Source organism: Neophocaena asiaeorientalis, unplaced genomic scaffold (assembly GCF_003031525.2).
Source record: "Neophocaena asiaeorientalis asiaeorientalis breed wild unplaced genomic scaffold, Neophocaena_asiaeorientalis_V1.1 scaffold180, whole genome shotgun sequence".
In the NCBI taxonomy this organism is placed as follows: domain Eukaryota; kingdom Metazoa; phylum Chordata; class Mammalia; order Artiodactyla; family Phocoenidae; genus Neophocaena; species Neophocaena asiaeorientalis.
The window spans coordinates 335,147-479,325 of record NW_020173697.1 but is presented as its reverse complement, the minus strand read 5'-3'; the positions used below and the strand labels follow the sequence as shown (position 1 = coordinate 479,325).

General features: G+C 38.1%; 2 protein-coding genes across 4 annotated transcripts; one reads left to right on the top strand and one right to left on the bottom strand.

Annotated features, from left to right (window-relative positions):
* Positions 1–67,536: 67,536 nt before the first annotated feature.
* On the bottom strand, positions 67,537–106,644 carry FBXO8 (F-box protein 8). Its single transcript, XM_024750536.1, has 6 exons — positions 106,369–106,644; positions 91,481–91,817; positions 88,556–88,682; positions 71,724–71,842; positions 69,690–69,886; positions 67,537–68,173 (listed from the first exon to the last, which is right to left on the bottom strand). The coding sequence occupies exons 2-6, from the start codon at positions 91,807–91,809 to the stop codon at positions 67,986–67,988; spliced, it is 960 nt and encodes a 319-aa protein (XP_024606304.1). The 5' UTR covers positions 91,810–91,817; positions 106,369–106,644; the 3' UTR covers positions 67,537–67,985.
* Positions 106,645–107,091: 447 nt separating this feature from the next.
* On the top strand, positions 107,092–126,440 carry CEP44 (centrosomal protein 44). Of its 3 annotated transcripts, XM_024750503.1 has the most exons (12): positions 107,092–107,111; positions 108,445–108,553; positions 112,974–113,112; positions 115,699–115,846; positions 117,048–117,194; positions 117,576–117,698; positions 119,749–119,910; positions 121,090–121,296; positions 121,784–121,859; positions 124,303–124,427; positions 124,674–124,711; positions 125,491–126,440. In XM_024750503.1, exons 3-12 carry the CDS (start codon positions 113,024–113,026, stop codon positions 125,531–125,533), a joined length of 1,158 nt encoding a protein of 385 aa, XP_024606271.1. In that variant the 5' UTR covers positions 107,092–107,111; positions 108,445–108,553; positions 112,974–113,023; the 3' UTR covers positions 125,534–126,440. The 3 variants fall into 3 exon arrangements, with proteins under 3 accessions (XP_024606271.1, XP_024606274.1, XP_024606273.1); XM_024750506.1 differs by lacking the exon at positions 124,303–124,427; XM_024750505.1 differs by lacking the exon at positions 124,674–124,711.
* The last annotated feature ends 17,739 nt before the right edge of the window (positions 126,441–144,179 follow it).

The window sequence follows — 144,179 nt, the reverse complement described above, 5'->3', positions numbered from 1 at the left end:
GGCTCAACGTATTATTAAAATATTCTAAATTAACTAACTTTGACTCATTTTATACATGAACATGTATTGAAAAGTACAAGGAGTATAAGGCAGGTCTCATGCCCTAATTTCATGGACAAGTGAAAATTTTCTAAAAGCAGAAACAATGCAGTGGAAATGTGAATTCACTAAAACCGACCATACATTCTGACAGAGGTCAGGGGAAGGGGGACCAGCAGTGGGAAGAGCCATGGAATGGGTGGGAAGGGGTCAAGGTCTGAGCTGACCTTGGCGAGCCGACAGGACGTGGACCAGTGGGAGTGAGAGAGGAGATCAGGCCAGGGGCAGAAGTAGCAAGCCCAGAGGCCACGTCTAGAGATGTTCTCACTCCCAGAGGTTGGCAGACCACACTCACCCGATCAAAAAATAAAATCCACTGAGTTCTTTCTGTCTGAGAGATGGGAAGAGGTGCCAGAGGAGAAAAAGTGTTTGAGAAGGAGAATTCATATTTAACAACTCTCTTCAAAGCTCCAGGCCTTATGCTAATTGCCTTACCGTTGACTCTATACTTAAAAAGTTCGCACTCTAATAAAAGAAATTTTAAAGAACACACCAATAACTACGGTACAAGGTAAAGCTGAAAGTTTTCATATAAGAATTATCGTGTTAGAGAATTTCCAAGCATAGAGATACGACTCTAGCTAGGGGGAATCCAGGAAGGCTTCTTAGAGGAAGAGGCATGTTTAAATAATATATTTAAATTGTACTCTGTGTGCAGTGAGGGGCATCAGAGATGTAAACAGTGGAACGGAGTTATAAAAGCTTTTGAGGAAGGTAGTCTGGTGAGGGGGACAGAGTAAAGACGGATGAGAGCCTTTGTTCAGGCAGAGGGAGGGGGCAAGTCACCAGGGGGAGAGAAAAGAGCTGAAGCTGGGAGTGGCTGAGGAAAGAGCTCTGGAATAGGAAGTCAAAGAGCAGAATTTGGGTTCAGGCCCCATCTCAGGGTCCACAACTATATTGCAAATTTGGGCAGCTCCTTTACACTCTTTGACAATCTTCTCACCTGTAAAGAGAGAAAATTGGACAAAAGGATTTTTAGGTCTTTAAGTCTATCATTCTATCTAATTATCATTCTATTTAAAAATAACTAGATTATGTTCCTATTGATATTTCTGGCCAAAAAATAAAGGGTTTTTTTGAAATTGTAACAGTTTCTTTACTAAATTCAAAAGGCCCCTCAGTGATCCCTTGATTAAGTGACTGAGACTTCTAAGTAAAGCCTTGTCAGGAAATTATTTGTAGGTGAGAAGCCTCTTTGCCTTTCATTTTCATCTGGTGTTTTTGATATGTTAAGGTCCACTAACATAAACAGTGCTTTTCCTAATTAATTAGGTTGAGAAAAAGTGTGTGCACAGATAAAATCTACTAATCAACCTTCAAATTATTGAACTTTATGACAGTTTGATCATCTAAGTGGATCTATCACAAAACTTTCAAGCGCCAAACATCTGGAAGATCATCTAGTTCAACTCCAGTTGCAGATTCAGAAATTAAAGCCCTCAGAGGTTCAATTACTTATCAAAGTCACATAGTCAGTGACAAAACTGGAACTCGATTTGAGGGACCTTGATTGTTGGACCAGTGTCCTTTGCTCTGGCCACGCTGTCTCTCCATAATATACCTGATCTTTTTTTAAAAAGTTTTTTTGTACACACACACACACACACACACACACACACACACACACACATAATGGATGCATTCCATAACATCAGGCAGCAAGTCCTGACTTGACATTATCATTTGAGTAACCCTAAATTTGTGTGACCCTGTGCAGGTAGAAGAGTACCCTGGAGTTTAGAAATCCAGACTGGTGGATTCACATCCTGGTCCTGCTGCATACAACCTTAAGCAAGGTACTTAACCTCCCTTAGACTCTGCTTACTCATTGGTAAATGGGGAAAGAATGTCAACCTCCCAAAGGCATTATAATATCAAAAGAGAAATGGTAGGTAAGATACTTCATGTAGTTCACTATGTTTTCTTCCTCTCCTCTGTCTCATTTTCTGAGGAAGGCTGATATTCACTTAGTTCTCCTCCAAAATTGAGACATTCTGAATTTTTGGAAAAAATAAGTGTATGGCATGTGATGTATGGTATTACGGAATGAATGGCTTTTCCTGACCATGCTGTATTCTACTACGGTGCTTTCGCAGTGATGTTATTCATATAGCTTGCAGAGTAAGTGAAGGAAGGAATGAGTAAGTGACTAGGGAAATGAATTAATGAATGAATGGAAAAAGTGGATGAATAAGAGTTAGCCCAGGACTCTGAAGTTCCTTGGGGCTGTGACGGTCTCAGAGACTTTCTCCAAACTATCGTGGTAAACCCTAGATGAGCTCAAGTCCCGTCAAGTCTGAGGGACTTCTCAGAGTCCTCCAAAAATAGCTTCATGGGGGTCCCAAAATTCTAAGCAAATATTTGCAAAGCTGTGTGCATATGGATCTCTCCAAGGTAAAGCATCCATAGCTTTCATTAGATTCTCAAAATGTTCTATGATCCCCAAAATATTAAGAACCACTGCCCTCCACCTGGCCCACACCTCCTAAGAAAAGGCCTTCCTAACAAACAGCGGGACAGCCTTACGTTTTGACGGAGGCCTTGTTTTATTTGCCAATACCGCTTCACAACCATTAATTGTTCAGAGAGGTAGCTTCCAGATCAGGATCTATTTGGGAAATCTTATTCTGATGTCTTTAAGAGCCAGAGTTAAATACCAAAAGTACATAATACAGAAAGTTTTCTCAGGAAAACAGTGAGGAAACTGTCAAGTATATTCAAGGCATTATGCTGAAATTCAGTGTGAATATGTAGTTGAAATTCAGTTAAATGAGAGGCCTCATTCCATGTATATGGGTTGTACATGGAAAGCAAACTGAATGACAGGAGTGTAATTTATACGTACTTAGTAATCATGAGGAGGTGAAGTCATGACACTTGGTAAATTATCAGACGAGGGTCAACAAATATTTATCAAGTTTCTACTGTGATTGAAGTTCTTTATATAAAATACTTTGCATTTAGCAAGTCTTCTGACCCACCAGTTGGAACACATTTTATGTTGCATTAAAGAAAGAAAGTTCCATTTTAGCAATAAGATTTTTCATCAATTAGGAGTTGTATCTTTGCATATAAATGTGAAATGTTCTTATTTGCTTCTTCACCCACTCTTAATGTGGCAGTTTTCTTCATGTGTTAACTCAGTTTCTGAACAGTGATTTTTGTACCCCTCGATTTTTCCTAATATCAGTTTCTCAGTGAATAAAACTCCATGAATGTGGCAAGTGGGGCTTTCAGACCTCAACGCAGCCTCTTCCTGAGGTATCCCAGGAGAAGGAAGAATATCTGCAGCCCTGCAGATGTTTTGCTGTTGAAACCCCTACTGGGGACACAAAGGACTCTCTGTGAGATGGAAGATTCCTTGGTGGAACGCTCAGTGGAGCTTCCATTCTCTCTGTTTCAGAAAGAGCACCCCAAGTCTCCTTGGAAATTGATTGCTCTTCTAATCCGAATGTGTGTAGTCCTGATGGAGCTAACTCTACCACCTACTCCAAAAGTGAGTATTTGACCCAGTTCTGGTGAGTGAGAGCAGTGCAGGGTCAGCGTGAGTCAGATTTGCAACCAAAAGCAAGCCTGCTTCATTGGCCCAAGTTCATGTTTCTTCTGGGACAGTTCTGTCACTTCCAGGTTAACGATGCCAGCCCTCCCATAACTTATATTGGTGCCACACTTCCTTAGCTACATTTCAAGACAGGCTATTACCTTTAGCCTTTGGCAAGAAAACCTATGTTCTCGTGATTATAATAATAACATTTATATAGTGTGTTATGGTTTAGGAAGCGCTTTCACGTTAGAAACCCCTATCTTGTATGTTTCACCTCTTCTACAGACTAAATTTTTCTTCTAACCTTCTCACGACCATTGGAACCAGTTCAAGAGGCCATGAATAACTTACAGGAATGCGATCATCCTGGCTTAAAAACAGAAGAGTAGTCATTTTATTTAATACGTACTGAGCGCTCATGAACCACCAGATTCTTTAGATTTATTTTTCTCATTTACACCTCAAGCATTTCTTCGAGGTCAATGTTATTAATCCCATTCTACAGTTACGGTTTAGAGATGCGAAGTAACTCAACGAAGAGCGCACAGCTCTTCGGTGCTGGGGTAGAGATGAAAACCTATTCCTACCTGAGTCCGGAATCAGGCTGTCTAACCACTAGGTCAGGTTGCTGCCGCACCCACAGAGAGAAAAGCCCGGACATTGAGAAACTCCTGCGGGAGCCGCAAGGCAGGACCTTCCCAAGTGGATGGATGTACGTGTTCTCACAGAAGATACGGTTAATTAATGTGGACTTTATCCCCCGCGGTTTCTGTTCCAACAACCAGGATTTGGGGTACTAAGAACTGAAAATAAGGAAAGCATTGTTCCATGATCTCAATCTTTAAAAAAAACAAATCAGCTGGAGAACATGTACAGCTTGGGAAATGTAATCTCTGCTGAAATGGATAAAGGCATTAAAGTGAAAAATGAAATTGTTAAGCTGAAGTGATGGGAATTAAAATGGGTCAGAGGCGGGTAGGAGTGGAAATGAACTAGGTCTATCTGTTAGGCTGCTCTTCTGTTCAGAGGGGCTGCTGGTGCCGATTTTGAAATCAAAGGTGAACTTGTATTCCATACAGACTACTCCAACCTCACATGTGGACATAAAATTCCAAGAAGGAGGACACAAAAAATTGCTTTGATAGATTTGAACGGATATTGGCCAGTCACCCCAACTATAAAGGAAAAAAGGAAAAGACTGTTTAAGCATCACATGTCTGGCACACTCTTCAGGACTCTTCCTGGAGATCAGTGGGTCACTGCTGGGAGGAAGAAAAGGATACCAGAAGGAATGATTTTCCCAACAAGACCTTGCTGTAAACAGTTTATTCCTTGACCTACAAAAGACCACAATTATTCTTCACTTTTAAAACACAAACTCGGAATTAAAAAGACAAAGAAAGAAATGTGCGCAAGCTAGTTGGAAATGATCTAATTTGAATTCTACAGCTGTAAAGAGTTCCATCCTAATTGTTCGCTAGAGCTCATCAATTTACCCTCTCTGTCAGAGTCACTGTCTGCTCCATTCACTTATCATCCCAAAGCAGGAAGTTTATCATAATTTATTCTAGGATATTCTAAATTTACCCTGTTGATTATGACTGTGTAAACAATGTCTGCTGTGGGCTGGGATTGGATGATTGAGGGTCGGGACTGGAGCTGCTTTGGAGCTGCCATTCGCTGAAGAGTCCATGGTCGCTGTATCAGCACAGGCTGCAGGGATGTCTTACAAGGAGTTCAGCGGTTATGGAGAAAAATGAGGCTCTTCCTCTATGTCACGGTAATGGCCAGTTACTCAAATATCTCTCTTTGGAGAGGCAAGTCCAAATGGCATAAGGTTAAAGACCATTAGAAAGTGGTTTGTGCGTGTACAACAACATGGCTTTTCTCATTCAAAAAAAAAAAAAAAAAAACAGTTGTGCTAAAGACATCTGTGGAATACAGCACTGCAAAGTCCTCTTAAGGAAAATACCTTCCATGACAGTATACAAACTAAATTGTGTTAAGTTTTCTCATGATTATAGCAGAAGCTGTCCAAATTGGAAGGAAGGACTTATTTTTTAATTTACTATGTTTCGAGTCATAAGAAAATATTTCACAATTGATTTGAGTTGGATTGAAGATACTGAGCATTGACTAAAATTAGTGACCCCTGGCTGTTCCTTTCCTGCAGACATGGCTCATGACTCTTCATGTTGTTTTTCCCACTATTTCTCCGGCTCCATTTTCAACCACCTGTTGGTGGTAACCTAGTTATCCTCAACCCCTCAGCCTATGGCATTAAGAACTTGATTCTCTGGAAGCAACCTAAATGTCCATCGAGAGATGAATGGATAGAGAAGATGTGGCACATATATACAATGGAATATTACTCAGCCATAAAAAGAAATGAAATCGAGTTATTTGTAATGAGGTGGATGGACCTAGAGTCTGTCATACAGAGTCAAGTAAGCCAGAAAGAGAAAGACAAATACTGTATGCTAACACATATATATGGAATTTAAGAGAAAAAAAAAAAAAGACATGAAGAACCTAGGGGCAAGACGGGAATAAAGACACAGACCTACTAGAGAATGGACTTGAGGATACGGGGAGGGGAAAGGGTAAGCTGGGACAAAGTGAGAGAGTGGCATGGACATATACACACTACCAAACGTAAAATAAATAGCTAGTGGGAAGCAGCCACATAGCACAGGGAGATCAGCTCGGTGCTTTGTGACCACCTGGATGGGTGGGATAGGGAGGGAGGGAGGGAGGGAGATGCAAGAGGGAGGGAATATGGGGATATATGTATATGTATAGCTGATTCACTTTGTTATACAGCAGAAACTAACACACCACTGTAAAGCAATTATACTCCAATAAATGTGTTAAAAAAATTTAAAAAGAACTTGATGCTCGCCATTCAATGTTACCTTTATGTTTGTCCTTTCCTATCTTTCTGAGTAGAGAAAATTGATATAAAATCTTATTTGAATATTTTTGTCTCTGCTAGAATAGTTTCTTGCATCTCTTTATTCCCCATCTTCCTCTAAGAAAAGCTCTATTATTCTTTTCCCCACAGATCTTTGTGTCAGGCAAAAACTCTAATATGCCACGTTTCTTTCTAGATAACACTATTAGAAAGCTGGAAGAAAATGTCACAAAACCAAGAAGGTTTATCTAAGATATTTCTCAGCGCGACTTTCTCCTTTCTCTGCGGCTTTAGCTCAGATCAAATTCGGGCTTGAATTGTCTCTTCTAATGCTGCTTCATTTCTTTTTTCAGTAGCACATTTGCCTCATTGGACCTCTCTTTAATTAAATTGATAGTTAATGAGTATCTCTGAGTGATATGATTACTGTTCTAGATAATCCATGAAATTCTAAGTGTCCTATTCACAGTCCCATTCTTTGGAAAATGGCCTCATAATGCTATCATTTCTTGCGCCGTATTACCTGCTATCATGTTCATTGAACAAAGACTAGCTTATCCAAGAGGCAGCTCTGAAGAAGGTGGTCACCTGCCTTAATAAACGTCACCTGCCTTTGTGGCATCTTCATGCGATACTGCCCAGCTTGACAGGACAAGCTAACCCAATCACACCCCTTCAGGACACCTAGCTATTCTCTTTCTTCGGACGTTCCTCCTAATTCTTCTTCCCTTTTTCTCCTCAGTTTTTCTTTTGCTACATCCTCTTTATGGTTTCTTCAACCTAGTTATTTTCAATCTCTTAAGTTTTAGCATGGATGAAGACTTGATTTTTGTCACCCAGTTTTACCTTTAAATTTGCTCTTTCCTGTTAAAATTTCTTCTCCATTTTGGCTCTTTTAGGGAGGGAAATACAATGTAAAATTTTATGTGGATATTTCTGTCTCTGCTACGTAAGTTACTTGCCTCTCTTAGTTGTCCCTTCTTCCTCTTTGAAAGCCCCTCATTATGGGGGAGTATAAACGTAGGATCCGTACAGAAGAGGCAAAAGGGAGAGCTACAGGTACCCTCTGCAGTAAGGAAGGTGAAATGACCAAGGCCCGAGAGCTTCCCTCGAACGCTAAATTAGGATTGTTCCAATTCTACAAAGCCTAGGCTCTAGAATCACTCACTCTACAGCTTCTGCATGCTTCTATCTTTCTATGCTCCCCAGGTATCTCTACCAAAATATCATATTTCTTTGAAACTTTAAAGACGCTCAGGATTGCCTTCCAGTCTCCTTGAAACATTTGTCCTTGAGTAAGTTTATCTTCTTCCTTTCTTCTGATCTTAACCCAGTTTCATCCTGTTACAGGAAAATACATGAGTTCTACTTCAGGGGGAAAGTATAAATCCAAACAGAACAAAGTAAACTGCTGGAAAGAGCTTCATATGTGCCTTCTGCAAAATCAGCAAACATGGTATTATTGTTTTAGCTACAGTACAGTCAAGATGAGTGAGGTTAATAGTGAACGTATCTCCTTAATTAGTACTTAAGAATACATTAATCCCTTCCGGTATATTTTTCAGAAATTAAGCCAGTATTATATTTTTGTGACATATAATTGTAGTCAGTTCGTTAAATGAGCTGGAGTCAGGAAGAAGCAAACAGAACATTATTCTTTCTCCAAACTTCCCTCTTTCAGTCCTACCCTGTTCTTACTTACTGCATGAAATTGTTCAATTTCAGTTATTAAAAAATCTAGCCATTCTATAAGCAATTCATTCTCTTTAAAAAGTCAATATCAGGGCTTCCCTGGTGGCAGAGTGGTTAAGAATCCACGTGCCAATGGAGGGCACATGGGTTCAAGCCCTGGTCCGGGAAAATCCCACATGCTGTGGAGCAACTAAGCCCATGCGCCACAACTACTGAGCCTGCACTCTAGAGCCAGCGAGCCACAACTACTGAGCCCATGTGCCACAACTACTGAAGCCCTCATGCCACAACTACTGAAGCCCACCCGCCTAGAGCCCGTGCTCCGCAACAATGAGAAGCCCCCGCTCGCCACAACTAGAGAAAGCCCTCACACAGGAACAAAGACCCAAAGCAGCCATAAATAAATAAATTAAATAAATTAATTAATTTAAGGAAAGTCAATGTCATGATTAGTAACTCAGAGTACTTGGTAGAGAAAACATGGCTTACAGAGATATTGGACTCCTCATGTTAATAATTTAAAATATTGAAATGTACATATAACATTATAAATATATCTCATTAATTAAACATCTAGTGCAAGTATATAAAGAACAAATGTTTCAAATCCTAATATCTGTAACAAAATGGGAAACTACAGCACTACCACTACTAATAGCTTCCTTTTTTTTTTTTTTTTTTTTTCGGTTTGGGTTTTTTTTGAATTAGGTGGCAATTCTGGTCCTGCTAAATTCTTTATACATTAACTCATTTAATCCTCATAGGGACCCTGTAAAGTCACCATTGTCACCATTTTAGAGATAAGGAAGCTGATATTCAGAGGAGATAAGTCACTATCCCCTAAATAACACAAAATAAGTAATTACCTCAAGCTCTTAATCAAGTTAGCAAATAGATCAAAACTAGCCAAAGACTAGGATAATGACTAATTATATTTATTATTTTCTGATGTTTTCCTATATGTTATAGCATATGTGTAATACTGGTAAATACAGTCAGCAAATGGGCCACATGGCCCTTCCCACTGCGGGACAAGAAAAAATTTTTGTACAACCTTTAAAGCATCCAGATATTACACACTTTGACAGAAGTATGCAAATGTAAATTCATGAAATTTTAAACAAGAAATATGACCACAGTTATTATAATACTTATTGCTCTGATGAATTTCTTTAAATAGCATAAGTCAATCTCAGTTGTGCAGATTTGTTTTATTTTTGGCTTACAGGGACAGAGAGTTTTGTTTTTTGGTTTTTTTTTTTTATGCAGTGTTTCACGGAACTAACCCCCGAGGTTTTTGTTTGTTTGTTTGTTTGTTTATAATTCTACAGCATTTCTATTGATTGATTGATTGATTGGCTGCGTTGGGTCTTTGTTGCTGTGCGCTGGCTTTCTCTAGTTGCGGCGAGCGGGGGCCAATCTTCGTCGCGGTGCGCGGGCCTCTCACTGTCGCGGTCTCTCTTGTTGCAGAGCACAGGCTCCAGACGCGCAGGCTCAGCAGTTGTGGCTCACGGGCCCAGTTGCTCCGCGGCATGTGGGATCTTCCCAGACCAGGGCTCGAACCCGTGTCCCCTGCACCAGCAGGCAGACTCTCAACCAGTGTGCCACCAGGGAAGCCCGAGTTTTGTTTTAATGACAGTGTATCCATTTTCACTGGTATAAATACAGATTGTTCAATTTGCAGATGGCAACCTTAAAATGAGAGATGTAGTCTTAAATATAAGCTCTGACAGGGAAGAATACGGAAAGTTTATTTTGACCTCCAAAAAGGAGAGCACCTCTTCGATATTTATAAGGACAGAGACGTACAACACAGAACCAAAATATAAAAATAAAAACAGATATAGGAGACATTCAGGGAACAAATGGGGAAATTTAAATATAAATTTGGGAAAGGCAATGCCAGAAGTATATAGTGTCTTTGTCACTGTGGTGACAGAATGGAGAGCAGCCTCTCCTGGGAGACTTTCCTGCTGAGCTGGGGTTCCTGGCAGTGCCTCTAGGGTTAAGGTCAGAAAAGGCCCTAATGGCTATTCAAAGGGTGCATCTTTTCTTGAGACAACAGAGGGTATCAAATCAGCCCCTGTGGGTTCCACCAGAAGCACTCAGCCTGTAAACATAGTACCCAAGAACACAGTCATGATTTTCTCCCCCAAAACTACCACAATCCAGCTGATCACACACCTAGCAAGTTGTGATGCTGAAATGTGACTTCTGGTTGTCTGTCTCCAGGTATATAAATAACAACCTGGAGAGCCCAGAAATAGAACCCCATGTGCATGGAAGCATCACTCACGATGCACAGCTTTGGCATAACAAGTCATCGGGGCGATGATGCTGATGAGACAGTTTTCTTTCTGGTTGAAAAAATAAAATAAAAGTATCCCACACCACAGACAAAAATAAATTCCAGATTTATTTTTGTGTAAAGAAGTTTAAGATAATATAAGAATATCTTTAGGACACATCTAGATAGGAAAGAATTTCTTAAGGCACAGAAAAGAGAGAAAGGTTGATCATTTTTTAAAGCTTTTATGTTAAAAAGTCTTGAAATCCACTGTGCACTGCCTTAAGAAAATCTTTCCCTAAGCAACTGCTTACAATTAAGATTTATTAATTTTCCAGAGATATTCCCAACAGTATAAATATCATTCCAGGATAATGTCTATTGAATTTTTGATGCTTGGGTTTCTAATAAAGTTATGTGATTTCATGAAACCAAATACCTGTACAGTGAACATGCACTAATATTTTCCATAGATGGGCATTTACTAGGAAACACTGAAGGTCAAAACGGAGGGGCAGGGAGGGAAGAAAGAAGATGGTTGGAATAAAAACCATCAATTACTATTTTTGCCTTTCTTTTTGTCCACGCCTGCGCTGTCTTCTTGAGAAGCCAGGATGAGATCACTCCTCACATACATTCCTATTTACTCGTTGGCTTTTGGTGGCTTTATCTGTTCTGAGTAATTAGCTGGGATGCTGTGGGAATATGAGGGATGTCGGACCTGTCAGTCAGAGGAGCCATGTGGGAGGTCTTAGAAGCACTAGTCGAATGTGGTGCAGCCTTTTTTCCTTTTTTACAAAAAATCTTTTCATCCTCTTTAAAAATCAGTTTGTCAAAGTGCACTCAGTGATTTCTGGTCACATCTGGAATTTCTGTACAGTGAAATTTCTGTACAGCTGTTTGCAAGGTCTTACAATGAGGGGCACACATAGGTCAAGCATTACATTTGAGACACACAGACACATACACACCCCTAGAATTGTACCTCTATCTATATTAATTATTTTGTACCTTTATGTTTTAAAACTTATTTGTAGAGTTCCCTAAGCTACACAGTAGTAACTGCATGGCTACTGCCTGTCCAGTGAACGACCTTCAGTGAATTATTTTCATTGAAGTGATCTAGAGGAGATATTTCAGTGACTGATTTTTATCTCATTATCCTCAATCAGTCTTATCAGTTATATTTTCCACATTTAGTAGCAAAACTAGGAGTCCCAACATCCGACAAGGACCTCAAGTGGCAGAACAATTCGTCAGCACAGTGTTTCATTTGCCATAGTTCTTTGACCAAATGATACACACGTGCCTTGGATCGTTTTCCTTTGGGGCATTTTTAAAACAAGGGGAAAAGCATGCAAAGAAAGGAGCAAATGAGAATCTAACATTATTTTCTTTTTATCACTAATGCCAATTCAATATCTGAAAATTAGAGAAATGAAGGTGGCTCTAAAGACCTGAGTTTTGGAGAATAGCAGAGACAGAAAAATGGTTTGTGAAGCGCTTTTGAGAAATGGGAGAAGGTACTGGGGAAAGTTCGGAAAACTGACTGGGGCAAGGAGAGGGCAGAAAGGATCTAGTTCTATTTCAGGCCACAGACTACCAAAGAAGCAGCAGTGAATGAATGAAGAGGACGGTTAAGCCAGGGAGAAGAAGGTTAAGGTCAGCAAAGAACAGACCGTCCTAATTTAGTGCACATGACATGCACGGCCCTGCTAGAACATTACAGGGTCTCACAAGTGCACACAGATGGATCAGCCCACAGGCATGTATCTTAGTGTGATCTTTCCTCTTGCTCTGACCCCCTTCCCCTCGAGAGCAAAAGGCTGAAAGAGGTTTAGGAACCAATCCCCTCAAACAGAAAAGGGTATAGTTCTACAGGTGCCTGATGGAAAAATTTCAAGTTAAAATGAGAGACTTAAAGCAATTGAAATAATTTGCATATTAAAAGCATTTTGCATTAAACTTTTAGAAGAAAATGCCCTCAAGTAGCTGAATTTAATTACATATAATAATTTGGAAGAGCAAATTAGTGTTGACAGCATCAATCATCATTTTGTCAAGGAGAAGACAAGCCACACAAATTGCTCATATAAACAACATCATCAGGGGCCGCGTGATTAAAATTCTAGATTTATGATATTAAATATCTGAGATATTGCCGTCTCACTGCAGTTCCAAGTGACTTGCTAAAAATTAGCATTCAGTGGGCACTGTTACAGTTTTAAATAAAGTTGTTCATTAAAAATGTATTTGTATATTGCTAAACTAAAGGATATTTATGTTCATTGAGGTAGGGAGAAAGTAGCTCCATTACAAGTTTTTATTTGTACATTCTAGGACTGAGGTACAAATTTTGTTTTTTTCATTATTCCTTAACTAAATCTGTATAGGTGAGATGTCATATCAGTGATTTTAATCATGTTACTCTATTGACTGTTTCAGTTTTTTGGGTTTTTTTGTGGTTTTTTTTGCGGTACGCGGGCCTCTCACCGTTGTGGCCTCTCCCGTTGCGGAGCACAGGCTCCGGATGCACAGGCTCAGCGGCCATGGCTCACGGTCCCAGCTGCTCCGCGGCATGTGGGATCTTCCCGGACCGGGGCACGAACCCGTGTCCCCTGCATCGGCAGGTGGACTCTCAACCACTGCACCACCAGGGAAGTCCCTGTTTCAGTTTTTTAAAAATATTTTTTTAGACATTTATCAGAAAGACTCTCAGTGTACTATTCTGTGCAAACTACGACCGAAATTATGTTTTCCTACCCTGATAATTAAACCTTTCGTGTCATAAAGACGTTTCTTTTTGCTGTACTGATTAGAGTTGTAACTTAATTTCATAGCCTTAATATCCAGTTTTAACATTACTGAAAACCTATCTCCCACATACTAAATAACTACCATTACCAATATAATAACATATATATTATATATATTAGTATAATGCTTATAATACATTAGTATTATAATACTTATGTATAATACTTATATATGTATATATTTGTATAGTATATATAAATGCATGTATATCTGTATTACATGTATTTGTAGTATAAGTATAGTGTAGTATATATTATATATATATGATTCCTTTAGCTCAAATATTCTGTTTTTGTCATTCTTTGGGTTTTTTTCTTTTTTAACTCTTGAATAGCTTATTTCTGTTTTTGTCATTCTTAGTAATAAGTTTCAGAATAAGTTTTACAACCAAACGGGGTTTATGCCTTGATGGTATCCTGTCTAGCCATTAATCATGGTAGCTATAGCAATTTATAGATTAACCACAGTAAATAGAAACATGCATGTTTTTGAAGAACAATAAATATGACTAATTTTATCTTAACTTTTTACTCATGATATTACCCATTTAAACCATTTCACAAAGCATCATTTTAGCTCATCTATTGAAAAAAAAGTATCATCCCATTCTTATTTTATAAAAGAAATTTTTCAGTGTTTGGAGGAATTTCCAAATTGATGATAAAAATAAACTCAAAGAAGGAATAAAATTTCCAGACTAACATTTTCTACGGACCAAAACTGGCTTTGAACTTCAAGTTAAAGGGAAATATGTCAAGAAAAGTTTATTTTTAACAATTAGTTTCAGTGTATGTCTACTGGGTTTTTTTTTCTTTCTTTCTGTGTGTGAGCTAGCATCATAGCTCTTTTTCATTCTGCTTTTCAAAACACAAAAGATGCTCTGATCCATAAAGTATAGCTCTGGAACAGGTATAAGCTTCAGCCATAAAGTTGTGTAGTGATCAAAGAGTTCTTTTATCTGATATAGAAAACTTCATCTAAGTCCTCACCCTTAAGTAAACTCAACTGGTTACTTTTATCAATCACTGCAGGCTTAAATGTGAACTAATTGAGAATATACCCCTCTCCCGTTTTTTCTTCCTGACATTGGTGCTAAATGCTAGGTGAGTCCTGTCCTTCAGTGATGGGAGGAGTGACCCTCTCAGGTGTCAGATGCCGCTGCCCTCTGCTGACATCCTCTGTCATCTGTCCCATCAGGTCCCCCTGATACCACCACCGGCCAAGGTGCAACCGTGACTCATCCAGTCCCAGCCTCAGAGTCACTCCTCGTCCTCTGTTGGCTTGTCCTTCATCTGCAGAAACATCCGCAGGGGTCTCCATCTCTCTCCCACCCCTTATTCTTCTCCACCTCCTCCGATATGCCCTGCTCTGGGGCAGGCAGAGGCCTCCTAGGATATCTGAGCTCTGGGAAGCTGAGCAGGTCACCCCGCCCCTCGAGTGTAAGTCACCAAGTCACAGACACGGCAGGGCCTTCCCAGTGAGGATGTGTCCTCCTGTTTGTCTGGGGAGTGAGGGACCAGGGCCTCTCTGCTCTCAAGTCCTTACACGTCAGAGGGAATTCTGTCGCATTCTGCCCTGAACTCGCTGCCCTGGGCCCAGGACGGGGGAGGGCGGGGGCCCTGCGACTGCCTCCGCCTCCCACCCCGCGCTGTCCACGGGGCAGAGAACCTGCTCAGATTTACGTTCTTCCAAGTCCAAAGCTTCCAGGTTTCAAGCCCAAACCTAAATTTCCAAATATTCACAAAGTGTGTGTACCTTGGGTTTCAAGAATCTCTTCCAAAACTCACAAAGGCAGTGAAGGTGGGAATCTTTTCCTCCCTGGGGGGAGGGGGAGGGGCAAGACTTATACATCCGGTAAATATAAGAGAAAAACATGTAAGAGAAAAACAAATATATAAGAGAAAACTAACTCTCTGTTAGTATCTCAGGATTATTACCCGGCTAACCAGTATCTTCCGTGATTAGCAAATATAAGAAGAGAAGACGAGGACAAGTGTAACTTGAGTATATTTAAAGCACTGAAAGATGGGAAATTTTTCGTCTATAAGTGGCTCTTTGATTTTAATTTCCTAATTGTGACTTATGAACATTATGGCAGTTAAGTTTTTACATCTTTATATAATAAGATATGTATCTTTTTAGTGCTTTACTAAGAAAGAAATAAAAGCACTTCAGAATGCTTAAGGTAATTAAAAATTATCAGGACAAATTGATGCCCACAGAAAGGCATTATTACTAAAAAACCCTAAAAATCCCCAAAATTTACATCATATAATAAACAGTCATCTCAGAATAGAACATGCAGATGTGTTTTAATTATATACAATGCTTTCTGGTTTCCCTCATTTTATTATAATTACCAATATTGTGTCTACAAATGTCACAATGCTCCATTAAATTGCTTTAAACGTCAATTAATTGAAAAACCCAGTCAAACCAGATGTAAGTCAAAATCACCTCTCGTTTCAATTAATGTTAGTCCACTGACACCTCAAATATATAAACATATATAAGCACCTTTGCTTTTATACAGAATCATACATCTTCTTTAATAAGGCATGTTAGTTTGATATCAGTGAATAGAATAAGATTTTAGACATGTGCCATATAATTTGCCAAGTGCTAACTCTTACCTGGTAAACTCATCTTCAGAGTCTGCTTCTTACCTCTTTCACTGTCACACTGTTTACATTTTTTAAATGGGATGGTGATGCAAGGACAGCAAAAGGGGAAAAGGAAGGAAGGAAATTAGAAAAAAAAAGAAAAAGACATTTTTATATGGTGGTCTTCAAAATTAATCATTTCATTTAATCATTTCTGATACCATTTATTTTAAAGTTCATCCCTTCCTTCTTCTACACCTGCCCATAGGTTAGCTTCCTCATCTTTGAAAAGAAGGGGTGACAGAGAGGGTCTAGGATTTCAGAAAGGGATGTTCCAAACTGCTGACAAACCACAAGCCAAAGAAAAATGTTCATACCAGTGTTTGTCATTGTAGAACATGAAAGTGTTTACCAAAAATGTAATTGTTTGCTTGTAGGGTATGTTCAATGTCTCAGTGCTAAGAAATCTTCCAGAGCAGATGTAACTTACTATCCAGTGAGGAAACATCCTTGGGCAGTCTGGCTTAATTCTCTTTTAAACTTGTTAAAGACAGATAAGGATTGATCCTATAATTAAACACTTCCCAAAATGCTTTTAACTTCCCCAAATTATTTAGTTATTATTTTTGTTATGGGTTATTGATCCTTTTATAATTTTTTGGCTGTAATAGCAGAGACAAGGTTGATCTTTCTGTTCTTTAGTGTACGCTAACGATGATCTCTCTACTATATCCAGGCAATGAATACGAATATGTGTTGATGACCTATTAAAGTGACAATAACTTCTGTAGGAGGATATAAAAATCTACAGTCATCAGAAAACATATAAAGAAAATAAGATACGAATGGCTAGTTTAAGGGAGAAGCTGAATAAAAGGCAGCAAAGACAAAGTTTTATCTGAGCTCAAAAGAGGAACACATACCGTTTGCCTGAGGGCATCAAGATGATTTTATAATGCAGGTGCCAGTTCATGGGGCCTCCAGGTTGGTCAGGAAGTGATCAGGTGAAGCAAAGCAGGCCCTTTCCAGTACAAAGAGCTGAAAAGGCAGGAGAGTGAAATGATTTATCCAGAAAACACCAAATGCCCTAAATCACAAAATCTTCAAATGCTGACACATCCTTCAAGTACTATGGCGAGGGCGGTCTTTTTTAAAATGCAAATTAAATATATGAGCATCCTGTATCAATCATTTAAAATAAAAGCCAATAAAACATAAACCTTTTCTAAGTTTCTGACTTCACCACCAAGCACGAGAAGTCATTAATGTCCATTTTAATGTGAACACGGTAAAATGAACGAGGGTCAGTAGACAATTCTAATACGAATCATGCCATGCGTTTGCTGAGTGACCGGAGGGAAGTTACTGGACTCTCTGGGTCTCACCTAAAGAATGGAGATGATAAAACCTGCTCCATCATTGTCCCATGGTTGTTGCGGCTATTAAAGAAGATGGAATTCAAAGGGAAATAAACACTTTCAAAAATTTATTACTTGGTAACACAGTTATATGTGAATATATACTATGCAGCATGTTGAAAAGTGATGCTTGCATGCTTCAGTTTTCACACACACACAGGTGTTTGCTCCTTTTCTTTTTCTTTTCTTTTTTTTCTTTTTTTTGACTAGAGAGAGACAGCAATGTGTGTCTGGATGTGCTGTAGGAACAGGTCTTCCCACAGCACCACCAAGCCTCCAGCAACTTATCTTGCATCAGAATGGAGCTCTGTCCTCCTTCCATGAGACCTCTGAAGGTCCATCACGAACATCTCCCCAGGTTCTGGACTGACCATTTTAGTCACGGTTGTGATGCTTTCTAGAACACTGACCATCAGGTCCCCAAACCACGCAGTGAGACTTCTCATCTAGATATCAAGAACCACATGTGTTTCCTATTCTTCTTTGCAGCCCTTGAGAAAACAAAGGATTCATTTCATTTCAGCCATCAATGAATGATGAATTCAAGTGCAGGTTTGATGTGTGTTATGTGGCTTTAGAGGCACATGTGGAATGCTTTCTTACTCTGCATCACATTTTTAAAAATATTTTTTAGGGAATTCCCAGGCGGTCCAGTGGTTAGGACCCGGTGCTTTCACTGCCAGGAACTGGGTTCGATCCCTGGTCGGAGAAATAAGATCCTGCATGCCATGTGCTGCAGAAAAATTATATATATATATATATATTTACATCATCTTGTAATATAGTAGGCATGAAATTATTTGAATGGTGTAAACTACTATCTAGTTGTATGCTATTACTATCTAACTTGCAGTATTCTTCAAAAAATAAAAAAAAATATTTCTTTAAAGAATAAAAAGCAAAGTATAAAAATCCTATATCATAGGCTCGGTAATAAAAATAAAATCATCTAATCATGAGAGTAAATGTGCACAGAATGGCTACATCCTACTCTTTATTAAACTAATGGCACAATGGTTTGCTATTAAACAATTGTTTCTTATCTGATTATGGATATTAACAAAAAAAAGAAAAAAAAGAAAAGAAAAAGAAAAGGAGCAAATACTGTCTGTGACCGACTTTATTTTGTATCCACGCTCGAATTATGTGAACTTTTGATGAAAAAATCATTTAGATGCATGCATCCTAAGTTTCGCTCCTAAATCACTTGGTAACAGCGATGTTAATCTTCCTCCAAACAGCCATCTTTGCCAGTATCTCTAAACGACACGGTTGCAGGCAAGCTCTCCATCAGCTGTACAGCTGTGACACAAGATGATGTGCAGTGAAATCTGTCCTGCCACATCTGCTTGGTCTCTCACATATTTAACTAAGCTTTCATCTCTGAAGTGCAAAGATAATTATTTCCAGAAGTCCCTGAAAAAAGCAGGACCATTGGAGGACACGGGCTTTAGAGATTTGCTTGACTTTCAGACGGGGAGCAAAAGTGAAAATCTCCAAAAAGAAGGATTGGTGAGATTCTACAGGAAGTATGTGTTTTACTGTTCAAGTTTGATCTTAGGGAATGAGAAGTCTACTATCCGTCAGTAAATCCCACCAGGGCAGGAAGCGTGCTGTTCCACAGTCCTTCATTCCAGTGCGTCGGAGAGCTCCACGGTTATCCAGAGATGGAGTACAAAACCTGTCCTGCAGGCGGAAGAGCCTCTCTCAGGGACAAGGTCCTGGCTTGGGCAGAGGGCTGCCCAGGGTCCCAAAAGAACAAGAAAAAGCAGGCTTTAATAAAGGAGCATTAATTTAAATATTTCTGTTAACAGGCTAAGATCTCATTATCATTCTGCTAAAACATATGTGATTATCAGATATCTTTTTTACTAAATGAACAAATAAAAATGGTTCTCGATTTGCTTAGAATTTTGCAAGTGTTGTTAATTTGGTTTCTATCATGTCATAACATTCAGAAATTGCCTATTCTTTTTCCTTTTCACCCATTCTTGACTTGGTTAGGACAAGATGAAAAAGTAATTACTCATGGGTTCTTTATTTGTGATAAATAATGAAAAAGTTATATCCTATTCAATTAAAACAGGAAAAAAAATCATATATAGCAGGGATATACTTGATAGTTATCCTGTTAAAAAAACATAACTTGTAAAAGTTAAAACCGTTCACTTTAAAGATGACATATCAATATTTCACCATGTTCATGATGTTAACCATTACTTTGTGAAGATTACCATTAAAACAATTAATTTGCTTAATATATAGTATGTGCCAAACACTGTGCTAAGAACTTTACTTGCATTATTTTTTATCTTTTTATACTTTTTATTACGGACATTTTCAATAATACACAAAAATAAAATAATATAATGAGTTCCATGTACCTCATAACCCATTCTCTACAATTACAAAATCATGGCCAATCTAGTTATTTCTATATCTCCACCCACGTCCTCACAAATGTACTATTTTGACGTAAACCATAACCTTCACGTGACCTCATCCGTAAATCCGAATGTCTAGAAGAGAAGGATTTTTTTAAGCAGCGTCGTATTATATAACACTCAAAACAACCTTATGGAGCTGGTCGTATTAATACTCCCATTTCCCAGAGGAGAACCCTAAGGCTTAGAGAAGTGAAGTATGTTGTCCAAAGTACCCTGCTAGTGCGTAGCCTACTGGGGATTCAAATACAGCTCTGTCTGAAGCCAAAGTCAAAGATCCTGGACCTTACATTGGTTCTCTGAAGGAAGACAATTTCACTCTCTAGAAATTCTTCTGACTTTTTTAAGATCTCAATACTGACTGGGACTCCATGGTGACAACACCAAGGAAGTAAAAATTCTCCTAATCTCTTCAAGAATTGAGAATCTGACTCAAGATCACATGAATTTCTGAAAACCGAGGTGGTCACAGAAATCATCACAGGCCTTTCTTTACTCTCTTAAGTTCATCAAAACTTGTGACCTCAATATACAGACTCCTGAGATTCTGGCTGTACAGTAAGAAAAACCTCTGGTCATTGGTACTCAGAAATGCTGAAGGTAAAGAGCCCTGACATATATCCAGGCAGGCCAGGCGGAAGACTTCCCAGGAGATGGGTAAGTCCCAGACGTTAATACTTCACTGTAATTTAATGTTCCTCCACAGCATTGCACATGCTTTAGGTGGGGCAGGGTGGGGCCGGGGGGAGGTGAGGCATAGGTACTGCTGGCTGGTGACACTTTTAGTTGTTGTTTGTTTTTAATGTTACCATTCTACACAGATCCTTATTCAAATAAAATATACCTTTGAAAATAATTTTCCCACCTAGATATTCTTCCCTGAGATGAGTCACTTATGTCACTCTACTACTTGTAAAGCCAGCATGGAAGTATAATACTTTCATGTTCAGCTATATGAATAATAACAACTATTACATGACATAGAATTTCTCAGTTGAAATAGAGCTATATAATCACAGTGATTTCCATGCAAATTATCCTAGACATCATTCTGACCTAAAGAAACCTAGACTGCAATTTTCAATTACCAGATCACATAGAAGTAATTGTCGCAGAGGCAGGCTCACGGAATAGTCAAGGATTCGGCAAAAAAGAGTAGTTTCCTTGGCTATGTGGTGATGGGATGTCTGAGGAGGCTGAACTGAGAGGAGAGAAAACAGAAAAGTCTTTGCTTGGGATTCCTGGAAACCAACTTAACGTCCTTGTCTGCATTAAATAAGATTCCTTTCATTCCAGCACATTTGGACCTTGACACAAACAAGTCAAAACTACACCATAATTTTTCACTTTCCATTTAGTTCATTAGCCTACTTCATTGTAGGATTTGATTCCATAAACAAGCACGATTTGCATACATGGCGAACGCAAATAGGAACCAGTCATAGACCCGCCATTACAATCTGGCAGAGAGAGAAGTACGGCAATGACTATGATACATTGTAGTATAAGATGTCTCAGCTATGAGAGGAAAGAAATTATAAGTAGAGAGTTTTGGGGTTGGAGATGAGGGTCCAAGGAGGGACTGATACTATTCAACTGAGATGGAATAAAACAAGTCGTGACATTTGGGCAGTGGGCCTTAGGACAGCCCCTCTCGGCTTGTTTCACCCCTACTGTTGCTCTGTCTCAGATGAAGGGTCACCTTCTCTGGGAAACCTTCCCTGACTCTTTCTGAATTCTCTGTCTTTCTTAAGTCATTTTTCTACACTATCAACATTTTATTGCACTACAGTATTTTATTATACCACCAACGTAATGTGAAGAAGGAGGATGAAGCCAACCTTGACCTCAACATGCCACCCATGGCCCAAGACCCAAGCATATGAACAAATCCCATAAACCATCAGGGTCTATGCAGGAAAAGCAGGTGACTTTCTCCGAAAGTTTCTCTATTGAGCTCTCCTCTTCACCCAAGGCATCAATCCAGGTACAAAGAGGAAGTCGAGAGCATAACCACCTGATCAGTGAGTTGAGGCTGGCCTGAATGTCTTCTAGAAGGGACCAAGGTGGTGTCATTGATCACTTAAAGTTAGGCACCAATTTCCATACCACCTTTTCTGAATGGATTTTTCCCAAGGCAGGGATAACTTCCCACAGTGTGTACATTGTAAGTCAATCATCCCTGTAGGATACCTTTCAAGAAAAAGTCATCTCTTTCGGAGAGACCTTCCCCCCCAACTGACGGCTGCATAATCTACTGGTGGTGTTTCTTCAAACCCTTGAAGGACACCTGTGATCACCCTGATGATGCAACTTACCATATTGGGAGGAGAGAAGCAAGTTAATGCCTGGCTTTTGTACAATAAGTATAAAAGTATTGTCCCCAGTAGTGCATGTGTTGCCCCCGGAAAGAAAATGTTGTTTGCAATGGTCAGAGCTCTCCAAGTGGAACCCAGACAGGTCACATAGCACAGGGTGACAGTCCTCCAAGGCAGCCCCAACACATGAAGGGTCGCAATTTTAGATAAAGTGACAGGGAAAGACTGAGAAGTCAGAATAAGGCCTGAACAATGTAAGACCGGAAGAAACTTTTTGAATATCTGGAGCTGTATCATTCTCTTATTCATGCAGAAACAGAGTGAATAAAAGATTGCTAAAAAATACTTGACTGAAAACTAGGAAACCGGGTTAGAGAGCCAGCATTGCTCCTGACCATTTGTGTAAACTAGGGTCCAGTCAACTGGAATTTCCTGTTCTCAACATGGTCTACAGAATGAAGGGGATAGACGAGGTACGTGTGAAGACCTTCCTGCCTTCCATGATGATGTACACCTGCAGAAGTCTGTGGCACATATGAGTAAATCTTCAGTTCCTCAGCATCAATAACGTCTGTACCTGAGAATCTGGACCCTTCAAGATGACCCCCTTGGCTAAAATGGCTGGTTCCCATCACCATCACCTCATCAAAAGCTGTCAACCCACACTGATTTATTATTTCTCATAGTAATCTTTTCAATCTGAAAGGACATTTTTTATTGTTTATTTCCCTCAGTAGAACGTAGGCTTCATGAGGGCAGGGATTTTGAGTCTTTTTCGCTTCCATATTCCTAGCAAATAAAATAGTGCCTAACAGATAGATATGTGCTGTATGTTATAGTTTAATTATGAACATACTTGAGTTGTCAGATTTCCTACTGAGATGCATGCTTACCTACTTAGAATCTGTTTTCAAGTCAAATGGATCCCAAGAGTATTCCCTACTTATAATTTAAATATCATCCATTTCCTGAATTAGAGACATTTTGCTAAAGATAATGTTATTTTTAATCATATTTCTAACTAAAAGAAAACACATAAAGTCATTTGACTGTATTGCTTTCATTGCTTCAAACAAATACACTAATTTTTAAATTTGCTAATACTTAAAAAAAAATTATCTGTTTCAGTAAGGTGACTTGAGGAGGAAAACCAGGTTGGATCTCCTAGATAATCTAATGAAATAATATATTAGTTCTTGGGATGACTGAGCTATTGAACAAGGAATTTATTTTAACTATCTACTTATATTCACATTTTCCCCCTCAGAAAAACATCAGCTTGTTGATTTTGAGAATTAACCCGAATTAACGAATGAACAGATGTCTTCTTTTTATATAAATTTATTTATTTATTTATATTTTATTTTTGGCTGTGTTGGGTCTTCGTTGCCGTGTGCGGGCTTTCTCTAGTTGTGGCGAGTGGGGGCTACTCTTCGTTGCGGTGCACGGGCTCCAGGTGCGCGGGCTTCAGTAGTTGTGGCACATGGGCTCAGTAGTTGTGGCACATGGGCTCAGTAGTTGTGGCTCATGGGCTCAGGAGCACAGGCTCAGTAGTTGTGGCACACGGGCTTAGTTGCTCCGCAGCATGTGGGATCTTCCAGGACCAGGGCTCGAACCCGTGTCCCCTGCATTGGCAGGAGGATTCTTAACCACTGTACCATCAGGGAAGTCCCGAATTAACAGATGACTTATTCGTTAATTGTGATAACAACATTTATCATTTTTTGATATCTCACAGCTGTTCAATATGTCAAATGGAATAGATTTTTTTCAACTTTCCATAACATGACCAACAAAACAAAATAGAAGTATACAAACAAAAATAAAACTTTGGACAGGCCGTATAATGTGTGGTCAAGAACATAAATTCTGGAATTGTATAATTTGGATTCAGTTCTGACACTAACTCATGATCTTAGAAAAGTTATTTAACCACTAGAAGCTTCACTTTCTCCATATGTAAAAACTGGGTTAATAGTAGTATTAACCAGTTGGGAAAGCCAAAGGAGATAACATTTGCAAAGCATTTATCACAGTATCTGGCAAACAGTAAATTCTCACTAAACCTTTGCTATCATTACCATTTTAAACTTCAATTGGCTAAACATCTTAATCAAAATCTCTTCTGGCCAGTGTAAGTCTTTAATAAATATTCCACATGTGTTTACCAAGAATCTACTAAGTTAGCGATATCGCAGTCATAAATATTCATAATGTTGCTGATACACCCTATTTTATCCCAGTTCCCCGGAAACAGAGCCCCAGGCCAAAGCAGATGTACTGATGTTTGTTGAGGACTGCAATCCAGAAAGGCAGGCGTGGAGGAGATCAAATACAAACAATGCTGGACACAGCTTCACCATGAGCTAGTCACCCATTTTCACAAGGTATCTCCAGTGGGCATTTACAAAGCTACTGAGCCTCTACTCAGTCTTTCTTTTAAAATTTATTTTATCAAAGTATAATTGATTTACAGTGTTGTTTTAATTTCTGCTGTACAGCAAAGTAATTCATTTATACATATATATATAATTCTTTATATATATATATACATACACACATTCTTTTTCATATTCTTTTTCATTATGGTTTATCACAGGATGTTGAATATCATTCCCTGTGTTATACAGTAGGACCTTGTTGTTTATCCATCCTATATATACTAGTTTGCATCTGCTAATCGCGAACTCCCAATCCGTCTCTTCCCCACTGCCCTCCCCCTTGGCCACCGCAAGTCTGTTCTCTATGTCTGTGAGTCTGTTTCTGTTTCGTAGATAAGTTCACTTGTCTACACAGTCTTTTTATGATGGAGGAAGAGAGTAGCATTTATCCACTAACCTTCCCATGGTTCAAAATTTGCCCAAGGTCATTGACACTTATGTGTAACACATGCATGGGCTCCCAGTGATGCACTGTTGTCTTGCTTCTCAGTAACAGGGAAGCCACAGGGATAGAGCAAGAAGAACCGAGGAAGGAGGGCAAGCTGATGCTTTAGGGGCACATCCATGAACCACACGGGGAAGCAGGGAGCAGCTGCCATTGTAGGCCTATTGGCTTGAAAAGCAGGGACACCTCCTGTCAGAGTCGTGTACAAGCTGACTCTGATACACAAATTAGCTAAGGCAGCTCAGAGTTAAGGAGCTAGGGCTGAACATTCCTAAATGAATCAAATCATGTCTCTTTCCCTTCTAAATTATCTGGGCCTGGGGTATATCAACTTTCTCTGAATATCTAAAGCACACACCCGTGGACTCTATACGAGCATCTCCATTAGGCTCCAAAAACATCTGCTACTGTAATTAAGCTTCAGTCTTTTCAAATACCACTTCATTCTCTGGCATGTGAATGAGCAAAATAACAAAAAGTCAAACACAAACCAAAACCAAAGTAGCTGAAACCGTCTGTAGCCACTCAGCTAGAAAATATGTTATGTGTGAAGAACAAAAACCATGTCAATTATTGTTTTCAAGAGTGATGCTAAAAAGTGTTCCTATTGAATCAAGCGTAGAGAAAAGTATATTTAAGCCTTCCATACAAGTTAATATTTGACACATATTTTACTGAGATACTATGATCCCAAGATATAAACCAGAACTATTTGGGGGTGTATCATATAACTGAAGAATATCTACTTTACCACAAAGAAAATGTAAAATCATGGGAAAATTTTGAGGTGTATTCTGGTTAAACTTGAATGGAAGGATGGGGGAGGGATGGAGTGGGAGTTTGGGGCTAGCAGATGTAAGTTACCATATATAGAATGGGCCAATAACAAGGTCCTACTGTGAAGCACAGGGAACTATATTCAATATCCTATGATACACCATAATGGAAAAGACTATAAAAAAAGAATGTACATATGTGTGTGTGTGTGTGTGTGTGTGTGTGTGTGTGTATATATATATATAACTGAATCATTTTGCTGTACAGTAGAAATTAACACAACATTGTAAATCAACTATACTTCAATAAAAATAAATAATAAAAATTTAAAAAATGTGAATGGAAGGAGAAGTTGGAGGGTGAAAAACATGAAGATTTTTAAAAGACGATGCTTAGCCCAGAGGGATTCTGCTTTACTCTGTTAGATCAGCTTCAACCAAAGGTAGATAAGTTGCCACTCTATCGAGGTAAGTTTGATCATAAAATGGACAAAAATAACATCAGTTTTAGGAATTATAAAGAATTAAAGGGAAAGTGGTAGACTAGATAATTTAGAGTAGTTCTCTGCTATGTATTAGGAAAGCTGGGCCAAACATATAAAACATCTGCTTTAAGGCATGGGAGAGCTAACATGTTAGTGAAAAGTTACTGCTTCAGGATCTTGAGGTATAAAAGGGAACCAGAAAAGTGAGCACAGCTCTGTGACCACTTTTCATCTTTTTTTTCTTAATTTGAAAGAGGAAGAATGAGAGAGTGAGAGGTGCTTTTGACAGAACAGAGACAGTCCAAAGCCTGCCAATGGGAGTTCCCAGTTGAATCCCGTCCCTTTTGGTTGGAAGGACCACACCTTCAGGTGATAAGGGTGAAGAATAAGATAAGAGTGAGGTGTGGGGTGTGGCACTTGCTGGATCTACAGCTCAGCTTAAAATCATCTCAATACATGAAATTGGATTAACATGATCCCCACCTCACAAGTGCTCCCGGATGCCTGTTGGAGGGAAAAGGAAATCCTCTCTGGCAATTACAACATTATCTTCTTTTCCAGAATCTTTTTTTTTTTTTTTTGGCTGCACCTCAAGGCATGTGGAACTTCCCTAACCAGGGACCAAACCTGCTCCCCTGGAGTGGAAGCGCAGAATCTTAACCACTAGATCACCAGGGAAGTCTCATTTCCAGAATATTTTAAAAGCAATCTATAAACATTATGGGCAGGGGTTATTATGCAGGGAGCAGGCACAGAAAAGTGACACTACTGAGAAATAACAAAAATAAACAATAGAAACAGTCCCACGGGAACTCCAAATTTGGAGTTAAGCTTATTCTGTTCAAGGACATAAAAGATTAAGACTTCGAATTTTAGCAGAAAACTAAAATCAATTTTTTAAGATAGAAGTTCCAAAACAGCAACAGCAAAACAATTACCAAAGTTAAAATTTCAGTGAGCAGGTTTTATAAACAGTAAACTAAAGATACTGAATAGAGAATTTGTGAACTGAGATGTAGGTCAGAAGAAAATTTTCAGAATGAAGCATGGAGAAACTAAAGAATGAAAAATGAAAAAGAAAATAAGAATTATAAAGGGATATAGTATAAAAGTCTAACATAAATGTAGTGGAAGTCCCCAAATAAGAACAGAACGAGAATGGAACAGCAGTTATGTATAAAGAGAAAATGACTGAGAATGTTTCCAAACTAATGGAATAAATCAAGCCCATATTCAAGAAGCCATCAAAGTTCAAGTAGAAAAAGCTGAAAAGAAATCAGTATCTGTTCACAGCACGATAAAACGGATGTTGAGAACCAATCCTAAGAGAAATCTTAAAAGCAATTAAAAGAAAAAGGAAGCAACAATTAGACTGACATCTGACAACTGCCTTCTCAACAGAAGCAATATAAGCAAAAACAAAAAAGCAAACAAAAATCCAGAAAGCTATAAAGTATTTAGATAAAATTAGTTTAAATTAAAATTATATGCATGGCAAAAATACCTTCCAAAACTAAAGATGAAATTAGGACATTTTTCAGAAAACAAAAACTGAGAAAATTTATCTTCAGCAGACTTACATTTAAAATCTTTTTCAGGCTGAATACAATTTACCTCTGAGGGAAACTCAGAAATTCAAGAAGAAATAAAGACTACAACCCAATAAATATGAGGACGAGTCTAAATGAATTTAGCACCTGATACTCAGCCATAAGAAAGAACAAAATAATGCCACTTGCAGCAACATGGATGGACCTAGCAATTGTCATACTGAGTGAAATAAGTCAGACAGAGAAAGACAAATATCATATGATATCGTTTATATGTGGAATCTTAAAAAATGGTACAAATGAACTTATTTACAAAACAGAAATAGAGTCACAGATGTAGAAAACAAATTTATGGTTACTAAGGGGGAAAGCGGGGAGGGGGGAGAGACAAATTGGGAGACTGGGATTGATAAATACACACTACTATGTATAAAATAGATAACTAATAAGGACCTGCTGTACTGCACAGGGAACCCTTCTCAATACTCAATGACCTATATGGGAAAAGAATCTAAAAAAGAGTAGATAGATGTATATGTATAACTGATACACTTTGCTGTACAGCAGAAACTAACACAACATTGTAAATCAACTAGACTCCAATAAACATTAAAAAAAAAAGACAAGAGAAAAAACAAAGACTTCTGTGGTGAATGTCTTCATGCTGTTGCTCTCCAAGAACTAAAAGCTAGAAGCATGTATCAGTCTCCATTGTACATCTAAGCTGGCACACGTGATCATGAGTTCCGCTCTCTCACTTGAGTACACCGCTAATACAGCGGCCACTAGCCACATGTGGCTAGTCTAAATTCAGATAGGTTGTAAATATCAAATGTACACTGGATTTAGAGAACTTAATTTTTTCAAATATATATATTATTAATATTTGACATTGATTAAACAAACGTTGGGATAAAATTATGGATCTATTCGGTTAAATACAATGTTATTGAAACTAATTCCACTGTTTCTTTTTGCTTATTCTAATGTGACTATTAAACCACTACAAATTTCAAAATGATATATATGACTCTCATTCTGTTTTTGTTGGGCAAATGCTGCCTGAGAGCATGAATTCCATTACTTCCAAATGGAAAGTTTCCTATCTGATATCTACTCTCTGAAGTCCCTGTATGGAGTTTATTCATAGCAGAGACATAGTAATTCATGAACACTATGACTTCTCCTCTCTAAGATAAAGTCATTTCTTAAACTTATTTATCACTTTAAGAGCTACCTCCATCCTTCAAACAAGAGTCCTTCACAAACTAGATCTGCTTGCTTGTAAGGATATAGTTGTACACAAATATGCAGATTTGCAGGGGTAGGTGGATCCCCAGCACCACAGCATCTCTCCCTTGAATCGCTATGCCTGGTGGGAGTTAACCATATCCACACTGGTGGAAGCTCCAGTCACCTTTGGAATTATAAAACATTCAACCACTAAAAAAGGAAAGCAGTTATGACTTAGGGATGGTTCATGTTTCTTATTTATTACAGTCTCTTGGTAAATACTTCAAGGTTTTGACATGTGAACAGCACATGGGAAATGAAATGAGAAACGAAGACCAGCCCATAAACTGTGACTGTGAGTGTGCCCTGCGCAGAGAAACCAGACACACAGCCCCAGGTGCGTATATATGTAAGGGTATGTATATTACGTATATGCACAAGTCTCCCGTCCTGAATTTGAAAGGACGTTGAATGTGCTCTTCCTCAGAGTGCTCAGTGATCAGCTGTCTGAGAGGCAGCTTGGTGTCCCTGACATTATCTTTTTTATCTACATTCCAGACTCTGTTCCCTTGGAGGTCAGTGTGTGCCCAAGATAAAGCAGTGATGCTATAGAAATCTTACCAACTCTTTGTGGGAACAAAGTAGTTCTGCGCTTCTTTCAATTCATACCAAACCTGAAGCCAGGGAGATGATGCAATGGGCACATCGTCATCTAAACCTGGTAGAGGAAGAAGTTGAAGGGAGAGAAGTGATTGAGAAAACACTTTCATGTGCCCATAAATTAACCCCTGGAAGTATTCCAATGTCATTTCTTCAGATTACGAGTCCTAATATCTGTGCTTCTACTTTGCATGTTAAGGTCCTTCACAACCTGACTCCTGCTGCGGTGACCTCACCGCTTCCCCTGGTGGCTTACATCTATTTATTCCATATAAGGAAGCTCAAACCTCACAGCTCAGTAAACCTTCACCTCATTAAAAAAATGATTTTTGAAATCCATTTTAAAACAGGGCAGTGGAAAACAGGGAGAAATAATGTCATTCAATCTAGAATAATTTTTTAATTTAATCCACTTCTTAAATTTTTATTGGAGTATAGTTGATTTACAATGTTGTGTTAGTTTCTGCTGTACAGCAAAGGGAATCAGTTATACATATGCAAAGAAAGCCAAAGCCAAAGGAGAATTATAGAATAATTATAACATAGTATCATTATAATATTCTCATTCTGTTCTTTTTTTTTTTTAGATTCTTTTCCCATATAGGTCATTACAGAGTATTGAGTAGAGTCCCCTGTGCTACACAGCAGGTTCTTATTAGTTATCTATTTTATATATAGTTGTGTGTATATGTCAATGCCAATCTCCCAATTTATCCCACCCCCAGAATAATTTTAACAATTCCATTAACATTTATTCAAATGCAATGAGTTTGTAAAAAAACAAAACAAAACCCCTAGACTATGCATACACACATCTATTAATATATATATATACTTTCATAATTTCTCTCTGAAGATGATATGAGGAATTCAGTGTACACACATGTACATAAATATAGGCACATACAATATTAATGTTAACCAAAAAGAAAAATTTGCCACTGTATTTGTTAATGTTTTGGAAACAAAATCATATTTAATAGTCACTGGAGATATATTTGCTCTTCTTTTGTTGTTAGAAAATTTCCTCACTAAAATGACTAAAAATGTGAGCTTATGATGAAAAACTAAATGGCGCAGTATGCAAAGGGACACCAAATTAAAATCTCAACTTCAGTCATGACAACAAAAACATGTTTCTCGGGCTTCCCTGGTGGCGCAGTGGTTGGGAGTCTGCCTGCCAATGCAGGGGACACGGGTTCGAGCCTTGGTCTGGGAGGGTCCCACATGCGGCGGGGCAACTGGGCCCGTGAGCCACAACTACTGAGCCTGTGCGTCTGGAGCCTGTGCTCTGCAACAAGAGAGGCCGTGACAGTGAGAGGCCCGCGCACGGCGATGAAGAGTGGCTCCCCACTCGCTGCAACTAGAGAAAGCCCTCGCACAGAAAACGAAGACCCAGCACAGCCAAAAATAAATTAATTAATTTTTTAAAAATTCCTCCATAAAAATACCACTAAACTTTTAAAAAACAAAACAAAACAAAAAAAAAACCAAAACAAAACCAAAAAAAACACAAAACAAAACATGTTTCTCTTCAAATTTAATTTCCATGAGAAACTATTCTAAATTAAAACCTTCCAGTGCAGTGTCCTTCCATTTTTTGCATTTTTACTACCTAGAGATCAAACAGTTTGACACTGCAAAAATTCTGGTAAGTTAGGAAGAAATGCTGATTGGTTTGTTGGCTGGTGGCCGGGGGAATGTTATGACCGAGTAATTATGTGTTCTGGACAGATGCATTAACCAGGCTTGGGGCTGGAGCCACTGGATATTATTTTAGTCATAAGGGTAGAGGAACTGAATCATTTTCAAAGCATTGGCTGGCTGACATTGTCTCACTGATGCCTGTTCCAATGACTCTTTGGCAGTAACTTCCAATGCTGCACTTATGACATGGTAAACAAAAACTACATTAAAGGTTTGCTTTTTAATCATGAAGGAGTTCAGCATTTCCACTAAGCTCTCTTGCTATTCATCAAGTCACATTGAAGGCCATTGCAGATTTTCACAGCCCTGTCTTCCTACGGAAGAATTTTAACAGCGTAACAGGCAGAAAGGCTTAGATTTTTCATAGCGATCAAAAGGCCCATGATCAAACTTCAAAATTGTGATACATTTTTTACTATTGTTCTCAGCTATTAAGACTGACAGTTGACAATAACTTTCACTTTTACCAATGACTTATTTCAATTCATAAAATGCCATTCCTTATAAAGCATCTATGTTTAATGATTAGAAAAATATACATAATAAGACAATCATACAGTCAACATGGTAACTTTCTGCTTCTAGGAAAAGACAGTAAGTCCCATAATAATCAATTGGTTAGCTTTAGGCAACTTTTCTTTTTATGCCATCTACACTTGAAATTTTACTTTGACATCTGGTACTAACTATACATTTAGTAATAATTTAATTGGAATATTTTCATAATGATTATTTTAAAACAATCTTTTTAACATGATTTAAAATAGAAGAATTTTTACTTTTTTTAATGTGTTTGAATTATGAGGGCCTAGTGACTTTTCTCTCCAATGTAGCACTACTGAAGTAAAATGCAAATAATAGTCAGGTTTCATCACATTTGAAAGACTTGAATTGTTTTTTCATATCAGCAAATGATTGATTTTGATAGATAGCAAGGCAGGTGATGGATGAATGGATGAATTAGTAGACAGACATAAGTAGGTGAGAGCCATAGATAAAGGTGGGAGTGTTTCACTGGGTTTTGGGTTTTTTTGTTTGTTTGTTTTTTGTATTTTTAGAATATAATGACTACAAACTTTAAAACTATTAAACAAAAGAAGTATTGGAGGATATTCTCCAAAATCAGATGTGCTTAAAAACATTCTTTGGAGATTCATCATTTTGTTTCAGTTTCATAATATTATTGTGATTTTTAAAATTTTGATTACTCACAAATAATCCACCTGGGGAAAATGAAAAATCACTTGCTGATAGAATTTTTTTCTTTAATTACACGTAAACCCTCAGCAAATTATAGTATTCGTGCATATGCTACAGCTAAGTTATATGTCTCAAGTAACTGCAATGGAAATTTCTCAGAAAAATACTTCATGCAATAATTATAAATTAGCAAGGAAATACATTACTGTGATCATTGTAACCATCTTATTATTTTTATTAACAAAGTTCACTATTTAAAATGTTGTTTGTTTGTTTTAAATGAGCTCATCCAGGAAATGCTATTCCCTTTTACTAAAGAGTTATCAAAAGTCTGGAGGCCTCGGTTAATTGGAAGGTACTTAATACTTGTTAGGAAAAATTTAGAAAAACTCCCTCCTAAACCATCAAGCAGCTCCAAAAATATGAACTGACTCTTCTTGTTATATCCAGGAAGAATTTACTGAAAGAAAACTTTAAAATATATCTGAAAAGCAAAAGACATAAATGAAACCATGATGATGAAAACTGTATTTCATAGAAAATGGAGAATGCAGAAATAAAAAGGAGACGACTAGGTTGGTGAAGAAAAGGCAGAGCAAAAATCACTAGTTGAAATGTCTTAAGTCAAAATTATACCATGTTCTAAGAAATGGTTGTTCATGATTCAAAAATACAGGATATATCAAAATATAATAAATCTAATTAGATTAAAATTTGAAATATATAACAAAATATTATAATGATACTATGTTATAATTATTCTATAATAAAACATTTTAGTCCATTAGGATTTAACACATAACCAATCTAACAGAAAAGCTTTTACAGGGAAAGAATATGTGCTATAGCCCAACATCAAGAACACACTGTAGAAACATCTCATTTAAAAATTTCTATTTCCTTCTTTGCACTAGGAATCAAACATTTGCATAAAATAAAGGGTTTTTTCTTACTATTTTAATCATTTTAATAAACTTATTTTGCTCTGAATTGTTACTAATTTTACTAATAGTGTTAATTAGTGGAACTAACTAATTGCCAATCATTGGATAAACGAGTAGAATATGAATTAGTGCTATTTTATCATATGTGGCATATTCAATTCCTTTCTGAAAAACAAAAAATCAAAATAGTTTGATAGTGTTGTTTAGGTTGTAAAATTAAAATATATAATGCAACATCTACCACATAACAACTATTTACAAAATATCACAAATAAATAAATCTGTTCTTAATAAATGGGTTTTTGTTTGTTTACAAAGTCTAGTATTCAGGACTTGTTGAAACACTTACTCTTCCCTCATGTATTGCTTTCATTCAGTATATATATTGGATATATGCATCAGTTATGATAATTCCTGTTCAAAAGTTTTTGTTTTTTGATTTTTAAAAAAGCCATACATTCAGATGTTCACCTAGTTGAAGTATCCCCACCTACCCACCCCCCCAACAAAAAAGGAAAGAAACTTTGAAAAAAGAAGTCTTTGAACAAGCAAAGTATAAAATATGGTGAAAATGTTGAAAGGTATTTTATTACCATAGAGTGTAGTAAATGTGAATTTAGCATAGAGTGACCTAAATTAAATACAGAAACTTATACAATATATTCTCTGATGGACCTAATGAAAATACAATTTTTAAGCAAGGTTTTAAAAAGAATACCAAAATTGCATGTTAATGTGAAATGATCCTTCACTAATGATTTCCTTTAAAAAAAAAAAAGAAAGAAACTTTCTATAAAGCCTGAACAAGGCAGAAAAGACACACAGACACACATCTGTCATACGTTTGCTGCTTTATAGTTACTGCTTTAAGAAAGGATGTGAGTTATGAAGTGAGTCCTTTTGTAAACATTCTAATAAACTCTGAGTAAGATATACAAGGCATCAGAACCCTTCAAGCTGCTGTTCTTTAAATAATACTAAGAATTATACGAGAGTCTCCAAGTTCTTTGTATAAATTGCTACACCAACTCAAAACACTAGGCTGCTTTATCATTTTTTAAATCTTTTTAAGAAACCTGCGTTATTCTTCCACTTTATAGAGAGGTGAGAACACAGCAGCGAAGAATCTACATTTTATAAGATGCTTTTTGGAGAAAGGTGGTCAGTACATTTAATTTCTGAGCCCTATTTCTTTCTCTGTTTTTTCCTCCTAAAACCTCAAGTCTTAAGCTCTATTGAGGGAGATGGCATGGGCACAAGCACATTCTAGGCATTTATTCTTAAGAAAGAGGTTCCTAAGGGGATACAGAAAAGCCAGTTAACCTCTGATTACTTTATTAACTGTAGTCTTCCAAAACTAAAATGAAAAGACACTAGATTTTAAAAGCTCAGAGCGAGCAGTAGACTATCTCCTCTTGTTCTCACCTGTCTTTTCTACTGAATACTTCTGAATCAAATCACTTAAATCCTTTGGGATTAATTTCCACAAAGACTGTTTGAAGAACTTATACCCCTTCCTGTCTTCAGACTGTAGTAATGCTAGTTCAGCCCTATTCCTGATGACTCTTTCACAGCTTATTCTTATCATTCACTTCCAAACTAAAACCAACTCCTAAAAAAGAAAACGTTAAAAATCTAGTCCACTAATTGAAGACAAAAATTTTTTTCTTGGTTTCTAAAAATACCTAGGGAAGGCAATGTTAATATTTTAAGAAAATCTGAAGCTAAAAAACTGGACCTAACTCCAGTGAACAAGTTATTATCAAAGTATTGATTGTTAACAAGCTTTCACTGTTTCATGACTAATTACAGTGTTACTACTTGAAAGCAACAAAGAAATATAAGCATAATGGCGGAAAAAATAAATTTAAAAAACAGCAACTAACAGATTTGTTTATGGGCTCATGTAGAATGTGGAACTGTAATCAACTTCCTAAGACACTCTAATTAGCGTTTACTGTTATTTCGTAAGGATTTATGTTCCTTAAATTTACTGTTACATTGAGTCTGTGAATCTAACATTACGAATTTATTTCTCTTTTCTTCAATAGGAATTCCCTGTGGATAAGTGTGGCTACTGAAAAATTAGATGTTAAGAAAAGAAGAAAAATAGAGAGCAAAGAGTCTGAGATGATAGAAGTTAGAAGGATATTTTAATTCTTAACTTTCCTTTCTGTTAACAACACCCAGAAACTCTGGGACTCACCTTCTTTAACTGATGCTATGGAATATTTATGCGTGCATGACAACAAAATATGTTTCAATAAAAATATATTTGAACGAGCAAAGCAAAATTGCTTTAAGCTTTTGATCTGTCTCATAGCTCACATGGCTGAAAGTCTTTTCCTTTCAACAGTTACATTCAAAAAGTCAAAGATATACAGCTGACGATTCAAGCTGAATGACAGCACGATAAACTATGGTTTCTCCTGAAGATAAAATACATCATAAATCCGTGCAACACTTACCTCATTTTAAATATTACTGTCTCCTTTTATCAGGTAACACTATATGACCTCCCCTTACCTCCCTTCTTCCCATATTTTACATGGGATTTTAATTCTAGGCAATGATCACAACCAGAATTTTTTTAATTAAAATAGGATATATGGCTTTAAAGGCTTAGGTTATCTGATAGACAGATTTAATTAAAAAAAAAAAACAAGGGCAGTCTGACTTCTGATGCCGTATAAAATGTGGCAATAATGGAATTTTATCTATTTTTAAATGGCAATAACGCTTTAAACTTAGCTGCAATTGATCACATGATATAAAATGATAGGCAACACGTTTTAATAAAATAGAAATGCATTCACGACTAAATGGCAAAGAGATATTTTTTGCAGGGAGTGTTATGACAACATAACGTGTAGTTTTTTCTCATTAATGTATCTACTCATGAACTATCGCGACCTTATCAACACCATATTTCCAGTGAACTGCTTGATTTATACTGTCCAGTCTCCAGCCAGAAGTCATCCTTTCTCTGGATACTCAGATCCGGATTACACTCCCCGAACTATTCAATGCATTCGGTGTACTAGTATAAGTGCTGATTACCAGCTGCACAGCTTCACGATCGTATGCCGCATCCTCCCAGGCCTGCGGAGAGGTGGGCTGTCTTCTCTGGCTGCAGGGGAGAGGAAGGGGGGCTCCCATGGTCAGGAAGGGGGGCCCCCAACAGCAGACAGTGGGTTAACCGGGCTGCTTTCTGCCCTTTTCCTTCCACAGCTGCTCCAGAGCAGACCTGAGCACGGCCCTTCCAGTCACCTCCACCTTGTCCATCACTGGGAAACATCCGTCTCAAAGACTTTTCCCATTTTCCAGTTGCTCTTATCTGAACCTGGGGTTGGGCATAGAGACCTGTGGACTCAGGTCCCCAAACTACTCCATCTTCTGTGTTCTTTTCCTCCAGAACACCTCAGACAGAAGCCACGGAATGCACTCTTAACCATATCCTTTCATCAGAAGGGTCACGCCACCAATAGCTGAGGATTATGTTAATATCACACGTGGAGGGAGATGCCCAAGCTAGCTGAAAATCTCTTTTTTGATTTCACCGATCCATTTTAAAATTATTACCTTTTTGTTCCTACGCAAGGACTGCTGACTACGTGAGACCTTTGCATACACCGGTAAATAATGCATCCTATTTTCATACAATATGAAAAAGAAAGAAAATGCCTCTGATTCCATTCTATAGATTTTAACGGTTTCCATTGAGGGCATGCTCTGTGGGAGATTTGTGTTGATGGATGCCAGAGTGTTTCACACCCCAGGCTCTGTGAACCGTTCGCCTCCCCACTACCTCTAGCTGACATGGGCTTGGCAGTGCAGCCTTTACCCTTGCATCAGAATAAGGCCAGTTAGTCCCAGCATACTCCCCCAAGGGCTTCCCAAACCCATATTCTCGAAGCCCCAACTTTACCCCAAGGGTGAGGCACCCAGCCTTGAACCCTGCCAGCTCTGAACAGCATTATCTCTATGCTATAGTTTTCTTCCCCTTGCCTCAAAAAATCGACATCCGTCTTCTCCACAAGTAAACATCTCCACCTGGGCTTAATTCCATCTTCTCTTTTCTCCATGAGGACTTTGCACCATCAATTATCTGCCTTTGACCTCCCCACGGACTCCTCCCAACGTGCCTTCCAAGACACATGGATCCAACTGGAAAAACAAAATTATTTCGTGTGTTTCTACCACATTCCTCCAGTTATTTTTCCATTTCTATCCTTTTCACTGCTATAAACTTCCCAAGCACTCATTCTTCTTCTATGGCACATAATCTATACATCATTAATGACTGGTTTCCTGTGTATCTTCACAAGAGATCTATAAACTCCATACAGGCAGAGATTAAGTTGTCTTGTTCAAGGCTCTACCCTCAATGCATAATACAGATTCTGGCACATGGTAAGAATTCAAAAACCATTGATTATTTTTTGGATTATTTAACTTTAATAAGTGCTTCTTTTTTCCTCTTACCAATTTCACCGTAAATCTTGAAAATCTGGTTTCCACCCCTCCACTCACATGAAAATGTACACTCATCAAAAATACATGGTTTATACTTTCTCAACAGTTACTTACGAATCAATAAAAACAAAAGCATTGTCTCAGCCCTCTCTCTTTATGACCCTCAAGAATCGGAGGTTGCTGAGCACTGTCTTTGGGGACCCTCCAGTGCACTGGCTCTCCCTGCATTCCAGTCGCTGGGGCTTCATCTCTGTCTCCTTCGTCTAAACTTTACAAACCCTGGGAATTCCCTGGCGGTCCAGTGGTTAGGAATCCACGCTTTCACTGCCGAGAGTCCAGGTTCGATCCCTGGTCAGGGACCTAAGATCCCCTAAGCCGCATGACGCAGCCAAAAAAATTCAAAAAATGAACTTTACAAACTCACCCCACCGTTTCCACCACAACCTCCTTGCCTGGGATGTTGTCTTAGACCCCAATCTCCCTCGTGTCAATCCACACTGAACATTATTAGGAGACATTTCTCCTGTTCAAAATTTTCAAAGCTTCTCTCTGCCTGTATCATTAAGTCTAAATTCCTGTTCCTGGCATTCAAGGCCTTCACAATCTGTATCTTAATCTCTCCAACCCAAATTACTTATAGTCACCCGGGTCTACTTACTAAGACCACAAATATCTTATGTTTTCCTCTGTAGGACTTTCGCTTAATGTCAGTTGAATTCAGAATGCTTCCCCCTCTTTTCAGACTATCCACATAGTATCCGTCTTTTAATATTTGGTCCAGATTACTATTTCTTCATTAAGAAGAGTTCATAATTTAAAAATTTCAAGTATAATGGTGTCCATTTGCACTATTGTTTTGGAAACCAACCATGTACTTAAATATTGATTTTCTTTTATTTTTTTAGTTTTGGAATAATTTGGTAATACATTCTCGGTGTTCAAAAATCAAGAGGTGCAAAAGCATATACCAAAAAAAAAAAAAAGCCTCTCTCTCTCATCCCCATCCTTCAACCAGCTAGGCTCCCTCCTGGAAGTAACCACTGTTGTCAGCTTCTTGTGTATCCTTCTCGAGATATTTTATTAGAAGCATAAATAAATAAAATTCACTGCCTTTTAATATGTTTTACATTTTGTACCAAACAATATGTATCTACTTATCTCCTTTTATAGATATTTAACATCTTATTTACTTACATATTATCTTCCCGCTTATGGAGACTGTGTGTCTTGGCGTCTTTATACAAAAAAATCTGTCACACAAATATTCCTTGATTGTGCAATTCTTTCTTTCAAGTTTGGGATAGAGTGTTCAATGGTAAGACTGAATCTCCACCACCTCCTCCTCAATTAAGGATAAAAATGTAAGCAATAGGGTATTTTTAAACACTTCCTCCCCATATGCCGCCATTAAAGGAACATTAAAGCATGACTAATCACATATGCAGATGTGCATTGTTTTCCTGCGATAGTTTAATGCATTCCAGATACAAGCACATATTATCATATTTCCTTTGGTTCTGATACATCTGCTGATACAAAGATTAACAAAATCACTGATTTGCAATGGGTGATTCTGTTTCATTTTAGAAATCTTTCATTACTGCAGCATTCCGAGTTCACCAAAGGTATGTTTGCATTGAAATTTTTGTTTCAGAATTGTGTCCATCTCCATTTCACATTGCACATATGAGAAATGACATGAAAGCCCACCCACCTTGTTACTGCTTCCTAAATGCCCTACAGTTTCCTATAATTATACTAAACATTTACACCAAACTGTGAAATGATAAAGCCTCCAAAGTTTTAAAATACAGTTATAAAATAATACCTAGGAGTCAAGCATTGGAATCAAAGAAAGTTTCACTCATAGCTAAACATTGTACCTAGCAGTACTAATTTAAAGCATTACCTAGTACACAAGAAAGTACATGTTTGTAATCAAATGGTTTGTTTGGTCAATACGGAGACAAAGCAGATAAGATAAGCCAGAATCCCTCAGAATCCATTAGGTAAAGAGTCTTTAACTATGGAATTGGCTGTTTTTAATGGATCAAACTGAATAGATAGTTTCAGATACTCACTTTAGTTCACATCATACCAAACAGAAACTTAATGTATACCCCACACATGTCCCTTGAATTACAATATTTCTTTCTGATTAATCTTGTATTTAAATCAATATCCAAGGTTTAAGTATTAATTATAAAGCCCTAATTTTTCTTAGAAAAAAAGTGTCTTGAACCAATAAATAAAATTCTAGTTTAAAAAAATTAATCTAGATTATTTTTATCTACACTAGTACTGATGCTTTTTAAAATTTGAAATTGTTTTCCTCAGAGCTCTATGGAAAGCACTAGCATCTCAGGCTTAAGAATTTTAGTAACTCATTAAATCACCCTAATTGTAACAGTTCTGGTTCATGTTTTTTTTCTTAATGGCATATGTCCTTCCCAACTAAATACATACAAATATTCATAAGTTTGCTTTTATTCCTATGGACCTTCTACCTAGGAGAGTCTCCTAAGTATGAAATTCATAGTAAGTGATGAAATACTCAGGTGTGAGTGAGATTAAGTGGGATTCAATAATTCTGATCATCCTCAAAAAGATTGAGTTTATTTTTTATCCTCAACTTGGATAAATTTTGTTTGGGGTTTTATTTTAGGACTTTTGCCAGCTAAGAAATGAAGTAACATTTAACAATTGAACATAATGCTCAAGTGAGATGTTAAGACACTCTGAAGGTAGGTTGGAACTACTTAGCTTTGATAGGCATGATATATAGCTAGGGAAGTGAGTGTCCCCAAATAATTACGCTGTCTTTGAAAGAGTGGCCTATTTATAAGTCAAACAGCCAATGACACTGAGGTAGTAGTTGTCAACTTTACAGGAAGTAATTAAAGGAGCAGCATTCTCTTCTTTTACTGGCTGTTTCTGGATTACATAGAGCTTATGAAGACAGACAAGAAAAACGACAGAGGAGCCTAAACAGCCCATCAAACTTTCTACTAAGAAAATTGTTTTTCTCCCCAGATAAACTTTGTAATTAGCAAACGCTTCCAGTTTTTATTTGATACTCTATCATGATTTTTCTCACACAAAAATTTTGATTTCTACATTTAGCAGAAAACACAGGGATGTTTATTCCTCAAAGGACTCCTTCCCTGTTTCACCAGCATTTTGTAATCTTCTCCATCCTCCCTTCCTTTGGTGGCTTGCCATGGGCATTATGCCTTTGATTTCATGAATAAGGTCCCCAATTGTTTCTGCAGCTGCTATCTGGGCAGTCTGACCTGCTGTGAATGGGGATAACAGAGAAAAGCATCTCCATGACTTTCACAGTGTTTCATTCCCGTGGCTCTCTTCTCAGACTGTGCGTTGTGCTTTTCTCATGTTCATTCCTCACCACAGATGGTGACAATACTAGACCCTGGGTTCAAGGAAAATATAAAACTGCACTCTAAAATGGGCAGAAGACCTAAATAGACATTTCTCTGAAGAAGATATACAGATTGCCAACAAACACATGAAAGGATGCTCAACATCATTAATCATTAGAGAAATGCAAATTAAAACTACAATGAGGGCTCACCTCACACCGGTCAGAAGGGCCATCATCAAAACAATAAATGCTGGAGAGGGTGTGGATTAAAGCAATTATACTCCAATAAAGATGTTAAAAATAAAAATTTTAAAAAAGGGAACCCTTTCCAGTAATCGTTGTTTAAGTATATTCATGCATCTATGACTATGGAACCTATTCATTCTATACATAGTACGTACACATATAGGATTGTTCATGTTCATGGTTGCTGATAATCCTTCTAACTGTACAATTTCTCTCTCCTTCCAACCAGTTGTTTCTTATGTCTATGGCTTCCATATCCACCTAAGGCAAAGTAATCATTTTCAAACTGTTCTCCCCAAGAGCCCAGGGAGAAGAAGTGGAAGAGTTGTGAGGGACGGGCTGCTACCAGTCTAGTCGTCAGATTATGGGTCCAGCACCACCCTGTCAACCAGGGCAGTTCTTTTTGAATGTATTTCATGTATTGAGCTTCCAAGTAAAATTCCATTTGGAGAAGGGGTTTCCCTACTAATTTAGAAGGTAACTGAATTTACTCACTACTACAGGTGTCCTCAGGCCAGTTCAGCCCGCAGATGGACAATATGTCATTGTCGTTGAAAGGGTCTTTATTAGCAACCTCCCCCAGGACATCTCCCCTTGTGACAAAACTGCCTAGAATCTCTACTTCTAGGCCCACCCTTTTTTTAAGGCATCGAAAACATCAGTTTTAGGGGAACTAGAATAGATTGGCCAGGAGAACTCATTAAGTCATCCATTAGCACTTTCATATGTATAAGGTTGTTTATTAATTCATGGGACCTAATGGGGTCTGGAGAAAACCTGGTAAGTTTCAGGGGAAGGGAAAAGAAGGAAAGGATTGGAACCGTGAGCAACAGAGGGCTGTGATAGGAAACCTAGGCTGTGAAAGTCGATGTCTGTGAGCCAAGGAGAGAGGAAGGCTGATGGCTAGTCAGGGAAGGGGGTGGTCTTCACCTGCTGCTCCTTTCCCCACCTCCCCAACCCTGCCTTGGTCAACGGAGCTCCTGTCTCCAAATCAATAGAGTTTTTCTTCTAGGATAGAAGTACTTTATTCTTCTGATCGTGTCAACTATAAAAATGTTTGTTTTAATTGAATTTTATTCTAAAAGGCTTCTGTTGTCACCAATACCAATAATAATGCCTAACATATATTCATCTTGAATTCTGTTACTTTCATAAAGCCTGTCTATTCTTCTCCAAATTCAGGCAAGAAAAGTTCTCAGATTTATGCACAAGGCTTATTATACACACTGATGTTTATTTTTGCACAGGAAGAGACTGATAAATACTCATCTAGGGTGCAAAGGTAAGACGTAATGCCATAAATTCCCTCAATTACATTCTCCCTGTAGCAAGGTATGGGCAGAGTCTTGCACAATTTGTAGAATGAAGGAAGGAAAAGCCTACTGGGTCTAGTTTTTACATTACGTTAAAGTGATAAGTAAAATTGAGTTACAGCCGCGACTCACTCCCTGCAAATTGCTAATCCCACGTCTCCAGGCCTGCACTGGAGGACGTTTCCCTGAAGCATACCCCTGTACACACAGTCGTGCTGTGCTTCTGAATTGAGGGTGAGCCGTGGTTAACTCTAATGCCAAGTTTGCAGGCAGCTTAACTGTACAATGGAAGAGGAAGGTAACAGGATTGTATTTTGCAAAGATTGTGTAAAGTTTCAGTAAAAGTCAATTTCAGATGAGAGTGGAAGTGAAGGAGAGGTGGCAAAGAACTTCAATGAAATGGAACCAGAACTCTACCGAGAATTTCCTTACCAATCGTCCCCATATTTGTACATGGAAGTTTCAGATACACCTAGTAATAGCGTCATCTAATCCTTTACAGTTGAAGAAGTGCTTTCACGTGCATTTTCCCTTTTCTGCAGGCTGTAAGCCCTGGACATCAAAGAGTCATCCAGGATGCTACTTGAGGCTAAAGAAGAGCCCTCTGGACCTCAACTTTCTTCAGGCACCACCTGTGGGAAGGGACACCCACGCGGAGCGCCCCAAGGTCCGCGGGGCCCAGGACTGCGCATGCGTTGGCGTGCACACCATCTCTACGGCAGGTAGCATGGTCAAGGAACAGCTGTACCTTCCTGCAGGTAAGAGCCCTCTCTTCTGCAAAGTCTACTGTCCATCACATTCGGAAGCCACACCGAAGTCCAAACACCCCTCTAAAGCTCTCAGCGCTACCAACGATGCAGACAGTGATGCCTTGCTGAGTTACCCAGTCCTTTGATGATCAGATAAAATCAAGTCCTGTTCCTCGACGCTGTTTGATGTGCGGCTACATCCAGGGAGCCCTGCCTGTCGTTCACGCCTAGCCTCCCAGTCCCCTGGCATCTGTGAAGGGACCGATGGTAGGATGCTCGCGGCAGGCTCTTCCTGAACGTTCTGGGTGTCTTTTTCTAAAACTCTATTTACATAAGTTACTTCTTCCTTTTATTAAGCAACCAGGATTTATTTTCTCTTCTCCTTGTATCAACCATGCACACACACATTCGGTGCTGGAGAACCAACCAACGTTTTGTGTTCTTATTTATCTTTATTTCTAATGAGGCAAGTTTAAATCAAACAGCAAAGACAGAGAAAATAATCACACAGCTCGAGGAGGGTTTTTTGCCTTTGTTTTTAGTCTTCTCTTTTGTGGATCATTTTCAACTCTCTTCTTCATCAAGGGGCAATTAAATCAGCATCCCTGCCCCCAGAAGGGGGGCAGGCCATAGCCCCAGGCTCAGGCAAAATCGCTAAGGCCCTGAAGCCTGCCTTACCTTGGTAGTAAATGGGCAACTTCCCAGGGGAGACTTTCAGTGGAGAAAGAGAGAGGGATTGAAAGACTTTCCAGCAAAATCAGACACTGCCTAGAAACTTGGTCAGTTCTGGCTGCCCTTGAGGCGATGCTAAGTCTTCCCCAGGCAACACCTCTGTCCCCAGAGAGGAAGAGGCAGTGAGATCCCAGGTAGGTAGGGGGAGAAAATTCCCTCTGTCACTGAGGGACATGACCTGCTTTTTGTCTTGGAGTTGGCCTGGTGTCACTGAAGGTCCATGGGGCCAAGATTCCATAGACGACACTAAAAATATTGAACTGCTGACTCCATGGCTCGAGTCAAGACCAACACTAGTTGAGAAGCAACACCCTTCTCCCACTGCCTCACAGATGGAAGTGGGCTTATCGAGGGGAAAAGTGTAGAGGGTGTTGCTATCTGCTCTGTAACACGGCAGGTACGCGTTGTGGAAAGGCTGGGGAAAGAAAGGCAGTGTGACTTGACTTATTATGTAATAGGACTGCACACAATAAAGAAACCTCTTAGGTGACAAGGAGATAGGTTCCAACCAGATGGCTAGGTCTGTGCCTTATGCTGCTATTCAAAACTGCATCCTCTCAGTGTCCAACCCAAAGTGAGTCCTAATATAAACCTGATCCTCCCCGCTAGAGTGGACGCTCTAGAAAAGGGTTTTGTTGTTGTTGTGTTTTTTAATTGCTGCGTCCGGAACACCTGGACCAGTAGGCATCCAATACATATTTCTTCACTGAGTGGTAGAACAGCAGAAGTGCCCCTCCCTCCCCACCGCCATGAAACAATGGGATTTACAAACCAAAACCAGTGAAAGAAGGAAGACGCTGGGACTGACATGCTCTCTACCCGCAGTTTTGGGAAGCAGTGGCCACCCAGGAAGATAAGGTCCTGACTCAACAACACCTTCACCTACTCTTTACAATAAAGGGAAGCAAAATCACACGTGGGAAATGAACACTCATAACGACCCTTCCTGGGATTCTTGGAGAAAAGCGATCCCGGGAACCGGGGGGCCCAGATGGAAGGCAGCATAAACATCAAATGTATAAACGCAAAACTGCAGACCTTTCAACTACGTAAAGGAAGTGTATTCGTTCAAAATACAGCTAACTGGTAAACGCCTTTTGGAAACGGCTCTGGTAAGAGAATTGTTGATCTTGGACCTTCGGGTTTAGACTCTTTCTCGGCTTCCCTCTTGTGGGTCCTTACGGAAAGGGGATCCTCCGTGGCCAACACCAGTGTCCTCTCGGCCGCTCAGAGATCAAACTAGACAGTCTACTCCCTCGACGCAAGGCCAACGGAGATGCCAGATTCGGTTCCCGGCCCCCCGTCGCCATCGTCACAGCCCCTGCCCCCAGCTACTGACCGAGGCCGCGTGCAGCTGCCATAATGTGTATACAAGAATCTCACCCCAGAGATTGGTTTCCTCTGTTCTTGTGATGCTCTTGGCAGATCTTCCACGGTTTCCGCGTCTCTTGGGAGTCTGAACAGACATCTTCTTGATTTCAGACTAGATGCAGAGTGTTAACTAGCTTGCGCCCTTCTTACACCCTCCCTCTCCTCCTTCCAGCCGCGGTCGCGCGGGGGCGCGGGCGCGCGCGCCCTGGCCGACGCCAGCCTTTTGTATCTTCCACGGGCACAACCTCCTTCAGAACCAGGACGATTCAAACTGCCCGTGGGTTGTGCGCCGCCCGAAGACAGAGGGGCCGGTGCGGCCACGTTACAGCTGCTGCGGACAGAGCGCTACTGTCCCCGGAGTGCGTGCGCCCAGGCCCCCGATCTGCGGCCAGCTTTTCAGACGCCAAGAAAGCCTCCGTTCATTGGAATTCATCCCTTCTACCGGTGGGGAGAGGAACGGGTGAAGCAGAGCCCCCGTGGAGGTGGGCTGCGGGGCAGGGGAACTGGGAAATGGGAACTACGCCTCTGCTGACCTTGGGGTACTCGGCTTTGATTTGGGGCGGCGGCGAAGTTGGCTAGTTTCGGTCCTGGAGCTAGTTACGGGCGATCAGCTGGTGCGCGGTTGGGGCAATTCATTAGGCAAGAAACGGATTCGTTGCTTATTATCTATAAACATTCTAACCACAGCAACCAATCATAAAACCGCGGAAGGGCCTGTAAAGTAAGGCAGCAGCAAGCCTCGGTGTGGGCAGTGCGGGCTCAGCCATCGTTCCTGGGAACGAAGGGTCGATTAGAGAGAGAGAAAGAGAAAAAGAGAGAGAGAGAAGGAGTTTGGGGGGCGTGGAGTCAACAACAAAGCCATTTGTCGGAAAATCACTTCCTAGATTGGGAATCACGATTTTTTCTTTGACTGAACGGGGTAGCAGAAAATTTAGGGTGAGTAGGAAAGGGATGATGAGAGTGAGGAAGAAATAAGGCGTGGAAGGCAGCATTGGGTCATAAGTGGGGTTGATGCCAGCAATAAAACTATTGATTAAGTGGGGAGAACAATTTAGTCTTTGGTTCTTGGTGAAATCGTCACCCACCAGGAAAGCAGCCTAATAATATTTTATGGAGGGAAATTACATTTCAAACTGGCCTCTTTCTAGTGACAGAAATTCACTTTTGAGTATAGCTGAGATGCTTCTTAAAATTCTCCTTTGGGATAAAGCATTTTCTAATAAGAGTTCGTCTCAAACAATTAAATACCGTTTTAAAGTATGAAGTCTGGTTGTTGTTTTTTTAACCAAATAGCTATTTTGTTTCTTTAGGAATTCTCTTAAGACAAGATTTAAACTCTCATTGCTTATTTGATATTATACTATATTAGAAAGTCATCCGATTTTTATGCTGGTTTTCTAATAACTAATTCAAGTACATTGTTCTCAATCTGATTTAGAACCTATTACTTAGAAATCAAGTCACTGGTAAGTTTCTTAATACAGTTTAACAAATATATTGGTTTGGAAATTTATTAGAAATAAGTTTTAGAAGGTCTAGTGACGTACACATATACCAGAGGTTTCCTACATCTTAGATGTTTAAAACTTAATGGAAGTATAACTATCTAAAAAGGGCCATGAATCATACGCAAAAAGCTTGATAAATTATTAAAAACTATACATCTTATGTAACTACCTAGATCAAGAAAAGGATTACTGGAAACCCCAGAAGTCCCCCTCACTTAAAAGAAAAATATTTTAGCTTTTTGTTTGGAGATATGCTATTTTTAAATAGCTGCTCATCACATGCTCAGATTTCTTTTCAGGACCAGTATGGTGGGTTCTTTTTTTCTAGGGGATTATCTTCTGGAAAATAAAAATAAAATGCTCTGCACTTTCCTGTGTTGAGGAGGGAACAAAAACAGGCTCCAAATCCATTTTCCCCCCCTGGCAAACCACAGCCCTTCCCCCAGCTTTCCTGAGTCCACACCGGGAGACATAACAAACAAACGATTACATGTTGAAAAACACATCTGAAAACAGAAAGGTCACGTTACCACTGAGTCCTGGGGAACATTAATCTCGTGTTTGGAAAACAGTTGACAGTTGAAGGTTGGGGGTTCTCTCTCTTCTACTGTTGGACTAAAACAGAGAGAGAGAGAGAGAGAGAGAGAGAGAGAGAGAGAGAGAGAGAGAGAGAGAGAGAAAGAGTCATTTGAATGAGAATAAAAGGGAAGAGATCATCACTGTGGCCTCTTCAGAAATAAATGCTTTGGGGGACTACCAACTTTTCAACACAGATTTAAATGAATGAATGAATGGATGGATGGATGAATAAATAAATAAATAAAGCCACAGGGACAAAGAATCTGAAATGGTTCGCCTTTCTCAAAGTGTGGAGGGGTGTATGTGTACTTTGCTAAAACAATTAATGCGAATAGTGAGAAATAGTCAAGAGAGCGTCAAGCCCAGAACGCCTAAGGGCAGAGTTTGCTGGACGAAAACCAGTCCCTTCCCTAATAGCTTGTGGGAAGGTGAAAGCTGACTGCCTGACCACTCGCCTCGCTTGGCATTTCAGTGCGCCCGCGCCCACCCCTGGTCGCCCACCTCCCCAGTCCTCTGGCTCTGCTCGGAATTCCTCTTTGTGGCTTTGATGGGCGCCCAGAAACCACTGCCCGGGGGCCAAAGCGGTGGGGAGGTGAATTGGGTGTCTAGCACCCTGATATCTAAGATCGCCAGACATTCCTCGTATCTGAATTTGTGAAGTAGAATGAGGAAAGATCTGAAGTACATTCCTGGGATGATAACTGGAAATGTCACACTGAAAATTATACTGATCCATTGCAATGACTGCAAACAGTGTTCCCCTTTTACAAGCATCCTTACATCCTGCTATCTCTAAAACAATGAACTTGAGAGGCTGGACGGTGGAGGGACCAGGCAGTGATAGCGGGAATCAAGGGACTTAGGATCAAGCAGCAGTTTTCCTAGAGCTTTACGTGACCTTGAGAATGTCACTATAACCTTGATGGGCTCAGGCTTCCCCGTGCACAAAACGATATCTGATGATGCGCTCTCGGGCTCTCTGACTGCTGGACAGCAATCAGGCCCTGGCGTGCTGAGGCGGTCGGTTGCTAGAACCATCTCCCCGCGCCCTTTGCCTGTCTGATAAAAGTGCAAGCGCGTATTTAGAACCCAGGAGACGCGGATGGGAAGTCTGAGGGCAAATACCGCGGGTCGGGGCATTTCGCGCAGAGCCCGGGCAGTGAACCAGCCTAGAGCCGGCGTGGTCAGGACGAGTGAGATAGCTGTGCCCGCTCTGTCCGAGCTGACAGTGATATATGCACCGGTGACACAAGCTGGCCGTGAACCTGGATGGTTGGACGGTACTTGGGGGTTGTGCGGAGTTAAGGCAGCACCGCGCAGCACAGGGCGGAGGGAGATCCTGCAACCCGCACGCCTCTCCCAGGCCTTCACGCCGGTGCTCACAGCTCCAGGGCGCGGAGATGGCAGCTCTTCCTGCTTCGTTCGATTCAGTGTCAAAGCCCTCGGTTCACTGAAGGCATTTCCACTTCTGGACGTGTCGCCCGCGGGCCCCGTGGCTCTGGACCCAGCTCGGGATGCAAGTCCCGCGCCGATGGTCGGAACCAGTCGCCCTAGAGTTCAACGCCAATTGCCTTGATGATGGCGGGCGGGGAGGGCGAGTGGGGAGCGTTTGCCTAGGGGAAGAACTATCCGTGATCATCTATTTTAAGATGTGAACTCCTGCGGAACCCAACAGCGGCTGTGGCCTTAGCCCCAGCGCCAGGCAAGCGGCCAAACCTCGCTCTCTGTGAAGCAGCGAGACGGTTCCATCCGGTTGCAAATATACTGTTTTTGTTTTTTGTTTTCTGTTTTTTTCTTTTTTTACAGCCACCGTCCACAGCAGCTGCAGCGCCGAGGCTGGCGGCGGCCTCCCGGGATCACGAAGCGAACGCCTCTGCCGGGCAGGCCTCCGGCGGGGCCGCGGGACACCTGATGAGTTCCTTGGATGCTGGCCTGACCCTTCCCGGTTCCTTTACCAACCCAGGGATTCGAAAATTCATTTTATAACCATCTCCGGACAAAAGCGCGCGACTAAGATTGCCAAGAGTTCAACTGAAGTCAGGCATCCATGTTTCGGGGAGATTTTCCCTTGAGACTGGGGCAAGGGGCTGTCCCCCTTTACGAGTCGCCCTATTTCTTCCAACTCTGTGGTCCATTTGGTTCCAGAGAGAGAGACGTGGACACGGTCTGGAACCAGACAGGGCGGAAAGTGCGACTCCTGTCCCTCGCTCAGGTGTGGAATCTCGAACCCACCCCCATCGCCCCCACCCCGTCCCGGATGCAGGGATGCGGGAGAAGCGCGCATCTCCGGGCACCGGTGGGAAGATGGAGAGACCAGGATGCGACAGTCAGGCCTTAACGCTCTTCGGGGATGAGGTTTGGAATCTTGAAGGAGTTGCGCCCTGCTTTTCTGCTGTGCCTCTTGTTTATAGCGCGCGCGCGCGCGCACACACACACACACACACACACACACACCACACACACGACGCACACACCTAGAAGTGGATGGAGAGGGGCCTGGAGAGACCCTCCCTCCGCCATCCCCACCCAAACCTCACCGCCGCCACCCCCAGGCGATCAGACTCTCCTAAGGCCACGGGATTCGCCCAGTTCTGGTGGAGGTCACAGAAGATGTTAATGAGAAGATTCAGGAAAGGTCCGACGCGGCAAAGCTCAGAAGGAGACAACCCTCCTTCATTCATAAATATTTTACTCTAATGTATTCAAGACCCTAAATGGCTTTTATTCTGTTTGGAGTCTTCGCTGAAAGGGACCTGGTACGGTTTATGCTCGTCAAGCGCCAGAACAGTTAAAGTGAAAGGAAAAAGGCAACTAAAAGAGTGTTTAAAAAGATGCACGTAACATTTTAAGACAACCACATACAAAATGCTCACATAATTCTTATGAGAACAGTTACAATGAAGAAAATCCATCTCTGATTTAGTAAAATGTAGTCCTTTTAGTCGTTTCCACAGTCATTCTAAGCTGATGCTGTTTGATTATACAACTTGACTTTGCAGAAAAAATAGTACCTTTGGCTTTTTAAACATACACAGTTATTTTGAAGCAAAATGTTTTTTAACTATCTGGCATGCACACAAAACGCTAAAAACACGGTCACTGTGTTTTAGAAATTGTCATAATAAGTTCTCCTCTATGAAATCAGAAGTTGCCCCATTTAAACCAAGAAATAACAACTAACTCTTTGGTTTCAACAGGTTTTTCTTCTTAATTCCTAGGTGTGGATTGAAAAGTAGTGAATGAATATTTGCAAGAAATCATTAAAAAGCAAGATTAAAATGGTGTATAATCTTCCTAGATTATAAAACATTAACATATTAAAACATAATTTACATACATTTCATCTCGGCCCATATGAAACTGTCATTTATAAATTTTACACTTTTATGAAACATAATTCATTTATGTTATATGTATTTTACAACAAAACAGAAGTCGTTTAGTTAAAGCACATATTGTATTAATTCTTTTCTTGATTTATTTTTGTCTTTAAAAAACCTCTCTCCCAAATGAGAGGACTTTTTGTTTAAACAGCAACTTATATCAAAATATAAAATCTGAAGGAATTGTCTATTTGAAAGACTTTCAACAACTTTAGAGATATTTGTTGGGGTTCTTTTCCCTCTTTCTTTCTAATTTCCATAACTTCTCTATGTGAATATGTGTTTGTGTGATCTTCACTATCTTTTCCCACATAAGTCATGCATATCAGGCAGGAAAAGTGAATTTTGAAACTCTTATTTGCTTTAAAAATGTTACACACTGTGTGTTTGAGGCGAATAAGCCAAATTTAGAATATCTCTAGTCACAATGATAGAGCAAATGCAAGGAATACTAATTATTGATGTTAAAAGACAAAACCTCTCAGGTAGAAAATCAACTGCTTATCTTCTTTTAATTAAAAAATATGTACATTGAATTCTTTGGTCAGGCTCTATAAGTAATGTGTCCTCAATAGCTTTGATTGTCAGTAGTAATGTTGAGATTATGAGCTAGATTTAAACCAATTAAAGAGAATTTCTGAACAACACAAACATAAAAGGGAAAAGACATCTCCCCCCCATACCCACACCCCGAACTTCTATCCCCGATGCAGTAAGAATAATCTTTTTATTCCATTAAAATTGTCACTAACCTTATAATGATAAAAGAATGTTTCCATCTCTTACCTGAAGGAGACTTGTCAGTATAACAGGAACTGAAATTGGGACTGTTTTGTGTTGTCTATTACAGTACAGGGCTCTGTACTGCTTTGCCTCTTTGAAGGCTGAAGTAACAATGTATGACTATTGCCTCCTGGGACCTTATGAAAATGAGAGAAATAGCTGGTTCCAATAAATGCTATAGACCTTGACCCTGCGACAGAGATGAGAAAAACAAATTATTTCACATACACTAAAAAATAATTTAAATGTTATTCTAAACTTTGTTTTTCTTGCATATGTTATTTTGTATGTGCATCTGATGTTATACTCGGTCACTCAAATATGTAAGAAATGATTTTACTTATAAAAATACTACTTAAACCTTTTTAAGAGGGGCAAAAATCACCTTAGAAAGCAGCTGCATTGCAACTTCCACTTTTCAAGTATGTAACATAAATGAGTTTTACATAATGAATATACATGCTTTCAGCTAAAAAAGAAAACAAGCTTTGTATCTCAACAATATATTATGAAAACATGTTAGGATATTGTCAACCTAAGATCAGCCTGATTTGAAAACAAAAAGAATAAGTTCTTTTAATGAACTACTAGCCTGTGTTATATGTATACTTATTTTGCTGATTTCAGAATGGAAATTAATTCTCCTGAGAAAGAAATTTGAGGCAGATTACCTATGAATTTTTTTAGCCTAAATGTTAAGGTACTAAAACATAGTCATATGTTTTGCTTTTTAAAATATTTGCAAAAGACAGTCTGAAAAATCAAAAAGACATTAGAGGAATACTGAATTTAAAAGTTATTCTGCTTTTTTAAATTACCAATCTTTACGCCAGGAGAAATATGTTTAAGAATCATTAACACTTTAGTCTCATTGAAGTAGAAGCATGGAATGTTATTTTGAAAAAGAAAAACATATTTATACATATGCATATGTATTCTTTTTATAAAAAGAGGGCTAAATGGGTTTAATAATTTTTGGTAACAAAAAAGGGAATAAGAAGTATCACAGCCTAAAGCAAGAAGAAAGCCAGTCATGGTTTTTAGTCAAAGGAGAAAGGGCATTTTCCAGGGTAAATTTAGTTTTATTTGGAGCAGTTGGGGTGAAGGAGGGGTAGGTGCTTATATCAAGTTGAAACACCTGGATATCTGTCTACACAGAGCAACGACGTCCAGTGGTAACTGATCCTTTATTAAACAGCTATCTACTGATGGCTTACTAAGTGCCAGGCACTGTTCCAGGAGCACCAATGCACAAAACAAACAAAATCCTTGCTCTAGGTTGACTCAGGGCAATTCTTCGTGGAGGGTATGGAAATTAATCATTGGGTGGGGGGAGGGGAATCTTGTAGTTTTCAGGTTGTCCACTAGGTGGCAAAATGTGAAAAACCGACCGCAACGTGGAGCAAAACTTGGTGCAAAGAAGACAGTATTTCTCTGAAAATCTCACTCATATTCTGTTTAAAATGTCTCGTTTTGAGCACCACGGTTAACGGCAAATGGTCAGGATACATCTTGTGTTCAGTTTACAAAGCATTGCCAGCTGCTTTCCCCAGACTCACGTCTGCAAGATCCCGAAGCTTATCTTAAGAAATTTTGCTCTTTTCCTTCCCATATTTCTCAGTACCTTCAGGTGGGCGGTGTACAGAAATTTGCCTAAGGATATGAACATCTGGCTTTGCCTAGGGCCCCACGAAGGCTTGGATCAAGTTCATTCAACTTTACATAGATAAATTCAGGCATTCGACTTCAGTTTGCTAACTTGGGGAGTTACTGTCCAAAACACTAACATCTTAGCATAACATTCATGCTGACAAGTACCAAACACATTTGCTAATATATATACACGCATGCAATCATGCATAGATTTTGTATTCAGAGACCCCTTAAGTAAGACCTCACACTTACATTAAAGAAATACAATTACTTCATTTAATCAGATCTGTTCTTTGGCATAGAATCAAGATATTAGTTCCAAATAAAATCAGATCTGCATTCATTTTTAGATCTTTCAAAGACATGTTTAAGGAATCTCCCGTTCTTAGAAAAATGGTTTATACAGGATGTAGAAACACTTGTAGAGGGGCTTAAATGAAGAATTTGAGATTTTGCTCTGCTTTTGTACTTCTGTGAAGTCAGGATCTTTGTTTCCAGATGAGTGTTCTTTCGATCTAAAACTGAAATGTTAGAGATAAACATGTCTATGTGGAAAAATGCTCTGTCCAACAAGTCTGTGTGCTCTTTTCCTTAAGGACAGTATTAGTAGAGCATTCACATTTTAATAAGTGTTGCGGAAAATTTTCTCCTTGCATTTTCACTCTGGCCTTGGGAGTTCTTCATGCATTTGAAATGCATGGATCACAGCAGAATTTATCAGTTTGGTCATCGGGCTTTATAACAGCTGTGGATAAGAAGGAAAGCTTATTTTATACGAAAATTGGAAGCGTGGGTAAGTTTTCTGGCAGATGTGGTTGGTTTTGAGTTCGTGGAGTTCTAGGGTAACCACTGTTTAAAGGGAAGTGAAAACATGCACATGAATCTCAGGGCTTTCAATACACACCAGGCACCGGTTTATACCCGCTCTGCTTCCCTGGGGGTCCCACAGAAAGTTGAACTGTAACAACATGCATTCATGCAGAAATCATTTGTATAAAATCCATTTGGAGCTCTCAGTATAGCCAAGCTAAGGATGTGGTGCGGTATTACTACTGAACGATCTCTTCTTAACGTGCCTTAGCATGGTAACAGGATTTACCTGTCTGAACAAAAGAAGGAATAATTAAAAGGTGTTCACATATATGAAGCGCTCCTCACTGAAGCTGACGGTGAGTTGTAATCCATTCCCACTGACCGCAAAACAAGAAAAAGCCTCGAAGTGAAATATAGGGAGACTGGGGCCCTTATGGTAGAAAAAGGTGGGAAAATTCTAAAGAAATTAAGGTTATAACATATATATATGTGTATAACTGAATCACTTTACTGTACAGCAGAAATTAATGCAACATTGTAAATCAACTATACTTCAATAAAATAAATATTTTTAAATAAGAAAGAAATTAAGGTTATAACATATATATATGTGTATAACTGAATCACTTTACTGTACAGCAGAAATTAATGCAACATTGTAAATCAACTATACTTCAATAAAATAAATATTTTTAAATAAGAAAGAAATTAAGGTTATAAGTCATGGAATGGATTATAATGGGAGCTCATGGAATCTCCTTCTCTTGAGGACTTTATCAGTAAAATGTTATGTCAATAATCTGGGTTTGACTTTCTTGTTTTGTTTTGTTTTTGTTTCTCGCTCTCCCCAAATGTCCACATTAATTCTGCTTCGGATCTCAAGACCTGGGAATACAGCTTTTAATGGTTTCATAAAGATTCCATTACAACATTCTTTAATGAATTTATTATAATGAAATTTTATTCTGCATTGCAATCATTTTAGACTTTTCTCATAGACTTACAGCCTTTTACTAGAATTTTGCTTTTTATATTTCACAAACAATATTATAACAGGAAGAGTAAAGCTTCAAGTGAAAATGTTTAAAACACAAAATTCTCAACAAATCAACGTCTTTATGCAACCATATTTTAAACTTATCTTTTTCAATATACAAATATATCCTCTTCACAACTGTAATTATTGTATACATTCTGACTAGGTTTTTTTTTCACTTAATATTTTATTACAAACAGTCCCCTCTATTCTTAACTAGTTTTTATATTTTTCTAGATTAGTAGCTAAACACACTTGAATTTCTTTCCTAAACAAATTCTTCGTCATAGTAAATGGCACCATCATCTACCCAGTTTTTAAAGCCAAAAATCTTGGAGCATTCAATTTTTTTGTATCTCTGCGGCCACTGCCCTTTTCCAAGCCTCTGTGACTTTCCATCTGAACAACCTCAAAAGTCTGAAAACTGGCCTCCTTACTTTTATTCTTCTTCCACCCTATTGTCCATTGTTCACACAACAGTCAGAATGATTGTTTTAAAAACATAAATCACATCACATCACTCCTCTTTCTAAATCCTGCTGTAACACCCCACTGCACTTGAACAGAACCCCATTGTGTTACTACTGCCTACCAAGATCCACAAGCTATGACCTCTGCCTTCAGCCCTAAGACCATTTTCCTCTATGGGTTCTCCTATTCATTCATTCGTTCATTCATTCATACATTCCTTAAATATTTACCGACTTTTTCTTATGCTTCAGTGACTTTTTTAGGTGCTTGGAATAGAAAAGTGAATAAAATGTCATCTTCCTTCCTGAAGCTTCCATTCTACGGTACAGGGACCAAACTTGTTCTTGCCCCACAGCCTTTGCATTTGCTGCTCCCTCTGCTTTGGCATACCCTTTTCCAGACCTGCTCAGGGATGGATGGATATATTTGGATAGATACAGATGCGCAAATATGTCACTATAGCCAGTATATCCAGAACTCACTAGCCTGTGACCTCTAAGTAAAGTCACGTTTATGTTCTCAGCCTGCACTTGTGAAGATTAAATGAGTCAGAGAAACATTATCTGTAATTTTGATTTTATTAAGATCATTGCCAAATAAATATCTCCATAATATTTCCAGAGATTTCTGAGACACAGTTCCTTAGGGTTTTGACCAAACTACAAAATGCGCTCCTCTGTAGAGGGATTCTAAGTTACAAAATGCATTTCCAACAAGCTGAAAGATTATTTCCCTCCAGAGCCAGAGCTCTGCTGTGTAGCCTGGTGCAAATACCCGCGGCTTAACGGTATGGTTTTTATCATGGATGCTGACTGGAAAATAATTTAGAGATGTTTTTGATTGGAAACAAATTTGGACCCATCGGTGCATTGCATCTAAAATGTTTCCCCTGCAAAGTGTTTAAACTTTTATTTTTGCATTTATCACATTGTATTATAGTCACGGGTAGAGCAACCACAATTCCTAGTTTACGCCTGTTGTCTTGAGTACCATCTGGATTAGCATTTTAGCACTCTCAGAAGTGTCCTGGTATAGACAATAAACTCTAGTCCCCCAGGTTATGAGGCAGGTGCCTGGCTGGAGAAGCTGAGGCGTGCTGGGTGGTCCTAAGCCGAGTGTGGGTCTGTTGGAGAAATTGGTGAGGCTGGTGACCCAGGGATGTCTGGCCGATTTGCATGCAGAGAAGGGCTTTGAGGGGAAACTGACACGCTGGAGGCTGAGGGCAGAATCAGTGGAGGAGAGTCAGGAGGGCCTCAGAGATTATGTCTAAGCCTGTGAGGAGAGAGTTTCTCTTCCCGTTTCTGCTAAGAACACATCATAATCTAAGACAAGGAAACTGCAGGGAAGAGTACCATTTTAGTTATTTATTTATTTATTTTTAAAGAGGACCATTCTTAAAGTCTTTATTGAATTTGTTACAATATTGCTTTTGTTTTATGTTTTGGTTTTTTGGCTGCGAGGCATGTGGGATCTTAGCTTCCCGACCGGGGATCAAACCTGCACCCCCTGCTTTGGAAGGTGAAGGCTTAACCACTGTACCTCCAGGGAAGTCCCCATTTTGGTTGTTTCAGAGCTTAGTTACGCTTGTATCAGGAACAGCATCCTGGCGGAGGAAATGAGGGCAATGAGACATAACCCGAAGGTACTTTGCAACCCTCAACCTCAGAGAGCTGTGAAAGCAACTCAACCTGGGCTTCTAAGGATTCTGAGAAATATTCAGGTTGGGGGTTGGGTAATGGATTTGCGTGGGTCTTAACCATCAGTGCAGGATTTAACTTGGTTTGGTATCATTTTAGTTTTGAGTCCTCCAGTTATAGGGCCAATTGCAGCCTATCCATTAAAAAAAAAAAAAAAGGCTATTTGATAAATAGAGCCCTTCTTATCCTGGCAGGGACATGGATTGGCAAGAGGAAACTTTTCTGAATAGATAGGACCTTGGTGATTTAGTGAAAGGTTCTTTCCATTGCAACAGGATGCTATCTTTCTCTATCCAAGGCTTGTTATTAAAGTACTCCGAGATTTTTGGATATTTGAGAACACTTATCAATATCAACTTGCTCATTCAACAAATAGTTCTTTAGACCGTACTATTTTCCGTGCCCTGTGTGAAGTGATCATGACAACCTCAGTATATGGATGTATTCCTGTGGTTTCTTCTGTCGTGTGTATGCAGAGGACTCTCCCGAAATGTAAACTTAGCATCTATCTCCAATCTCTGCGCTAGATTACGTTTCAAACTACCTGCTGAATTCCTTCACATAACTGTCCTGTCTGCACTTTAAATCTACTGACCTAAAGGGGATTCATCCTCTCCCTCTCGTCACCACCTTACCTCCAACCCACGTCAGTTGCCCTGCACTTGTGTTCTCTCTGTTTATAACAGCAACGCCTTCTTCAGACCATTTGGAGTCTTTTTTTAAAAATTTTTTTATACAGCAGGTTCTTATTAGTTATCCATTTTATACATATTAGTGTATATATGTCAATCCCAATCTCCCAATTTATCACACTTAACTCCACCTTTATGGCCAACATTCAGTCTTTCCCCAAGAGGGTTTACTTCCAAAATGCCTCTCAAATCTTTCCTCTATCGTTTCCACTCCAACAGCAATACTAAAATTCAGATTTCCACCTTATTTCACTTGCCTAATTCCAGTAGCCTCTTCACTGGTTTCCTTATCCTACAATCTGTTGCATTTCTGTTTGACATTTTAGATTGGCTTTAGAAAGTTCTTCCCAAATCACAGATCAGAAATTCCATCTTTGTTCATGAACATTTCCAATTGCCTACAAAAATAAAAAGTCCCAACTCTCCATTTTAGCATCTCCTTTGTGCAATCTATATTTTCCAGCCCTTTCTTCCACTATGTCATTGCTCAGACCTTACCCTCCAATTCCAGCAGATTATTCACTTCCATGACCTCAGACACTTGGATGTTTCCAGGCTTTTGGTTATGCTATTGCCCTACCCGGGAGGACACCTACTGAAATCACATTCCTCCCTTTATACTCAGCTGGTTAGTACTAATTGATCACTCTCCTCTTCCTAAAATACTAGGTTTGGTTTTGTTTTAAGCTCTTTGAACACACTTCTTCTGCTGTACATTACGGTTAGTAATACACCAAATGTACTTGGGGGTCTGCCTCCCCTGATCCCTATAAATGGTCATGTGAACTTCCAAAGCTCACATAGCATCTCCAGACCTCTGCAAAGTTGCAGTGGTAGATATAAAATATTATAGAACTGTATGTGATTACGGTTGCCTTCCTCTCACTGAAGTCTTGGATGACAGGGCACAGTTTTTTTCATTTTTGTCCTCTTTCGCCACACCTGGTTAACTCCTTCCTTGCACAAAGTGAGCCATCTTTGAAGACTTAAATATTTATGTTAAAACTTCACTGTCATGTAAAATGTAATGCCCTAAATTTATGTCATATTATAGGTACTTGGGGGCTATAGTAATCTTGAATATGTGAGAAATGAGATTTCTCTGAAATAGAAAAGCACAGAATGCATCAGAATAACTTTAGGAGAGCAGGCCATGCCCGAAATGTGATTGACTACAGTAAGGTTTTAAATAAGTTGATATAATAATAACAAAAGTATTAGAGACATTCTGAGTCGATGACAAGGGAAATTGCTGAGAAGGTCAAAACACTGTTCCACTTAACAGCATAAAATAAAGAGACACACAGCAGCAAATATTGACAATATCTGGTGGCCAGTGACTTCAGTTATCAAAATGTATTCATGCATTTATGTATTTATGTCTATTTATTTATTTATGACAGTAATCCCATTCAGGAGGGCTCCAACCTAAGACCTAATCACCTGCCAAAGACCTTACCTCTGAATACCATCTCACGGGGGATTAGGTTTCAACATATGAATCTGGGGGGGACACATTCAGTCTATAGCACTAGGAAGTTTGACTTGAACTAGTGTGGCTTGCTCTTTGCTGCCCTTCCCAAAACATCTGTGGCCCCCTCCATCCCATTCTTATCACAAAACCCACGGTAGTCAAAATGCAATTCTGATACGGGTTGGAGTCGTTCTTCGGTCTCAATGATACCCATCTCAGGTTGCCAACTGCCTGAGAGGTACTTCTTTTGGGGGTATTATAATGCGTGAGTATTATTTTACTAGTGTATTTGTATAAAGTGGAGGAAACTGCTGCTGTTTACCTGGTGTGCCATCTCCATGACGTACGCATCCCAGTCTTTGAACAAATACATGCATTTATACACATACACACGTTGAAAAAGGCAGGGCCACTAGCTCCAAGCAGCTAATGATGGGGTCCTGGAAGTGGGAGGGGATGGGGGGGACAGGGTCCCCCCTATCATGTCCTTTATACTTTTCTTACAATTTTTCAATTTTACATTTTTAAATTTTAATTTAATTTTGTTTTCAACTTTCAACTGTGCAAAACTCATCTCTATTGAGAGAGAGATGCATTTGGATATTTTTGTCTGATGCAAAACACAAAGCATTTGATTCTGGTAATTTTCCTTGCTCTGATTCCATGACCATCAATCAACTTTCTGTAGGCTGGTAAAGAGAATGTACTGATCACATTCGGTAAGTCATCACAGTAACATCCCCTTTAGTTCTGGATTTAAAAATCAAAGCCACAAATAACCAAATTGAAAAAAGAGAGCGAGAGAAAAAAAATAAATCACACAAACAAAATATCAATGCCATGAAAAATATACTTTTTTTGAGGTGAGTTGATAAAACCAGATTTCTGAGGAGGTAACCAGACCAAGAACACATAGAAATTCAACCTGGTAATAAACACCACCTGCGAGAGCTGTTTGCATGGGCTTCACCTAACCCAACAGGAACTGGGCCTCATGCAAGAGTTTCCTCATTTCTCTGGTTCATTATTGACAATGGCCATAATCTTTTTTGGATGTATTATTTTCTTTGTTCCAGAAAAAAGGAAGGAGATTAATTGAGGGAGGGAGAGAAATATATATATTTTTTGATTTACGATGTCAGTAAGGACAAAAATCTCCAAAGTTAACTAAAATAAATAACTGTGAATTCCTTCATAAACGCAATTGTCTACATTCGGGGAAAAATATACAATGCAGCACCCAAACTGCAATAACACGAAAATTCACACACCTTGAAAATAGTGTCTATAGTTTCTGAGAATTTTGGAAATGCAATAAACTATTCGATGGCCTCAAGATTGCAAATACTCTGGAAGAAACTCACTGCAGGGCAACGTGATAGGTGACAGTGGTGCTGGTATATACACACAGGGCCTTATTTTGTTTCTTGTGTTGTCTTCTCGGCAAGAGCAGCAGCCTCGATCAGCTGTTCTAGGCCTCTCCACTTTTCTGTGATTTTCTCAGATTTCCTAGCACGGGAACGAAGCCAACAGTCAATGGAAAGCCCGGCCCTGGCTGAGGGTCTTTCTCTTCAGGTTGTGTACACGCACACAGCTCAGAAGAGACCACCATCCTGATGCTGTTTAACAGGAAAGCACTCTTTGCTAATTTTTTGCTTTGATAAAAAAAAAATTGGCAAATATACATTATGTTATATTTCTACAAAGATAGTCCTACATTAGTATGGTTTCCTTATGTGGTTAATTAAGCAACAAAGCAAAAACACATATTGTATTTACTCCTGATAACTGGCCACATTCAGTAATTTTGTTTTAGCTAATCATATCATTGAACATTTTAAAATGTAAGTTCATAAGTACGAAAGAGTGTATTATGTCAGATCACAAATTTATAGCTTATTTTAAAAACTTGATGACAAAATTAGGTCATGCTAATGGTTAAAAAAAAGTATTTTCGAAAGTAAAAAATAATTTTACTTTTTAAAAAAGTTCCACCTTAATTCTTTAAGCAAAAAAAGAAAAAGAAAAACAGCAAGTGAGCGGAGCTCTTGGAATTCCTTTCTTGTTTAATTTTTAAAATAATTTAGGGGGAAGGGACATACTGGTAAAGATTTTGTCTTTAAATAGTTTCTTTTGGAAAACATCAACAACTGAAATATTTAAAAAGTGATTAACCACTTGCAAGAGACTGAAAACATCCTAGGTATGTGCATTCCCAAAACATACATTTTCCAATTGAGACTTTTAAACTGTCGATACCCAGGAGACAATGCCATTGACGTGTACCTGGCACTAGTTCTGCCAGTTAATTTTTTCCCCAGAGAGTACTTTTGGGCGACAGAGTGGCGTCCTGGCTTCCCAGGTTGTTGCATTGACAAACTGCAGTGGAGTAAAGTCAAGGGGCCTGACAAAATCTCATTAATCATTTTAAATTAAATCCAACCCTCCTGTCCAACCAGGCCGAGAAGAAAGCCAATTTTTTTTTTTTTAAACAAATGAAAATTTCCTCTGTAAAGATTTGGTATCTTTCTCTGGTTGGTCTTTAATTTGATTAGACAAAAATAAAATAAAACAATCCACTTCTCTAAGCTTGAAAACAAAACATTTGTCCAGATATGATTTAACAGATCAGCCAAGTGTCTTTTAAAAATGAAACAAATTTTGAATAAAAATACCTGGAAACATTCTGAGGGGAAGCAGTACTAGTTAAATTAGGAACACTATTTATCTTTATTTTCTGAATACTTCAATGAATTTATTTTGCTCTATCGAAAATACATCATCCTTAATAACATCTGAAAGAAGAAATAAGAGAAAAAATCCATTATCCATAATATCTTGGTATATTGTATCCCAGTCTGTTCTTTCCATTCATAGGTTTTTGCTTTGTTTTACATAGTAACCATAATGTGTGTATATATGCAATTTAATCTTCTTTTTAATATTTATCATTATTTATAACTGTTAACTCACATTATTCATAAACATCATGGCATCATAATAACAGGTCATGAGGATGCGTTCTGGTCTACTTGACCAGTGCTTAGCACGCTGTCTGGTACCCCGTGTGTACTCAAACATTGGTTATTTTTTACAATAGCCCCAGGTTTGGGGCATTCCAGTGGTTTCTATCTTTTTCTTTTTTTGAAATTAAAAACAATGACGTGACTAAGAGTGTACGTACTGCCTTTCCTCTATTTGGGGGTTATTTCCTTAGGATGGCTTCCCAAAGTGGACATATTCACTTACAAATGCTTGTAAACAACTGTAGGGAGTTGAGCTATTAATAGCGATATTAAAGAAAAAGTTCACTTTAAACACAGGAAAAGACTCCAATTAGAATAAATGGGTTATTATTTTAAATATATAGACTTCTGAACAAGCTAACTCTCGTTTAGCACCATATTAATAATATCGCCAATCATGTAAAGATCAGTTTAGAGAAGTAACAAGATCAATGGCTTAAACTCTCAAAATTAAAAAAAGGACAATCAAAGTAGCAGTAATTTATGCAAATATTTGAAATTAGAAGACCCAGAGAAATGAATTTACATCCAGAACAATACATAGGTTGAATCTGTATTAGTTTTTTTTAAGAGTTTGCTCTAAACATTCTGATTTGTAAATTGTGTACACCTGAAAGGTCTGGTTATATTTTTTTGAAATGCAAATAGTAAAGTCATCTTTCTATATACTTATATATTAGAAACTAAACCAGGGCTAAAATAATTCAGTTAGGTTTACTGAGAAACTGCTTTGGGCCAAGGTCTGTGTTAGGTACTGAGGGAGACATAAGAAGAATAAAATTTCCACCTGCAAGAATTGAGAATGTTGCCCTGGAGGGGAATGAGTCTGAGGGGACTTTGAAGGACAAATAACATTTCAACAGGTAAAGAGGCAGAGGGGTTACGAGCTTTCCAGAGAGAAAGCACCACAGATGAGATTAGAGAGTGTTAGTTTGAACAGAGTGCGCTTAGAAAAAATCCTGTTGATGATCAATTTGGAGGACTCGTAAAAGTTTTCTAGCATTTTCTCTTTTCCTTTTCTTAAAAAAATATCTGTACTGTATTTTAAAAACATAAGTAATGATGGTGTATAGAAAGGATGCACTAGCAGTATGCAGTTGGTATGGTGTGTTCTGGGCTTGAAACAACACGGCCCTTACCGGGGAGGAAGGTGTAGACAGGTCTGAGTTGCAGTGGACCATAAATTCTCTTGTGGGTTTCCGCAGAGCTCAGATTACACACTGAATAAGGAGGTATTTGGGCAGAGACGATATAAAAGCCATTAGCGCTACTATGATTTTCTAGCCTCAAAGAACTCAGCCCCAAGTGGAAAAGGTAGACTCTCGAAAAGGCCTGAGTGTAGATGAGAAAGGAACAATCTACTTGGGCTGCAGCACATGCAAAGCTCAGCGTCCTTCTTGAAACTCCCCTTCCCTAGCTCTCGGGATGCCATTCTTCTCTGGTCCTTCTACAGTTTGTTTGTTTGTTTGTTTTTTGTATTTTTTTGCGGTACGGGGGCCTCTCACTGCTGTGGCCTCTCCCGTTGCGGAGCACAGGCTCCGGACGCACAGGCTCAGCGGCCATGGCTCACAGGTCCAGCCGCTCCGCGGCCTGTGGGATCTTCCCGGACCGGGGCACGAACCCGTGTCCCCTGCATCCGCAGGCGGACTCTCAACCACTGTGCCACCAGGGAAGCCCCCTTCTACAGTTTTAAAGAGCCCTCATTTTCTTTCTTCTTTTTCTCTACAAAACCTGAAATGCTGTGTTTCCCAAGTATTTCTTTTTACTCCACATATTCCCTAGAGGAGGTGTCTTTTCCCATGCTTTACCTCGTATAACGACCCCCAAACTTACATATCTAGTCTTATTCTGTACCTGCAATGTTCTATTGATTCTTTCAAATTCAAAACATCCAAAAATTGGAAACATCATCTTTTCTATTTCATCCCATTGGTTGCTTCCCCTAGTAGCTACCTTTGATGATAGGACAACCAGATCCTCATATTAGAAACCCTTCCCCCAAATCACTAAATCCTATCAATTTTCAGTTGTTTTTAAAAATTCATTCCTCCTCTGTAAATCCTCTGCCACTCGCCTAGTTCAGGCCTTACAATAGAATCTGACAGGCTGGGAGCAATCCTTGACCTTAAGAAGATCACATTTTGATAAAGAAGTTGGACATGTAGAAAATTAACACCAGTAGTATGTGTGATAGAGACAGTCTTTGATAGCTTTGACCAAGAAATTAGATTTGAGGTGGCTCTTAGGTGATAAGTTGGGGGACTTTAAATATTTACTTGGTCCCACCGGGTCTTAGCTGAGGCAGGTGGGCTCCTTAGTTGCAGTTCGCCGCCTCCTTAGTTGTGGCATGCAAACTCTTAGCTGTGGCATGCATGTGGGATCTAGTTCCCTGGCCAGGGATCGAACCTGGGCCCCCTGCATTGGGAGCGCGAGTCTTAACCACTGTGCCGCCAGGGAAGTCCAAGGGGGACTGTAGATACAGGAGGGAGAGGAGGATGCTACAGAAAGAACAGCTTGTAAAAGGCAAAGACAGACCAGACCACATTTGAGGAATGTTGCTGGAGATGAGGCTTTAAAGATAAGCAGAGGCCATGGGCTTCCCTGGTGGCGCAGTGGTTGAGAGCCCACCTGCCAACGCAGAGGACACGGGTTCGTGCCCCGATCCGGGAAGATCCCACATGCCGCGGAGCGGCTGGGCCCGTGAGCCATGGCCGCTGAGCCTGCGCGTCCGGAGCCTGTGCTCCGCAACGGGAGAGGCCACAGCAGTGAGAGGCCCGCGTACCGCAAAAAAAAAAAAAAAAAAAAGGTAAGCAGAGGCCAGATCGTGAAGGGTCTTACATGCCACACTAGGGAGGCTACACTTAATTTTGTAGTGAGAAATGAGACATTGAAAGACTTTCTCTAAACTCTCCCTACTGATCATCTAAGAGCCACCTCAAATATAATAATGTGGGTAAATGCAAAAGAGCTTTTCTTCTTAATTTATTTAAAATATATATGACTGTCCACAGCAAATTATACCATTATATTGTGGAGTTTATAACATAGGCTATATATAAGACAGATGACAACTATAAGATAACCGACGGGGTAAATACACCTCTATGGTTACAAAGTTTATATTTTATATTAAGGGGTACCGTGTTCAGTGCACATACATTGTGTAAGGTTGCGTATCTTGATATGGGCTTGGTTTACACAGGTGTATGCATTTATGAAGACATTGACTAGTACACTTATTAGAATTATTTTGTCATAGAATTCAAAACTATGCACATGTGAAATATATTTAGATATCTGCTTCAGAATCTTAGAAATTGTTTACTACCAGTCTGAAATTCCCTTTGATTTTCAAAAGTTGTTTTGGTTATCTTATGTTTTGTCTTTGAAAATTCTGTAGTACATCGTTCAGTTGTAATATCAGGGCTAGATCTGGAAGGCAGGACTACTCCCTGTTGTGGCCTCTCCCGTTGCAGAGCACAGGCTCTGGACACGCAGGCTCAGCGGCCATGGCTCACGGGCCCAGCCGCTCCGCTCCGCGGCATGTGGGATCTTCCCGGACCGGGGCACGAACCCGTGTCCCCTGCATCGGCAGGCGGACTCTCAACCACTGCGCCACCAGGGAAGCCCTACACTGTTCTTTATCATTCCAATGTTAAGTGTTTTACTGATTAAATAACTGTTAAGATATACATCATACGTTTGCTCTCCATTAAGCAGTAGTTTTCCTCTCATTACCCAATCATGTAACTTCTGTGAAGGCAGAGCCCATGTCCAGGTATCACTAGTACCTGGCACAATGCTTAGCACATGGAAGACCCTTGATAAATATATACTGAATGAATGAATAAAGACTGTTTACCATCATTCACAATATTCCTTTCCCAACTGATTCTGAACAGAAATCATCAAGATTAGGAGAGGGCCCTCTAGTGGTGCGGTGGTTAAGCATCCCCCTGCAATACAGGGGACACGGGTTCGAGTCCTGGTCCAGGAAGATCCCACGTGCCGCGGAGCAACTAAGCCCATGTGCCACAACTACTGAGCCTGTGCTCTAGAGCCCGCGAGCCACAACTACTGAGACCGCATGCTGCAACTACTGAAGCCCATGTGCCTAGAGCCCGTGCTCCCCACAATGAGAAGCCCGTGCACAAGGAAGAGTGGCCCCCGCTCGCCTCAACTGGAGAAATCCTGTGCACAGCAACAAAGACCCAACACAGCCAAAAATAAATAAATAAAATAAATAAATGTATTAAAAAAAATTAGGAGAATAGTAAGGTTTGACTACTTCAGATATAAGTTCTAATGACATTTTGTTCTTATGTGTGGAAACAGATTTTAACGTGTTTTGCTATGGTTTAAAGGACTTGAGACTTAACTAATGCAGAAATTTAAAAAATGAAGTGATTAATTTCTGTTATAAAAATAGGTGCCTGTTTGCATAGTAACAAATCAATACTCTCTTCAAAGTTCAAAGGAAAGAGAAGCTGGTACTGCTTTCTATTGAAGTCAGATCCAACGTTTATGAAGACAGTAATAATTTCATATCAGAATCAAATAAATTTCAGAACTCAGTTTGAGAGAAAAAGGAAAGGCTTTAGTTAAAATCTTTACAATAAAATAATTATGATTATAAATCTTTTTAGTTAAATATGTACACATTACATGGTATTTTAAAAAAGAATGGAAATGAATAAACTTTTTCAGGCAAATCTAATGCACAAATATACCATCTTTTTTAGAGTATAATGTCAGTTTAACATTCTTAAACAGCTGTGTCAGACAATGGCTCTGCTTTGTGCAAAACATGATAAGCAAAATTAAGAAAAATTCTGCAAAATTCTTTAGTTCCCCAAGGAAATTACTAAAAAAGAAAAGAGTAAAAGAAAAAAGGTTGTACACTCAAGCTTGATTGTATACAGAGGCTAGAATGACCAGCACTAATGTAACCCCCATATCCTCTAAATAAGTCCTTGGGTAGTTTTAGTTTGAAGTTAAAAGTTAAAGTCCTAGCAATTGTGCTCTTATGCAGCCACATGGCCAATAAGGTAGATGTTGTCATAAAGGTGCCCCACAAAATCTTCACTAATGTTCTGAGCAGCACGGCGGGTATTTCGAATAAATTCTCTTTTTGACATTTTATTCTTCACATGAGGGCTAGTGAGGTCAATGGAAAGTAGAATCAAAGAGTAGCACAGTACATAGACAGCATCTGGAAGGAAAAAGAAACACCTTGAATTACTGGCTGGTTTTTAAACTGTGGTCTCAAAGGCAAAACTGTTCATAATTTCTAAAGCTCAAGATTAGATTATAATTAAACATAATCGCCTGGGCCTTCCCCAGTTTGGTGATGAAAGTCCTGTGTCCTAGGAAACTCCTCTCCTGGGCAAACAGGGATGTCGATCATCCTAACTGAACACCAATTCAGTAAGCATTTTCTTCAAATAGTTTAGGAGTTTATAGTAAAAAGTCATTCTAAATTTAAAAATTTCAGAATTGGCTTTATTTGTCTCTTGCTTTCAAATGTGATATTCCCATTCAACTACGCATTAAATACATTTGTACTGTCAGTATATCTTCCCATTAAAAAAAAGTCGGGGGGTTTCCATGGTGGCGCAGTGGTTGAGAGTCCGCCTGCCGATGCAGGGGACACGGCTTCGTGCCCCGGTCCGGGAAGATCCCACATGCCGCGGAGCGGCTGGGCCCGTGAGCCATCGCCACTGAGCCTGCACGTCCGGAGCCTGTGCTCCGCAACGGGAGAGGCCACAACAGTGAGAGGCCCGCGTACGGAAAAAAAAAAAAAAAAGTCGGATGTTTATTTTCAAACGCTTTTACAAAGACCTAATTTAATTAGAAAGCATTTTTAATGACAATAAAATGTATTAACTTGGTACTAGAAAATAAAACGTAAACATCTCACAAGCTTATTAAATTACCCTTGTCATTTAAGATATGTATTTAAAAGGTCTATGGAATTTACATATTAATCTCAAAAGTAAATCTTTAGGGAGAAAATTGCTAAACTTGAGCCCACGCAACAAAAACTTTCTTCTTTATATTGTTCAGGGCAATGGTTGATGTTTACTGTTAAAACAGTAAGGAACCTCATGATTCTTGCTACTACTACTTGCTACTACTGTGGTGTTTATTTTTCCGAATATTGCAGTCTTAATAAAGATAGTCTTGCACAAGCATGCTCAGCAAATTTCATATGATAGGAAAAGGCTTTGCAATCTCTGCAGTAAGAGAAGCACAACAAGATTTTTTGATATGAAGAGAGAAATAAATCCGTATCACATGAAAAAAATACATAGGTGACTCAGGCTATACCATGCCCATATACACATACACACAAACAGTGAAAACTAGTTGTATTAAAAACAAATTTTAGTAGAAAAATTCTAGGTGTTACCTATGTAATGTGTGTATTATTAAAAGCTTTAAAAATAATCTCTCAAGTTTTTGATTAGACTAGTAAAAATATCCAATGCTTAAACAAGAATTTTAAAGAATTCATATACCTAAGTCTAACTTTCCTCTTAAAACAGTATATTTACTACATGTAAATAATAGCTATGACAAACTAGTTATTGCTAGAAGCAATAAGACAAGTATTTGTAACTACAGGAAGCATTTTTCCCCATAGTGAGAAAAATATCTCATCTACTACTATTTTTACCTAGAGATGGGAATGGGAGCAGGAAGGAATTCACTATATACATTCTTACCAGGACTAAGGCCAAGTTCCCTCATTAAATCAGGGTTACAAGCACAGAATCTATGTGAGAACTTTGTTATAAGTGTTTCAAGATACTCTCCGCGCTCTTCAGGGGCATGGATGTGACGAAAAAATTCTCTCAGTGCATTGGGCAAGAACTGATTTCTAAAATTATGCAGTGTTACAAGGTCATCCAAGACATCTCTCCTAGTAGAAAAAGAAAAAGGTACAGCTTTAGTTAACTTTTCTCTATTAAAAAAATGATGGGAAAAATCACAGATTATTCATTTTTTGGATGAAAATACTTTGTTGATTACCATATCAGCAATCCTATAAAGTATATGTGTCTTAAAATTTTAAAACATCAAAGTATGTTTATAAAATTAAGCAATTTAAAAATCTTCATGAATAGAATAACAAAACAAGGTGAAACTAGAAATTCTAACTATAAAATGAATTTTCAATATTAAAAATGGTAACTTTTTTTCAAGTATCTTCTTGGCTAAATCCAAATGACAAACAGAATTCTTTATTTTTTTAATTATGAAAATAAGGAGAATCTTCACTTTCCATACCAATCCACATCACCAGAGGTAACAATTGTTTATGTAGACTTTTTTTAAGTGTCTACATATACCCTATATTGTTCTAGAATTTGCTTTTGCTTGTTTCATATAGTGTATTGTGAGCAGCTTTCTGTCTTTACACAAAGATCTAACTCTTTCATTTAAATGGCTCCACAGTAGCGTATCTTATGGATATAAGAATTCTAATGATATAGATTTAGGTTGTTTACAATTTTATAAATATTTGTGTACATATGTGCATATATACTTATCTTTTATCAATAGCGTTCTAATAGTCACACTTTGTTATAATATGCTTCAATCCTTACTGAACTCAAGTGTGATTATATGACCATGATTATAGAAATCTTAATTTCTACCAGTTGCTTATGGCAGGGATAGGCAAACTACAGCTAGTGGGCCAAATACTACAGCCCACTGCCTGTTTTTATAAATAAAGTTTTACTAGAACACAGCTATACTCACTTGTTTACTTATTGTCTATGTCTGCTTTCATGACACAATGGCATGTGTTATAAGTTATAAGTAGCTGCAATAGAGAACATATGTCCTTCAAAGCCTAAAATATTCACAGAAATATCTCGTTCTTTAAAGAAAAACTGCTGATCCCTAGGTACCTAGCATTTAAGGACAAAAAGAGTTAATGACACCGTCTTTACGTAAGAAATTTCTTTCAATGACCGATATGCTGAACTATAAACCCCTCAAGGACAGGGATTATGTTTTAATCAACTGCATACTGCTACTTCTAGCAAAGTTCCTGGAATATAATAAATACAAATTGTTGTTGAAAAATCCTGAGAAATAAAAAAAAAAAGAATTACAATGAAAAGACAAACACATTTTTGAGCCATTCTTTAGATTTCTATGAGATCTATAATTTTTAAAATGGTAGTTCGGTGACGTCACATCAAAATATTTTCACAATATTTTTCTGTCTGTTGATACCCAGAATTCAAGAGGACAAATGAATGACTATCAAGTCAAAACAGCATACGAGGCACTGTCTCTGTAAAGCACGCTATTAAATCACACTTCCGGAATTTTCAAGCTTTTATGTGACACTTTTGTGTAGTATGATGCAAATATACACACCTTATAGGGTTTGTGTTTCTGAGTACTATTTGTCCATTTGATTTGTATATGGACAATTTCAAAATTCAGAACTTTTAGTTACCAAACACTTAGATTTTATGTCTAGTTTCGGTCTGCGATCACAAAGATGCTGGACTTCCATTTTGCGTCTGTGCTTGGGCTTTTTTTTTTTTTACCTTTACAATGCTAAATTCCTCATCAGCTCGCAAGAGAAATGATCTGCAAGGTATAGGAATCTTTTTCCTGTCTTCACTCAATTTTGCAACTAGATGAATGCTACGTAGTACAGTTTTTAAGGTAAAACTTAACTCATTAAAAGCAGTATTTAACTCATGTCTGATGAAAAATTAATTTTTTTTTACCTTTCATCAAGATAGATTCTGAGTTTTTTCCAATTTAGTGTTCTTGTACAGAAGATAAACTTTGCTATTTCCTTTGGTGAATCATCTAGGATGCCCTTGGACATAAAGTAGTTCACTCCCTAAGACAGAAAGACAAGTCTACATAAATAAAATCAGTCTTCCTTTGTAAATTTAACAATTAGGCAATAGCAGAACAATAGCTATAGATTCTTTCCAGCATTAATAGACTGTTTATAGCTTTAACATGCAAAATACAAGCTAGAACTTGAACTGAAACTGTTATTTGTGGTTGATAGTTTACATGCAATGAAAAGTAGGAAATTCAAAGTTAAGACTTCTAAGGACATCCTAATTCAATTTTCTGGCTCAGGTCAGTTAAAACTAACTATCCAGAAATACGACTTAAATTGGGGGTGGGGGGAGTGGGGAAGAACAATTACACAGACTTTAAGAATAAGCCTTACAACAAACACTTCAATTGCCTAATGGAAAACATGATTTCTAAAGCTCAGACACATATTCTAACACACTTTTCAAGGAAATAGCTTCTTGAGAAAAAAGGATTCTCCAAATCAAAGACTAACAGGTTTTTTCTGGAAAGAATAATCATTAAATTTACTTAAAGTAAAAGGAGCAGAGTTCCAGACTGGTTTATGGGTTGCATACACTTTGGCTTCAATACATTCTGTAAGAATTTAGCTCCAATACACACTGAGGTTAAACATAATAAGACAAAACAATTTCAGTGTTTTTCATAGGGTTTATCTTTGAATTTCCTTTTCTCTGCATGCAAAGTTTTCCAGAGAAGCATTACCCGTAAGGTTGTACCCTACTTTAGATTTAAACCACCAACAACAAAATAGCAACAGAAAAATCAAACACTGAAACCAATGTTCTCTCATGTATATGAAGGTCACATTCAAATAAATGCCTTATGTGGATTTGAATGTGCAGTTATTGAAATAAAAGCAGGTGTGTTTATTTCAACTCACAGTTATCCAGATACATGCATTCCCATGAATGCTCATGTCTGGATAATAGCACAATGTGTGCAGTTAATTGGTAGAGAAAATGACATATTATATACACACAACATACTGTTTTCACACATAAATTCCTTCCGCATTTCTTCCCTTTACAAACACTTACATAGTGATCAGAAATATTGCATACATTAGGAATTCAAAAAATTGGAAGAATTTTAACAAAAACTCTCATAAAATTTTTATATTACATTTTTTAAGCAATTTGGTACCATGAGGTTATGCTTTTGAAAGGTTATAATTATCTATAAAATGTAATTCAAAGATAAGGTTTTTATATAAAACTAATTTTATGAGGATAACAGGCTATTAGCAATGTTATCAAATTTTCATAAGAATTTGAAAAGTATAAAAACAATCCTAAAGCACTGATTTTAAAAAGCATATAAAGAGCAGAATGTGAGAACGTGAAACTTTGCCAACTCAGTGGTAAGCCATATTTCAGACTGCACCCTGGATACAAGGCTAGAGCACATAACATGATCAAGATGAAAAGCCAAAGAACTTGTTTGGAATGAGGCTCTCAGCAATTGTCTGAGGGGGCAGGAACGAGAGAAACAGGAATGCTTGTTCCATCCTTTCCTCCATTCGTTTGAACAATCGAGAGTTGACTGTATATTTAATTGATCTACTCTGCAAAATTAAGCCAGGTTTTGATTTTTTTCTAAAACTCCTCCATTTAAAAAGCATAACAACATATTAGAAGTATTACCAGTGCTTAATTTTAATCCAAGTGATTCAAAGACAAAGGAATGTCAATTAAGTAGTAATTAATAGGTTCTTTATTCATGCTTACTTGTAAATCAGTATTTAAGAGACACAAAACTAATTCTAACTTATTTTTTAAAAATTTACAAAATGTAAAAAAAACACTAATGTGATCTGTTAAATAGCATGTAATTCTCTAATTATATATGCCATTGTTAATATGGTTTGATGCTCCTCAGTTGTAAATTAACACTGGCATTTGCCTTATGCAAGCATCATACAATTGTTGGTCATTTCCTTTTTTTACGGAATACATGTTTGAGAATTTAATATGTAACCTCACTTGAGTTCTCCAAAATCAATCAGATGCAGAGGAGTAAGCAGATGGTTTTCAACCCAGTCCTGAAAACTGGCTACACAGGCTTGAAATCAGCCAACACTGCTGGTTTTGAGGAAAGACAGCATCAGTTTCAAGCCCAGGATTCCTTTGGAAAGGAAGATTACTTTAGCAGGGCTTTCAGAGTGAAGAGTAAGGGATGACAAAACAGAAAAGGACATGGGACCAGATTATAATTGTCTTCAATAAGCAAGATGGCCACCATCTGAATTCCTATCTTGTTTTGTAAAAAGCAATAAAATACGAAAGAAACCATAGCATGACATCTGTTGAATAACTACGTATTTGTTTAATACATGTATGAGTATTTTTTATTTTTAATAATGTTTTACAAGAATGGTACAGAGGAATCCCTAGATCATATAGCATTAATTATAGTTATTCATCAGGACTAAAACTCTCAGCAGTATATGTGTGTGTTTCTGTGTGTGTACGTGTGTGCATGCACGTGTGTCTCACAGGCAGAGAGGAAATCATGAACATTAATATTAGCTTCCAGAAAAAGGAAGGTTTTAGCTCATTATCATCTACGTGATTCACTAAAAAGTGTCCAATTCTGGATGTCACATTTTATGGGGCATACTGACAAATTAGAACTATCTGAATAAAGGAAACCAGGGCCTGATTGGATTGTTGGAGGGTCTAGACTTCATGTTATGTGAGGAAGAGTTGAGGGATACAGGGACATTAGGTCTAAAGATGAAGCTATTTAGGAAAGAAGAAAAGATTAAGGCATTAAGACATCTGAAAAGATTAAGACTTATGACATCTGTGTCACAAGGAAAAAGGAATAAACACTGTGTGTGGTTTGAGTGAAGACCTTAAGCTGATGAAAGCTATGGAACATCTTCCCCAAATAACGCACACTGCCAGGTTTACAGTGATAGACACAAGTAGAAGAGTTTTGCTTTAAGAAACTTTTAAAATAATGTCTTTCAAGAGGTCCCTTTCCACAGAGTTATGGGAACTCAAGTCCAAGTAGAAAGCTAGGGGATGAGCAAGGTAAGGAAACTGAGTACAGCCAACTCACTTGAAAAATGTATTCGTATATAGGAGGGAAAAAATGGCAAAATTAAAGCGCAAAAAGATAAGAAAGAAGATAACTGGAGCTGCAAGTAGAGAAGAGGAGAGCAGGCGAAAGGAATGAAAACACAGGTGGGGTCTAACATGCTTTCTCAGCCTGGAAGACAGGATGGCGGTACTGGTTTGGAGACAGGTGCACGAAGAAAATGTTAAAAGACAAAAACAGAGTGCATGTTGGTTTTCTTTTTAGGGAGGATAAGCCATCTGGAGAGAGTTGAATAAGGGAGCTGGCTTGGCTCCTTGAGCAAAATGGTAAAGATTTCTACCAACAGTGGTGCAGGGTGTAACAGGAAATCCACTAGGAATAAAGAAAAGGAGGGCCAAGCAGCAATGAAAACCCAGGAGAAGTTAAGGTGAATTCATCTCATCTCATGCTAAGGTTTTCTTTAATAGAACACATGCTGTCAGTGATTCAAAGACAAAAAAAATCAAGAAATTCTGTAAAGCATTCTCCATGGATTATGTCACTAAAAATTGTTATGCAAATGACAGCACCAAGACTTAAACACTCCAATTAGAGCGGTAAGCTGTTTAGACACAATGTTTATTTAGGTGGCAAACACAAATAATTCAAGAAAACATATGCAAATAGCTAAAGCCAATATTAAGAAGGAATTCAGAGTGGAGAAAAGGATGTGTTGGAGCTCAGTCCCCTACCTAATGTATCTCTCCATTTGCTTACTATGATAAGAATGGCTCCTTTCACACAGCAATTCCTGTTTTTATATCTACTTTCTTATCTTTTATTATATAAATACCCATGTTTTTCTCTCCTCTTTTAATAAAACCTATTTTTTGGAAGCAAATCATTATTATCCACAGTGTGCTTCAAAAGTAAAATCTACCATATATATGTTCAGAACCAAAAAATATGTATTTGGGGACAAAGTGAATTCTAGTAAGCTAGGCATGCAAAGTACTGACTGCTGTGAAGCTAAAACTGCTCTTAATAAAAAAGTCTTAATTTTTTTTTTTTTTAAAGTGCTGACTACTAGTACTGAAAGTACTGGCAACTGGCCCAGACACTTGGCAGACACACTGTGTAACAGTTGGTATCAATAAAAGAAATCACTAATAAAACAAAACTGACATGCTAGGGAGTACCCTTAATTTGTTTCCCTAAAGAACAACTTAGGAAAGAAATTTAGTTAAAAAAATTTTTGCTTTAGCTAGCTTTGTTCAAATTTGCCGTTGTATCAAATGTAAAAATCAAGTACCATGGCTACTGCTGTTCAGGTAATAAATCTGTCCTTTGAACATTATACAATAGAAAGCGAACTGGACACTGCATTTAATTTTCTTTTTAAAAGGACATTTGAAAACTTTTAGAATAACTATCCTTAAATTTTAACAATAAATATTTATAAAACAAAATACTTCAATCTAGATTTCTAATCTATTAATATTCAAGTATACATTTTAACCAGTGAAATGAACAATTGAAATGTAACATTTTCGTACTAAAAATACTGTAAAAATAAGATACAATATATATTGTGAAAGCTTTTATTTTAAAATCTTAATTATTTCTAAAAAGTTAGCACACCAGAGTGCAGCCCTCTACAGGTCAGAGTATTCCCATTGTCTTGTTTGAAAATAGCAGCAGCAGTGGTTAAGATGACATCTCTAATACTATTTCTCCTTTTTATAGTGCTAACAGAATTGCTAGTGAAAATGTAAAATCTATTAATTTTTATCTAGTCCAGCAGTTCTCACTCTTCCGATTTAATTAGAGAACATGTGCTCTACAGTTAGAGGAAAAAACACATAGACCTTGAATAGGTGAAATTCTTCTAGGGATATGTATTCTGCAAATTAAAAAAAATCAACACCTTGCTTTTTAGCTGAAGTGAAACAAATGCAGAAGATTACTTAATGAGAAAGTTTAAGACTAGGTATCTATGCTTTTACGCTGTCATTTCATTTCATTCTGCCCAGTAAGCTTTACCATGCAACTCTCCTATGTATATAACACTGACCTTCAGCACACAACTTCAGAAATGTCAAACAACAGTTTTATTCATGGTAATTTTATTCATGGGAATTTACTCTAATTATTCCTAATCTAGTCACTAGATTGAAAAAACTAAAGCAAAAACTATGCCCAAGTTTTTTAAGTCATCTATGTAGAAAGATTATTTTATAAGAGTAATAAGTAATGCTTTCCTCTGACTGAGGTACCCACAACTAGGCTATTCACTGGAAGGTTCTATGTGACTTATAACTAAGAGGAAAAGGGGGGTAATAAACGTTGGGAAAGATATGTAAAGATAATGTTGATGTCAGCTTCAAATCTGAGCTGCAGATTTCAGTCTTGTCAGTTCCCTGGGAAGAACAGAGCGCACACGCTGTCCACACTTACATGGAGAAGTGACAGTTGTGGAGAGAAGAGAGAGGGCCCATATAGCCAGTTCCCTCTGATTCAGTTACTGAAATTGGTCAGAACACCACATTCTATCTGGAGGATAATGAAAAGTCATGAGTACGGACTGAAGTCAGCTTATTCATGGACCTGTTTGCATTGGCAAGGTTTTCAGCTTCCAAGAACAATTTATGGAAGGCTGTTCGTACGTGAAAGTGCACAATGCTGAGGAATTGCTAAGAACAGTCACACATACGCCCTAAATTATTTGTAGCTAGAAGATGTCAATAGGAAATTCACAAAAAGGAGGGATAGTTCAAAAAACATCAAAAGAAAAATGGAAGATCATCTCTAATGGAGTCCAGGAAAAATGGAGGAGAGGCGTGGGACAGATCTTCTGCTTCTTTTTCATAGGAGAGAAAGCAACGACATCGGACAAACTAACATGAACTTCATCACCTAAGGTTTCAAATAACAATAAAAAGTCCCTATTAATTGGTTCTAATAGCCTCAAACAGAAAACGAGCCATGTCTGTGAGTTCTAACAGTCTCTAAGGAGTCACACCCATAACTGGGCTAGATCACTGCATGAAGATGATGTTACTTGTGATAAATTACTACTAATAATTAAATATAGCAATCATTACTGCAATTAGTATTGACAATTGCTGGTTAGTGATGTAAGCTTCTAGAAAAAGCCCCATCTCTAATCTGTCTGTAAATTAGAAAAACACAGCATCCTAATCAAAATATGGAGATAAAACTCTATTAGGCTAAGGTATGATAAATAACACTTCAAACTAATGATAAAGTGACACATTTGAGCACAAATGTTAGTTTAGAATTCCCACTTTATAAAAACCACACACAAATATTGCATTGTAATATGTGCATTTATAGATATACACGTACATACCTACACATATGGCTATTTAAATGACTGACTCTACTTTGATAAATAAATATTACAATTTTATCATATTACCTAAATTCTAGAATGTACATTTATAAGTATGTTTTAACAGCTCTGAATCAATTTTTAAATAAACAAAATTCTTTTTAAGTGTTCTCCTAACAGAACATATACTTTCAAAGGGAGGTTAAAATTAAAAAAAAATTTTAAAGCCCAAATCTTAATAGTAGACAAGCAGAGAAGTTAGGATTTAAATGGTAGTTTCACTGCCAACACATGTGCATACTTCTTCATGTAATTAAAATATCTGTTCATCCTACCACCATTTCAGCCAAGACACATTTTAACTTGAACATAATTTTGGACCTCGTTTTATTGCTTAAAATGTCTTCAAGAAGATTAAACCAAACAGTACCACTGAACTAAAAAGTTATTGTATATGCAAAGATTGCTCATCACATGTCAGAAAATGAAATTAAAGGCAAAGTGTATCACCATCTAAAGCTAGAAGATGTTGTTGTGACTGATACATACTTCATGAAGGACCGTTACTCAGGTGTCAAATATGTATTTACTACAATCCAAAAGTTCCAGGAGAGGAAGAACCTCCAAGCCTAGAGCAGTGCCTTCTCCTGTGTGTGGTGTGTGTAGCTCTACTTCTAGTATAAATATAAGACTACATTTTAGTGAGCACTTAGAAGCACTAAGCATTTAACACATATAATTTCATTAAATTTTCACAACACTACCATGATATAGGTACTGTTATTGTCCCCATTTTTTTTTTTTTGGTCACGCCATGCAGCTTGTGGTATCTTAGTCCCCGACCAGGGATTGAACCTGGGCTCTTGGCAGTGAGAGCTCAGAGTCCTAACCACTGGACTGCCAGAGAATTCCCCTATTGTCCCCATTTTAGAGATGGGGAAACTGAAGCACGGAGAGTGTAAATAATTTGCCCAAGGTCAAAGTCATATAACTAGCAAGTGGAGAGATACTTAATAAGTGTCTGTTGAATGAATATTTGAATCTCTCTGTATAAAGCTTCCAGATGACTTTCAAGAGAAGCTGTAGATTTGTAAGGATTATATAATTCAAATAGGGGAAAAAAGAGAAAATAATAACATAACAAAAGAAAAAAATAACATAAAAACCTATGAGTTGGAGCAGTACAATGTAAATGCCTCAAATTATAAACCCCCAAAGGTCGAAGCAACCATTCCAAAAATAAAAAGCAACATGTCATTCTAATGATATATTTAACTGCTAGTAAGTGATTCAGAAAGATGTTAAGACTTTGATTATAAAGAAGGCATCTCTAAAAACTTTGATATGAAAGGAAAAAAGGTTACATAATCTTATGGATAAATGTACACTACGATTAGTTGGTCAAAAAATTGCATTTAATGTCGTGTTTCCTTCGAACTTCCATATTTCAAAGCTGTAATTAAATTGATGGATGCTGTACAAGTGATGACATCCAATAATTGAGGAAATATTGTCTTTTCAATTACTGAAAAAAAGCACTCATTGTGACACTGGCAGCAGCAATTTCAAATTCAGGAAAGAGATGTAGGAGAGACAACTACCTTGGACATTAAAGCTGAGAACTTAAATCTAGAAAGTGATGTCAAGTTTCACTGAAAATGTGGTCACATCAGATAAAGAAGAACATGGTGGAGGTGCCAAGGTGGTCAGAGAGCGTAAAGTAAGGAAACAAAAGGGAAACAGGTTTTTCTTTGAAATGTACTTAAAATATTAATACAATACTGCAAAGTCTTTAGGTACACTTATCTAAATTTGTAACAAAATTCATAAAGAAAAAATCTTGTTCATTTTAGCATTTCACATTTTAAAATTTGTAGTATGAGTGTTGTGGTGCTAAGATATTACAATTAAAATATTCTAATTCTATTCTTTCCTCTAGACCAAAGTCCTAGATCAGTACATTGTGCACTAATTTCAGTATGCTTTTACCCCAGACAATTTACACTTAAATGAGGTAGCAAATTCGTATTTCCTATAACAGACTTAGGAAAACAAAACCAAAGCCCATCAGGTGGTTTGAGAGATGAATAAACTATGGAATACTCCAGGCCTGAATCTTTTTCAATTAGATACAGACTAGCAAGCAGCCTGGGAAATTGATTCTCTTTGAAGCTTCTGAAAGGTTTATACTGAGTCTACCAGTGTCTTTCTATGGACTGATTCTAAACCACATGCTGGAATGCCTCTTGCAGACAAGGAAGGGTAAGGGAGGGTGACCACGGATATAGTATGGTCAGGGCAGAGTGTAAAATAAAGTTGACCTCATAGACACAGGATAAAGTTTTCTTCTTAATCATAAAATCAACACACGACAGATCAGATTGAAACAGACAGAAACATACATCCATATATACCCACACATACATCATGTTGCCCTGAAGAGAGTTAATGGCCTCTAGTTTAGTATGACTTGACCAGCTGTACCTGGATGAAGGTTATTAACTTATCGAGAGGATAATATTCAGTGTCTGAGAGGCATAATTTTGCCCTTTGACGCTAAGGATGATCAAGGTAAAGGGACTTTGCCGATGAACGTGAGCGTTTTAGGTCTTCGGGGTAAATAATCTTTATAGAGGAGAAGCTATATTTGGTGAGGGACTCCTCTCATTGTCAACTAGCTCTTTTTACTCTAAACTCTCATCAGCAATCTAGAGATAAAATTAAGTTGCTAATGAGAATTAGCGATGCTTATTTTTATGAACAAATTTTTGTGCAGGATTTCACATCAAACTCCTACGAGTTTGGGTAACAGCAGTGATGATGATGATGATGATGATTGATGATGCAGCGTTAGGATGTTTTGATTACAAACATAGGAACCTCAATTCAAAAAAAGTACAGGGATTTATTACCTTGTATGAGGAATCCCAAACTACTAAGGCTCCAGGTTTTTAGGCTCACACTTGGCATTATGGGACCCAATTCTTTCCTTCCAATGTGCTATTCTTGGTGTGTTAACAACCTGCATGGCTTCAAGGTGGCCGCAGGTGTTCCTGTCACTGCATCCTTATATACCGATGTCCAGAACTGTGTGTGTGCATATACAGTACTCTTTTGTCACAGGGTCTGTGTCACAGGTCAGAAATGGATTACATGGATCTCATGGAAGCCAAGGGGAATGGAAGTAACATGATTAGCTTGGGATAATTTATATTTAGCTCTTGAGCAATGAAGCCAGCCTCTCAGCCGGTCGAGATTCTTTATCTAGTGATGGGATTTAAACCCTGCCCCTACAGGACTACTGTGATCTTTCAATAACTTTCACAGTTGAATATAATGGAATTAGAAGAACTCTAGACATCTCCCGAGTTCCACTTGTATCCTTTTGTTTTTCCATGCTGTGTAGCAGTAACTATTTCCTTCTGGTAATCAGGTTCAGTCACTTCAACCACAACATAATTATCTACCCTCATACCTTTTTAATTTTTTTCCTTTTGGTCTGTTTGCTCAGTGGCAGGAGGACTAAAATGGCAAGAAGGTAGCCTCCGCCAGCAGTCTGAATTGTTGTGCCTCTGGTGTCAATATTCCTGCCTTGAGTATTAAGGTGTCCAAACCAGCAGAGCCGCAGAAATAAGGGAAGCAAAATCACACATTTTTCAAGTGGCTCACTAGTGAAAATAGTGTTGCAGATGCTTGGATGCCTTCCCAAAGGCCGTTTCGCTCCTTCACTGCTTCTAGCATCTCAGCCACAGTTGCTAAATCACGTTAAGCCTAAGCCAATCACATAACCCTTCTATCCTGTTTTCTACTGGTCTACGGGTGTTCACGTGATTCAGTTCTCGTGAACTGAAGGCTCCCGAAAAGAATTTTTTCTCTCTAATAAGCATAAGGAATTTGAGGAGGGAGTTTGCCCCCTTTCTTTGTGCTGAGGGTACTTTCATATGAGAATGTGATATCTCGAGTAGTGGCAGCTACTTTGTTATCAAGAGAGGGCAAAAGTCAACACACTGAGGTCCCATGATGAGATCACTGTATCACTGAAATAACTCTGGGATACCCATTCTGGGTGTCTTCTGAAGTAAATAAATTTATATGGTTTAAGCCTTTATTAGGTTCTTTGTTCTTTCAAGCCAAAAACACCCTAGATGAAACATACAGGGAAGGTGGGTACTATAGGTAGCAGATCATACTGAGTGCAGCAGCCTGGTGCAGGGCACTGAGGACCCAATTATTCCTATCTATACTTTTTATTTTTTAATTTATTTTTTAACATCTTTATTGGAGTATTTTTTATACTTTACAATGGTGTGTTTATACTTTACAATGGTGTGTTAGTTTCTGCTGTATAACGAAGTGAATCGGCTATACATATACATACATCCCCATATCTCCTCCCTCTTGCATCTCCCTCCCACCCCTCTCGGTGGATACAAAGCACCGAGCTGATCTCCCTGTGCTATGAAGCTGCTTCCCACTAGCTATCTATTTTACACTTGGTAGTGTATATAATAAGTCCATGCTACTCTCTCACTTCGTCCCAGCTTACCCTTCCCCCTCCCTGTGACCTCAAGTCCATTCTCTATGTCTGTGTCTTTCTTTATTCTTGTCCTGTCCCTAAGTTCTTCAGAACCTTTTTTTTTTTTTAGATTCTATAAAAATGTTAGCATACAGTATTTGTTTTTCCCTTTCTGACTTACTTCACTCTGTATGACAGTCTCTAGGTCCATCCACTTTGCTACAAATAACTCAATTTCGTTTCTTTTTATGGCTGAGTAATATTCCATTGTATATATGTGCCACATCTTCTTTATCCATTTGTCTGTCGATGGACACTTAGGTTGCTTCCATCTCCGGGCTATTGTAAATAGAGCTGCAATGAACACTGTGCTACATGACTCTTGTTGAATTATGGTTTTCTCAGGGTATATGCCCAGTAGTGGGATTGCTGGGTCGTAGGGTAGTTCTATTTTTAGTTTTTTAAGGAAGCATACTGTTCTCCATAGTGGCTGTATCAATTTAAATTCGCACCAACAGTCCCAAGAGGGTTCCCTTTTCTCCACACCCTTTCCAGCATTTATTGTTTGTAGACTTTTTGATGATGGCCATTCTGACCGGTGTGAGGTGATACCTCATTGTAGTTTTGATTTGCATTTCTCTAATGATTAGTGATGTTGAGCATCCTTTCATGTGTTTGTTGGCAGTCTGTATATCTTCTTTGGAGAAATGTGTATTTATGTCTTCTGCTCATTTTTGGATTGGGTTGTTTGTCTTTTTGATATTGAGCTGCATGAGCTGCCTGTATATTTTGGAGATTAATCCTTTGTCAGTTGCTTCATTTGCAAATATTTTCTCCCATCCTGAGTGTTGTCTTTTCATCTTGTTTATGGTTTCCTTTGCTATGCAAAAGCTTTTAAGTTTCATGAGGTCCCATTTGTTTATTTTTGGTTTTATTTCCACTTCTCTAGGAGGTGGGTCAAAAAGGATCTTGCTGTGATTTATGTCATAGAGTGTGCTGCCTATGTTTTCCTCTAAGAGTTTTATAATGTCTGGCCTTACATTTAGGTCCTAGATATATTTTAGTTCATAATATTAGCTAAGAACTTAGGCATTCTCTCTTTCTTCATGCTATGAGGCACTGTTCAAAGTACACCCATTTTATTGTTAACCTGCCTCAGGTTCTACTATCTACAGCTTAAGTTTATTCCTGAGAGACTGATCTAATTTTGGTGAAAGATAAAGTCAAATTTCTAGACCTGTAGAACTAAGGATAAAACCTCAAAAGGCAGTACGTTTGCCGAACTAAAAAGCATCTAGCGGCCTGTCAACCTTCCCTGGGAATACTCCTGTGTTTCAGGAGACGTAATAGAGTTAGTGTAGAGAACGAGATACCAAGAATATAATGATGAATGATCTGTTCCAAGTTATTTGACACGGATACTTAATCAATGTCTACATGTAGTTACTTGAATACAATATTGTTATCAGGTTTGTTGTCCTACTCTTACTTTCCAAACTAACGTTTTCCTTAAACATGTTAGACTACAATCAAAATACAGGACATGAATAAAGCTCTTGGTTGTCAAGACTCAACTCTGTTTTATTTTATCTTTTTGTAATTAATACTCTCAGACCAAAGGAAAGAGAACAAATAATTATAGATCCATAGACTTTCAATAAAAAGAAGATTACAGGTAAAATAAACATCAGGTAGCTGTCAGTGAACAACAGGATATTTCAATCATTCAAGCCAGGTGTCTATTCATTTAAGAACGCATATTCATTTACACATAGAAAGACTGCAGATAATCTACAGTAGCGTATCTCAGAATGTGTTCCCTGGAATGTTACTTTATACTCCCCCCACCCTGCCCACCTGCCAAAAAGACACAATGTCAAATAAACCTGCATAATACGGCATACAATACCCTCCCCTTGAGCCAACTAATCACAACCTATCATGGTCAAATTTATTAGACTTGGGAAATCCTTTGACTATGTCCATTATCCTGTGGAATAATTATTACAAAGAATACATTTGGGAAATGTGTAAATTCTGATGATATCAGGGTTTTGTATCTCCAGGAACAAAAGTTGTTTTTCATCATTGTTTCTATGCTATGAAGTAATGGCAATGAACATTTTGCTGCAGTATACTGGAGCCAAAAGTAAGATTTAATATATGAGATATTGTAAAATCTGAGTATAAACACCTGAGTTCTTTTCTATAATGGAGAACTCCTCCAAATTTCCTGTTTATATTTTAGCTGGTCCAACAACAAAAAGATGATGATATCTCAAAAATAGTTTGTGCATACATTTCCATCTAAAACATATGCTTAGGTCAAATTTAAAATGTTTCTTCTAATAGATTCCATTCCAGATCAATCTAATAGAATGCATACGATTGTATGCATGTGGGTCTTTCTATATGAACAAGGAAAAATGTGCTTACATAGTTTTAAAAAAGACTTCTTTTACCTGACCCCAATGAGGACATAATTTAAAAAAAATATAAACATATTTATAGAAATATGAATAAATAAACCTATAATATAAAGTTAAACCACATTCACTACCAATTTCAGAAACTCTAGTTTTAAAAATAACTATGTCAAGAAAAAGTTTAATACTAAATGGAGCACAGGGAATATAGCTTACTGGTTGATAAGTAAAATTACTTTATTATAATACTGCTGTGGAATAAAATCACACACGTAACTTGTACATGCAGGGGAAATACAGCCTAATGTAAACAGATGGTTTTTAGCACATTCCTTTACTAGAATGTGGTCACCTGCCACAAAGTACACAAGCTCATGCATAAGATCAAGACTTTACATACAGCTGAGATCACAACATCATGCATATAACAGCAGCGTGCTAGACAATCGTACCACAAACTGTGCGGAAGTTCTCCCCCACCCCATAAGCCACTGCCAGCAGCTGCTGTGGAGTTTGGTTACCCATATCCGTGACATGAACGATGTCCTTTGGAGAATCTCGTTCCCTGTGGCTGTAAGTATTCTTATTTTTATAATATTTTAATGATGCTTGCTATCAAAATGTTAAGTACATAACTAGAAATTATGGAAAAGTAGACTTGTTACAATACTGAACAATTATATACATCTTATCTCAGGTACTTAAAATAAACACCACTTACATTTAAACATATCATCAAAAATAATTTACTTCTCAGGCTTAAATGAACCCAAATAACACATCTGATGACAGTGTTCCACTGAAGGGGGAAAAAAAAATCAACCTCCATAAAGTATTTCCTGACTGCTAGCACTAAAAAATCATGGCAAGAGTCATTCTAAGACCTGGCTAAAGTATGACTCATTGTAGGTAAGTTCTATATAAAAACATCTATTAGGATAATCTTTCAATTATATTTTGGTTGGATAAACAACCAAATTGATATTGATTATTTATTAGTCAATGAAAGCAAGTGTGGAATAGTTATCAAAATACTTCTCATTTCCCTGCACCTACAAGTGTACTTCAATGTCCTTCCATGCCTATTTATCTCCTAAGTATATTCTGGTAAAGAGAGAATTCTATTTTGTTATTAGGCGACAGCTGCTTGCTGAGTTACTGATGTTCATAAAAGCATAGAAGCAGAATTCTGGAACCAAAAGTCACTTTGAATGGTTCAGTTCCATGCCGCCTGGCAGCAGTATGTGCCCCTTTCAAAACAGTAAATTCAATACTTCTGGAATGCTCCAGGATATCCTTGAATCAGGCCAGGGAGTAAAGAAAAAAATACAGCCAACTCTCAATAACAATGGTAGGTAGGATGGATAAGTAAAAATCTGAAGATCTAAAAATCTTATTTTAATTAGTAAATTGGATCCCCTCTTTAAGTAAATATTTGACTGAAAATTTTTAATATTTTTTTGCCAGATAAAAAGAGGACTTTAATTTTGCCTCTTTTCTCTGCCCCCACCCCCGCCCAAACACTCTAGAGGAGGTGAAGAACTCTATAGTCTGATATATGTAGCTGCAAAGATGGAAACATATTTTGACATCTAGCTTTTCCAATTTAGATATTTAAAACTACCCATATCATATTCTAGTATATAAGGGCCTATCTACAGTTTCATCTTTGCATAATAAGGATGCTTTATAACTTGTTTAAAAATTAGTACTCCTTTAGCAAGGAATGACTACTTACCATAATCAACATGAGCAGTCACAGCCAACTTGTCTGACTTGGACAAGCCATAACTCAGTACTTACCAAGTTACACTTTCCTTAGAATGTAACATTTGCAAGTGATATGAAGTGAAGATGACAGTTTTACTCAACATTGGTGTTAATTCGTGACTGGAGCCAGTAGGCCTTGATAAACTGGGCATAAGACAGGGCCTGTAATAGCTGCCTTTCCTGATTCCTGTGTACCTGGAGTAAATCACTGTACTACTCTGCCCCAGTTCTTCTCCAGTAATCATCATTCAATTACCTCCAGATACTGATGCGAAATACTTCTTATTATAACGCTAGTCATATAACTGTTTCAATTAGCAACATCCATATTATATTGGTTTCAAATGTGTAATTTGAACTTTAACTTCTTATAAATCATTCTACTTTCATTAAAAGTATCAGTCTTCTATTCACTGAAAGTAAAAACTGGTGAAAGAGAACAAATATAACATATTTGTTGCGTATAACATATTTGCTTTATAACATATATACTTTGTTGTATTTGGGCTAAGACTTAACTGATGATGTATATGTATTAGTAAACCTTTGTAGCAGTGTTATATTTTTATTCATGTACAAGAAAAATTTAACAGAGAAGTCATATATAATAAGCAAAAGTCAATTTAATTTCAAAATGTCATTTGTATTATTATGTGCATATTTATAAGATCAGTAGTTCTTTAATATGAATTAATATTAATTAAAGAATATTAATATTAAGGTAACTAGGGAGTCCTTAATACCTCTACAACAAATGAAGAACGTTGGTTTTTGAAAATTAAATAAATTAACATAACTGCCAGATAAATTTTTCCATAGAAAATGATCCACCCATAAGTATTAGTTCTGAGTGTTACATAATTTCTATTAGATTTCTAAGAGTAAGTCTAGTAGATACTTAAACGTTTCTGAAACTCTGAATCTTTCCAGAATATATTAAAATAAGAACAGGGGTAAGGGGGAATCAGAGAAAGAATTGTCTTCACATTTTGATCACTCATATGTTATGTTAAGAAATAATTAAATAATTAATTAATTTCAAACAGTTCTTTTTGCTTCTCCCACTCTCCCTGCTCTCTATTCGTGTTTGCTTATTGTCTTAAGAAAAAAGAATTAAAGAATTAATGCAAAATTATTCAGTTTTATAACAGAATCTATAAGTTGTTTCTATGCCATCATGTATTAGATTGTTAAAGGCATTATTTAAAGACATTTTGATGTGTCACGAACTAGAAAAATGTCCTTTGTGATTATCTCTGATAAAAATAGCATTGTTAGTAAATGGAAATGATGAAACAAAGAAAATGCTGCAGATAAAAGTTTGATGAACATATTTTGTGCTCTCGACTTATAATGTAGTAGTATCTCAACCAAGTCCAGTGGCGGGCTGCATATATGTCATGGAAGCTGCCATACAAAGTGAGCAGTAGCAAGATTAGAACATGACATGGTAAGGTAAAAAGAAATGACTAAGTCACATAGCAATAACTTCAAATACCGGGCTTTGCAATGATTGAAAAGTCATGTTCAGTGACTTGTAAGTTACTTGCAAGTTTATTATGTTGGAAAGCTGCAGCAAGACAACAATAAAGTTCGCAACTGTTACAAATATTCAAATTCTTCACTTACCTCATCTGGGTTGGCATTAAAGGTGAGGCTGCCTTCATCCAGCTGCATGTACAATTTTCTAAAAGAAAATCCTAGAGGTGGGTTCTTATTGTATATGGAACAGTGACCCCAAGTGGATTTACACAACCTGTAAGTAAGATAAAAGCAGACGAGAAAACATGACTATATTGAATTTTTCTAAGTTAAATATGTATATATATGATAAAACAGTGATATGAAATAACATAAAATTGGATTTTACAGCTCTAAAGTATAAAATGTTTACTTTTATACTTGCTTTATTTGTTTACCAGAGTAAGATAGACAAATGTCTTCAATTTAGCAATTTTGACAGCACTTAATAAATGTGAGTTACAAAGATTAGTAATATTTGTGAGTCCTACTGAAGTTAAACATAAATAATGATGATGATGATGATAGCCAACATTTACCAAGTGCTTACTCAATGCCAGGCACTATTTAAAGCATTTTAATAGTATTAACTTGCTCAGTCTTTACAACAAGCCCATGATTTGGTGCTACAGATAAAGAAACAGACACCATAAAAAAGTTGCCCAGGGAAACACAGCTCGATCTGAATCCAAGGAGCTTACTCCTGAGTTTGCAAACAGGCTCCAGACGCGCAGGCTCAGCGGCCATGGCTCACGGGCCCAGCCGCTCCGAGGCATGTAGGATCTTCCCGGACTGGGGCACGAACCCGCGTCCCCTGCATCAGCAGGCGGACTCTCAACCACTGCGCCACCAGGGAAGCCCCTGAGTTTGCAATCTTAACCAAGAGTTTAAATAGAATTAAGCAAGTATGTGCTCTATTGCAAAATATAACCGAATTGGTGGAAGGAGGAAGGTTGCTGGGCAGAGGGAGAAATTGTAATGCTATAACTTCAATACTTAAATGAAAAGTTGCAACATTAAGTTTAGCAGTTTTTAAGATACTGCTTCAAAACGCTGGCTCTTTACTATCACAGCTATATATGATTGCTTACAAAATCTGTAATACTTAAAATGCTAATGGTTCATACCTCAAAACACATTGTTTCTACACATTGGTATACCTGTTTCCAACTCTGTTTGAGGCATTAGCTACTGGTTGTTATTTGAAAGCTAACGTTTCATCTTATTACAATGCCTGGAAATTCTGGATGTATTCATCCAGAAAGTGAACCATAGTTTCACTTTCTGATATTCATCATTGATTTTTGGCTCAAACTTCCTTCTTTTCTCACACACACAGCTTACAAGAAAACAAAAAAGTTACCGTCTCAGCCTGTAACATCAAAATTTCTGAGGATAGTGGGTAAAATATCTAATTTTGTATGGGAATATCTTCTTAATAGTTAATTTATATCCTTGCATTATTTTTACCAACCAAATGAAATCACTGATTTCGTAACAATGAGTTTAGTAACTTGTTAGAAAATTATCAATATTTTAGCAGTCTCTTTAATCTAGTCCCATAGCTTTTGATTTTATTACTAAGCTACATGAAAGCAACAGAACCTCTCAACATCCAAATTAAAAAAACAAAAAACTAAGCTAGCCTTTAATTTATCACTAAGAAAAAAAAAATCCAAGCATCAGATATATAGGCATAATTATGTGGTAAACACTAAAGGAAACATTTCTTTTAAAAATGAACAATCCAAATTTAAATCCCAAATGAAAACCACATTCTGATTGAGTTCATATAAGCATAGAAATAAACTCTTCTACAAAGTTCAAATATAGGATCATAAATTAAGTTTGATGGGAATACTAAAGTGTAGAAAAGAGGTTATAAATAAAAGTGAGCCAGTTTTAAAGTACTTTGTTTTTTAAGAAGATGTTGGGGGTAGGAGTTTATTAATTAATTAATTTATTTTTGTTGTGTTGGGTCTTCGTTTCTGTGCGAGGGCTTTCTCTAGTTGTGGTGAGTGGGGGTCACTCGTCATCGCGGTGTGCGGGCCTCTCACTATCGTGGCCTCTCTCGCTGCGGAGCACAGGCTCCAGATGCGCAGGCTCAGTAGTTGTGGCTCACGGGCCTAGTTGCTCCGCGGCATGTGGGATCCTCCCAGACCAGGGCTCGAACCTGTGTCCCCTGCATTAGCAGGCAGGTTCTCAACCACTGCGCCACCAGGGAAGCCCTAAAGTACTTTTCTTTCCTCTTACACTGAACAATTAAAACTTAATAACTATACTTTAAATATTACTAATAGAATTTCCTCTCACTTCCACAGTAACTTCATTATGACAAGACAAGGGAAGAATAACAAGATGATATTGATGATTTTTAGCTATTTGAAGGTTGAGAAATGAACTACATAATTAATACTATAATTCTGTAGCATCGGGAAGCCTGAGTTAAAAATGTCATTGTTGGTAATACATTTTTACTAAAGTTTGGCTATTTAGATAATTGATTCTCTCCATAGATTTTCATTGAAAAATGGTTTTAAAGTCTCAAAAAACTTGTTTTTAGACATGTTTTACTCCGTTCAGAAGTTTCATTTTAAAATAATGAGACTTAAGTAAACTTTGGTAAAGAATGCTAGAAAACCCAAGATTCAATGATTCTTTCATTTTCATGACTCATGTATACAATCTGTTAAGGAGTAACTTAGGTTCCATAGATTCTATTGCACCAAAAGTTCTTAGATTTATAGCTTAAATTTAACCTGGTAAAAGAGCTGCTGAAATTTCTACAGTCTACTTTCACTTCAGCAAGTAGATTCTCTCTTTGCCTTCCAATACTTGCCTAATTCATTGAACAAATAGTGGTTAGAAAATATAAAAAGTAGATGAAATATTCACCAGTTAAAGTTTATGCTAACAAGCAGCACCAACCCCCCCCAAAAAAACAAACAAACAAACAAACACAAAAAACCCACAACCTGTAGGCAAGATTCTACTTAGAGCTTATCTGGATCCAACATGGTGGGCTGAACTTACCCTTGCCAGAGAAGTTCATCATTGGCCAGGTCCTGCCAAACACAGGAAGCTAAGCAGAGGTCAGTTGCATTCAGGTAGGACAAGATGGTAAAGCTTAGCTCGGGAGGCAACATTTCCAAATTAATGAATCCTTCCTGTTCTTTCGATTTCCTTGTCTTCAAAAGATGATATATATCAATGCCCCCTTGGACTTGTTTGCGATGACTGGTGTTAGAAATGCTGCTGGCAGCCATCCTCCTGCCCTGCTCTCTGCTGAGGTAGCCTTGCTCACTGTAGCCTTCCTGCTGTAGCTGCTGGTTTCTGGCCACTCTCCACAGCCCCTGACCCATCTGCAAGCCTGGGAGAAAGCCAGAATGGAGTAAGAAGGCGACATTACAAAAGTAATCCACCTCTCCCTGCGGTACAACAAGTCTACATGAAGCATTCATTTATCAGAATGAACATTGCTCATTAAAGCGTATTAAATGGAGTAGGAAATTACAAATAGTTGGAACATAGTAAGTATGAAACTTGGATGGGGAACTATTTAGTTTGATTATCACCTTTATCTCAGTTTGCTAACCACTTTTAAAGTCCACAGGTGACATAATCATTTTTCACAAGGTAAGATTTAAAAGTTACTGATGTCTTAAAGACTCTTACAAATTATAATTATGTGGACTTATGGGCCAGTATTAAATACAACTCTGATCAGAGCACAGGACTTCACTTAAAAGGCCTGTACACCCTGCTTTTTATCACAATCCAGGCTAAGCTAAGCTAGGCCCTTTTAACCAAATTCCCAGATGCATAACAGCTGTGAAACAGGCTTTTCATTTAATTCTTGCCAGTCTGCTCTTAAGTTGTAGGCTGTAATAAAATGTAACATAGGCCCTGAAGTCTAATTCAGAAACCTTATAAATTAGACACGTAGGACTCCATGATAAAAAGCTCAGTAATGACTATTTGGTTCTGTTGCTGCTTTAAATACAAATCATAATTTAGACTAATTTTCCAGTTCTTCTCCAGGAGCCCTATGGACTCCTCAGAGGTACCTGGGAAAAGGCAGGAGAAGGGATGGGAGTGCTCTAGCCTCTTCTCTCTCCACTTGACCTCCAACCAAAGTAGCTCTACATTTATCTCTTACAAATATCAGACTTCCTCATATACAAATATTTAGAAGACTATTGGCCTAGACTTTCTATTTCACTTGGTTTTGCAAATAAGTAACTTTTCCTGGGCAAATAAATTCACTGAGAAAAATGAAATCAGGAAGAGCTTTTAACTAACACAAATAATTATTTTCATGATCTCTTTTACAAACAAAATATTCTTGTTTTAAAAGCCCAAGTTGATTACTGGGACGTGCGTGTTTTAAAAATTTGGAGGAAGAAATGGATTTTTGTTCAAAATCATTAAACTAAATTTCATAGCGTGACCTAACCTTAAAATATGGTTTTGTTTTAATTGGCTGCTTACAATAAGGAGTAATAATCAAACAATAAAAAAGCAACCCCTCCCCAAGCCCACTGGTGACCAGAAATTCTGAAAATTATTAGGAATAATTTGAATACTGAGTAGAATTTCAAAGAATGTCACCGAGTATTTTTTCAGTATTTAAAAGGGCATGTATATTTATTGAATTATTGTCTGTTAGTTGGATAATGGCCACTGTAACAGGCTACTTGTTGATTAAAACAGAAAAAACAGTCCAGGATAATTTTTCTCTCTTTGTCCTTACTGTGAACTGCTTGGAAATCCACAAGCTTAAGCTATAAAGAGATGCGGGAGGGAGGATACAGAGAGAAGGAACATATTAATAATTTTTAAATGTGGGGAAATTTGTTTTTGCAAAGAAACCACAAAAGGTAGTAACTTTTCCTCCCTATGACACATACTACCATAATGGTAGCAGTTCCTGAAGTAGTGGTTAAGCTATTAATAATTAAATTCTTATTTTCTATTAGAATGATTGAAATCCCAAACTGACAACACCAAATGCTGGCAAGGATGTGTGAATTCAAAATGGTACAGTCACTTTGGAAGACAGTTTGACAGTTTCTTACAAAAATAAACATACTTTTACCATATGGTCCAGCATTTATGCTCCTTGGCATCTACCCAAATAAGTTGGGAACTCATGTCCACACAAAAGCCTGCACACAAACCTGCAGCTTTAGTCATAATTACCAAAACTTATGAGCAATCAAGTTGTCCTTCAGCAGGTGAATGGATAATTTACTGTGGTACACCCAGACAATGGAATGTTTAGTGCTAGAAAGAAGTAAGCTATCAAGCCATGAAAAGATATGGAAGAAACTTAAGTGCATATTACTAAGTGAAAGCAGCCGATCTGAAAATGCTATGTCATATGTGATTCCAATTATAAGACATCCTAGAAAAGGCAAAACTACAGACAGTAAATTAACACAGAAAAAAATACAGAATATCAACAAAAATTTGTAAGGAGCTATAAGTTTCCTTAATGTTTAAATATGCTATGTCATGTTACAACGTAAGTACAACTTAATTTTGACACAAAAGACTCATAAACATTTAAAAATTTTTATCATAGCCACTTCTCTGTTTATCTTAGCAAGAAAATATCTAGAAATTGAATTGATTGCTAAGCTCACCCAGTGTATCTGTCATCATTTTAGATAATTATATTTATTCTTCTCTTTTGCATTTGCAGCACTAAAGGTAAATAATCAAACGTGGTGACTGATGTCTGAAGTCTCAAGATTTAAGGCATTTAGTATCAATTTTGTATGTACTTTCCCTACAACATCTTTCTAGTGACATATGGTTAGGCAGCTGTTATTACTCTCAGGGATGTTGCTAGGGGACACAGAATCAGGGTGATTTCCCTAGGCTCTGGACTTTAATGGGGATCACTTAAATAGAGCACTGGATAAAGTGATTCGGAGAGCATCCAGCAGGTAGAAAAGAGGTTAAGCCAACAGCCGGTTCTTAGGATTAAAAAAAGTTGATGGGGAGGGTGGAGGTTTGAGGCTCATCTACACGTGATTCAGACAAAGAAAACTGCATTTTCTATTCTTCTACTGCTAAATAAATATTCTTCTATTGCAAATTACCCTTGCAGGATGTCTTTTTCCCTTTAAAGCAGCTCTTGATATGGAGCACGAACACAGTATGATAAATCACTTGAGAAGGATTACTATCATATATTTATCCTTCGGAGAAAGGAAAGGGTGTCGACAGTGTTCCACCCCACTCCCAGTCTTCCTTAGGGTAATAGTGGTGTGGAATGTGGACAGAACTGTCAGAAAAGTGATAAAACTCTCAAAAAGACAGGAGATCCACTACAGAAGCTGCGAAGCAAGTCACGGAGGGAGCATGGTGCTGTGGACTCTGAAGTTGAACAGACTTGAGTTCAAATCCTGACTTCACTGATGAGCACTTACAGGACCTTGGGGAATCTACTCGACTAGTCTAAGCTTTGGTTTCCTCATATTTAAGGTGATAATTTGCATATAATATAGGGGTAATACATATAGCTCAGAGGGCTGTTGTATTAAACATTACATATAAAGTGCACTTACAGCTAATAATAAAATGTTAGCTCATTTGTTTTGACAAAACCATATTTTCAGAGTGAAAATGATGAGCATTTCAGTAAAACTTATTGAATGATACTTCAATTATCACATAAAAAAAAGAAATCCATGAGTGAGTCTACACTGATGATCACTAAATATTACATGAAGAAAGGAAAGCTCTTCCTTATAGTAAAATTCTGAATAATGAGTTAGAAAAATCATCATTTAACTACCATCATAGAAAAACTAATTCTTAAGGCAAGAATTATCAGTGGGTGCTGAATCTGGAATTTGATAAAGAATGGAAGATTTACAGAGTCTCAAATATATTACTCATTAATTACAAAAAGAAATTAAGAAATCAGACAATATTTAACCAAGTGTTCAAACTTAACATTTACCAATAAGAGACAAACGGACATATATGCCTCTCTGGACATGATACCCTGAGAAGGATAGGACATATATGCCTCTCTGGACGTGATACCCTGAGAAGGATATAACAATTATACAGTACTCTGGCCAAAAATGTATAACCTTTATCTAATCATGAGGAGTATCAGAGAAACCCAAGAGTCTATAAATAATCTTTTTTTCCTTCAAAATTGCCAATGCTGTGAAGATAAAGAAAGGAATCGTTCCAGATTAAAGGACACTGAAAAACATGACATCTAAATGCAGTGTGTGGACTGGATCTTAGCATGAAAAAAAAGTGCTAGAAAGGACATTATTGGGATAACTGAAAAACTAGACATATGGGCTGTAGATTGGATAAAAATACTTATATGAATGTCAACTTTTCTGAATTTGATAACTGTACAGCGGTTTTGTCGAGTATATTCTTGTTCTTTAGGAAAAAAACTGAATTATTAAGGCATAATGTATAAGACAGTCTCAGATGGTTCAGAAAAACAAACATCTGTCTCTATACAGAAAGAATGTTAACGCAATGTTGCAAAATGTTTAAAATTGGTGAATCTGGGTAAAAGGTACACACCAGTTATTTTTATTAATCGTACAACCTTTCTGTAAACAGAAATCTCCTGGTTGAGGAATCCAAGCATGTGAAATTTGAAAATAACTGAGTTTGATGTGCACTAAGTATAAGAATTACTGCCCTAAGAGCTTAGCGTCATACAGACTGAAAACCATCACGGAGATAAATGCTCAGCATCAGAGTTTAAGAGTAGTAGAGACCCCTGTCAAGGCAAACATCAAAATAGTAAGAATTATTCTTGCCAGTTGTGGTAGAAAATTTTCTTTTAAAGGCTGAAGAAGTATTTTTAAAGACAGTAGGGGAAAAAAATACCCCTTTAACTTTGCGTGTGCAGATTTAAGGCTTGGAATTCCTGGCTGCGTTCCCTCCTTTCATACATAATATTATGTGCACAACATTTTTAACATAATATTTAATAATATAAATATTAAACCATAATGTTGTTTTTGTACTATAAACCACAATTTATTTAGTACTTACTCTATGCCAAGCATTGTGGAAGTTTTAATACATTTTCTCATTTTTGTCCTCAAAACAACCTTCATAGGTAGATATTATTCTAATTTTATAGCTGAAGAAATAGTGACTCAGAGAGGTTAAGCAACTTTGCCCAAGATCTCAGAGCTGGCAAATGGAAAACTCAGGATTCCATCTCAGGTCTATCTGAGTCCAAAGGTTAGCCCTAACCACCAAACCTTATGCCCAGAACTGGCAAAGACGATCCACCACCTGCTTCTTCATCACTAGCTCTCATCTCTTCTCCCTCTGTCACTGCTTATTACCTCCATGCTGCTCCCAGCTGCAGCCTCTCTTTAGGCTACTGTTCTTGTGGAAAGCACATACACTTTGACGTGAAAAAAGATCTGGTTCAGACTCCCACACAGAATCTGTTTAGCTTATAGTCTGTGGTACTCATTTTCCTCACTAGATAAACAGTGAATAAGTCTTATCCCATGGAACTTAAAGGGGTTAAGAGAACCTAAGCCATAGGGAATTTATCATAACAGGTAGTTTTGTAGTCACCACTCAGTCCCCTTTAAATGATAACTCTTATTTATTTTGGTTCTCCCATTTCAGAGTACACCTGGTTATTCTGGACCTAATGATCTGAGTAGTTATAATCCTGGTTCCAAATTCCATTAATTGAGGATCTGTGAATTCGGAGATGCCATTTACCTTCGCTAGGAGAAAAAAATAACAACTAGTAAATATATAAAGTTAGAAGAAACTAACTTTGCTTAGGCTGACACCCTTAGCTTGGCAAATAAGGTCAAGTATTTAGTTATCAGTCAGTGATAACAGAGATACCTTTTGGCATTTAAGTACTACCATCATCTTTAATCACTATAGACATGTTTCTAGAAATGAAAACTTTAAGACTTCATGGGAAGATTCAACATATCAGGAGTCCTTATGGCGGTATCACAAAATAAATCGATTAATAAGAAAGTTCTACTCTAGATCTTTATGACATCTTCACATCCCAGGAACTTGAATTATAAAGAGCTTTATGGATAGAGTGTCAATTTCTTGGATCTTTGAAATCAATGTTACAACTGTTGAGATCTATATTTTTAAAGCATATTTCTTGATTATAAAATACGAATTAGGGGCTTCCCTGGTGACGCAGTGGTTAAGAATCTGCCTGCCAATGCAGGGGACACGGGTTCGATCCCTGGTCCGGGAAGATCCCACATGCCGCGGAGCAACGAAGCCTGTGCGCCACAACTACTGAGACTGCGCTCTAGAGCCCGCAAGCCGCAACTACTGAGCCTGCATGCCACAACTACTGAAGCCCACGCGCCTAGAGCCCATGCTCCGCAACAAGAGAAGCCACCACAATGAGAAGCCTGTGCACCACAACGAAGAGTAGCCCCCACTGGTCGCAACTAGAGAAAGCCCACGCACAGCAACAAAGACCCAATGCAGTCACAGATAAATAATAAATTAAAAAAAATAAAATAAAATACGAATTACTCAAACATATGTTCCTTAAGATGACAATAATTTTGGAACTCACCTATCATACTGTGCTTTATTATTGTTTACTAAAAGAAATAAAAATTAAAAAATATATACAGGTAGTCCTTGCCTTGTACGGTACCAAGCTAAATACTGGCTGACAGTTCCATGGGACTGTGCACAGCAAGGCCACAGTTCTAACACTCACGCATTTCAGTTTACATGGTACTGTGCAGAGTAAGAACTGCCTGTAAGTACTAAGATGGGGGACTAATTCAACACAATAGGCTACATGGAAAAATCCAATACCAAACACAGTGCCTTAGACCTACAAAGCACTCAGTAAATATTTGTTGACTGCAAGAATGGATGAATGGTAAACAATAAGAAAAACTGAATTAGATGAACCTCGACCTAAATATCACATCTTTCAAAAAGTCATCAGAATGGATCATAGACTTAAATGTAAAGCATAAAAGAATAAAACATTTAGAAAAATACAGAGAAGGAAATCTTAGGGATCTATGTCTAGGCAAAGAGAGTTCATCAAAAGTACAATCCATAAAAGTAAAAGTTGATAAAGTCGACCTCATCAATATTAAAACTTTTGCTCTTTGATAGCCCATGTGAAGACAAAAACACAAGCTACAGGCTGAGAGAAAATATTTCCAAACCACATATCTGACAAAGGACTAGTAGCGAGAATATATAAACAATTTTCAAACTCAAAAGCAAAAAATCAAACAATTCAATTAAAAAATGAACATAATATTTACAATAGCCAGGACATGGAAGCAACCTAAATGCCCATCAACAGATGAATGGATAAAGATGTGGCACATATATACAATGGAATATTACTCAGCCATAAAAAGAAACGAAATTGAGTTATTTGTAGTGAGGTGGATGGACCTAGAGTCTGTCATACAGAGTAACGTAAGTCAGAAAGAGAAAAACAAATACCCTATGCTAACACATAATACATGGAATCTAAAAAAAAACCTAGGGGCAGGGCAGGAATAAAGATGCAGACATAGAGAATGGACTTGAGGACACAGATAAGGGGAAGGGTAAGCTGGGACGAAGTGAGAGAGTAGCATTGACATATATACACTACCAAACGTAAGGTAGATAGCTAGTGGGAAGCACCTGCGTAGCACAGGGAGATCAGCTCTGTGCTTTGTGTCCACCTAGAGGGGTGGGATAGGGAGGGAGGGAGGGAGACGCAAGAGGGAAGAGATATGCGGATATATGTATATGTATAACTGATTCACTTTGCTATACAGCAGAAACTAACATACCATTGTAAAGCAATTATACTCCAATAAAGATGTTAAAAAAGAAAAATTGAACATAAGACATGAACAGATATTTCGCCAAAGAGGACATACAAATGGTACACAATCACATGATAGACGTTCAGCATCATTACCCAGGAGGGAGGTGGGTGTAGTTATAAAAGGGCAGCACCAGGGATCCCGGTGGTGTTTGAACTGTTCAGTGTCTTGACTGTGGTGCTGGATATGTGAATCTGTGCAGAATCTCATACACACAGATACACATTTGAGCAAAAATAAACTGGGGAATTCTGAATAAGATAGGTGCGATGTATTAATGTCAATATCCTGGTTGTGATAGTATATAATGGTTATGCAATATGTCACTGCCTAGGGAAACTAGGCAAAGTGTACAAGAGATCTCTTGGTATATTTCTTGCAACTGCATGTGTATCTACAATTAACTGGAAAAAAAAAAGGACAGAGTATTGTACACTTAAAATGGGTGAATTTTACGGTAAATGATACCATAATATAGTTTTTCAAAGAACTAGAGACTCTAATAAACACTCTAAAGAAGGTGACCAAGGACACAGCAAGCCTAGTGTCTGTGACAAATAGTAACTATTTTAGATTTAAGGATACCCAACTAATTATTAAAAATCTATGACCTATGAATCACCTCTGACTTCGTGGAATGTACTGTATAGATTAAAAGAAGACAGAATCAAGGAATACGAATACTTAAGGATACAGATCTATAATAATGTTTTGACTATTTACCTAGGAAGTATCAATAATGGAGTAACAGTATAAATGCAAAAGGACTGATGTGTGCCTGTTACTTGGTCTAATAAAAAAAAACCCAGCATAAATGCAAAATACATTAAAGAAAATTGGTTTAACTACTCATTAAAAATCAAAGTACATAAACTAATGTGATTTAATTTGGATTGCTTCAATTCCAATTTTATAATATTTCTGATTTGTGGGAATAATGATCCAATTTGGTAAAAATATTTTAAAAATCAGTAAGTTGTTTAATCTCCTTACTACTTAGATATCCTTGTTTCTATGAAAATAACAGCGACAATAATAATAGTACTTTTTTTACACATTGACCGGATAATTTAGAAGTCTGTATTTTTTAATCTAAGTATTTAGGCCTTTTGGTTTTTAAAATTAATATCTAGCTTTATTATGCTGAGACTAGAGAATGTGGGCTCTATGATGTGTGCTTGAGAGAAATGTGTAGGTTTTCTTGACACTGCTACTTTGGAGAGTGAATTTAAAGTTGGAGTTCCAGTTATGCCATATGCTGTATGACCTTAGATATTTCAAACAAGGTTTCTGATCTTCGGTTACCTACAAAATAGGGGAAATCACTCCTATCTATTTTACAGGACTGCTATAAGCCTTAACTGAGATAACATATATAAAAGCATCTTTTAATTGGCAAAGCAGTATGTACGCCCTGACTCATTTCCTTTTTTCTAATGCAAAAATCTGAGAAACAGCTATATTTTTCTGACATATTTTGGATGCACTTTTCTCATTTTTTAAAAAAGAAATACAGTGGTAGTCTAAACAAATCTGTTGTAACATAGCACAAAGGCACTTCCACTTAGGACGCAGCATAGATTAGATTAATTACCAAGAACTCTATCAAGTTAATTATTAACGTTTATGAGAACAATACTTTTCTGTTATTGTAATGTCTTGTTCTCTTTTCAAAAGAGTAGAGTATTTCCACAAAAGAATGATAGAGATTACTTTATTAATACCTGTTGGTATATCTAATATAAAATTATCTTTAAAATATATTAAACAGCTTTAATCAAAACATCCCTATGTAACAAGTTAAACATCAAATAAAGTACTATTCTAAAAGAACACACTGTACCACTGCTTTTAGCAATTTTATGGCACTAAGCATTCAAATAGCACATGCTGTGGAAACAAATATATGTAATAAAGAATGGATTATGCACCATTTAGATGGATGGATGACACGCAGTAGAAGATGGGAAGAACACAAAGCAGCCTGGAGGTCTCAGGAAAGCATTCTGCTTTAAACACTTTTGTCTGAAGCAAACGAGATTCCATAAAGTCTCTTCCTGAGCAAGCAGTGTTAAATCACGGGTTTAACATGAATGAGCTACTTTATGAGTGACATGAATGAGCTACTTTAAACACTCATTATAAATGGTTAGTTTTTTTCAATATTTCTTAAGTGTCTAAATAGTGGGGTTTACAAATAAGAAATTTCCTATCTCAGATAAAGATCTAAAATGTGTACCAAAAGAATTATCTCTAACATGTAAATTCTATTGCCTTAAAGATGAGGAAATTCACTCATTTATATCTTCTTAGAGATTTTCAATTTTTTTCCAATGAGAAAGTAACAACTAGATTTTTGGTTACTTTAGGTTTTAAAAATCTTTTTAAGTGTTATCATGTGATATTACTCAAAGGCATAAGAACATGGGAGATTCTATGAGAAAATATTTTATACATATATAACCAAATTGGCAGCCCAACATTTACTTCTCTACTTCCAAAAGAGCAGACCACCAAAGTAGTTTAGAACAGACTGAGTAGAGGGGAAAAAAAGAAAAGAAAAAAACCTGATAACCAATCACACTTCTAACACTGAAAGGCAACAACTGTAGAGAAATGAAGGAAGGGTAAGTCCACAAGGAGGCCTTTTTCAGGAGAAAAGGGAAATAGCTAAGTACTAAGAGGTCACAGGGTACATTAAAAACATAAAAAAACAAAACAAAACAAAAAAAACCAGTCATTAAATTTAAAGATCTGGTCCTGCAAGAGCAGTTTTTGCTACTAAAAAGCATACCATTGTAGGTTTTTATTTTAATTCGAAAAAGATTTACAATATTACTTTGTTTTCTGAAGGTTTTTTCCTGTTCTTTGATTCTGTAATGAGTGTTACCAAATGGTATCTAAACAAATGTAAACATTAAGATGTCATTTAAAATGTAACCAAAAAGCAGAGAATTGGGGGCTTATTTAATTTCACTTATTTCTTCAGCTTCTTTTGCAAGAGATGTTCCACTGTCTGTTTTAACTTTCAAATAAAATAAATCTATTGAATTTCTCACTGGCATTATTTTTAATTACACTGATTCTTTAACTGCACTCTTTACTCAACCCAACTGCAATCAGCAGTGGTCATGGCAGCACATCCCAACCTACCTCCTCATGGCACACCACACTCCATGCCCACTGACTGCAAAGCCATTCCTATGAGAGTTGGGGAATTAAAAAACAAAACGATGTGTTTATTAATGCCACTGAACTGTACACTTAAAAATGGTTAAGATGGGGCTTCCCTGGTGGCGCAGTGGTTGAGAGTCCGCCTGCCGATGCAGGGGACACGGGTTCGTGCCCTAGTCCGGGAAGATCCCACATGCCGCGGAGCGGCTGGGCCCCTTCGCAAAGGGAGAGGCCAGAACAGTGAGAGGCCCACGTACTGCAAAAAATTTAAAAAAAAAGCTAAGATGGTAAATTTTATGTTATGTATATTTCACCATAATAAAAAAAATGGGAAAACAAAACAAAAACTGTAATTCTCACTGAATTGCTTTTACACAAATAAGACAAGGTATTAACATAAAATAAATATTGACAGGAGCCAATAGGAAAGTCAGAAGTGAGATGAGAAAACATCTAACAATGAAAACAGACTGACACAAAACATGAGCTTGATTCAGGCTCCTTCAACTAGTTGTGAGTAGAGGGCACAATACTCAAAGCCTCACTTTCCTCACCGGTAAAAAGCGGGTTTTGAGGGCTTCCCTGGTGGCGCAGTGGTTGAGAGTCCGCCTGACGTTGCAGGGGACACGGGTTCGTGCCCCGGTCCGGGAAGATCCCACGTGCTGTGGAGCGGCTGGGCCCGTGAGCCATGGCCGCTGAGCCTGCGCGTCCGGAGCCTGTGCTCCACAGCGGGAGAGGCCACAGCAGTGAGAGGCCCGCGTACCGCAAAAAAAAAAAAAAAAAAGCGGGTTTTGAACTTGATGATCCCTAAGTTCTCTTTTTGCTATAAAATTCTATGATCCTATAAAAATGAGAAAATCCTAAAAAATTAAAATAAAAGGAAGAGGTGATGGAGATGGACGTATGTGTGCCTGTGTATGTGTATTTAGCACCTGTCCTTTCCATCTCTTTCCCCCCATGTCCATGACTTCTACAAATCACTGCTCAGGATGAGCAGATAGGGGCTCTCCAAGCATGGCTCACTTGCTAAAATCTTGTTCCTTCTTTCAAATAGCTTATGAAATCCCCTGCAATCTGCTCTTGCAGAATACACAAACTGCTGATCACAGAGCTAAATTCCCAAACAGCCTAAACTTGAAAGCAAATATCTTTTCTCATCTCTATCTACATCACAAAAGCACTTGCCCTAAATAGAATATAAACTCATTCAAGTTTCACTGGAGAATCTATGTCAATAAATGTCAGTAAAACAAAACCACGAGAAAAAAATAAAGAAATGGAGAACATAAATTTCTAGAAGTGGATGTATTTCATTAAAGTTGTTTTAAAATAGTAAGTAAAATAATTCAATGGAAATGCAACGTGAGTTAATGTATAATTCATAGACTTCATGTTAATGATTTTGACACATTATCATAGGTCAGCCAATGGATTAGCCTCAGTTTCCAAATCTGAATCAAAATGTAGGAAAAAAAGAGAGTTGTATCAATACATAGCAGTTGGTTAAGTAATGAATGATAAAATCATAAATTTGAATGACTAATTTCAATGCTTTGTGATCAAAGAAAAGGTAATTTCTTGGTAATTCATGTTTTTGTATCGTGAAATAAGGAAAATAACTATCTTTTAATTTATGCAATTCTAAGCACAATAAACACACAAAACATTCCCTATTAAACTGATAATAAGTGTAATAAATCACAAGACATGGTTCAGCTTATCTAGTTATTACCATAAGATATTTTGTGAATGAAGTATTTCAACTGTGTTATTTTAGCAAGCACCTGTTTAAAATCTGGCAGACATCTAAGGGGCCAAAACTAAATTTAGCAGACATCTAAGGACCCAAAACTACACTAATTAATTGGTTGTAACCTACTATAAATCAACTATGTTAACCTGATAGGGAGTACCTATTTAAAAGCCAAATCTACAATTTGAGGATTGACACAGTCGGGCTGGCGTTAAGCACCTGAGGTATAAAAGATGACAACATCTTTCAAACCTGGAAGAAGCATAGGCAATTTTACAGTGGGTCAAGGCCAAAACAGTGTCACAATAAACCCGGAAGCCCGTACCTTTCATTTCCAATAAGCTCATTTGGTTCACTGACAAAAGCTGTGCTGGTGATATGCGCCCAGGTAATGCTGAAAGAAGGTGGTACCTGACATCTAATAATGCTTAAAAACAAACACACAAACACATTTCTGTTCTCAGACAGACCTCTCCCACCCGTTTGCTCTCATACCAACATAGAGACTGCCACATTCTTTCTACACTAGAAAGGCTTACCTCTAGCCTTTCCTAACTTCTTTCCACCTTTAAAGCTATCTTTGCTCATGTTTATTTTGAAACCATTTCAACCATATAAAATGGCAATGGGTAAGGAATACACAGTCTCCAGTTGTGATATGCTCTGTTCACGTACACCTTAAAAACACAAACTTTCCTCTCACACATGTCATTCCTCAAGCAAAGCCTTCCAAGAAAAATAATAAGCCTCTCTTCAGGCATTTAGCAGAAAAAAAAAAGACAACCCCCCCAGGAAAAAAAAAACAACTTTCCAAGAAATAAAATCCATGTATAAGTTTGTCTATTTCATTACAATCAGGCCTATTTTTGCTCAGTTATTTCTATCTATTAACTCCTAAATGTTATTAGCCAGGGTGTCTGTGTTAGGTCGCCTCTAAATGGCTCCCATAGGCCCTTGCGTCTTGGGACTCACGCCCTTGTGTAATCCTCTCCACAGTGACTGAGTTGGATTTATTGACTCCTATCAACAGAATATGGCAGTAGTGATGGGATGCCACTTCTGAGATTAGCTTACAGAAGACTAGAGAGAGTCTTGGGTGCTCTCTCTTGGATTGCTCACTTGAGTGAAAGTCAGCTGCCATACTGTATACAGTATCTCAGACAAACTGTCAAGTTAACTGGATAAAAATGGCGAGTTTCCTACTCAACCCGAAAAGAGAATAAAATTTATTCTTAATTCTGATATCTACTCAAGTTTGTGAACCATTTTCGTAGGGGGTAAAAATTCTCCCTACCCCAGAAATATGGTCACCAGCTGCAACATTAAAAAAATATATGTAAAGCTGAAATGGAAAACATAAATTAGCTTCACTTTGCAATAATAAAGGTCATAATCTATTGATATGGAAATACCTGGGATCCTTGAAAATAAAGACTCCACTTGTTAAAAGAAGTAGATTCAATTATTAAATTACTAAATACATACAGAACCTAAAAATAAAACAAAACCCTTAAACGACTGAGGATTAGGATCCATTTGTGATTTCACCCAATTTTAATAATAAAGTGAGCACCCACCATATAAGAAACTAGAACCTAGTCACAGAGAAACAAGCAAGAGACAAGTTAAGAATCTGCCGAGTTTATAACCAAAGTTTAACGGCTGAAGCAACTGGCAATCCATCGTGACCTTAACTGGATATGTTTGCATTCACGTTACTGTAAAAAGTATGTTAAGAGCCAAAAACTCTGCCTATGCACCAAAAACACATTCTACTTGGAAAGCAACACCTGGGCTAGAAGAGCGTAACCTCTGCTGTTTCCCGGCTTTATTTCAGAGTGAAGCCGGGTCCTACCTGGGGTCCCAAGCTGACCTAGGGGTCCCCAGTGACCCAGGAACACAAGGAGCACACCTACTCCCGCCTCCTGACACGGATTCCTCGTTTTAATTAGCCAACACCGCTGTCACTCAAGGTGCTTCGCACAGCCATTGGCTCCAAAGTCTCGCTGGTTGGCAAGTTTCTGCCAACTGGCGCACCGATGGTCATCATTTCCGAGAAGAAAAGTAGGGGTGTACAGGGAAGAGAGGCAAGAACTCTGAAATATCTAGGAGGACACCCTTACCTGAGCGACCTGCGATTCCCCACCGCCGCCGCGACGAATCGGCCTCTGGGCGGGGGCTTTCAGCCAAAAAGAAAATGGTTCAGCCGGGAAGGGGTGCCCAGGCCATGGAGAAGCCGGTTCAAACTTTATTTGTTCACGCTGGTGGAGGTGAGGTCGGGGAGAATCCCAGAAACAGCACCTGATCCCTCCGAACTCAGCGTGCCCCAGGCTGCAGCAGCCTGAGCGGCCGACTCTCCGAGTTTTGACGTTTCCTATTGTTGCCGGAAGTGACGTCCGTATTCGGGGGCGCTTCAAGAAGAAGTATTTTTATCCCCTCGATCTACGATTCGCCACAGAGTCCCGGTCTCTCACTTCGCAGTCCGAGCCCCTGTGAGCCTCAGAACCGGGCAGACTTCGAATCTGCACCTTGGGATCGGACTGGACGTAGAAAAGACTCTCGGCAGGGTCAGTCTTTCCAGGGCTCTGTACGAACGTGCTGTGGAATCTGCAGCGGGGAATCCAGGAGCGCAGGGGCGCCGGCAGCTTGGAAGGTCCTGCCGCGGTGCGTGGCGGGCTTCCACCCGCTGCTCAGAATACAAACGGTCGGCTGGAGAAGCGCGTCCCGGCATCGGCGTCGGGCCGCAGGGAGTCGTTGCTGGAGGCTGGGCTCCTGGGGCTCTGGGATTGCACATGCTACCACCTCCTCTGCCCGTTGTGCGGGGCCGGAGGCCTTTGGAGCCCGTTCTTTGCTCGGCCGCTGCTGGGTGAGCGCGGGGGTGCAGGCGGGGCTGCGCCCCGGGATGGGCCGGGGTCGCCTCTCTCTGCTGCCCTAACCGAGGCCCCGGCTGGGGCGAGTGACCAGGGCTGCCTTTTCATCCTTTTAAATCAAGTGCAAGGGAGGAGAGCGCTAGACGTGCCTTGCCCATGAACCCGACTGGGATATCCTTTTGATAACGAAGAAATGGGGAGAGCTCATATTCTCAGATCAGGTTGTAACTTAGGGTGGGAAGTCCTAGACGGACCGATTCTTGCTGTTGGAGCCTCTGAGCTGAGGGGCAGTCCGGCTCCTCGGAAATACTGATGAGAAGGAAGAGCTGAGAATAGTTGATGTTTTCCTTGCTTTACATTTCCCTAGTGTTTCAGTGTTTCTCCGCTTTTTCCCTTACCGTAAAAAAAAAAATCAATCTTGAAATTTGGATTCCGGAATTAGGGCTGTAGTAGACTGTTTTTCTAAAATTATCCACAAACCTTTTAACGGTTTTATATATGAACACAGCAATCCTACAGAGTTATATACTTGACCCTTACTCCCCGTTTTCCCCAATTGCAGGCTCAGCGGCCATGGCTCACGGGCCCAGCCGCTCTGCAGCATGTGGGGTCTTCCCGGACCGGGGCACGAACCCGTGACCCCTGCATCGGCAGGCGGACTCTCAACCACCGCACCACCAGGGAAGCCCTCTCCTCTATTTTTGATAGATAATATTTAGCGTTATGAGCTGTCACAAACTCTTAGCCCTCGACCGTCATCTTTACACCAGTCGGTGTAGTTGCTTCATTCTGAACAAAAATCACTGAGTTCAATGGCGTTCCATTGGGAGGCATCATTTAATGACCTCTAACAACGGTGAGATTCAACTAGATTAAAAATCTTAAAAATGCTATTTTATACCATTTCCACGATGTCTCCTGTAATAAATTCAGTGGGGCAGACCTAACTAGTCGCAGAGAACTTTCTGGAGGAAGCTAGGAAGCAATATGAGACCATTTTAATGGTTGAATCTGTGCTACAAGCTGAGTGATATATGCTTTTGTCTTTTAATTTCTTTTTATAAGGGTTATAAAGCGAGAATGTTAAGCGATTTCTTAAAAAGTTACTTTTCATGTCTGAAACTACTATGTTTAAATGTGCACAAGTCCTAAATTGGCTTTTTTTTTAATGTCTTAATTTCTAGGATTTTTTTCAGTTTTATAATAGAAAAGTAAAGCCTTTCATGAAAGTGTAGAGCAGTAGCTGTAATTTTTTTCTATAATACTCAAAAATGTTTTAACCCCTTTGTTTTTTCTATCCTGTTTATCACTTATCTCTTTCACCTGCAGATCCCAGCTGTACCTGTATCTTACTCTTCTTCAAAATATTTATTCTGCTGGTACTGAAGAGGATGTGTTCCAGGGACATACTTTGTTGTCAGAAATTCCATTACCAAAGGTAGAAATAATGAGACATTGGTATATGTTACAGGACTTCAGAGAAAGGAAGGACGGAAAGATACCTTAAAGTGTTAAATAAGACAAAAATTCCATGTACCGCAAAGATGGAACATACATCTGAAAGGATTAAAGGAAGTCTGTGGGAAGAGATAAAATTTATATTAAAATTATAGAATGTCTTAGGAGAAAAGGTCCCCCTAGAAGAATTGTGTTACGATACGTGGGTCTGGAACTTAAAACGAGCTAACACCTACTATATTGGCCAGGGGCAACACCCAAGAATATATATTTTTTTGCATTCAACAGCCAGATTAGTTCCCACTTTGTCTTTCCCAGGAAAATAAAGACTGGTCTTGGGAAGTCATCTTCAACCGCTTCCATATGCACATAAATCCCCCAGTCATCCTAAAAGATGTTAAAGAAGGTTTACCCTTCTTGGCCAATATATTGTAGAATGTGATTTTTAGGATCACTTCCTCTTTTCTCTAGTTCCCTCCCATTTGACACTACTTGAAATTCCCTCTGCCTAAAAATGTGTTTAGTTGAAGTAATTGGTTGGCTGAAAAATATTGACTAAAACCCACGCGTGAGCATTTAAAAGTATATTCAATAACGTGTTCTTTACCATTTTGATAAAGGAGAGGAAGCTTGGAACAGGAATGTTCTATGTTCTTTAAGAGGAGGAAAGGGTACAGAGCTGGGTGGCCAGTGGCTTAAAATAGAAAGCTTACTAAATTTAGGATTTGGGGAATTGCTAGCCCACCTCTGGTTATGTGTAGATATAGGGAAGGTGTGTAAGAAGGTGATTTGTATCCTAGGCAGCTGCTGGGATGTTGACTAGGGGGAAATGACCGTACTCACTCTACTTCACCTGATTTATGTGTTGTTCTGTTTTGTTTTTAATGTCAGTGACCTATTTTTCTATTTGTCTTACATTTTACATGTAGATCTTCAACAACATACCTGGAATTAATTATGAAGGATGTGAGGTACTCTTTACATCAAGGGGTCAGGATTTATTTATCCCATTTGGATATTCAGTTGACACAGTACCATTTATTGAAAAAGACCATCCATTTTCCAGTGCTACTCTGCATCAACTTTGTCATAAGTCTAGTGTCATTGTATGCATGGTCTATTTCTGTACGTTATTCCATTCCATTGTTCTGTTTGTAGATATTTTCAATAATTCTAAATTTAACTTTATACTGAGTCTCACTATCCAGTGGTTGAATTTTCCAATTTTGATCTTCTTCAGCATTGTGTTATTTATTGTTTATCTTTTGCATATCTATGCAAATTTTGGAATCGGCTTGTCAATTTCTACCTTTAAAAAACTGCAGGGAGTTTTGGGGAGGGATGGCATGGAGGGAATACATTGAATTATGGATCGACTTACTGAGTCTTTAAATCCTTGCTCAAGATGTAGACCTCTTATTTAGGGCTTCTTTAATTTATCTCAGTGAAGTTTTCTGGATTTTTTGTTTTGAGGTCTCACAGATCCGTTTTACATTTATTCACATGTTTATGATATTGGAGGCTAGTGAATTATTTACACATATATTTTTTAACATATTTAAACATAATTTAGAAACTATTTGGGTAGTACAGAGAAATAACAATTGATACTTGTATATTGGCCTGCTATCCAGCAGCCGTGCTAAATCCATTTGATTTCTTTTGGATTTTTTCAAATACAATTATGTTGTCTGTGACTAATGACATTTTTATTTCTTCCTTTTTAGTCGTTATTCCTTTTATTTCTTTTTCTTGTATTTTTGTACTGTCTAAGACCTCTAGTACAGTATTGAATAGAAATGGTGAGAGTGGATAAGCTTGCCTTTTCCCAGTCTCAGGAAGAAAGCTTTCAGTATTTCACCTTTACATATGATGTTTGCAGTAAATTTTTTGTAGGTATCCTGCAGATAACTGCAGGCAGTTCCCTTCTATTCCTAACGTCCTAAGAATTATATCCTAAATGTTGAATTTTATCAAATGCCTGAGTTTGTTGTTGTTTCAGCTTTGACCACTGGAAGCTGTTTCATTTGGTTCCTGTGTCCCTATGACATACGTGTGGGATTGGTTTGTTTGTTTTGTGTGTAATTTCTTACTTTCTAGAATTATATAATGCCTCAGGCTCATCTCATATATTTCCTGACCCAGTCCTAGAATTGGCCATTTCTCCAGGAATCCAGCATTACACATATTCTGCATCTATACTAAGCTAAACATGAGTTCATACTTGCATGTCTAACTAAACCATGAGGCGTGGCTCATTCCAATCTCGTCCCCTTGCTTATCTGTAAATTCCCACTCCAGCAGTGCGAATCCTGGCTTCTACTATTTAGCCATCCATTTGCTTAACTGTTCAATTCCAGCATATATGTGGAATTAACTCATATGTACACGGGAAACAACTTTATACACTGGAGTACAGTGTTTCTGTGCAGCTCATTTTGCCTTTAGTCTCACAGGCTCCACTCATTCCCAAAGTTACTTAGCAGCTTTTCCATCCACCCCCTCTGTGAGGTAGCTTTGCACATTACCTGTATGTGACCCTCCCTCTTACCTTTGAATCCTTGCAGCCGTGGTCTCTGTAGTTTTTATTGTCTCTACAGTTTTGCCTTTTCCAGAATATCATAAAATGGAAACCAAACAATATGTACCCTTTTCAGACTGGTTCCTTTTACTTAGCAATATGCATTAAGGTTCATTCGTGTCTTTTTGTGGCTTCATAGCTCTTTCTTTATTGCTGAATAATGTCCTGTCGTATGGATGTGTTAATTTTTTAAACTCATTTGGCTATTGAAGGACATCCTGACTGCTTACAGTTTTGGGTGATTAGGAGCAGAGCTGCTGTAAACATTTGCATGCAGGATCTTGTATGTGCCTTAAATTTTCAAGTCACTTGGGTAAATAACTCTAAGCACGATTGCTGATTGTATGGTATTTAGCCTTGTAAGAGTCTGCCAAACTGTCTTCCAAAATGGCTATGCGATTCGCATTCCCACCCACCAAAAATGAGAGTTCCTGTTGCTCCATATGCTCATAAGCATTTGGTACTGTCAGTTTTTTGGATTCTAACCATTGTGATAGATATGCAGTGGTATCATTTTTTAAATTTGTAATTACTTAAAGACATTCGATGTTGAGCATCTTATATGCTTACTTGCCATCTGTGTATCTTCTTTAATGAGATTTTCAGATATTTTGCCCATTTTTAAATTGGCTTGTTTGTTTTCTTACTCTTACATTTAAGAATTCTTTGTATACTTTGGAAACAAGTCTTTTATCCAGTGTGTGTTTTATGAATATTCTGACTGCAGCCTGTCTTTTCATTTTCTTAACAGTGTATTTTGTAGAACAGAAGTTTAATCTTAATGAATTCCAAGTCAATTTTTTTATGGGTTGTGCTGATATTTTCTAAAAACTCATTGCTAAACCTGGGGAATCAGAGGTAGTTGCCTATAGCTGAGCAAGTTATATGTGTCTGGGGGTGGGGGGTGGGAGGGGAAGCAGAGGGAAAGTAAAAGTCTGGGGTTTAGCAGCTTCTTATACGGACTTTCAAATAATCGTTCTTATTTCAAGGCCATGGCCTTACCCTTCAGCCTTTCAGAAGTATCAGGTCCCCTCATTTCTGAACCTGTTGCTGTTGTTGGCTTTCCTCCTAAACAGGAGGATGGGATTGACCTACCTTTGCTCTGCTAGGTTGGTTATCACCCATCCATCCATTTTCCATCTTCCAAAATTTTGTTGACGCATCCTTTGTCATGTGGAATCCCCTCTGGTTTTCTTTACCCTGATGAGTATATATGGTTTCTAATCATTTACTTTCATTTTAGTGGTGTTTAGAAAAGGGAATGAAGGTAACATGCATTTAACCAGCTGCCATATTTAACCAGCTGAATTCTGAATTTGTTTTAACTTATCTATTTTTTTTTTTTAAGCAAACGATCTGATTTACAACTATGTAAGTTCAGAACCCTGGGAATACTGACCAAATCTGTGCTAAATTTCTTTGTCTCCATTTCTTACTGATTTTTATTATGTACCCTTTATAAGCATCCACAATACTCATTGATGGAGATTATTTTAGGGTGATGTGTCTTCCCAAATTGTACTTTGTTGTACCATTAAGTATTTGGGAGAGTGTCATATGATATCAGACACACTGTTAGAAGATGAACATAAGGCAAACTTATTTTTTTAGTGAAAAAATATTGAGGGGGGAAAAGTGCACCTGACATTCAGGAGTATATGGAAGGTACAAGACGTTACTACACCAGTAGGGAAGATGAATTAGGGGAGAAATAGCTAAGATAAATATGGTAAGTGTGTACGAGATTGAACAAAAGAGATTAGAGAAGCTTCAAAGATACAAAGAGTTGAGCAGTGTTTCATGGATTTTTTTTTTTTAGGTGAAAATTTAGATAATTTCCAAAGCTGGAGCTGAATCGAATGTTAAATAATGGCAACAGGTGACTTAAAAAGAAGCTTACGGAACCTAGAACAAGTGCTTCGCTCGCTGAATTATCCTAGAGAGGTGGATTGTGTAGGGTGAGCTACAATATCAAACTTCTTTGTATTATTTTCAGTAATGATGTGAGGTAATGCTTGACATGAGGGGAGTATCTAAATAAAAATCTGGATTTTATCTGGGTCCTTTACATTTTTTCCTTGAAATGACTAAGAGACTTTTAGAAAGCAGTCAGGAGTTTGTTTCTAAGTAGGAATTAATGACAAATTCCAACTCAGGAGATTTAAAACAACTTTTAGAAGTAGGAGCTCAATATTGTTAGAATCAGGTGTGGTCTCTATACAACGTTTAATCTCACGGAAGTGTAATGGATTTCATTAGTTCTGTAATTTACCACCCTTGCACACTGAGTTGGGTGGTATTCCTTTTTGATCCGGGAGAGTCTAGTTAATAGATTTCTTATGACAATTTATACCATGTTTGAAGATTGTTATTAAGCTATCTCACTTAAACCTTTTGCTTTAGTTTCCACTTTCCAAGTGTGACTTACTCGCCTTTGTAGAATGTCACAAGGTACATTTCTTCTCTAATTCTGCCAACCTAATACAGTACTCCCATCATCCTCTTATCGTTTAATACCTCTTTTTCTTCCTCCCTGGGATGGCTGACTGGTTAAATGTTTCCCCCCCACTAGAATGCAGCCTGACATCTGGGGCTTTTTGTTTAGTTCACTGCAGCCCCCCACATCTAGAACTGCCTGGCACATCTTAGAAGCTAATTAGACATTTATTCAATGACCGTGTCGAGGGACAAGTCCAGATTAGGCATATGTTCAAGAAGTGAGGGAAACTGGGTTGGTTTAACCCAGTAGAATCCTAGATAGTCTTGTAAACTAGGGAAAGCTAACCAAGAGAAGGCTGCAAGTGAATGGATACTGAGGAGACTAAGGAAGCTTTAGCTCTGATGACTGTTATTACGAGCATCGTATGTGAGGAGCAGAAGGCATTCCCTAGTCTGCTCCCACAGTGTGTACCAGTCGTATACTGGTTCCTCAAAACAGGGAAATCTCTACTATCCAGACTGGCAGGGGCTGAGTCAGTTTGAGTAGCCAAGTTTTCTTCTTCCCACTTTAAGTATTAACATTTTAACAGACATTTTGGTTAGGAATAATTCTAAAATATACTGATGATTCTCCTGTCTTCTGAATACAGCACTCAAACATTTGATTTTCTTATTGACCCAAGAGTATCATTAAGAACAAGTTTAGATTATCTCATAAGACAGTAATGTCTGCAGGGTTTATTGAGACGGGTAGTGCTACTTGCTGCTGCTTCAGGTTGCGCTCCCCGATCCGACATGCACACGTACACGTACAGATACACACTCCGCGTATTTTGATTCTGTATACTTTTTGCCATTTTAAAATTTTTTCCTGACATCTGCTGTTTTTCGTGTTGGCCTGTCAATTTATAATGTCTGTTTCTCTTACTGTTTCTAGTCTAAGTCCTTAGAAACTAGGTAACCAAGATTTTTGAGACTGTTTAACTTAAGAGGTATTAAATGCAGACCTGGCTGTTTTCTATTCATAATGTGGATAAAATGGACACATTTTGCTCTAAAAAAGTACTTTTTCAGTTCCTGTTTTGAAGTGTCTTACAGAGAGACAAGGTTGCTAGAGCAGTTTTCTCATTGGGTAAATTATAATTTTACCCACGAACATAAAAGAGAAACAATTTATGTTTGTCCTGCAAAAAAACAAAATATAATCTTATCATATTTGTTCTCTGCCTTATTGAAAAAAATTGGGCAGGGATGGGGAGATTTATGTATGTGTTTGAATTTTGTGGAAAACAAATGTTCTAAGTAAGTACATTATCGCATCAGTTGAACAAATACTTTCTGTGCCTTGTTGTGAGAGAATCAGTGAAGGCACTTCTTGAGAAACAAGATCTGTGTGTGGAGACAGTTAGACAACAGTACAAGGCAGAGCATCAGGTGTCAGATCCTGAACACCTGGGGAGTCGTTCTGAGAGAGATCCTTGTGGATCAGAAAGATGGCTTCACGGGAGGCTTGAGATTTGACTGATGATTCACAAAGAATGAATGACAGATAACAGAAGAGTAGGATACCTTTCTGGGCTGGAGGAATTAGCGTAAGCTAATAAGGTAGATTCCAAATGGGCCTGATGTCAGGGGAAGATAGTAAACTGGTCAGCCTGGTCACAGTTGATAGCTTTTCCAGCCCTGTTTTCCTCATCTGTAACTTAGAATTCCTAATGTTTTCCCTCTGCAGCTTTGTGATAAAGAGCAAGTGAGGTAATGTGAGAAGTGTTTGCAAAACCGTAAAGCCTACTTGTGTACTGTAAGACCGTACATTTGCTTTATTAGTAGGAGAAAATGGGCTAGATCGAGTAAGGCTAAGCTTTGGAAAATCAATAAATACTGTGGTAAATAGACTGTTGGTACTAAAGAGTTTTTGTTTCATAGTTAATTTGCCTATACTGGTTTAGAGTAGGGGATGGAATCTAAAGGGTCTTGTGCCTCACCTAATTATTATGGCTATTGTGTTAAATTATGAGTTTTTGACAGCATTTCTTTTATTTCCCTGATTATCCAACTTCGTGGCATTAAGCTTATTAAAAATCTTTTTCTGTTTTTCCTAACAGTTTGGTAAAGGGAGACACAGCAGCCTCTCTGCCCATCATCAGCTATTCCCTTACCTCATATTCACCTTATGTAGCAGAACTTCTGGTGGACTCCAATGTAGAGCTCATAGCAAAGAATGACTTACGCTTCATAGATACTGTCTACAAGGTATTTTGAATTTATGAAACAATAATTCTTTTAGAAGTCATTGAATGGTTTTCCTAAGATTAATGTTATTATAACTCAAATATATGCCACATACATAGTTGACAGAGTATTTTCAGATGCGTTTATCTCCTGTAAATGCAGTCCCTGTTATAATCAAGATGCCATTCAAGTTTGCTGTATGTGTCATACTCTAATGAATATGAGGACTGGTAATTGTCATTGGTTATCATTTGCCTTTTTTATATCAAATTTTAGTAAAATTTGGTATACTGGCAGAAGTTAGAGAGAAATGTGGTTTTAGTGAGTAAAGTTTGTGGTTCAGAAAATTGTGAGTTAATTTAGTTGTTTATAAGAAGGGACTACAACTTATGTTGGAACAACTTGTGTTCCTTGAGGTCTGAAACCATGTCTTATTATCTACTCTAGTACCTGCACTTGTACTATATGTATCCTGAACTTAATCTCATGTTTGATTTTTCAGAACCCTACTTTGTATCATTAATTTTTGCTCACGTACTGTGGTTTTCTTAACCTTTTTAAAAAAATAGTAAAGCCCATTTATCAAATCAAATCTTGATTTTTTTCTTTTTCAGGTAGAGTTTGATGAAATGGTAGCCTTTAAATATAGTCTCTGTTTAATCTTCCCTTTCTTTGTCTCTCACCCCAGAAAGCTTCCATGGAAGCCTGAGAGGCACTTCTAGGAAATCCCAGGGTCCACAGAGCACACAGAGCAGGTTTTGAAAATTGCTGGTTTAATCTGTATCTCTCATTTTATACATGAGAAATCGAAACTCAGTAGCCTACCAACTTGTCTAAAAATCAAGTCATGATTTCTATAAACAAATAGAACTGTGGTTTTCTGATATCTGCTATAGTAATCTTGTTCAGCGAGCTAAGGAGTTTTTTTTTTTTTTTAGTACCTATGAGGATATTTGAACTTTTTATATCTTTTTTCATCTCTCTGGACAGCTATCTATCCTCTGGTACATCCCTAGCTAACTGTTTCCTACCTGTTCTCCTACCTGGTCAGGACTCACAGCACCCCTACAGGTTTCTTTAGTGCCCTATATATAATGGCTTAATCCTCCCCTCTCGCCTCTCAAAAATGGCAGTATATCCCTGACCAGGTGGTCATTTATAATTTTGGATTTTTGAAAGAAATTGCTCCCAATTATTTCATTGATCTGTTTCCTCTTTACAGCTTCTTCGTGATCAATTTAATTATAAACCAATCTTGACGAAAAAGCAGTTTCTCCAAAGTGGATTTGCAGAATGGAAAATCCAAATTATATGTGATATTTTGAATTGTGTGATGAAAAAGCACAAGGAGTTGAGTGGTCTTGAGAAGGTAATTTTATTAATAGATTTTAACTTAGGCTAAGTTGCTATATTTTAATGTTAAAAAGTCAATACCCTAGTCAGCAAATTAATGCATAGTGCAATTACTGCACTATTCACAGGTCTGGGTAACCTTACAATGCCTGATGTTTGCTTTAAATACTAGTGACTTGTTTTTGCACATTTGTGACTTGGAGCTACTAGTCCTAAACTAATAGTTCAAACATAATACATTTCCATCACTTTGTAGTTTTCAAGAGACGTGTAGTCTCATTAGACTCGGCATTATTTGGCAGTCACATTTCATATGAAAATTTAAGTGATAGAGGAATTTAATATATACATCATGCTTTCCCACATAATTTATGACATCTTAATACCTTTTTTTTAGGCTCCATCACAACAAAGAAAAAAAATCAGTTCTGCTAAGTCAGAACCTTGTTCAAGCGCTGAGAAGACATCAACTGAACCTGTGGGCATTGACGTCACTGGCAGGTTTATGACTTCGGGAAAGGTGGGAAAATACAAAGAGAATGCATCGTGTAGTGTTAAGAGTTACCTACCTAGTCAATCCAACGTATAAGGTTCACTTTTCTGACTAGCATCTGGTAAAACATTCTGCTTAGACATTAGAGTGTAAGGATTTTTAACAGTGCATATCACATATTATCTGGGAACATTCCTAAAGTTATAAGAAGAGGGTAGAAACGTACAACTGAACAGCCTTTCTCTTTATATTTCTAATCTTTAATTCTGCCTCTTGCGACCATGAACATTTGCACTTAATTACGTATCTAGTCTTCCTAAAGACCCTCCCTTTACTTACAGTGATAGGTCACGATTTACGTACATTCATATTTCTATACCAGGACTGTGAATTATCCAATGATTGATAGTTCCTTAAATCTATAATCTGGTTTTGGGGTAGTGTTTTGAATATTTTCTCTTTGTTGGTAGATATCTTCCCTGCCCTTGTCTGCTTCAAGCACCTGTAGCTGAATGAGTCCAATGCCTTTAGGGATAGTTTTTCCATCTCCAAGGGAAAATGAAGCCAAAATATTATTTTATAATGGTAAATATACTTTCAGCTGTCTTCCACCTTGGGCAAGCCCTTTGAGATTGAAAGATAGACTACCAGATGAATAACCGATGTGTCATTAGATAAAGGAATGTGAGTATTTTTTGGCTGAAGTAAAATCTAGGGAATTATTTTTCCCCAATTCAAAATATGAGTTATATAAACAGAATCTGTGAAGATATTTATACTTTATGCCATTTTAAAAAGTAGTGACATTTAACTGTAAGAAAAAGGCTCTTATGTCAGTAACTTTTAAAAAAAATATGCCTGTTTTGCTCCAGGTGATGAGGGCAATATGAAAAGGAATGTAAGTGTCTTGTATCCTTTCCCAACTAGAATTTATCTAAACAGGGATTTTCTTACACTGATTTTTTTATATTCCTTGTGCTTAGCACAGGATTAGGTCCACTGTAAGGTCTAAGTATGAGTTGATAGAACTGAATGCATTTTTCAATCTTCTATTTCAGTATGGGGGCTGAGGGGTGATCTAAATTGTCCTAACAAAGAAAGATAAAAAATTTGAAGACATCAGACTTCTTAATTTTCGTAAGATAAAGTTTCCTTTGTTATCCATCAGAATTTTGTAAATTACATCAAATTCTTAATTCTCAGAAATTTGAATAGTGATTAAAAGTATTCCAGTTTAGAAAAGTTGGAGTAGTAAGTGCATTCCTTTGTTTACATGAAAAACTGAGTCAATACTGAAGCAAGTTGTCTCCTCCCCAGTGCCTTCTCTGGGGTGGTAGTTGTGACTTCTATGTCACATGTGCTGAGTTCATGTTCATACGTGGATTGCCCGTAGAAAAGGAAGTAGGCAGAAGAGTCCTACGTAAATGCGGTTTGACCTGGTGCCTTTACTCTCAGGACTTTCCCTTAGTTTGAATTGTTATTGACAGTTTTATGTTTTGTTTAATTATTATTTAAATAATAATTTAATTTAAATAAATTAAATAACAAATTATTTAATTTGTTTAGTTATTATGTTTTGTTTAATACAAAAAAAAAATTGTAATGAGTCCTACTCATAAAGCCAGTTCTTGATTATCTACATGTGAATAGTGTGTTAACCTTTTAAAAATAACTTCTTCTTATGGAACATTTCAAACCTGTTCAGAAGTATCCATTCTGTGATTCAGCAATTTGTCAACTCTTTGCTAATCTTGTTTCTTCTTAATTGTAACCACTTTTCCCAACATCTTTTCTCCCAAACCTGAAACCATTTGAAACAAGTCCCAGACATCACTGAATAAATATTTCAATACTTTTGTAAAATATAAGAATGCTTTTTAAAAATCATGACCACAATTGTATCATCACACCTAAAATAATAAGTTTGTAATATTTAGTATATGCATATGTGGTAATTTAAACTTCTGTAAATCTTAAATGGAAGATAGGATGTTTCTTTTGAAAAATTACTACGTGTATGTTTAAAAATAATTGTGGAGAACAGGGAAGTATCTCTGACATGTTTTTCTCTGTGCAGAAGAAAGCTGTGGTGATCCGGCACCTGTACAATGAAGATGGTCCTAACATTCCTGAAGATACAGTAACAGATGTTAATGAAGCATTTGATATTTGTGACTTAAAGGCTGCTGAAATAAAGATTCCTGAATTACAGGTTCCTGAAATTAAGTGTGAGCGGCAAGTAAGAATCTGGGACTTCTTTAACAGATGCCAATATTTCTTGCTTTGATATACGTGATTATTTCCGCATCTAATCTTTGGAATGTTTCTAAATTATTGATTGTGACATGTTATCTTTGTTACCATTACTTAAGAATCAATAAGTCTTACTGAATATAATTCAGAAGATATTATTTGCTGCTTATATTTAGGGTACTAGGAGAGATGTCATGGGTAATGCAAAGATGAATAAGACATAGGACTTGACTTCAAGGAATTGACAGTCTGGTGAGAGATAGAGATATACTACTTTGTTTAGTGAAGGTTCTTTATCACCTCTTCCCCATATTGATGAATGGAAAAAAATGGTGCATTACCACCTTTTCATTTTCCTTTTGGGGCCCTTGCTGTCTTTTGCTCTCTTTCTCTCGGAATATCGTTGCTATTACTTTATTGCCACAGACCCCATTATAGTGTCTCGTCTCTACTGCTTCTGTTAAAACTTCTTTTTCTGTCCGTCTTCTATGTCTTGTGACTTCTGTACATCTTGGTATACAGTTGGCATTTAAAAACTACCAGATGGGGCTTCCCTGGTGGCGCAGTGGTTGAGAGTCCGCCTGCCGATGCAGGGGACACGGCTTCGTGCCCCAGTCTGGGAGGATCCCACATGCCGCGGAGCGGCTAGGCCCGTGAGCCATGGCCGCTGAGCCTGTGTGTCTGGAGCCTGTGCTCCGCAACGGGAGAGGCCACAACAGTGAGAGGCCTGCGTACCGCAAAAAAAAAAACTACCAGATGACCATTAGGCTTACTTCCCGTTTATAGCAAACGGAACAATCTCATTTCTCGGTCATTTCCTCTTAGCTTTCTGCTAGATCTAGTTAAAAGAAGCTAGTCACTTATAGTTTTATTATACAAACTGATACTGTTCTAAGAGCTTTATACAAATTAATCCATTTAATCTTACAAGACCCAAATGAAGTTGGCACTCTTGTCACCTTTTTTTTAGATAAGGAAATTGAGGCATCGGGCATCTCGCATGAGCTAGTTTAAGTGTCCAAGGTGCCTGCTCCAGAAGTAGCGCTCTTAACTCTCATGCTGTCCTGCCTGCTGTAACTATTGAAACAACACGTGGAAATGGGAATACACTGAATTACAGGTATTTTAATCTGTGTAATATTTTTAATCTTTCTGATCATTTTAGGATACAGAAGTCAATCCTGAGATTATTGCACTACAGACTATGCTTGCTGAATGCCAAGAAAAGCTGAAGAAACTGACTTGCATAGAAAGTAGATTAGAATCTTTGGAAGAAAAAATGAAAGGGAAAGTGATGGTGAATGAAAAAACCTGGGCTGATCTTCTAAGTCGTGTCACTCTTCTTGAAACAGAAATGCTTTTATCTAAAAAGGTATTTTCTTTCCTTTACATTTATAGAATATCTCAAGATACAATAAAGTAATTCCTTTGTTCATTATTATTCTCTTATTTGGAATGTTAAATAAGAGAATACTTAGGTAATGGGAAGTGTTCAGTTGGGATGAAGGCCTGTTTAGGAACACCCTGTTTGGTGATGGTTGTTGTGACTATTGCTTTTCTCTTCATCAAATAAGATGATCTGACAAACTTGTGAGCTGAGCTTTTAGAGACAGTTATGTCATTTCTGGTCCTAGTCTGTCTTTCCTTCCTAGAAAGTTAGTAGATTCAAGTTTTCTCTCTCCTTCCACATTTAAGAGATCATTTTTTATAAGTAGGAATTTTATGTTTTGCTTGTAAATAAAATAATCAAAAGTAAGTATTTATTATGTCATCTATATATTTTATGCTTAGCAGTAAGAGCATAAAAATGAGAACATATCTTTTTATTTTATTCTAAATACTAAACCATGTCATTCCAGAATGATGAATATATAGAGTTTAATGAGATGAGTGAAGACTGTGCTTCTAGTAGTGACATGGATAATCTCAATCCGGGTAAGTTCTTGGCGTACTGGAATTGGTGATATGGTAAGGAGTTTTCACAAAAATGTTTTTATAGTATTTGGTCATTTTAATTATCCTCAAACCTTATTTTTTTAGAAATTGCAAAGCTCCTAAGAACAAAGAAAATATCAAACTTACAGACTATAAGTCAAGGATTGCTAGAAAAGCCAACTTACATGTCTTACATGTAGTAGTTGCATAAATTCCAGTGTACAAAATTGCAAACTTTTAGAGATGTTTTACTCTTTTAATTGCAAAGTGCTTTAGAATAATAAATGGACCTCCAAAGTTTCTAATTTAAACTTAAGTAGTAGCTTTTGCATATGTAAATAATATATGTAAGAGAAAAAAAAACACATTTGTCAGTAACCTGTAAAGTGTTACAGACCTCTTGCATTTCAGCAGTTCACTGATGGTGATAAAATGAGAAGGACCTAAAATTAGGACAAATCTTCTCCGTGTCACTTAACCTCACTAGGCTACTGACATTGTCATCGTGACGGAGCAGCAGGGATAAGATTTCTGAGCGGCTTTTCAGTTAAAGCTTTAATTTTTTTGATTCTTACACTTTTTGAAAAGACAAAGGTCTAAATTTTGTCGTGTTTGTAATTAAATCATATTTGCAGAAAAGATATTTTGTCCAGTTGAGAATTCATAATGAAGCTAACTTTTTTAATCTGTGGGTGTTTAACCTCATTAAGTCTTTCAGCTACTATGTGTATAACAATTTAACAACAACACATTGTAGTGGTAACTACAGGCCTGCACTGTTCCAACTGCGATAGTAAAACATTTAATTCTCAAAGCAAGATAAGTGCTATTATAACCCATATTTTACAGAGGAAGAGAGATTAAATAACTGCCAAAGGCCATACAGCTGTTGAATGATGGGACGTGTTTGAAAAGAGGCAAACTAGCTTTGATGTTTTCTCTTCAACACTACATATTCAGTGCACGTGCCAGTTTCATTGCACAGAAAACAAGTTCAATAATTAGGTTATTAAATAAAATTATTTGAGATGCATTAAATAAAATTATTTGAGATGCTGCTTCTGGCAGTAGATTTATTATAGACTACAAATTTCAGATTTGGTAGAAGTTGACTTTTTTCCATTTATCCTTCATTCATTACTCAACAAATTTCAAAGCTCAACTCTAAGATCCTTGAGAGCAAGAACTTTATCTTACGGTCTGTCTAATATAACGTCTGTGCTTCTGTCACCAGTATCTATCTGTATATGGTAGAAATCAAGTTTTTATGCATTGAAAGAATGCTGAAGTCTGCTATTTGCAAAACATTGCCTTTTCCAAGTTCGATTTCACCTGTTTGGGCTTAGTACTTTTTAAATAACAGGTTACAGAACATACTTTTAACACATTAGTCCTATGCTAGGACTTAAGAGTGATGAGCAGATAGACCACTATCTGAAATGGATTATAGATTATGAATGATTTGAATATCTAGTCTCAAAAAATGTATAATCTGACCCTGATCAGTTGAGTCAAATTTATGAAGCCTGACACATTACACCTTACCTCTCCATGCTACCTGGAAGCAGAGGGTTTGAATTCCTTTTGCTGTTGAGAGCGACAGTTCACCAGTCTGATCTGAGGATCATGTTAAGTTGGGAATGCTTTTGGTGAAGTTCATGCCCATTAGTAAGTAGAGGAATGGAGCAAACAGCCAAGAGAAGGAGACAGGAGAGACTGTGGCTCCATGAGAGACCAGAGTCCTCATGTGCTAACACTTTGTTCCCTGATTGAGGTTGTCTGTGTAGGCTTACGGTTAAACTATGTAAACCAGTTTAAATGGGTACCTGATTTCTTTTTTTTTTTTGGCCTTGTTTTTGCAGCCAAATGTACCATGACTAAAAACATAGGGCTTATGAGATTGGTTGGACAGGAACTTATCTCTGATGTTCTATATCCAATTTGATGGTAGGAAAGACTTGCCATCATTTTGTTGAATAATATCCAGATACTGGAAATGGAAAGTTGTTCAGTTCTTTAGAGTAATAAATCTGTGAACCTGAATTTTAAGCAATTTTTTCCCATACATATCAACTTAGGGTAGAATGTTTCCTGATTTTTAGGAAGTACATATAGTCAGTTTTAGTAATAGTTGCCACCATTTTAAGAAAAGAATATACACGGATCAGTAGCTTATTTAAAAATACATTAACCTGCATATTCAATTGATTGCTATCATGATAAAGATAATGTTACTTTTTGTGATCTTTATTGACCAGTTTTTAACATCCAGATCTCCATACGCAGGTCATTATCCTAAAAGAATATTAAAAACTCATCTAGACCTATACCAGTAGGCACTTTATATTGAGAGGTTTATGTTTCTTCCCTCTATACATAAAATTTTAGATATTTGACTCTACTATGAAAGGAAAAGGTAACCTAAAAATTAATTTCTCCACAGATAGAAAAAGCAAAGAGGAAAGGCAAGCAAATATTCCTTTGTCCTCTGGTTATAGTATGGTATCATCCGATTCAACTCCCAGAACCTCAACTATTAATTACTGTGGTTTGAAAGAGATTTCTGAGGTAAGAAGAACTACTTAGGTGATTTCCTCTGTAAGGTCAGGAGAGCAAGCAAGCATTAGATTTAGTTGCAGCAGCCATGGGCAAGAAAAATAGTGAAACTGTAAATCTTAATCTCATAAAAATTCTTTGTGATAAATAAACGGTACTTAATGCAATGTTTTAGACTGTGTTTTATGTGTTCACGGTCCATCTTTGATTATGGTTTACTTTGAGAAATGGCCTAAATTTGTTGCTTTTAAATTAAAGGAAACAACAATCCAGAAAATGGAAAGGATGAAAAAAATGTAAGTAACAGAAAGGGGCAACAGAAATTCATTTCTCTATAGGGAATTGTGTTGGATTACGATATATAAAGAATGTGCATGTGTGTTTCAAACCTTGAAGGTCTCTCAATCAGGTGTGGAATTTCCTTCAATACTCCAGTGGATAATAAATCCACCTCCAGTTATGCGTTTGTGAGATAAGTCACTGTTTTTGTTTCCAACAAGTGATGTAAAACATTGTTAATGGAATTAATTGGAGGTTAAAGAGTGCAGTGATGTTTTTGGTTGATAATCAAGAACTTATCTATTTTTGATAACTACTTTATCAAAATATTAAATTGTGTATGTAGATGGATGGTTTGGAGACATTTTAAGTATTGTGAAAGTATTGCTAGTCCTTTTCAGAAAATTGTTGGTATGGTAGTACTAAATGTGATACTTTTATCTAGTACAAATATGAAATTACATGATTTTTTTAAAGAACAGTTGAAAGAAAATATGAAATGAGATTGTGTAAGATTATCATGTAGCCTACTACTTTAAAAAACTATATATATATTTTTTTTTTTGGAAATTGAGATGCGCCGAAATAACTTATGCTTCAAGAATTAAAGACACATAATTGACTCCAGTTGTTTTTCCTCCCCTTCTGGCCATAGTATACTTATTAACAGTAACTACCTATAAATAATCACTGAAATTTATTTAAGGCTCAAAAGCATAACTGCAGCAACCTAGTTCCTATGCCTCACTATGAATTTGTTATTTACTTAATGTATTATTTATGTATTATATTCCAGGTTTGAAGAAACTGCAGAGTTACTGAAATGTCCAAATCACTAATTATAGAATTTTCTGCATGAACCTCTCTAGGACTTTGGCTCCTGTACATACAGTTCTCTATACAGTTTTAATATACTGTAATATTTTTATGAGAATTTGAATTCCATTTGGTATATTAGCTTTTTCATTCAATGTTGAATAAATACTTAAATATTTTTGTGCTGTGCTTATACCGCTTTACAGTTTTACTATTCTTAGGAAAGCTTAGGTGCCAGTACATTTCTTTTACAGCGTGAAGTCATTCCAGCACTGTATTTTTGTGTTGACATTTGTTGGCAGCGTGCTAAGTAGTTTTTTAAAGTACAGGCTTGTACTTACATCCTGTTGGAAACACTCCACCTGGGACTTGCATGTTGTCCCCAGGAGGCTCTCATACATACCATCTTGCCATCTGTACTGACGAATATCTTGCAATGAAAAGTTAAATTTGCTCATTGAGATTGAAATACAACAAAAATACAGCTATTTCACGCTCAGTCAAAAGGCAGCAACACGCTTTCAGTTAACGTTGAGGAAGTTAGGGCATGGTTCTCCTTTTGTATTTGAAAGCAGGTTGGACAATGGTGAAGATGTGCCGGGTATTTTAGTGCTCTACTCTGTAACACATTTTAAGGGCAGCAGCTCAGACCCAGATGGTGGCCATTCCTGTATTACAAGTTACACAGTGAGGGTTTTTTTGTTTCTTGTTTTTTTAAATGATGGGAAGTTATATATCTTTCTAGAGAGAGAAAAAGTCCTAGAGGAAGTTAAATTAAAAGAAAAATGAAATTCATTTTAAAATACTAGATAAATTCTCTTATTTATTCCTGTGCTTATATAAATGTAATTTGATATTTGTCACCTATGGAACATTAATAGTAAGTTAAAATTCTAAGTAGAGATAACTTTTAAGAAGGCATTTTTAATATTCTACTACAGGTACATGTGTAGTCATCATACTTTAAAATTATGAACTTTTGAAGTTAGCATACAACTTTGAATTTAGTAGTTTCAGTAAATATTTCTAGAATTAATGAATCCAATTAGCTTAATTTTTTCGATTGTAAAAAATTATGAATCGAGATTATAAAAGAAACTACTTTGTCAATTAAACTTCTAAAAATTCAGCATCAGCATGGAATTGTAGCACCACCTTGTGGTTTACATGCCAGTATTTTACTTTTATTGAGATATGTGATTTCCTGTAAAACATAGGATCATATTTTCTCTTTTGAAAAACTCAATTCCAATTTTAAAAAGAAGTGTTTTTGAAATTTTCTTTTTTGTGCAAGAGAGAAGAAAAAATCGTCTTCTTTTCTCACGGTCTCTTTTCCCCCTCCCTCTCCTTTTTCCTTTATGTTAGTGTACATATATACCAATTAGATGATTTTAAACATTTTAAATTTCCTGATATACATTAAGTGTGCCAAGTATAAGTTTCTATTGAAAATACAGTAAAAGATGTCTTATATTATCTAGTGGAAATTTGGAATCCAAATTTTTTTCATACTTTTATCTAACTTAAACAGGAACTAATGAAATCAACACAGAACGCCACCAGACATACTTACAAAGAATCTCACTGTGCTACTTTGACAACGTAATCTTTGGGGAAAAAGAAAGCAAATTTGACTTCTCTGAAGTTATTGAAGAGAGAACAATTATTTGTTGTTCTAATTCTCTTAGAAATAGTAGAAAAAAAGTTTCCCTCTTAGGTAATTAGTAGTTGGTAACCACAGACCAGCCCCTTTTGATTAACTTGAAGGTCTTGAGAAGGTAAGGGAGGGGTGTCCTGGAGAGATTTGGAGCTACATAATTAAACCCGTAGTTAACTGGAATTTTCACTAACTCCATCCCCTTAATTCTCCCGTAAGTGGGATGAAAGGTAATGTATTATACTGCCCACAAAGGCGTCAGCAGCTGGTGTGGCCCTATTTGTACTATGCGCTGTGAATACAGCTGCACAGAGGTCAAATAGAAACACTAAGAATGCATAAGGTGAAGTAAGAAGAAGTAAAGTCAACCGTATGAAAATTCTAGGCAAAGCCAAGGACTATTAAGTTGGAAAAAGTAGTTCTATATTTGTTTGTTTTACTTTAACGCTTTGTAATGTAATGTTTTAACATGTAATACATTCCCTAAAAAATGGAACTTCAAGCCTTTGGAGCTGCGTTTCATGCTACTCATTCCTCACAGCTTTACATCATTGACAGGCACTTGGGGAAGCATTAAAGCGCAAGAGAACCTTGTCAATTTTACAAGTTACAACACTTTTTGAGCTCCAATAACATTATAGGTTTAATTTTTACTTTTTAATAATCCCAAAGTTCTCCTAGTAAAAACGTCAGGTTGTTTATACTACTCATTCAAAGGTGAAGAAAGCGGTAGCGACACTGAGAACGTGCAGATTTATTGGGGTGGGAGGGGATTTTTTAAAATCCATACTCATTTTATCATGGTTTTTATTTATTTCTAATACATGTAGGAATGGGTACTGTATAGTATGTATGTCTTATTTTTCTCTGAAGTCCACTAAATCACTAATAGAAATTATTCGATTAAAAACATTTTTAACGCAAAGTATTCAACTCAGCATTTTGAAATTAAGAACCAGGGCACTTATTCAATAAGTATCCCGAATGTATGTTATTTGAATTATACGTTATAGATGGGTGTTAAGAAAAAGGAGAGAATCATAATTTTAGTTACCCAGGAAGGTTGACAGGTGGGGATTAGAGTGATGGGAAGGCTGAGTATTTTGGAACACTAACTGGCACCTAGTAAGTCCTAATCTGTAGATAGAATCCTTCAGTTCACTTAAATTGCTGCGTACTTGGAGTGTAATCAACTTATTAAATCATGGGGCAGAGTGCTTCAATTCGTTTGGTGTTGAAATCCTCAAAGACATGTGTCTTGACTGTCTCTGTGGATTGGCCTCTCTTAAATCGTGCTTTTGCATACCTTCTTTTGCTGAGAGTGACTTCCCCTCCCATCTGGAAAATTTCTGCTTATCCTCTAAGACACCGTACCTTCCTTGGAAAGACTTTTCACAATTGCAGAAGCCAAATTATATTCTCTCTCTTTGCTGCTTTATAGTACCTTTTTTATATGTCTTATTTTTACACCGATTTCATAGCTCTTACTTGTTTATATGAAGTTAATATCCAGTACTTCTGTTTTTGAGGGTTTTGGTTTTCAATCTTTCTTCCAATGTTTATTTCCCTTAGTGCCTAGCATTTGTTCAAAGTAAGTGGTAGTTAATATTTATCTGGTGGCCAAATTAATATCAAATTATAATGAAATTATAATGAAGGTTTCCTGATAAGTAAGATTTTATCAGGTTGAAGCTGTGGTCTGGTCGGTCCTGCTACATCCTTTCTATGGAAGGAATGTGTTGACAGAGGAAAGATACAATCAGTATACGTTCTAGACAAGGGTTATCATACCTTATATGTATGCTGATGAATACATTTACAATGACGCTTCAAGTGTTTACTAGGTGCCAGTTAGTGTTCCAGGCACTGGCCATAAGGAGAGTACAGGTATAAGCATGATTCCTGTTCTCCTCAACTAACAGCTGAGCAGGAGAGACAGATAAGCAGTAACAGTGTCTAGTAAGTTCTAAAAGGGAACTGTCATGCATCTGAGGAATCTGGGGTAGAGGAAGCGGCGTTAACCTGAGTCCTGAAGGATGAGTGATGGGGGCGGGTAGCCAGGGAAGAAGGGGTAAAGCAGAAGGCCTAGCATGAAAAAAATCAAAGGCCGGAGAGGAAGGCCGCTGGGACGAAGTCCACTAGGGCCGATATGCGGAGTGTGTGTAGGTGTGGGAGGCGGCGGTACAGTGGCTGAAGATGTTTACCCAGGCCCCAGCAGAATATCAACCAGAGTTGGGTTTTTGAAGGATTTGATTTAGCGCTTTGGTATGGAGAATGAATGAGAGGTGGCAGGCCTAGAGGGAGAGGAACCATTTAGAAGACTACTGCAGTAATCTAAGAAACGTGGGAAGCAGGACTCCAGTTATGATGGCAGAAGAGATGGAGGCACATAATGGGGTTTGAGAGCATGTATTTTTTCCCTTGAAGGCTGTCTTACATAAGAAGCTCAGTAAGTCCAATTTAAGGACTGTCCGATTTGGTATCTGCATTGGGGGATGGGGGATGATACCACGCTAATGTTTAGTTTAATACTTTGCCCAATTAGTCCTGGATCTACAATCTTATTAGAAATACAAAATCTTCAGCCTCTCTCCTGACCTACTGAGTCAAATTCTGCATTGCACTGAGAACCCAAAGTAATTTGTAGCGACCTTTCATTTGAGGAACTCTAATTTACATTTACAAAGCTCTTGCTTCATTATCATAATCAGCATTTGGTCTGAGCCTTAAATTCAGATTCTTTTGAGTTGCTTTCATCTAAACACGACGTTTTATAGTCCGTGTTCAATATCTTGGACATTTTCCCATTTGAGTGGATGGCTTTAGGCTTTTGAATGCGTTCATTGAAATGATTTTTTAAAACTCAGTTGAATTACATGTAACTATAACTATAACATATAACTATATATAACTGAGTTAAAACATCCTTTCTCTAAAGTTAGGTGTAAACTTTATACAAAGTAATGTTTGGTGTCTCATCAGCAGTGGTCCCTCACTAAGCATGTGTGGGACATACCAGTATCTTCTGTCTGAAATACCTGCATGTGTGCTGAGAAATTCCTAGTTTTTTACCTTTATTATGTTGCCCAAAGTGTAATGGGCAATCTTCTTCTGCATACATAGAAACTTTTCAGTATTATGTCACAGAGTCACCTTTTTGAAACCATGGAAAGTGATTATTAGCGATCTATATTTTACATGTAAATTTATATTCAGTGATATATGGTCTTACGAATTTTTTTTTTTTTTTTCGGCCACGCCATGTGTCTTGCTGGATCTTAGTTCCCCAACCAGTGATCGAGCCTGGGCCCCTGGCAGTGAGAATGCCGAGTGCTAACCGCTGGAACGCCAGGGAAGTCCCTTACAAATGCTTAAAAAAAGTCCCTTACAAATGCTTAAAAAAAGAAAAAATTTATTAAGTACAGCCCAATTTGAGAAGTGTTAAAATGAGAGAGGAACGAGATACAGATTTAGATTTAAGAAGCATATTTAGGGAGCAGTCTCAATAGATGGATCGGGCCTGAGGAGAGGAGAGGAAAGGAAGGTGCAAGCCACTAGGAGTTCATCAGCTTTACCGTGCCCTCTTACTAGTCTAGGATCTCATTTGTGTTTTCAAATTCTGTTAAGTGGTAGTCTGTTGATGTTCAAACTAGAAAACTAAACACCACAGCTGAAGACTTTAATGAGTGTTTAAAAGTTGAAAGCTTCTCGGTATTCCATTATTCTTTTCTCAGATTTGCAACTTTCTGGAATCACTGTGTTCTCTACTTTCCCTCTTCACATACTGTGCTGGCCTTTCCACGACTTTATCCATTCTGTTCCATCCATTTGAAATGCTCCTTACCCACCTCTCTGTCTCCTGCCCTCTGCACCAGGTCTAGCTTACTTCTTCTCATCCCACAGCTTTCAGATCAAACATAACTTCCTTCCGGTCACATCCCCTAATTCCCTAGCATATTTTAGACTCCCTATGACATACTGTTAAAGCACCCTGTAATTCCCCTGCATTTCAATGTGTACATTATTAAAGCCCTTATATGCAGTTACTGCATGGGGTCTCTCCTCCCTGCTATGTTTCACGTGAGAAAGGAGGTGAGTTTTGTTTACTGATGTGTCCTCCATCCCCAGCACAACACCTGCTACATAGGACATTCTGAATTCATTTTGTCGTTTGTTAGATGAACACTTTAAGACCCCCCCCAACCGCTCCCCCCTGTATTTATGTAATTTGAAATTGGAGGCAACTTTTACTGATTTCTAAATCTGACATCCTAAATTAATTTCATTAATATCAACTCTTTATTTAGATGTTATATCACATTGATCTCTCTGGTAATATATTTAAATGTGGAAAAAAATATGTAGCATTAATTTCTAAGTTGGTAACTTATAATTTCCCGTACTTTAAGCAATAATAATTTTGAGCCTTAATACAGTGAGTTTCTCCTAATAAAAGTGAGCAATTTTTAGGAACTACCACGTTTTTAAAAGTTTGCATAAAACTACCTAGGTCTCATTTAAAGCACTAAAAGCCAGCGAATTTTTACAGAAAATGAGATTTGTGCTTGCAGCAATACAGCAGACAGGCTATTAAAAAATTTTAAGAACTCCTGCAACAAATCATCAAATATTCTGGAGGAAATACACTAAATACTTATCATAAGAAATTAAAAGGAAATTCCTAAGGACCCAAAGAAGAGGAAGCAGAATTCCAAGTATTAAGCTTGCAGCTGCCCTGAGGTAGTTTGCTGACAGCAGGAACCTAAGGCCTTGAGGGTTTTTTCCTCCTGTTTTTCCCTCAGCCTTACTGTGGAATAATTTACATACAATAAATTCGCCAGTTTCCATGCATAATTCGGTGAGTTTTTACAAATACATACATTCATGTAAAGACCTGAATCAAGATCTAGAACGTTCCCCTCTGCAGCCAGTCCCCCCCCTCCATCCCTGGCCCCTTAACAACCACTGATTTACATGCTGTCATTTTAAGGTTGCCATTTCTAAAATTTCATGTAAATGTAGTCTCTACAGTATCTTCCTTTTGAGATTCACCCACGTTGTATTAGTTCATCCCTTTATATTGCTGAGCCATATTTCATTATGTGGAAATACCACAATTTCCTTATGACTCAGTAGTTGATGGACATTAGGCTATTTCTGGTTTGGGAATGTTATGAAGAACGCTGCCGTGGACATTAGGATGCAAGTCTATCTGAACATACACTTTTGCTTCTCTTGGGTAAATAGTAAATACCTAGCAATGGAATGGCTGGGTCATGTGACAGGTTATGTTTAACTACGAGGAGCTGCTGCTACACTTTTCCCAAGCGGCTGTGCCCTGTTACTTTTCCCACCAGCCCTCTGAGAGTTCCACTTGCTCTGCATGCTCGCCCACACTTGGTTTTGTCAGTCTCTGAGTGGGTGTGTGGGGTGAAAGGCGGAAAGTTAAGGCTTAACCTTGTGTGCTGCCTTGACACCTGGTAAGACTGGGAGGGTCTCACACGGCCCCGCCACAAGCTCCCCTCCCCATTCTGCTGCCGCGGGAAAGGTTCTCTAGCCAAACGAACCTCCTTATCGGGGGGCAGGCACAGTTCCTGCTTGTCCCTGAGTGGCTGCTTTTAGTTCCATGCCAGCCACAGAGTTATTCAAAGAAACCAATCACATCTTCCTGCAGCAACCAGGGGTCACCTCACCCTCATAATGCTACAAAGCATGCTTCCTACAGCCCCCAGCTGGCCACTGTGCCCAAGTGCAACTCCCACGTGGCCCTGCTTGGCCCGTAGCATTGTCCTCCCACAGGTGGTGAGTACATGTAACTTATAAACTGTTCAGGGATCTCCCCGTCCTGTGTTCAGCCATCCCCGTCACCCTACGGTGGGACTCTGCACCTCACCAGTGAATAGTGAATAGGAGGTGACAGTGTGTAATGGTATCTCATGGTGGTGGAAGTTTACATTTCTCTAGGATGTTGAGCATCACGTCCTTATTTGCTATCTGTATATCTGCTTTGGTGAAGGTTTGTTCAGTCCTCTTCCCTATTTTGTGATCTGGGTTGTTTGTCTTCCTACTGAGTTGAAAGAGTGCCTTGTTGAATACACGTGTTGCGAAGATTTTCTCCCACTCTGACTTCCCATTCACTTCCCTCACTGTGTACTTTGAAAGAGCAGAAGTTTTACGTTTTAATAACATCCAGTTGATCAACTTATTGTTGAAAGAGGGGTGTTGAAATTTCCAGCTGTGATTGTAGTTGGAAGCCACAAAAAATTCTGATTTTTTTTGAGTTTTGTCATGTATTTTGAATCTGTTATTAGATGCATAAACATTTTGGACTATTATTTCCTCATGATAAATTGACTCCTTTAACATTATGAAATGGCCCTCTTTATCTCAAATAATTTCTCTCTTCTGAAATCTACTTTGTCTGATGTTAATATAGCCACTCCAGCTTTCTTTCAGGAAGTATTATTATGGTATTACTCCCGATCTTTTTATTTTTAATATATCTGTGTCTGTATTTGAAGTGGGTTTCCTGAAGATAATATATACTTCAGCCTTGCTCTTTCATCCGATCTGAAAATCTCTGGAGTGTTTAGATCATTTACATTTAATTTGATTATGGACGTGGTTGGGTTTAAATCTACCATCTTATTTGTTTTCCTTTTTCCTGTTTGGCCTTAGTTCTTTTTTTAACCTCTTTTTATGCATTATTTTGCATTAGTTGAGTATTTTTTGTATTTCTATTTTATCTCTTTTCTTGGCTTATTAAGTACAATATATCTTATATTTATAACGCGGGTGGTTGCTACAGGTTTGCAGTATACATCTTTAACCTACCACGGGCAACCTTCAAGTAATATTATACCACTTCAAGTATAGTATAAGAGCATCGTAACATTATATTTCCATTCCCCCTGAAGCCCTTTTTTGTTAAGCATTTTACTTCTACGTATGTTATAGCTCCACAAAACATTGTCATTATTTTTGCTTTAAACATTCCTTTATTTTTTTAAAGAGGTTTCCTATAAGATATTTGAAATTATTATAAAACTATAGTAATATAACAGTAATTACAGTTGTCAAGCAGTTGCAATAGTGCAGGGCAGACAAATAGGCTATTGGAGCAGAGTAGAGAGCCTCCTACTGGACTCTACATAGAATAAGGAGTATGACAAATACTGCATTGCTGACTAGTGGGAAAAGGATGGATTAGTCAGTAAATAGTTCTAGGAATACCTGGCCGTCAACGGCGGGGTGGGGGCCGGCAGTGGATTAACTTAGAACCTTATTTTACACCACTCAATCATTTACAGGTAGGTTAAAGACACAAATATGGAAATAGAAATGGAAGTGAGGTCTGTGAGCCACAGCGCGGGCATCACCCACGAGCTAAATCTGCATTAAAAATACGCATACGAACACTGGGGGAACACTGGCAAAGGAGATGATCTTTGGGGAAATAGTTGTCAACTCAAAATGCACAAGCCATGAAAGAAAACATAAATTTGGTATACTGTACTTGGATTACTGGCTAGAAAGATGGTGGCTTCCTGAAGGGTTGGCTGTTCGTGCAGAAGGTAGCCCTCCCTGCGAATACGTCTGCTGGAAGGTGCCTGGAGAGCAGCCCCAGCATCCTGCATCTCCTGCACAGATGGCTTAACTTAAACCAGCTTAAGCAGGAAAGGGCATTTACTGGCTCATCGGTGTGATGGGTAAAGGGAACCGTAGACATGGCAGAGCCCAGAAATCTCACCAAGAAGGAGGAGGAAACAGCTGTGGCTGTGCAGCCATTCCAGTCCAGAAGGGGATGAGAATCAGACATTGGGGCTCAGGCCAGCGTGGGCAGCCCCAGTGTGTGTGAAGGAGATGCAGCTGGGGCTCGTGACTGCCTCACCGCCTCCCCTCCACCCCCGACCATCCCACAGGACGTCTGCCCACAAAGCCCAGGTATGTATGCTGAGGAACAACTGTCTAGACCTGTCTGAGGAAATGTCAATATTAAAGGGGTTTAACGGCTCCAAAGCCAACACGCTTTGTGTGTCTCAGAAGATGATTTCGATGTTCATGCAGACAAAACACAGGATGAGTTCAAAGAGGCATGAGTTAGTGCTGGTGGTTCTGGCCTGACTCTCAAGCCAGACCTCCATCCCCAGGGAGCTGTTCAGCTGCTTTATACCAACTGGAGATGCACCTGCAACCTGGAAAGCCTCTTCCACCTCAACCGGCGAGAGATCAAACTGGCAGTCATGGAGAATGGCCATTTCACATCTATATTGACTACTTTGTCCTTAGCCACGCCGCCCACTCTGTGAGCCCTGATCGTCCCCAACAGAGCACGTGAAGTAAATGGTTCCAGTGCTCATATTTCTTCTTTGATGTCGCTTAAAATGTCCACAGTGGAGCCAATGAGATTGCAAAGGTGAGCTGGCTACCTGGATGCCAAGGGTGCAAGGTCAGCTCTGGGGTAGCACTGGCTGAAACCCTCAATTTGCACATCTGGGAGCCAAACAACTGGAGTGGCCGTGCTGGAGAAGGAGAGCAAGTCGTCCAAGACCGAGGCCACCATCCAAGCACCCTGCCACTCCAGAATACTTCCCCATCCTTTCCTTCCTGATAGCAGTGGTGGAGGGGGCCACCACCAGGGTTCTTGGGGGCAAGTAGCTCAACCTCTAAGCTTGGTTTCTCCCCCTGTGCAGGGAAGTTTGGCCCAGGGCGGTGGTCCTCAAACTTGGCACCATGGAACTTTTGGAGGTTCCAGAACTTACTGGAGGGCTTCGGTAGGAAGCATGGAAATTCTAAGAGGAACCCCAGGGGCTCTGAGCACTCATCCCTCATGACTCCCAGCTGATGCCTCACTCTCCATTTGTAAATTTTATTTTTATATGATTTATTCCCATGTGATTTCATCACTGAAATAAGCCATGGGGACCAGAATTCCGTTTTATGAAGATTACCCTGGTGGTGTTTTAGAGGGGAAGTAGAAGAGGACAAAGCTGGAGGGAGGGGTACTGGTTAGGGAACCCCATAGGGTCCAGGAGATAAACGAGGCTCAAGGTAAAGAAAGAGCATCGGAGATGAAGGGGGGACAGAAAAGGAGAAAGAAGGGATGTTTCTGTCTCAGATAGATGATAGTCACCAGAGGACATTGACAGTAGTCCCGTGGAGTCACTTTAAAGAGCCCTATCTTCAAATGGCTCCAACAGGATTAATAACCTCCAACCTAGAATTTCAGGTAAATAAATACATTGACTTGTTGGATGGACTTGTTTATACGTGGTTGATATGAATTTAGTATAATGTCGAGCTCAAACAATGCGTAGCGGGGGCTACTCTTGGTTGCGGTGCGTGGGCTTCTCATTGCGGTGGCTTCTCCTGTTGTGGAGCACGAGCTCTAAGTGCGCGGGCTTCAGTAGTTGTGGCATGAGGGCTCAGTAGTTGTGGCACACAGGCTCTAGAGCTCAGGCTCAGTAGTTGTGGCGCACGGACTTAGTTGCTCTGCACCATGTGGGATCTTCCTGGACCAGGGCTCAAACCCGTGTCCCCTGCGTTGGCAGGCGGATTCTTAACCACTGCGCCACCAGGGGAGCCCCAAACTTATTTCTTTACTTCCTTCCTCATGGCAAAGAAGAACTATTCGATACACATTCTTTAACTGTAATATTTTGACACATGTAAAAGATACTATTATACAACTCAAGCTAATTAAATTCTACACAGAAGGTATCAATTGTTCTTAACCTTCCAGGTCCAAACCATCATTTAAGAACAACAAAAAAATTAAAATGGCTTTTAAGATCTGAAGTTATATAGAAAAATTTACAGCGAACCATTAGCATTTAAGGTTAGGATGTAAAGAGTAATGGCAACTATACTTTCCCATTTTATTAGCAAAGTGAATCAGGATGAGTAGGAAAATACACAGGAAATCACTTTGCTCAAACACAAAAAAATTACATTTTAACAAGAGCTGGTCATAAGAATTTTCAGAAAAGTCGCTACCTCTTCCCCTCAGTACAGTTTTAGTTGATTTTTAAGTTGTAAAAGCTAAAGTTAAAGGAGACATGTGTTTTTAAATTGTTTTTGGTGTATCTTCAAAGTTATAAAAGTTATAAAGTAGTCAGTGTTCAAATATATTTGGTAGTTTAACAATAACATTTTGCTTCCAGGATAATGTTCTCACACTTTATAGCTTTAAGAATGTACTTTACTCATGGGAACTAAGGCGGTTATGAGAAACTGAAGGGAAAAAGTTCAAAAGGTAGTCCATGACTTTTTTTTTTTAGGTTCTGAAAAAGGATAAGACTGTTTGGATTATGTTGTTCTCTGATTTAGTAAAAAAAAAAAAATGCTAATGAATATATGTTAACCTTGAGGTTATCAACATTCTTGCTCCAGATAGATTTATGGTAAAAATAGACTACTGAACTGTCTTGTTAAATTTTAAAAGATGAGTTTGGAGGAGTTACAAATAACATCCTTTACCCTGAGGTCAAAAAGAATATGTAAACTCAAATTTTTTAGATAAGAATACTTATTATAGTTTCAACTTTCATACTTCCTATTAAAATGACTGTGTAAGAATATACAATCTTTTATGGTTTTATTCTGAATATATACCACTCTCCCTTTTTAACAAATTCAAAGTAACACATGTTCATTTTATTTTCATTTTGAAATTTTTTAAAAGTACAAAGAGCACATTGCACCCAGAAATAAACTTTGTTAATAGTTTGGTGTTATCTTTTTTATTTTTCAATCTACGTTGGGTTGTGTGGGTTATTAAAAAAATGGAGATTATATTTTAGACATAATTTTAATTTTTTCATGGAACTCGCGAGCATTTTCCATGTCATTATATACGTTTCCGAGTGCAAAATCTGGATTTTGATAGCTACACTCTATTCTCTCCTAGAAGTTTAATAATCATTTGACCTTCTTCAATGTGTCAGGCATAACACCATAATCTTTTAAATAATTTCTCTATTGTGCATTTTACTGGTTTATAAAGTTCCTAAATATAAAAAGCACAATGATAAACATTCCTACATGTAAATCTTTGATGATATGTATTATTTCCTTAGGATATGTTTTTAAAGTATGCACTGATTAAGGTAATTGTTATCTATTTCTGATTTTATGTCCACAAAAGTTATATCATCTACAGGAGTCTTTAAGTATACACTTGCCACAATTGAATATAGTCACTTTGTAAATTTTTACTACTTTGTACCTACATTATTTCATCATTGTATTTATTACTAATTTTTTGTTGTTAGATTAAGACAATTGCTGAGGTTTCGTATCCCCACGGCTCTTCACCTGAGTCCCACTCCCCAGAGGAAAAAATCTTGACCATTTTTACTGTTTGTACGGTGTCTAACTGTGTATTTCAAAATAATATGGTTAGTTTTTTTTATTTGGTCTATTTTAGGCATTATCTCACTACCTGTCATGGAAGAGTAAGAACTAGCGCACTAACTCCTATGTACCCATCCTACTAATCTGCTTATATACTATCGTAATCTATCACGTTGTGTTTTCTTCCTAGAACCTTCCCACGTGGAGTGTTCCATCCTCTTGTTCCCACCCGGGCCGGCTGCGCTCTAGGCCTGCTCCATCCCATTCATCCTGGACTCTCCTGGGCCCCTCTCCTGGGTTCTGTCTTCGTTTCTGGGATCCCATGTCCCCCTTTCCTTGCTGCACGTGGATGTGTTAGTGGAGCTCCTCCACTAAACCCAGAGTTCCTCTTCAGCTGCAGCTCTCTCACTGGGTGGATCTCCATCCACGGCTTTTCCTTCCTGCTGCATCGCACTTGTCCATCTGATTTCCATTTCCCAGCAGTTTGTTAAAACCTCTGCTGACAACCCCTCGCCCATACTCTTCATGTGGGTTTATAACGTTCACATCCCTTTGTCATGGTACATGGGGGCTATAGAGGGCGGAAAAATACATGCTTTCTGAAAATAGAAGACCTGCTTCATTCACTTAAATATTTTCCTTGACTTTAGAAAAAACCCCACAAAATTAGTGCAAGATCACTAGAGAAATATTCAGATGTTGCCAAAGTAGCCCATCCCTACTTTCCTCCCATCACTGATGAAGTCCACAGAGAGGTAAAGTGTTATGTACCCAGAATAGTGAAAGGGACGAACATGGGCTGAGGAGGTAGGAATTAAGATGTAGCTCAACAGTGAAAACTAGGAAGAGAGCTGGGCAGGGCAAATAGGACAGTTTTCTGTAGGGTTGGTAGCCTAAGGGCGCAGTGTTCACGTAAGCCGGGGCAACAAGGAGAAGACAATTGAGTTCCTGTATCTAAGATCCCTGCTCCTGGGTTGATTATATGTTCTAAGCTGCACCATCTCACTGGTTTCAGTGGAGCAGGAGAAAGCAGCGGCAAAGGAAAGAAGGGAAAATTATGGGGGTAGCATCTGCTCCTTGTGTGCGCCTGGAGCGTCGGCAACACTCGCTTCATTCTGTTAATTGCATCAACCGCATCTTGTAAACACATTTCCAGAGACCACATGTGATGGGCCTTGGTTCCATTCAGCCCCTTTTGTTTTTTTTTTTTTTTGCGGTACGCGGGCCTCTCACCGCTGTGGCCTCTCCCAGCGCGGAGCACAGGCTCCGGACGCGCAGGCTCAGCGGACATGGCCCACGGGCCTAGCCGCTGCGCGGCATGTGGGATCCTCCCGGACCCGGGCACGAACCCGTGTCCCCTGCATCGGCAGGCGGACCCTCAACCACGGCGCCACCAGGGAAGCCCCCAGCCCCTTTTTCGACTCCTCAAATAGTTAACGTATAATTTTTTTTCACATCATTTTCATCAAATAAAATTCACTTTCATTTTTATGACCATTTTTAAAACAGCAAATGTCTCCCCAAGCAGTCTTGGGTTTCAAAGTGGCAGCGATTTTATGTGCTGAAGCATGTGAACGGCCAAGGAGCTCCCGCGATGTATGCGTTAATGACGACCACTTGGAGTTCTTGTTCAGACGTTTGCTCAAAGCGTAGAGCTACCGTCAGAGAGTACCTCAGCCTAAAGAAACAATTCTTCCAGTTATGCAGATCCATAAATTCCAGCTCAAGCAATGTATTTTGCGGGTAATAAACACGTTTGTTCCTAATTGGAGAGAAATAATGCTTAGGCTTGGACCTGTTGCCTTCCTGGAACCGAAGTCTAGCACACATGGAGACATTCCTCTCTAAAGAACACAGTCGCTAATAGAAACAAGCAGTCCACCAGGATGTCGAGCCAACACTTCCTGCAGAGGGCAGAGTTCTCTGAATTTACTGAAAGTGGAAAATTGATTACACTGGGCACAGAGGACATTTATATTTATAGAAACACTTTAGATAAGACAAGACTTTTAAAAGCCAGAAATCACTTTTAGGGAGATTTCAGAAAAGTGTTGTAATCTTTTTTTATTATTAATAGGCATAAAAAGGATTGTTATATTGATATTGACAGAAATTAGGTGATTAATTGAAGATTTTAACTTGAAAGGATGAATTGCCCCAACATTGGTTTAGAATTTTTCATTATATACAGTTCAATCTTGTGGTCTGTCAAATGCCCAATAGCCATTTATCTAGTACACATACCTTTACGCTGGATTTCCAAATATGATTATAAAATTCATATGATAGAGTGTCCTGAAAGTAAATATGTCAGCAGGCTTTGCTTTATTTTATGCATTTATTCTGGATGTAACATAACTTGATGTTATGTAACGCAGACGATGCTCTAAGACATTTTGCCAGAGCTATTCAAGTACAGCATTGTTTGAGATTGTGGAAGGTGATTTAGATACACCTGGATTGAGTATTTCTATCCATGCTTTAAATCCTAGAAGCCTTGCAGTTTTATAGTCCTTTCGGGGAAAGACAGGAACTACATCAACACTTGTTAGCATAACAGTTAATATACTTCTGAGAAAGATTTTGTAAAAATTTTGAAAATTATGCCAAAAAATTAAAGGGAAGATTAAAAAGGATTAGTGTTTGATCAGCCTCTGTAGGTTTAGGAATATTTTTTAGAATATATATTTTTAGAAATATTTACATCTTTTATACTTGGGGGCTTGGGAACATGAAGGCAACACGCGTTGGAACAAAATCCTAAATCTTACATTCAGACGAGCATCATCATTTGTGGTAATATTCATGGAATGGAGCTCAGCGTCCCAGCTAATGTCAAAGCAACAGTCGATGAGATTACTGTGTTCAAGTTGCTCTGTGTGGTCCACTTGGAACCTCTGTCTCTTTGATAGTATTTGGACGCTCTCCTCTCTCCCTCCCTTACACCTCGGTCCAGTAGGACGCCACACAAGACAAAAAGCTCACGTAATTTGATAGAACGGGAGCTGATAGATTAGTAGGGAGAAGAACCATCACGTTTCTTCCTCTCTGAGCCAGCAACATATTTGTATTAACAGCTGTGGTCTGGACAAGCGCCTCCACCTTTCTTGTCAAGAAGGGTAATTTTCAGCCAGTGTAGTAGGAGGGCTACACTGTAGCTCCTGATGTAAATATTTTTTCAAAGTGGGAAGTTTCATAGGCTATGAAATAACATATTAGCCACATGAAGTGTCAGACTTTTGAAAAAGTCCCCTCTCCCACAAGCTAAAGATTATGATAATAACAGTAACTCTAATCATGGCTAACCTATCTGAGTACTCACTCTGACCGGCCAGAGTGGATTATATATATTATCTCATTAAATCTCCCAAGAATAGATAACCAATAAGGACTTACTGTATAGTACGGGGAGCTCTACTCACTACTCTGTAATGACCTGTATGGGAATAGAATCTAAAAAAGTGGATAGATGTGTATGTATAACTGACGCACTTTGCTGTACAGCAGAAACTAACACAACATTGTAAATCAACTAAACTCCAATAAAAAAATTCATTAATAAAAATAAATAAATCTCCCAATAGTCCTATTAGGTAGGTAACTTCTGTTATCCCATTTCACTGCTGAGCTATCTATCAATTATCTGTTGTGATTAACAAACTCCCTCCAGAATTATCGGCTGAAACTATCAACCCTGAATGTGATTCTGTGGATAGTGATTTAGGCAGGGCTTCGCTGGCTGATTCTTGGTCTTGACCTGGTCTAGGTGATCTGGCAGAACTGTGAACTTGTGATCACAAGTCACTTTGAGGCTTCCTAGTCTAGAAGGGCCTTAGCTGAGACAACAGGGCTCTTCTCTAGCCTAGAAACCCAGGCTTGTTCATGGGATGCCCTCCAGATTCTAAAAGCTGCAGAGTGGAAACTCCAAGACCTCCTGGGGCCCAGGCTTGGAACTAGCTCAGCCTCATTTCTAGTGCATTCTGTTGGTCAAAGCAGGTCACAAAGCCCGCCAGGTTTCAAAGTTTGGGGGAAAAGACTCCACGTCTTGGAAGGAGCTTCACTGTGACTAGTTTTGCATTCTACTGCTGTTTCTGAGTCTGAGAGATGTGTCGCGACTTGCCAAAGATCACACAAATTAGTAAGTAACTTGACTTTCATACACTGCAGGGGGGCTCTGTACGCCACCTTGGGAAACAGTTTGGCATTTTCTGAGTTGTTTGTCTTCTTGTTATTAAATTATAAGAGTTCTTTCTATATTCTGGATACAAGTTTTTCGTCTGACATATGTGTCATGTATATTTTCTCCCAGTTTTTGGCTTTCCTTTATTTTCTTAATAGCGTTATTTTTTTTTTTAAAGAGCAAACGTTTTTCATTTTAATGAAGTCTAATTTACCAATTATTTTCTTTCATGTGTTGTGCCTTTGGTGTTCTGTTTAAGAATGTGTGAATGAGAAGTGTAGCCCTAGAAGTCTAAGGGTATAGCTTGAAGTGGTCCAAGTGTTTTATTTAAAAATGAATTTTGGGGAGTTCCCTGGTGGCACAGTGGTTAAGAATGCGCCTGCCAATGCAGGGGACACGGGTTCGAGCCCTGGTCCGGGAAAATCCCACATGCCACGGAGCGACTAATCCCGTGCGCCACAACTACTGAAGCCCGCGCGCCCAGAGCCCATGCTCCGCAACAAGAGAAGCCACCGCAATGAGAAGCCCATACACCACAGTGAAGAGTAGCCCCTGCCCGCCACAACTAGAGAAAAGCCCGCGCTCAGCAACAAAGACCCAAAGCAGCCATAAATAAATAAACGAATTTTGCATTCTACTTAATAAAGTAATCTTACTTGCCTTCACATAAAAATAATGCCTTACATAAGAGAGGGCTTATCTAATGCTCCAGGATAGAAACCCACATTTATATTCCATGGCACAGAACTGCACGTCTTCAGAACATAAGCACTCTAGGTGCCTCAGCAACTAACAACATTATCATTCATAATAAGTTCTAGTACAAATAAAAGCGATAAGGCTACAAATAAAAGGGGAAATTGCCAAATGTATATATTTGTACACACACACACACACACATATAATAAACTCTGCGTTAACCTTTTCCCATCATTGACTGTATTATTAGCTTTCCATATAGATTCAACTATTCAACTGCTTATATATGTCTAAGCTACTAAAAATCCTTCCTGAATGAATAGCAGATGAAAAACTGAATGTAAATGAAAACAGATGCTTCAAAGAAAAGGATCCAGAATTGTCATCAACTCTTCACAGTCACTCCATGTTTTCTCTAACAAGCACATATGCCCACAGCACATTGCCAAACTCTATTGACGTCTTCCAAAATTTCTGTACGAAATTATGATTATGATCTCATAGAGTTCAGGACTTTTGGCTAAAGAGCATGCCTCCCCAGGATGTTTTTTTCAAAGCAGTTGGTACCCCCAGGAGTGCTGGGGGAGGGAAGCACACACAGGTATTGGAGGATGTCCCTAACCTAAAGCCTGCTGTATGATCTCAGAATCTCCAAAGTTTGACTTCTTTCAAATCTGAGAATCTGGAGTCATGCCAGATCTAGAGACACAAGGCAAGCAGAAAAGGAAACCCACTGACCCTGTATTTAGTATCCACATTCTTGTGCCTTTAAAGTATG

Bases quoted from the DNA above. Each gene is read 5' to 3' on its own strand.
- FBXO8 (XM_024750536.1), bottom strand. From the start codon at position 91,809: ATGGGTCAGGGGCTGTGGAGAGTGGCCAGAAACCAGCAGCTACAGCAG. The intron at 71,843-88,555 runs GTAAGTGAAGAA...TTTCTGTCTTAG, and splicing joins TTAATGCCAACCCAGATGAG to GGAGTGAACTACTTTATGTC. The intron at 68,174-69,689 runs GTAAGAATGTAT...TTTTCCTTCCAG, and splicing joins GGAACTTGGCCTTAGTCCTG to ATGCTGTCTATGTACTGTGC.
- CEP44 (XM_024750503.1), top strand. From the start codon at position 113,024: ATGGCAACAGGTGACTTAAAAAGAAGCTTACGGAACCTAGAACAAGTG. The intron at 115,847-117,047 runs GTATTTTGAATT...TCCTCTTTACAG, and splicing joins TCATAGATACTGTCTACAAG to CTTCTTCGTGATCAATTTAA. The intron at 117,699-119,748 runs GTGGGAAAATAC...TTCTCTGTGCAG, and splicing joins GGTTTATGACTTCGGGAAAG to AAGAAAGCTGTGGTGATCCG.